The following is a 144,179-nucleotide window of genomic DNA, read 5'->3' on the forward strand; positions in this document are numbered from 1 at the left end:
AAATGTATGTAGGCCTAGGACACACCCCCTGCCACACCCCCTTAAAGTGGAGTTCCACCCAAAAAATATAATATGTCAATTTTGGAGACATTTTTTTTTTTTACTTATCTTTTTTTCCCTGTTGCTATGTGGTCCCACGAAATCCACCTCCTTCAGTGCCTGACGTCACTTCCCTCTGTGCCTCCGCTCGCTACTGCTCCTGGGACATTGACATCATTTCCCAGGAGTCAGTGGGCAGTACGAGGGCTTCATTGCCATCACAACGGGGGCGGGCACTTTCGACAACCGTTGTGATGGCAACCTGAGCAGTTGACGGCGCTCCGATAAAGAGTGATTGCGCATGCGCGAGATCGGGCATAGAACGGGCAGTGCATGCTGGTCGATCAGCAGCACCGTATCCCGGAAGAGAATGCCTGTGGGCTTCACATGCCCACAGGTAAGATGAGAACGTTCAGGATGACAAATTACAAATTGCTTTTTTATAATAAAACTGGCATCATGATTTATTTTAAACAAACATGAGTATTAAATTTTGATCACGTCATCTTTGTCATTTGTACGTTGGTACTCCGCTTTAAAGGAGAATAACAAAAAAAGGTTATTCAAAGTGGAGTTCCACCCAAAAATGGAACTTCCGATTTAAGCACTCCTCGCCCTCTTACATGCCACATTTGGCATGTAATTTTTTTTGGGGGGGAGTGGGGCTTCGTTAGGAGGGGGACTTCCTGTCCCACTTCCTCCTTCCGCCCGGGGACTGCCAAGGCGACTCCTCCTTTCGCCTTAGGCGGCCCCTCCTTCTAGGCGATCTCCTGGGACATATGACAGGTCCCAGGAGATCGCCTGCCCACTCCGGGAGCGCAGCGCGACTCGCACTTGCAACGTTTTTTGGTAAAGGTGAACTAATCCTTTAACTAATCCTTTAACCACTTGTCTACAGGGCACTTTCACCCCCTACCTGCCCAGGCCAATTTTCAGCTTTCAGCACTGTTGCACTTTGAATGACAAGTGCGCGGTCATGCTACACTGTGCCCAAATGAAATTTTTATAATTTTTTTTTTTTGGGGTTTTCAATGGGCAGGGGCACTTTAGGAGCGGTGAATTCACTGTTCCTAATGTGCTCCAAAGAAGCTGCTGGCAGGACTTTTTCTGACACCCTGCCGACGCACTGCTCAGACAGGAGTCCCTCAAAATAACTCAACACACAGCCATTAATGTCTAAACCGCTGGCAACAAAAGTGAGTATGCCCCTACGTGGAGTCATGTGACTCGTTAGTGTTACAAGGTCTCAGGTGTGAATGGGGATCAGGTGTGTTAAATTGGGTGTTATCACTCACTCTCTCATAATGGTGTCAGAAACCATGAATCAGAATGAGACAGAAGTACAGTTAAATCACACTTGTTTAATAATAATAGTAAATAGAACAAACATAGCCAAAACCTAGCCAAATTTCGGTAACCAGAAAGGATAGTCAGACAAGCCAGAAATTCAGGAAGCCAGGAATCTGCATAGTGGAACAGCAAGCAAGCAGGATCTGAATCACTGTGGAGAGATAGGAGCTGGCAATTAGCTGACAGCCGAGCGGCCAGCTCAGAGAAGGAAGGGTTGAGCCCAGCCCTGACAATGGGTAACTGGAAGTTCAACATGACACCTCATGACAAAAAACAGTCTGAGAATCTGAAAAAAAGAATGGTTGCTCTACATAAAAATGTCCTAGGCTATAAGATTGCCAAGACCCTGAAACTGAGCTGCAGCACAGTGTCCAAGACCATACACTGGTTTAACAGGACAGGTTCCACTCAGAACAGGCCTCGCCATGGTCGACCAAAGAAGTTGAGTGCACGTCCTCATCCTCATATCCAGAAGTTGTCTTTGGGAAATAGACTTATGAGTACTGCCAGCATTGCCGCACAGGTTGAAGGGGTGGGGGGTCAGCCTGTCAGTGCTCAAACCATATGCCACACACTGCATCAAATTGGCCTGCATGGCTGTCCTCCCAGAAGGAAGCTTCTTCTATAGATGATGCACAAGAAAGCCTGCAAACAGTTTGCTGAAGACAAGCAGACTAAAGACATGGATTACTAGAACCATGTTCCGTGGTCTGATGAGACCAAGATAAATGTATTTGGTTCAGATGGTGTCAAGCATGTGTGGAGGCAACCAAGTGAGTAGTGCAAAGAAAAGTGTGTCTTGCCTGCAGTCAAGCATGTTGGGAGAATCATGGTCTGGGGCTGCATGAGTGCTGCTGCCACTGGGGAGTTAGAGTTCATTGAGCGAACTATGAATGCCAACATGTACTGTGACATACTGAAGCAGAGCATGATCCCCTCCCTTTAGAGACTGCACCACAGGGCAGTATTCCAACATAATAACGACCCTAAACACACCTCCAAGATTACCACTGCCTTGCTAAAGAAGCTGAGGGTAAAGCTGATAGACTGGCCAAACATGTCTGCAGACCTAAACCCGATTGAGCATCTGTGGAGCATCATCAAATGGAAGGTGGAGGAGCCCAAGGTCTCTAACATCCACCAGCTCCATGATGTCGTAATGAGGGAGTGGAAGAGGACTCCAGTGACAACCTGTGAAGCTCTGGTGAACTCCATGTCCAAGAGGGTTAAGGTAGTGCTAGAAAATAATGATGGCCACACAAAATATTGACACTTTGGGCCCAATTTGGACATTTTCACTTAGGCGTGTACTCACTTTTGTTTCCATTGGTTTAGACATTAATGGCTGTGTGTTGAGTTATTTTGAGGGGTCAGAAATTTAACACTGTTAGGCCTCTTTCACACGGCCGATCCGTTCAGGTCCACCTGTCAGTTTTTTCAGGCGGACCTGAACGGATGCTCCAACGGTTCCAGGCGGACCTGAACGGATGCTCCCTAGAGGTCTATGGAGCGTCGGATGTCAGCGGTGACATCCGACCCGCTCCGATCTGAAAAAGTGTGACTGAGGAAAGACCTACTTTTCCATCCGTCATCGGATCGGATCAGGTGACGACAGACTGTGCGGTCCGTCATCATCCGATCTCCCATAGGGGAGAGCGGCACCCTGACAGGTCCGTCCCTGCACACTAAGACGCAGTACTAAGACGGACCTGTCATCTTCCTGCTCAGCGGGGATCAACGGAGCGATTCCCTGCTGAGCAAGCAGATATCCACAGGGCGGATCAGTGGTGATCCCTTACACAAGCTGTACACTCACTACTTTACATTGTAGCAAAGTGTAATGTCTTCAGTGTTGTCACATGAAAAGATATAATAAAATATAAAAAAATGTATATTAACCACATCAATACAGTGCACTTACACCCCCTTCCTGACCAGACCAATTTTCAGCTTTCAGCGCTCTCACAGTTTGAATGACAATTACTCAGTCATCCAACACTGTACCTATACGAAACTTGCCTCCTTTTTTTTACACACAAATAGAGCTTTCTTTTAGTGGTATTTAATCACTAGTGGGTTTTTTATTTTTTGCGCTATAAATAAAATAAAATGTAAATTTAGTGAAAAAAATGCCTTTTTCTTTTTTTCTGTCATAAATTTTTGCTAATTAGTAATTTTTCTTCATAAATTTTGGCCAAAATTTATACTGTTACCTATCTTTGGTAAAAAATAACCCACATTAGTGTATATTATTTGGTCTTTGTGAAAGTTATAGAGTCTACAAACTATGGTGCCAATCGCTGAAAATTGATCACATCTGATCAGGCCTTCAGTACATCAGGTGTATCTCATTTCTTGAGACACTAACAAGTCAGGAAAGTACAAATACCCCCAAAATGACCCCTTTTTACAAAGTAGACATTCCAAGGTATTAAGTAAGTAGCATGGTGAGTTTTTTTAAGTTGTCATTTTTTTCCCACAATTCTTTGCAAAATGAAGATTTTTTTTTAATTATTATTATTTTTTACAAAATTGTCATATTATCAGGTTATTTTTCACACATAGCCTATGCATACAACAAATTACACCCCAAAATAACTTTTGCTACTCTTCCCGAGTACGGCGATACCACATGTGTGAGACTTTTACACAGCCTGGCCACATACAGAGCACCAACATTGATGTAGTACCTTCAGACGTTCTACGAGCAAAAATGACGCATCTCATTTCTCAACCACCTATTACATTTTTGAAGGCCCTGGAGTACCAGGAAAATGGAATTGCCCATAAAATGACCCCATTTTGGAAAGCAAACACCCCAACGTATAATCTGTGAGACATAATGAGTCTTTTGAACGGTTAATTTTGTTCCAGAAGTTTTTGGAATATGTGGAAAAAAATGAAAACGCATTTTTTTTTTTTTACACAAAATTGTAAATTTATAAGATATTTCTAACACATAGCATGTATATAGCAAAAATGACACCCCAAAACACATTCTGCTACTCCTCCCGAGTATGGCGATACCACATGTGTAGGACTTTTACACAGCCTGGTCACATAGGGAGGCCGAACATTGAAGTAGTAAGTTCAGGCGTTCTAGGAGCATAAATGACACATCTCATTTCATTCCTACCCATCACACTTTTGAAGGTCCTGGACCACCAGGACAGTGAAATTACCCACAAAATTACCCCATTTTGGAAAGCAAACACCCCAACGTATATTCTATGAGACATGGGCTGCAAATAGGTACTCGGGTACTCTGATGGGCTGGAGATAGGTACTCTGATGTCCTGGTGACAGGTACTCCGTTACTCTGATGGCCTGGTGTCAGGTACTTGGGTACTCTGATGGCCTGGTGACAGGTACTCGGGTATTCTGATGGCCTGGTGACAGGTACTCGGGTACTCTGATGGCCTGGTGACAGGTACTCGGGTACTCTGATGGCCTGGTGACAGGTACTCTGATGGCTTGGTGACTGGTATTTGGGTACTCTGAAAGGCGGTGACAGGTACTCATATGGACTGTGACAGGTACTCAGATGAACTGTGAAAGGTACTCGGGTACTCAGATGAACTGTGATAGGTACTCGGGTACTCAGATGAACTGTGATAGGTACTCGGGTACTCAGGTGAACTGTGACAGGTACTTAGGTACTCAGATGGACTGGGACAGGTACTCTGGTACTCAGATGGACTGGGACAGGTACTCGGGTACTCAGATGGACTGGGACAGGTACTCGGGTACTCAGATGGGCTGTGACAGGTACTCGGGTACTCGGATGAACCGTGACAGGTACTCGGGTACTTTGATGGGCTGTGAAAGCTACTCGGGTACTTTGATGGGCTGTGACAGGTACTCGGGTACTTTGATGGGCTGTGACAGGTACTCGGGTACTTTGATGGGCTGCAACAGGTACTCGGGTACTTTGATGGGCTGTGACAGGTACTTGGGTACTCTGATGGACCGTGACAGATACTCGGGTACCATGATGGACTGTGACAGGTACTCGAGTACCCTGATGGACCGTGACAGGTACTCGGGTACTCTGATGGACCATGACAGGTACTCAGGTACCTTGATGGACCGTGACAGGTACTCAGGTACTCTGATGTGCCGTGACAGGTACTGGGGTACTCTGATGGACCGTGACAGGTACTCGGGTACTCTGATGGACCGTGACAGGTACTCGGGTACTCTGATGGGCCGTGACAGTTACTAGGGTACTCAGATGAACTGTGACAGGTACTTGGGTACTCAGATGAACTGTGACAGGTACTCGGGTACTCAGATGGACTGGGACAGGTACTCGGGTACTCTGATGGGCTGTGACAGGTACTCGGGTACTCTGATCGGCTGACAGGTACTCTGATGGGCTGTGACAGGTACTCAAATACTCTGATGGACTGTGACAGGTACTCTGATGGACTGTGATTGACAGGTACTATGAGGGGTGGTGACAGGTCCTCTTTATTGGGGGGGGGCAATCGGTGTGCTTGATGTGTACTGTAGGCGGTAACGAGATGTTACCGCAATCTCCTCCTCACACACGATCGGTGTGTGAGGAGGAGAACCCAGTAACATCTCGTTACCGCGGTTTGTTTACATTTTAGTGATCGGCTGTGAAAGGATCACAGCCGATCACGTAGGTAAACAGCCGGCCAATGGCTGTTTACCAGCATCGGTGATGAGCAGTGTTCCCGGGGAACACGCCGCCACCAACGTGCACACGCAGCGCGCTCACGATCACACGTATGCGCCGTGCACAGTCAGGGTGTGACCATCTGTGATCGGCCGTGACTTCATCACGGCCGATCATGTGGTAAACAGCCATAACCAATGGCTGTTCACCCCCTTCGTGACACGCCGACACCGAAGAAACAGGGGTGCGTGTGCACGATCGCGCGCATTCCCTGTTTAAACGGGAGGCCGCCATATGACGGCCTCCCGCCACAATAGGTGCGCCGCCTGGCCGTCATTGGACGGCCGGCGGTCAGCAACTAGTTAATAAATATAAATATTTACAAAAATTTGAGATGTGTACTCACATTTGTGAGATACTGTATGTATGTGGCTGGTGGTTTGCTTTTTTTTTTTTGTATGAAAGAAGGTGTGTTGTCATGTGTCAACATGCAATTCCTTTGTGCATGATATGCTTTTCTGATTAGTTTTCAAAGTGTTTTCACTTTAGAATTTTTAGTGGGTAGATTTAGGGCAGAACTAAGTTCCATTGTCACAAACTGCAAGCAGGCAGGCTCGTTATTGCAGAATAGACATGCAATGTCTCTACTGCATAAGATGCACCTACCTGCCTGCTGTCTTCTCTCGCATGTAAACTGAGTGCATATAGAAATCGGTTGCCTTCTGTGTGCCCTTGATATCTACATCTAGTGTAGAAAATCACTGATCATCACAATCCTTGCTACAGGTGGTAAAACAGTTGGTTAAGCAATAGTTTAGTTTGCAGCTGTGGCTGCAATGTTTACTTTTGTTTTGCGACCATGGCAATTTTAACTCAGCCTGCAGCCTGTCTATCTCGGTTATTGAGGTCAATGTAATCACATTGCAACCACAAGCCACACACTTGGGATAAAAACAAAAACAAAAAACAAAACAAGATACAGTCGGTATAGAAAAGAATCACCCACCTTTTAGGGCCGGTTCACACAGCGAGGCGCGGCGAGGCGTCTCCGACTTGCCTCGCCGCGACCTGCGGGGACCTCAGCGGCGACTTGCAGAGGACTTCTGTATAGAAGTCAATGCAAGTCGCCCCCGAAGTCGCCCCGAAGTAGTACAGGAACCTTTTTTCTGAGTCGGAGCGACTCGAGTCGCTCCTCTCAGAACGGTTCCATTGTACAGAACGGGGGCGACTTGCGGGAGCGAGGCGAGGCGAGCCGTGTCGCCTCGCATCGCCTCGCTGTGTGAACCGGCCCTTAAGGTAATCACATTTTGTTTTTATGCAGCCTGAAATGACACGGTTTTTGTTTTATCCAGCTGTATCTATTAGTGCAACTTATAACATCCAAGTGAAAGATATAACACCAACATGTCATAAAAATAAAAAATAAGGGCCAGTTCACACTGCGGCGCGAGGCGAGGCGACACGGCTCGCCTCGCCTCGCTCCCGCAAGTTGTCCCCATTGAGTACAATGGAACCGTTCTGAGAGGAGCGACTCGAGTCGCTCCGACTCAGAAAAAAGGTTCCTGTACTACTTCGGGGCGACTTCGGGGGCGACTTGCATTGACTTCTATGCAGAAGTCCTCTGCAAGTCGCCGCTGACCCCCCCTGCAAGTCGCGGCGAGGAAGTCGGAGACGCCTCGCCGCGGCTCGCAGTGTGAACCGGCCCTAAAGCAAATTCAAATACAGAATCACTGAATTAGAAAAAGGATCAGCACCCCCCCCCCCTCCTTATCCCTTATTTTAGTATTTTGTTGGACAACATTTTGCTTTAACCACCTTCAGACCGGACCATTTTGCTGGTAAATGACCAGAGGTCTTTTTACAATTTGGCACTGCGCTGCTTTAACTGGTAATTGCGCGGTCATGCAATGTTGTACCAAAACAAAATTTGCGTCCTTTTCTTCCCACAAATAGAGCTTTCTTTTGATGGTATTTTATTGCCTCTGCGATTTTTATTTTTTGCGATATAAACGTAAAAAGACCGCAAATTTTGAAAAAAAATGATATTTTCTACTTTTTGTTATTAGAAAAATCCAATAAACTCAATTTTAGTCATACATTTAGGCCAAAATGTATTCAGCCACATGTCTTTGGTAAAAAAAAAGTCAATAATTGTATATTTATTGGTTTGCGCAAAAGTTGTCACATCTACAAACTAAGGTAAGTTTTCTGGAATTTACGCAGCTTTTAGTTTACGACTGCCTATCTCATTTCTTGAGGTGCTAAAATGGCAGGGCAGTACAAAACCCCCCCAAATGACCCCATTTTGGAAAGTAGACACCCTAAGGAAATTGATAAGTGGCATGTTGAGCCCATTGAATATTTTATTTTTTTGCCTCAAGCGATTGAATAATGACAAAAAATATTTATTTATTTTTTTTTACACAAAGTTGTCACTAAATGATATATTGCTCACACATGCTATGGGCATATGTGAAATGACACCCCAAAATAAATTCTGCTGCTTCTCCTGAGTACGGGGATACCACATATGTGGGACTTTTTGGGAGCCTAGCCGCGTACGGGGCCCCGAAAACCAAGCACCGCCTTCAGGCTTTCTAAGGGCGTACATTTTTGATTTCACTTCTCACTACCTATTACAGTTTTGAAGGCCATAAAATGCCAAGATGACACAAAACCCCCACAAATGACCCCATTTTAGAAAGTAGACACCCCAAGCTATTTGCTGAGAGGCATTTTGAGTCCATGGAATATTTTATATTTTGCCACAAGTTGCGGGAAAATGACAAACTTTAATTTTTTTTTATTTTTTTTTCACAAAGTTGTCACTAAATGATATATTGCTCACACATGCTATGGGCATATGTGAAATGACACCCCAAAATAAATTCTGCTGCTTCTCCTGAGTACGGGGATACCACATATGTGGGACTTTTTGGGAGCCTAGCCACGTACGGGGCCCCGAAAACCAAGAACCGCCTTCAGGTTTTCTAAGGGCGTAAATATTTGACTTTACTCCTCACTACCTATTACAGTTTTGAAGGCCATAAAATGCCAAGATGGCACAAAACCCCCACAAATGACCCCATTTTAGAAAGTAGACACCCCAAGCTATTTGCTGAGAGGCATGTTGAGTCCATGGAATATTTTATATTTTGCCACAAGTTGCGGGAAAATTACAAACTTTTTTTTTTTTTTCACAAAGTTGTCACTAAATGATATATTGCTCACGCATGCCATGGGCATATGTGAAATGACACCCCAAAATAAATTCTGCTGCTTCTCCTGAGTACGGGGATACCACATATGTGGGACTTTTTGGGAGCCTAGCCGCGTACGGGGCCCCGAAAACCAAGCACCGCCTTCAGGCTTTCTAAGGGCGTTACAGTTTTGAAGGCCATAAAATGCCAAGATGGCACAAACCCCCCCCCCAAATGACCCCATTTTGGAAAGTAGACACCCCTAAATTTAGGGGTACACTAGTGAGACTAGGTAATAAATGGCGGGTGCCCTGAAACTATAAAAAAAATAACTAACCAACCAGCGTCACCTGTAACAGTTATATGGTGATCACTGGTGAAAGGGTTAACTAGGGGGCAATCAGGGGGCTTTATGCGGTAGTATATGGGGGTCCCTGGCGCTATAAAAAGCTGCGGCGAACCTAAATACCTACCTGCCTAACTAGCGTCACCTGTGACACTAATACAGTGATCAGAAAAACGATCGCTTATTAGGCTGGGTTCACACTGGAGCGATGTGGGAACGCCACGAATGCGCGGTGGGTTCCCGCATCACATGCCTCCCGGCGGCAGTTCACACTGCCCTATGCGAACTGCTTGGAGTGTCAGTGAAATGTTAATGACACCCCCAGATCAGTTCGCATATCGCAGTGCGATCTGCAAACTCGGATCGCATGGTGTGAACACCCATGCGATCCGATTCTGCTGCGGACCAAAAAAAGGGTCCCGTGCGAGTTTGCGGCGGGTGCGACACGAATTCAGCCATACTATCTGTATGGCTGAACTCGAATCGCACAGAGATCGGATGTGATTTGCACTGCAGTGCGGTGCGAATCACATCCGTTCTCATAAACCGCTGCAATGTGAACCCAGCCTTAGTGACACTGGCGACGGGGGTGATCACGGGGTTAAACCTTTATTGGGGGGGTTAGGGGGGTACCTTAGAACTAAAGGGGGCTAACCCTAACTGCCCTAACAGTTATTACAGTCACAAATGACACCCGCCGGGTGATCAGGGGGTTAAACCTTTATTAGGTAATAAATGGCGGGTGCCCTGAAACTATAAAAAAATAACTAACCAACCAGCGTCACCTGTAACAGTTATATGGTGATCACTGGTGAAAGGGTTAACTAGGGGGAAATCAGGGGGCTTTATGTGGTAGTATATGGGGGTCCCTGGCGCTATAAAAAGCTGCGGCGAACCTAAATACCTACCTGCCTAACTAGCGTCACCTGTGACACTAATACAGCGATCAGAAAAATGATCGCTTATTAGGCTGGGTTCACACTGGAGCGATGCGGGAACGCCATGTATCCGCGGCGGGTTCCCGCATTGCATGCCTCCCGGCGGCAGTTCACACTGCCCTATGCGAACTGCTGGGAGTGTCAGTGAAATGTTAATGACACCCCCAGATCAGTTCGCATATCGCAGTGCGATCTGCAAACTCGGATTTGTGAACACCCATGCGATCCGATTCTGCTGCGGGCCAAAAAAAGGGTCCCGTGCGAATTTGCGGCGGGTGCGGCGGTTGCGACACGAATTCAGCCATACTATCTGTATGGCTGAACTCGAATCGCACAGAGATCGGATGTGATTTGCACTGCAGTGCGGTGCGAATCACATTCGTTCTCATAAACCGCTGCAATGTGAACCCAGCCTTAGTGACACTGGCGAGGGGGGGTGATCACGGGGTTAAACCTTTATTGGGGGGGTTAGGGGGCACATTAGAACTAAAGGGGGCTAACCCTAACTGCCCTAACAGTTATTACAGTCACAAATGACACCAATGCAAAAAAAAAAAAAAAAAAAGCAATTGGTGTCACTGTGACTGGGGGGGCAGGGGTAATTGGGGGGTGATCGGAGGGTAAAGGGGGGGGGGTGAGTGTGCCTGGCATGTTCTACTGTGTAGTGTAGTGCTTGTGCAACTCACCGATGCTCTCTCCTCGGTGCCGGAACGAAAAAAACCGACACGGAGGAGAGAATACATCACTTCCTCTCCTGTGTTTACATTACAGGAGAGGAAGTGATGTCACGGGACATTTTCATTCGTCGGGAGCGATCGCGAGGGGGTGGCCATGAATGAATGGCCGTCCCCTCGTCCGGGATCGCTCCCGAACGAATACCGACCGCCGCAGGCACCAGGGGGGGCCCGATCGGGCCCCCGACCCGCGGGCAGACAAGGACGTACATGTAAGCCCTTATGCCTGCCCGTGCCATTCTGTCGACGTACATCGTCGTGCGGCGGTCGGCAAGTGGTTAATTACAGCCTTTAGTCTGTTGGGATTTGTCTTTTCTAACTTAGCACATCTAGACCACTCTTCTTTGCAGAACTGCTCAAGTTCAGTTAAATTTGATGGTGACCATCTGTGTACTGTAATCTTCAAGGCATTCCACAGATTTTCAATGGGGTTTAAGTCTGAGCTCTGACTAGGCCATGCAAGAACATTCACTTTTTCCTCCTTCAACCACTGTGTGGTCATTTTTGCTGCATGCTTCAGGTCATTGTCATGTTGGAAGGTAATCCTTATTCCCATTGACAACTTTCTGGCAGAGGGCCACAGATTTTCCTCAAGAATTTGACGGTATTTTGTCTCATCCATTTTTCTTCTATCCTGACAAGTGCTCCAGTCTCTCCTGCAGAGACACACCCCCATAACAGGATATTACCACCTCCACCTTATTTGGATGATGAGCTGTATTGGATTTCCTCCAGGCATATCGTTTGGTGTTGAGGCCAAATATTTCATCTTTTTTTTTATATATTGTGACATTGGGGTGTTTAGCTCAAGTGGTTAGAGGCATTTTTCAGTCCACATCAGGCAGGCATTTAAAGTTAAGGGCCTGGTAGCCCACGTTTATTAAAAGGAAAAACAAAATAGTCCATCCAGGAGTCCCACGCAGGGGTCCAATCTTAAATTAAGTACACACAATCCGAATGAAAATGCTAGCCCACCTGGCTACTCTTCAGCAGTAGTGCTGCTATAGGTACTTGCCCCTCAAACGAGCTGCTTGGATACACCCAGTCTTAGGCTCCTTGGACGCACACAGCTTCAAGCCCTTCAACACACAGCTTTGGACTCCTTGGACGCACACAGCTTCAACCCTTCAACGCACACAGCTTTGGGCTCTTTGGACGCACACAGCTTCAACCCTTCAATGCACACAGCTTTGGGCTCTTTGGACATGCACAGCAGCAAGCTACTCCACCATCCTCCACACTCTACTCCCAACAGCCCCTTCGTTATATGGGCTGTATGCAGCTGGGCACACACCCTGCTCGTTATCATCAAGACCCGGACACAGGGTTGGAGATCCCTTTTTCCTTCAATTTCATAGGGACAGAGCCTCGCTCTGTCACATATCCCCCCCCTTTGTTTCGATCCGGAGGGAGGAACACCAGCACCCATCATGATGGTTGGGACACCTCTGTGCTGGCTGTCAGCCACGTAGGCCCAACCCTTTTTCCGGGTGCGCTTCCAGGAACATTACCCCCTGGATCTTAACAGGTTCCTATATTGTCCTATACTCAGCCTTCCTCTTCTTTTGGGGTCCCTGGGCTGATTCACTTTTCTTGGGGGAACTCTGCCTTCCTTGAGCCCTGATTTCAACTTACAAATACCCATTTTACCCTTCACCATCGGTATTTCAGGTTCAAAACAGCTTCTCTTGTTACCCACTGCAACCAAATCATTGTTTGCAGAATGAACTCTTAACAGATCACAGCTTTCCATATCATCAGTGCTTTCCAACTCAGTGTTTGTTAGAAGAAGACCTGAGGAGGGACTACATCCGACGGGACCATAGCAAAGCTCCACCTCACCCATTGTCCAACACGCCATGGGTACCTGTTCTAACAAACTACCCTGACCCAAGCATAAACCATTTTTTCCAGGTGTACACATTACATTGTTACGGCAACCAACATTAACACTTTCTCCCATATCTAAACACCAGAACTTTCTAGGGTCTTCTACCCTGTCCAAGACATGGAGGGGCTCAGCGACTGCATGTTGAGAGGGTGAGACATTTGAAGAGACCTCATCCTCCTTGGAGGTACCCATCATCACAGCTTGTTGCTCCCCTGGAGAGCTGTCAGACACATGTCTCACACTTATCCCTTCTGCACCAGTGTTGGTGAGCCTCTGCAGGTCATTACAAGTCACACTATCACTTTGATACTCAATATCATTTAGCTGTGGGTCTGTGGACAACACATCTGCGATGCCAGTGCCCTGAACTGTTTCTTCAGAGTTGAGGGCAGCAACCTTTGCAGGGACCAAGACGCCCTCAACCACCAGCGGCTCTGCGATCCCCCTGTCTGGCATAGCAGTTGTTTCCACACCCTTGTTACTTAAGCTAGCCTTACCCAGCATGGCTAGCAATTGTTTGGCCCAGCTGTCCCAGTCCATTGTGGTTCCACCATGGGCGTTCCACAGCGTTGCATCACCTGCTGTAGAAGGCCGCACAGAAACCTGGGATTCATTAGCTTCAACTGCACATTCGTCACTTTTATATAGATCATTTTGCAACACCATACTTTTACCAATGTTGCATTGGGGTGATGCTTCGTCACCTAAAGCTTGGTGCAGCACACCATTCTGAACACCTTTTTGTGGTGGCACTACAGACACATCCAGCTTTGTACACTCAGCTTTTGCAGGCTGAATTAACCCCTTGCCCACTGGGCTACACGTAGGGTTGTGGGGCTGTGCCCACACGCTCTCACTGTGTGAATTAGTCCCCCCTTGTTCCATCAGCATAGCACCAGAGCCATCCTGGACAGCCTCTGACTCCAACACATGGAGACCCCATGAGACTTCCATGGACAATCTTGTGCCTCTGCCTGTCATGGGAGATCTCCTACTCTCATCACTGGTAGTGAACACATTACCAACCTCACTCTCAGGTATGACATTACAAGAAATACATGTTTCAATGTCATTACACTCATCACGTTTAGCAATAGTATCACTTTTGTTAGTACGATCATTAGCATTCTCATTGCATGTAGACACAACTGCCGTTTTTGTGGTTTGTTTATGAGCCACCATAACCTCTGAGCGACTCTTCACAGCACCCGCTCTTTGTAAAGGGGCACTTTTGCCTATTTGGGCAGCTCCATAGCTGACCTGGGAAACTCTCTGCTCCAATACTACAAGCTCCTTGGAAGTTTCCCAGGGCAACCCTGCAGCAGCTGTCACTAGGGAACATGGTACCAGCTGTTCTGCAGCCTCCCCTGCTGGTACAGCAGAAACCGTGTCCACCTTATTTTTGTGCATAAAAGCCTTATCTATCAGGGAGATAAGATTTTTGCTCCAACCATCCCAATCTATTGTATGTGCACTCCCTTCAGCGGTACTCCTCAGCACTGATCCATCTGCCCAAGGAGACACATAAGAACAGACTGGCTTAGCTGCAGACTCATTACACCAGTCACTGTAAATCATGTCAGACTGTGGTAGAACAGGTTGCAATACACCATATTCACCACCTTGCTCGGCTTGCATTTCATAAACCTCACACACCTTTGCCTTTTTCACAGGTTGTGTTAATCCACCATTTACCTGCACATTTTTAGTACTAGCAGCTTGCACTAACACATTACCATTACATGGTACAGTTCCATTCTGTCCCACCAGAGTGACATCGCAGTTGTCCAGGGCAACCTCTGACTCCAATACATGAAGTTCCCTGGAGATTCCTGTGGACAACTGTGCTGTCTTACCACCAGTTGCTACAGGCAACGGCCCATTTTTGATAAACCCAGGTTCTTTCAGAGCAAGAGTTTTCCCAACAGCAGCAAACTTTTCATTAACAGTATCACTTATAGCATTTTTAGCTTCTGCAGGCTGTCCTAGCCCACGGCCAACTTGAGCCTGATAGTCATTAGACACAACACTTTTAGTCACCAAAACAGGTTCTATTTGGATTTCAACCCTTGCATTCCCACTGTATAGGGAAAAGTCAGTCTCAAGTGCACATTCAGTGGCCCCACTAACTGGGGTCACTCTCACATCATCATGGACAGTCTTGTAACCAGTCCTTTTATACATGAAATCAGCAGTTCCAGCCATCATTTCATTAAAGACAGTCTTACCCACCGCAGTAGTTGGGGTCACCATCTTCATTTGAGTACGTCGTCTTATGCACCAGTCCTCTGCTGCATTTTTACTGGCCAACTCCTCCTGGTGGCCATGGGATGAAACTACAGCAGGCATCTCCCACCGTTTAGCACCCCCTGCAGGCACAACAGGAAACTTCTTGTTGCTAGGGGTGACTGCAAACATATTTTCACCCGAATCTGAGCCTACAGACAAAACTTTTTTCTCAGCAACATTATCTCCAGCCGTATTCCATAACCTAGGGCAAGAAAACATGCCATGCCCCAGCTGGCCACATTCCAGGCATGGTACTGGACGATTTTTTCCCAAAGCGATTCTCTCCTGGTGATTCCCAGCTGGCCGGAATGCACAGGCCTCTTTGTGGGGACGCTGAACCAAACCTCTACTGCAGCTCCTTTCAGGCATAAATTTCACTCCGGTTGCCATGGGAGACCGCACTCTCCCAGCAGAACTTTGCTGGCTCTCTCCAACATGATAAATTGGCTCCTCCTTAAGCCACTTTCCAAGATCCTTATTAGACATAGCCCATGGTACAGAGACAGCCCGACTGGCTTCCTCTGCGTTGCTATGGGCAACCACTCTCATCCTCAGCCTTTGATCAGCCTCTCTCCTTGCATATAGCATGGGCTTCTCTCTGCTGGATCCCGTCTCATGCTGTGACACATTCACATCTTTCACAATAGCTGTTTTAACTGCATCAGCTTTGCCAGGGGCAACAGCAGCCCTCTTCCAGTTATGGACATCCAGCGGCCTTCCCCTTGCACTGAGGGTTGGCTTCCATTCCTCTGTAGCTTGGTTCAGTGCTGCTAAATGCCGCTTGCACCAATCCACTGCAGATTCAAATGCTGGTGGACTCTCCATAACAGCAGTCACCTGTGTACTCATTGCACCAGTGTTGCTAGGGACAACCCCAGCCCTTTTTCTCCTTGATACACTCTGATCAGGTATGTATGGGGCTCGTTCGGGCGGTAACAACCCCTCCAACCACAGAGCTCTGTCTCTCATTTCAGCAAACCTTGCCTCTTTTAGGAGCTTTGACCACCCCATACTTAGAGACTCCAGAACAACTTTAAACAGTCCAGGAAAATGAAAGTGTCTCTTTTAAAGCAAGTTGCTTTTCTCTTCATGCAAGCTTTCCTCACCTGCACATTGCACACACTGATTGTGCTGTCTCATGCACACAAACACATTTCATAGCAAGAAAAAAAAAATTGACTTTTTATTCACAGGTACACCACCTGCAACACGCAATGCCTTTTGCCTGGCTGCACTTCCACACACAGCCAATAGTTCCTGACTTGAACTTACTGTAGGGCAAGGACCCGGATTCCACCGTCTTGTGCCCGCATTCTCCACCACTTGTGACATTGGGGTGTTTAGCTCAAGTGGTTAGAGGCATTTTTTAGTCCACATCAGGCAGGCATTTAAAGTTAAGGGCCTGGTAGCCCACGTTTATTAAAAGGAAAAACAAAATAGTCCATCCAGGAGTCCCAGGCAGGGGTCTTCAGCAGTAGTGCTGCTCTAGGTACTTGCCCCTCAAACGAGCTGCTTGGATACACACAGTCTTAGGCTCCTTGGACGCACACAGCTTCAAGCCCTTCAACACACAGCTTTGGGCTCTTTGGACACACACAGCTTCAACCCTTCAATGCACACAGCTTTGGGCTCTTTGGACATGCACAGCAGCAAGCTACTCCACCATCCTCCACACTCTACTCCCAACAGCCCCTTCGTTATATGGGCTGTATGCAGCTGGGCACACACCCTGCTCGTTATCATCAAGACCCGAACACAGGGTTGGAGATCCCTTTTTCCTCCAATTTCATAGGGACAGGGCCTCGCTCTGTCACAATATATATCTTTTTATTCATTTTCAATAAGAAGAATAAAAAAAGAGAACAAGCAATTAAACATACATTGGTCTCACATGGTGTCAATGTGATCCTTTTGAGAACCTCATCTTTACTTCATCATACATAAATAACAAGCATGGAGCAGGTATTATGATAATATGTACAGCAGCACACACAGTTCACTGGGTCACTAGGTAGTGTAGTTCACATTTGCATATGATATGATAACACCTTATGCACTCATTGTGCACACTTGGCACCCACTTGGGAGCTATTTTGCGTGGGGTCTACTAGGAGGCTTCGGAAGCAGTGGAGGGGTCTGCCAGCCAATTAGACCAGACTTTGTCGTATTTGTTGGAGCAGCCTCTGTTAGCATATATGTCTTTTTACAGAGGTAAGCTATTGTTGATAAGTTGATAAGAGAGGAGGGGGCTGATTTGCACCAACTAAGGGCTATGCCTTTGCATAGAACAGAGCAGTCCCACCAGCGTGCGTCCCGCCACCGTAGGAATTAGTTGTTCTATCAGGCCTAGCATGCAGATTGCCATTGATAGTTGTAGTGGCACAGAGGTGATTTGTGTGATAAAGTAATATCTCCCTCCAGTTTAACGACAATTGCAGGTCCAGAAGTTATGGGTGAAGTCACCAGGAATCCCACCACATCTCCAACACCCGGGAGGGGAGTTGGGGTTCATTTTGTGTAGTCTATGAGGGGTGAAATATGCCCGGTGGACTATCTTGAATTGGATCAGGCGGTCTCTCAGACAGACCAGGGAGCTAAAAGGGAAATCCCATATGTCATCCCAGTCATCGTTGTCAAAATTGGGGATGTCATGGGACCATTTAGATCTTAGCTTTTCCAAAGTCAGGAGAGAGGTGATGATCAAATGTGAATAGAGTTGAGAAGTGTGTTTTTTCACATAATCTGATCTAAGGAGGTCCTCTAGTGAAGATTGGATCAGTTGAGGAGGGAAGTTAGAGAATTGGCAACCAACGGCATGGGAGAGTTGAAAGAATCAAAAAAAATAGGGCTGTGATATGTTAAAATCAGAGTTCAGTTTGAAAAGCGGGACTAGGGATTGGCTGGAGACAATCTGTGTCACCGTTTTGATGTTAAATTTGGTTCAGGCATGGGGCTCAGGCAATTTGTAGATGTGCTCCAGGTTTTGGTTTTGCCAAAGGGGGGCATTAGGGGAGAATGCCTGTTTAGGGTATTTTTCGATTTTGAGACCTGCCTCCCATGCACGCAGCATGGTGCACATGGAGGGTGTCAGTGGATGGGGGCCCGGGTGCCTCGAAAGAGTAAGAATTTTGAGTGCCTCAAGGGATCCCAGCACTGCCGTCTCGACCTATGTAGCTGGATTGGAGATGTCTGGATTGAGCCTTCAGGCAGATGTTACTAGCTCTGTGGAGATCTGGACATGCCAAGCAACCTTTGGAGGTCAGGCGTACCAGTGGGGTCCAGCTGTATCTGGGGGACTGGGATCCCCAAATGAAAGAGGCGAGGAGGCGATGTAGACATATGAAAAAGGATTTAGGAAACCACTGTAGAGAGTGATGAAATAAGTATGTGAATTTGGGTAATATTTTCGTTTTAAACAAATTTATACGTCCCATCAATGAAAGTGGCAATGATTCAAATAATTCACCTTTAATCTTGTTATCTAGTCTCAAACTTATATTTCTGAAGGGTATATGCATTAGAAATGTTCTTTCTAATAGCAACCAAATCCCAACAGCTTTTTTTTTCTTTATCTATTTTTTTTTTACACATACTTGTGGTTGTTGGCTGCTGTAGGCGTACCCACTTCCTGGGTTCTTGTTTGAAAGCTAAATTTGAGGCAAACAGCTGATGACTACACTGATAAAATAGATATATGGGAGCTATTTTACCTGCCAAAGTTCTAGAATTTCTGACATACAGTCCTGAGATGTATACAGCTTTGCCACATAATTATTACTGCTTTTCACTACCAGTGAAAACCTTCTGTGCTCCTATATTTTATAAGTAATATCTTGGCTGCCAGCACCTAAATGAATATAGCACCAAACAATAGTAATATACTGTATGTGTGCAGCACCAGCACCATCTTAATAGCATCATGGGCCCCTGGGCAAAGTAATGCTATGGGGCCCCTACAAGCTGGCTCCAATTTACGCACCTACTCTCAAGAATAAAAGTACAAAATTTCTACTTTACAGCGTGTCACTTGCTACTGTCCCTTGCAACCAGATTCAGCGTGTCACTTGCCACCAGTCCCCTGTCCCCTAGACCTAGATGACCTCCTTAGATCAGATTGTGTGAAAAAACACACTTCTCAACTCTATTCACATTTGATCATCACCTCTCTCATTACTTTGGAAAAGCTAAGATCTAAATGGTCCCATGACATCCCCAATTTTGACAACCATGACTGGGATGACATATGGGATTTCCCTTTTAGCTCCCTGGTCTGTCTGAGAGACCGCCTGATCCAATTCAAGATAGTCCACCAGGCATGTTTCACTCCTCATAGACTACACAAAATGAACCCCAACTCCCCTCCCGGGTGTTAGAGATGTGGTGGGATTCCTGGTGACTTCACCCATAACTTCTGGACCTGCAATTGTCGTTAAACTGGAGGGAGATATTACTTTATCACACAAATCACCTCTGTGCCACTACAACTATCAATGGCAATATGCATGCTAGGCCTGATAGAACAACTACAGGGGACCATGGAGTGCTAATGTACGGTGCAGTGGAATGTGTAGTGTGTACTGGATTTGTGCAGTGTGCACTGTATCGGCACAGTGCAGAGAGCAGCATTTGTGCAGCGTGACAGAGTACACACTGGAAGGGTGCAGTGTAATATATAGTGCTCACTGGATGGGTTTACAGCAACGCGTGGTGCACACTGGATTTGTGCAGTGCACACTGGATGGGTGCACAGCAACACATGGTTCATACTGGATTTGTGCACTGGATGACCACAGTGTGACATGCAGTGTGCAGTGGATGGGTGCACAGCAACGCATGGTTCATACTGGATTTGTGCACTGGATGACCACAGTGTGACATACAGTGTGCAGTGGTGGGTGAGGTGCACATTGGACACGTAGTGCGTTGTGAAGTTTGTGCAATGTGCAGTACGCAATGGATGGGCACTGCTGTCCAACAAACAGCACGCACTGGATTTATGCATATGCAGTGTGACATACAGTGCATATTGTAACATTTCAGTGCACACTGGATGGGTATAGTGCAACATGTAGTGAGCACTGGTTGAGTGCCATGCAATATGCACTCGATGGGTGCCATATAATGTGCAGTGCGCACTGGATTTGTGCAGTGGACATGCCATGTGCACTGAATAGGTGCATTGCGCACTAGCGGGGCAAAGTGCAGTGTGCTCTGCATGGGTGTAGTATGACATGCAGTGTGCTCTGCATGGGTGCAGTGTGACATGCAGTATACATTGGATTTGTGCAGTGTCACATGCAGTGTACATTGGATTTGTGCAGCATGACATGCAGTGCACACTAAATGGGTACAGTGCGTAGTGGATTTGTGATGTTCAGTAAACACTGCAGTGTGATGTGCAGTGAACATTGGATGTGTCCAGTGTGACATGCAGTGAGCACTTCATGGGGGGCAATGTGACTTGCTGTTCATACTGGATAATGAGCAAAGGTAAAGGTGTTGGCTCTATAAAACAATTAACCTGTAAACAGTGATTCAACATATTGAATGATGCATGATAAACCATTTGTAAATTGTAAACTATTAGGCCCCATTCACATCTGAGCATTTTGTAGCTTGAAGCCTGAAGCTACAAAACGCTAGAGGGGAAAAATCAATTATTCTTTATGGAGATGATCAGGGGTCAAGTCCTGGAGAAAAAAGTGTGGGAACTCCCACCCAAGATCCACTCCCCCACCAAAAAAATAAAAAATTATACGCTCATATGCACGAAAGCTTCAAAAGTGGTATTTTTCATCCAATTTTCGTATTGTGTGTATGAAGCTTAACGGTTAGTACATAAAAAAAAACAATCCTCAATAAACATAAATACGGTAATTCTCGGAATAATCAGTTTTCATTCAATTGTGCTTCCATGCAAATGTGAACATCATGTCCTGACCTTTATTGGGGAATTTTATTTTGTATATAGAGTGTATATGTGGTGAGTTTACACTTTTCATTGAACAGAGTTTGGATAACACAGGGTTAAACGGAAAGGTCATAAATTAACTGCACATTGGTGTCCTTTTATGAAGCAGTGAAATCTATTCACTGCTTCATTCTCTGGCATTCACATAGGAGATCTTTCTCCTCTGTATGCCAGTTTATAAAGCGGAGTAGATTGCTTCACCCTTGGAGGAGTGAAGCGATCTACAAACGCTTCTAACACTGGAGAACGGCCCCTAATACTGGAATCTCGTGAGACTTTACGAGATTACAGTACTAGAAATTCACCGATACACAGAGATGTCAATTTATTAAGCAGTGATAAATTATCACAGCTCAATACACTGACACATGGTGTGATTAATGTTAGTAAAATAAAGCGCCCCGCAACATAATATATACATGTATACACACACAGACATTATATATACATGTATATACACACACATTATATATATATATACATATACACATTATATATATATATATATGTATATATATGTATACACATAAATATGACAGGGGGACATTGTTACAGTGTTGGGGGGTCTGAACGAGGCATAAGGAAGTTAATTATCTTCCTCTTTCCTCCTCAGATCCCCCCACATTCTCTCTTCACTCCCAGATTCTCCACCTCTGAGCTGGTGAATCGGGGAGTGTGAATTCTGACACAGATCGCCAGTGAAGCGCTGAGATCCCAGCTTCATAAACTGGCCGTTACTGTGTCATTCAATGAGGATTCTCAGTGTGCGGAGATAATCGGCGAGAGAACAAGTTCAAACACTTCTCCCCCGATTATCTCTGGTTTATAAACTGTTTATGGGCTGTGATCAGCGGCGATCCTCTGGATCTCCACTGATCACTGCTTCATAAATGGACACCATTATCTGGACAGAATGCTTGGGGAGATAGTGATGTGTTCCTGCTTAGGAAATGTATGTTAGCTTGGGGGGCTGCAAACTCTGCAGGGCTCCAACACACACTCGCTGCTATTCCAACCCTTCACATATTTCCACATAAACTTCCCTCCTGGCATTAAACTTTGCCAGGTATTGTGCTCAGCTTACCACCCCAAACTGATGTTCCTCCCTCAGCTCACCTCTCTCCCTGCATGTCCTGTGAGCAGAATAGCTGATCTACCCCTCAGCTAGACCTAGACCGGATCTATCTGTCAACTAGCTGTGATTGACAGGTCGATCGAAGCGGAAGCTCTCATGGGGCCCCCTACTGGCAATGCCTGAATGGTCAGGTGTGCGCAACTTACTATTGCGAGCTGTGTCGGCAGCTGCTGGTGTAGCACCTGCCACACAGCTCACATACTTTAAAGTCTTGCAGGACACGGCTGCTAATGGGAACTGAGTCCTTGTTGTGGAAAAAGTACAGGAACTCTGTTCCCATGCGTTCCCGCAGGACTTGAGCCCTGGAGATGATTCACATCTCTACTCCAAAAATGTCTGAAGTCAGAAGCTCCAAAACGCCTGAAGCTCAATTTCTGGAACTTTTTTTTAGGCAGATTTGGGCGTTTTTCTGCTTTTTACATTGGTGACCTTTTGACCTGCACAAAATCGCGGCAAAACGCTGTAAAAAACTTTAAAAAACTAAAATTGTGCGACTTTCTGCCTGAAAACGCTACGCTCCGGTGTGAATGGGGCCTTAAAGTCCAATTAGACAATCACAACACCATAAAAACATATCATGAATTCTTCTAGTTTGATGTATCTTCAAATAAATGCTTCATCACGAGTACTCATGAGGTAGATGGCAACTCACCAGAGGTGTTTGACCATTTTTTAAGGTATGTCAAAATGTGCTTTATTTGGATAAACCAGATAGATCCTGGATTTGTATCTCTCCACTTTAGAACTCCCTCTCTGACTGGGGATGTGGAAACAGACTCCACAGGAACACAAAGAAGAGCTTTATGGTGTAGTACATTTTTATTTAAAAAGATTAAAAATAAAAGCATAGGTTGCACGTGACTGTGCCAATCCGGGCACTGAGGCATCTCCAGCATGTGTGGATGGGTATACCAGGCTCGTAAAGGCATGCAATCCATGGCTCATTCTGGATGTACTACTTGGTTAGATATCACATATGAGACCCGGAAATGACAAATCCCCACTTCACACTGGATGGGTGCAGTGCCCGTGAAGTGTGCATTGGATGGGTGCAGTAAAATGTGCAGTGCACACCAGATTTGTGCAGTGTGATGTGTAGCAAGCTCTGGATGTGTGCAGTGCGACATGCAATACACACTGAATAGGTGCAGTGTGACATACAGTGTACACCGGATGGGTGTAGTGCAACATACTGTGCGCACTGGATTTGTGCTGTGTGATGTGCAGTGAGCACTGGCCGGGGGCAGTGGGGCATGCAGTGCATTTGATTTGTGCAGTGTACACTGTACAAGAGCAATGTAGTGTACTGCACTGGAGCGGCATAGCGCTGCTTGCAGTGTACACTGAATGGGTGCAGTGCAATATACAGTGCCAACTGGACAAGTGTAGTGCAACTTGCAGTGCTCACTGGATTTGTGCTGTGTGACATGCAGTGCACATTGGATGGGTGCAGTGGGACATGCAGTAAACTCTAGATGGGTGCAGGGCACACTGGTGGGGATCAGTGTGACATACAGTGTGCACGGGGCAGGCAACGTGCAATTTTTCAGTTCACACTAGATGTCCAATGTGTGAAATGTGTAGTGCACACTGGATTTTATGTGATTTAAGCATGGTAGGTGTGTGTGTGCAGTGTAAAGTGCAGAGCACACTGGACAGGTGCAATGCAACTTGTAGTGTACACTGAATAGGTGCAGTTTGATTTGCAATGTGCACTGAGTTGGTGTAGTGGTGTAGTGTGAAGTGCAATGAGCACTGGACAGGTGCAGCAATCACTGGATGTATGCAGTGCAACATGCAGTGCACACTGGCTGGTTGCAGTGTGATGAGCAGGGCTCATTGTGTGGGTGCAGTGCAACGTGCTGTGCTGACTGGATGGGAGCAGTGCAACTTGCAAAGCGCACTGGATGGGAACAGTACAACATGCATGCAGTGAGTATGGGATTTGTGAAATGCAATGTGCAGTGCCCACTGTATGGGTACAGTGTGCAATTACTCTTTTTGGTGCAGCATGCAGTGGATTTGTGCTGTGTGATGTGCAGTGCATACTGGATGTGAATCGAGCTACATGTAGTGCGCACTGGATGGGTGCTGTGTGACATGCAGCATGAATTGGATGGGTGTAGTCTGAAGTGCTATGTGCACTGCAATGTGCAGTGTGCCCTGGTCGGGTATAGTGCTCACTTTATTTGTGCAATGTTTCATGTAGTGTGCAATGCTCACTGCATGGGTGCAGTGCAACATCCAGTGCACACTGCATGTGAGCAGTGCAACATGTATTGAGAATTGGGGGGGTGCTTTGTGACATGCAGTGCACACTTGATCGGTGTCATGCAACAGGCAGTGCACACTAGATGCAAGCAGTGTGACATGCAGTGTACGCAGGACAGGTGCAATGCGATGCATATTGTGCGCTTAATTTGTGCATTATGATGTGCAGTGTGCACTGAATGGGTACAGTGCACTTTATATTTGTGCAGTGCAACATGAAGTGTGCACTGGATGGGTGCAGTGCATACTGGAAGGGAATAGTATATCACTCAGTGTGCACTGGATGGGTGCAGTGTGACACACAGTGTGCACTGGAGGGTTTCACTACGATGTGAAATACACACTGGATTTGTTCAATGTGCACTGGACAGACACAGTACAACTTGCAGTGCATATTAGATGGATGCAGTGCATTGTGCAATGCACACTGGGTGGGTGCAGTGTGATGTGCAGTGAGCACTAGATGGGTGTGGTGTCATGTGCAATGGGTACTGCATTTGTGCAGTACCCATTGCATATGTGCAGTGTGTACTGCCCAGGCTTAGTATGATATTCAATATTCACTGTATGGGTGCATAGCAACATGCAGTGTGCACAGGATGAGTGCAGCCCAACATGCAGATTTGTGTTGTGCAACGTTCAATGTGCACTGGATTTGTGCAGTATATGATGCACTGGCCATGAAACACAGTCACTGTGCCATCCAACGTTGCTATTGTGCCCATCAAACACTGCCACTGTGCCATCAAACGTTCCACTGTGCCCATCAAACGCTGCCACTGTGCCATCAATTGCAGCCACTGTACCATCAAATGCTGGCAGTGTGCCCATCAGTGTGACCCCACCACCTACTCGCTGTCTGCCCGCCACTCACCATTTCTTGGTGTGACAGCGATGAGCAGGGTCCTGCGTGCGTCTCCTGCTATCCTCATCTCCCGTCCTCTCCTCCTGATAGATGTCCAATAGCAGCGCCTGTAGTTTCAGCCAATCAGGTGACAGGTAACAGACCTGAGCACCTGATTAGTGGAGAGGCGGTTTAGTGTTAGTAAAGCGAATATTCATTCACTTTTCTAACACAGCTGAGTGATCTGCGAGCACCATGCTTTTTGTGACGCCTACTAGATCCTAGGGCTCTAATCAGGTGCTTCAAAAACTCCCCCAACCCCCCCCCCACCCCCCGCCGCTGTGATTCAGGCACCATGTGCCTGAAAAGGGACCAGGCACTTGAATGGGGGGTGGCAGTGGCGGCCATGGATAGATTCATGCAATACATTAATCTATCTATTGGTGATAGAGGGGTGGCTGGAGAGAGGTGGCGGCGCCCGTGCGCTATTATTGACACACCACTACTGATTATGAAGGGGGGGGAGGCAGGCACTGTCTGATATTTAAGGGACTCAGAGCTAGCAGGGTCTCTAAGAGGGGGGGGGACTGTCACCAGGGGGAGGTCTATGCTGCTAATATAAAGGGGGGGGTGAGTCTATGTTGCTTATATAAAGGGAGGGGGTGAGTCTATGTTGCTTATATAAAGGGAGGGGGTTGAGTCTATGTTGCTAATATAAAGGGACACTAATCTAATGGGGGTCACTCTGTAAGGAGGAGTACTGATCAGTGGCGTCACTACAGGGGGGCTCATTCGCACTATAGTCGCCACTGGTGCTGATATAAGATGACTCTAATAAGATGAACTAATGAGAAAGTCTGACTGCCAATTTAATGGTTGCTGACCAACCATTCGATCAGCAGTCAGCACGCCCCATTAGAGACCCCCATTATATCAGAGTCACCTTATATCAGTACCCACCGCTTACAGACCCTCATTAGATTAGAGTCTGGTGAAAAGTGTCCAGTAGTAAAGTGGTTTTTGAGCTTTAACTAATAGTGCTTTATTTGTATGATAAATGACACTATTGAATGACACCCAGCATCATTCAAACCACTGAGCCCAGGCTGTCAAAGGTAAAACCCCTGAGGCTGAGTTCACATATGTGCGGCCGCATGTTTGCTTGTGGGGTCCAGATGTGACTGTTCACTGGTTCAGGTGCAAATCGGGTCTGAATTTCTGCCTAATTTCGCACCTGATCCAGACCAAAAGACCCACAGAACCCTTTTTGTATGCAGACTGCAGCCACCTCAGACCTGTGTGAACCGGCTCCATAGAGAGCCGGTCACACTCGCCTGTCATGTGAATTGGATGAGGTGAAAACCACATCCAATTCGCACATACAGTATGTGAACCCGGCCTAAGGGTGCGTCATCATGGGCTCTTATTACACCGGCACAGAATGGCGCTTTTATGTCATTACATAAAATCTGCGTTGTGTGCAGGTGTAGAACCACCCTAGATTTAAGGGACTTTTTAAAGACTATGTGTATGGTGAGGAAGTGGTGGCTTTAAGCAGAGAGTGTGGGGAGAATAGTCTAAAGCTTGTTTATAAGGACTACCACACTGCATGAATATGAATATCATCGCTGGTGACTAAAAAGTTAAAATTTATTTCTGGCATTTTATCAAAATTTTTTGTTTGTCACCCAAACACGTGATGCTTATCAAATGTACATGGCAGACTACAGAGTTTCCTTTTTAACAGTAAAAATACGGTAGATGTTTGCAATTTGTAGAACTGCATCTGTTATATCACAATAATCAGATAGATTCCATGTCACATTTACTAGCAAATATGATTGGTTGCAAACTTCAGTGGCAAGCATAGTTTTTTTTTTTTTGGTGTGTGCCTTCCTATTCTGGTGTGTTGAGATTTCATAAACTGATGTCAAAGCGGTGTCCCCAAGACACATAATAAGGAAAGTCTCCCCAGTGGGGTCAGATGCAGCATGGAAAACCTAATAGAGGTTCTAACCTTTCCATGCCCTTATTTAAAACTAGAATAAAATTGGTTGGAATTATGCTGGTCATATATGATACAATTTTCTTTCCTTCCAGCATGGCTAAAAGAAAGAAAAGCAAATACGGTAGCTCAATTGCCCCATGAACGCAGCGTTGATTGGAAAATGCCTCCGGTACACTAATGTATTCTGCATTCTCGTCTGACAGAATATGGTGGTTGCTGCTAGTTGCTATAGCTGCCTGGCAGTAACTATATGTATAAAAATCTGACATGCTGGTTGTACCCAAGTTGATCGATAGGTCAACCTCAGCACAGTCAGCTTGACCTTACATGGATTGAAATTTGGACACAGATTTAATGACATTGCAGACATCCAGCGCTCCGTGGCAAAGATATTGCACAACATTCTGAAAAGAATTCTGAATTGTTCTACAATTGTTCTACAAGGGGACTACTTTGAACCTATGTTCACATTGGTGTGGTGCAGGGAACTGCATGTGATTCAGAGGAATCGCACTACATTTCTGTTAAAAACACATGCAATTCGTTGCAGTGCAATTTGAGCCCATTCATTTTGTATGGCTCAAATCGCACCGCACCCACACAAAAAAGGTGCATGCAACTTTTTTTTGCCACACTAGAATCAGATTGTGTGGGTGTTCACACCTATGCAATCTGATTCTGACAATTGCATTGCATTTTGTGAACAGTTTTTGGGGTGTTGTTAATATTGACACAACAGTTCACATGGAAAGACTATGATTGTGACGCGGTGCAGAAAATGCACAGGAATCACTGCAAATCCCACCCACCCTGCATCAGTGTGAACCATGGCTCCAGGTTACATTAGCTGCTTGTGTATAGGTAGGCAAACTTTTTCCCCCCACACTCACTAAACACTTTATTAGGTACATATATTCAAATGCTTAGTAACACAAATTGCTAATCAGCCAATCACATGGCAGCAACTCAATGCATTTAGGTATCTAGATGTGATGAAGACGACTTGCTGAAGTTCAAACATTTTGATGGTAGGGTCAGAATTTGGCGTAAACATGAAAGCATGGATCCATCTTGCCCTGTATCAATAGTTCAGGCTGGTGGGGGGTGTAATGATGTGAGGGATAATTTCTTGGCACACTTTGAGCCTCTTAGTACCAATTGAGCATCGTTTATACACCACGGCCTACCTGAGTATTGTTGGTGACCATGTCCATCCTGTTATAACTACAGTGTCCCCATCTTCTGATGGCTCCTTCCAGCAGGATAATGCACCATGTCACAAAGCTCCAATCATCTCACCACTGGACAATGAGGTCACTGTACTCCAATGGTCTTCACGCTCACCACATCTCAATCCAATAGAGCACCTTTGGGATGTGGTAGAACAGGAGTTGGGAGATTGGCATCATGAATATGCAGCCAACAAATCTGCAGCAACTTTATGATGTTCTCATGTCACTATGGACCAAAATCTCTGAGGAACGTTTCCAACACCTTGTTTATCTATGCCATGAAGAATGAAGGCAAAAAGGGGTCCAACCCTCTACTAGCAAGGGGGACCTAATAAAGTGGTCAGTGAGTTGTGTTGTGTATATATATATATATATATATATATATTACATACAGTATACGTATGTATGTATGTATGTATATAAAGCCCTCAGCCCCACATCTCATTTGGCTGATGATAAAGCATTTAAAATGTTTCATATATTGTATCAACAGTAGTCATAATGTCTTCAGAGGATGAACAGCAGCCTTGTACTAGTAAAAAAGCCAGGCGGCTTTGCAAGTTTCGGGATGAGTGGCTTGAAAATGCTGATTTTAAAAGCTGGCTTGTAAGGGAAAAAGGTGACGATACATTGGGAAGATGCAGAGTGTGTCGTGTTACATTCAAGGTAACATATGATGGCCTTAAAGCTGTTAAAGCGCACCAAAATTCAGACCGTCACAAGCAAGCTATGCGTGCTCAGAAAACATCAGTTACTCTGCAAAAGTTTTTTGTCAAAGTCAACACAGAGGAAGAAGACAAAGTCCTTGCTGCTGAAATCAGCCTAATCTACCATGGGGTTACACATCACCACAGCTATTTGTCTCAGGTGAGAAAATTATTTGATTTTTATAATGCTACATTTTCCTAGTAGTTTAGTTCACATAAATTGTGTTCTTCCATCAATACAGTTAATGTATTTTAAGGCTCGGTTCACACAGGGGCGACTTGTCCAGGCGACTTAGCCGCCTGACAAGTCGCACTCCGTTCTGTACTATGGAAACTTTCTAATAGGAGCGACTCAAGTCGCTCCGACTTAGAAAAAAGGTTCCTGCACTACTTTTGGGGTGACTTCAGGTGACTTGCATTGACTTCTATACAGAAGTCATTTTGCAAGTCGCCGCTGAAGTCGTTTGCAGGTCGCGTCTGTGAGTTGCGCTGCAAGTCGTGCCGCCCCTGTGTGAACCGAGCCTTACTAATTATTTATGGCATGTATTTGAATAAAATAATATTTTTTTTTTAAATGTTTGCCCCCCTTCAAAGAAGTAGTAAACTTTAAAAATGGTGCATGTTTAGGAGATTCTCATTTTACCTACAGATAAATTATACAGCTTTATTATAAGCTTACCTGTAAGTAAAAAAAACTAATTCAGGAGTTTCCTGACGCTTTCATAGTAACCTTATAAGGTATGTTTGCCTACCCCCTGTAATAGTAGCATTATAAGGTATGTTTGCCCCCCTTTAATAGTAACATTATGAAGTATTTACTTGGAATATAAAGGTATTATGATCCATAATAATTTCGATTACACTATAACATATACTTGTTTTTTGTTTTTTTATATATTTATTTTAGGACTGTGGGAATAAACTTTATTCTAAAGTTTTTCCAGACTCTCAGATTGCCAGGAAAATACACTGTGGAAGAACAAAGTGTGAAGCTATTGTCCAAAATGTTTTATCCCCTTCTTCAGTTGAAGCCGTAGTAAAGCAGATACAAGGTAGAAAACCTTTTTCAGTTTCGCTTGATGCTTCGAACAAAGGTAACTCAAAATATTTTCCACTTGTGGTGACCTATTTCACCAAGGATAAGGGAGTTCAGAAGAAAATTCTGGATTTTTATGAGGATGCTGATGAAACATCTGATGCAATATCTGGCCATATACGTCAGGTTCTAAGCTCATTTGATCTGGACCTCAAGCAAATAATTTCTTATGGTGCAGATAATGCCTCTGTCAACTATGGTATCCATCATTCCGTCTATACCAACTTAAGGTCAGAAAATTCTTTCCTTTTAGCTGCAGGCTGCAACTGCCATCTGTTGCATAACGCTGCAAAACATGGCTGTAAAAGGTTGATGTATGATGTGGAAGCATTCATAATTAAAGTCTACAATGAATTTTCCTGCAGCGCTAAGCATGTTAAAGAACTCAAGTCATGCTTTGAATTTTTGGATATGGGTTATCATAAACTTTTACGACATGTACCAACGCGATGGCTATAGTTATTTACAGCTTTGGATCGGTTGTTGAAGAATTGGCCTGCTGTGAAAATATACTTTATTCAAAAGGGAGAAGAGAACTGTCCACTTCTCATCTGGAATTTTATTAGGTCTCAGGAACATGGTCTTAATTCCGATTCAGATCTCACACTCCACGAATGTTACCTTTTTTTTGTAAACAATTTTATGAATATTTTTCAACCTGCCATCTTAAAATTGGAGAGTGACACAATGCAGTCAACTGAGATCTTTTATATTCTTGAGGACGTTCTTAACAATCTCAGGTTGCGAATAACAGAGAATTTTTTTGGCTTTAAAGTAAACCAATCACTGAAGAATCTTCCACCAAATTCACAGGAGGCATTCAAGAAAAATGCTTTAGAAGTTTATAATGCATGTGTACAATATTTGGAGAAGAGATTTAATTTCGGATCAGATTCCTATTTAAAGAAAATTGCCATTCTAAGTCTTAAACCTAAAGAGACTTTAACATTTGACAGTTTATGTGACATTAAGAAGATGTTCAACATAGATGTTGATGGTGATGAGCTCTTCAGTGAGTTCACCATTCTGAGTAAAGTTCTTCACACAATTGGATCCTGATGGAGAACATTCAGTGGACCAAAGATGGGTAGCATTCTTTGAGAAATGCTCTGCACCTAATCTTCTAAAAATAGTGGAATGTGTTTTAGCAATTCCTGTAAGCAATGCATTTGTGGAGCGGGTCTTTAGCGTTATGCAAAACCTTTGGAGTGATGAAAGAAATCGGATGTCCCCCAATCTGGTGAAAGCAGAAATCTGCATAAAATTCAACTTCAAAATGTCTTGTATGGAAATCTATGACTTTGTAGTAAATAACAAACCACTACTAAAATCTGCAAAGTCTAATACAAAGTACATATGGAAAAATAAGTAACGTGTAGTTATTTTTAGTTTGATCTTGATGTGAAATTTGCATTGTTTGATGTGCACTTTATTTTTTACTTGATCTCAAAATTTTTTTTTTTTAAAGCAATGTCTTATTTAGGTTTGGGTTCTGAAAATCAGTATTTTATTTATCAACATAGGATGGGTTGTCATTTATATTTGAAAAGCTCTTTTTGGGGGGGGTTATTTGTTATTTCTACTGGATGTAGTATTTTTGTATTGGTCATTGTTATGTACCAAGTGCACTTTGTTTCCTAAAAGTTAAAATAATATTTTATGTACCCAAGCTGGGTCATTGTTATGTTTATAATGTATAAGTTATGTTGTTGCATTACAAGGTTAAGAAATAAAATAAATATGTTACTAATTTGTTTTGTTTCTTTCTGTTACTATTTGACTAAACTACAGAAGATAACATTGTATGTAATTAGACTCTTTCCTTGCAAGGTGAAAAAGCTTACCGTACTAAATCTCTACTTTTTACAAGCAATATATTTGCTTTCTTATAGGTAATAATATCTTTTATACACGGGTTGTCTTCCAATGCATAATTCCAATGCTTAAATATAAAGTTTGTTCCATCACAAAATATATGTATAGTTTATACTACAAAAAAAAATGCCGTGCACCGCTAAAGTGTTCAGGTTTGGCTTGAAGAAAAGGTGGCAACCCTAACATACAAACACATACATATAGTACATACACCTGCATATATACATACACACACATACAAACGTACATACATGCACTCACACCTACATATTGGCTTTAAAAAATAAAATAAAAATCTGTTCTACTGAGCTGGCTGATCTAGACACCTTCTTGCTTGGCTGACTTGCACTTTTATGTTCGGCACCCCGGGTAAACTGTTTATTTACGAAGTACTGCAAAGTAGAGGGAGGCTGAGCAGGACAGCGCACAGGAAGAAGGGCTCTGCACATTTCTGTCTTTGGTTCTTATGCCCCGTACACACGAAATTACGCCAGCAAAATTCCAATGAGAGCTTTTGGTCAGAAAATGCGACTATGTGTATGCTCCATCTGACTTTTTCTGGCGGAATTCCAGCCAGCAAAAGATTGAGAGCATGTTCTCAATTTTTCGGTTGGAAAAAGTTCAGATCGGAAATTTCCGATCGTCTGTAGCAATTCCGACGTGCAAAATTCCTACGCATGCTCTGAAACAATTTGACGCATGCTCGAAAGCATTGAACTTCATTTTCTCGGCTCGTCGTAGTGTTGTAACTCACCACATTCTTGACGGTCGAAAGTTCAGCAAACTTTTGTGTGACCGTGTGTATGCAAGCCAAGCTTGAGCGGAATTCCGTCAGAAAAACCATCCAAGATTTTTCCGATGGAAATTCCACACGTTTGTACAGGGCATTACTCTGCCAACCGTTCGGAACACCATCGGTCTCAGTCCTGTATGCTATACAGGACTGAGACCAGCAGACCTGTGAATCATTGGCAGAGAGAGCCGAGGACAAGCTATGAAGAGTCTTCAAAATGACAGAAGTCAAGTTAAATGTAACTAACTACTACTACCGTATATACTCGAGTATAGGTCGATCCGAATATAAGCCGAGGCCCCCAATTTACCACAAAAAAAATGGGAAAACTTATTGACTCGTGTATAAGCCGAGGGTGAGACATGCCCGTCCATCCCTGTGTGTCCATCCATCCCTGTGTGTCTGTCCATCCCTGTGTGTCCAGCCGCCCTGTGTGTCCAGCCGTCCTGTGTGTCCAGCCTACCTGTGTCCTGAGCCTGTGTCCTTCTGCACATACGGCGGCCATGCCAGGATCGCCGCACCTCTTCTCGTCTGTGACAGACGGCGGCCATTCCACTGTTCAAAAGCCGCGCTTCCGTCTGTGATAGGCGGAACACTCAATTTCCCAGCAGTCTGTGTTCCGCCTATCACGGACATCCTCGTCCGTAGTATGAGGATGAGCGGATGTCCGTGATAGGCGGACCACTGACTGCTGGGAAATTGAGTGTTCCGCCTATCACAGACAGGGAGGCGCGGCTTTTGAATAGTGGAATGGCCGCCGTCTGTCTGCACGATGCGCTGATCGGGTAGACAGACGGCGGTGACTCGAGTATAAGCCGAGGGGGCACTTTCAGCCTAAAAAAAGGGGCTGAAAATCTCTGCTTATACTCGAGTATATACGGTAGATACTAAATGTTTACAGTAGTGTCAAAGAATTTGAACATTGACTTCTCCAGGAGTCAATTTACTAATATAGCCATCATTCCCCCTTACAAGTCAGAACCCTCTCCTCTTCTGGAAGTTTCTAATTACTCTGTGCTGGCCAACATCTTGGCCCCTCTGGGAAAAGAACAAAGGGGAATACCTTCACTTGAGTCTTCTTGGGCTGCTGACACCACATCCAAGATGGTGGTACCCAGCAGTAGCCTCAGGCTTTTGGATGTCAACCAGATATATGAACCTGCATAAAAAAAGCATTAAATGCACATATCATTTTATGGGAAGATTGTTGTTGAAATTAATGGTCTGGCAACAGAGACTCTTTCAAATGAATGGTAAAAATCACACAATCGCCTTATAGCAGTTCCAGGCTCCAGTAGTGTTCTCCTTGATCCTGAAGCTAGCTGGTCATAGACATTCGAGCATGATCGTATGTACACGAGTGAGTATATTTGTGTGTATTCCAATGCCGTACAGGCAAGAACATAACAATTACAAATGAAATTGGGAGATAAAATCAAATGAGGTCAAATAACGTGACATAGAAGACTTTGGAAAACAGCTGTCTAATGTCTATGGCCCACATAGCTAGTAGTAGAAGGATGTGAAATTGGAACTTGCTTTTGTTAGCATTGCATGTCATTTCAGATAATATCTTAAACAGAGACTTATGTTTATGCACATTTCACATAAAATTTTCTCACCCTTTGAAAGGAAGTGGAAACGCATGCAGAAGGTAATTCAGTTACTGAAACTACAATATATCAGTGCTGGATTGCTTTTTTGTACATGAAGAATGGACAGCGCTGCTCCGCTTCTGATCCTTATGTTGGCAGGCTTATCTCTTGCTTGTGAGTATATGGTAACTCTATTGTAACTATGTGAAGCTTGCTCTTACATGTGAATATTAAGCAAGACTGCTTTCAGAGCCACAAGGTATACTACCAGTGGTGGAGGAGCCATAACACATAGACAGTGTGACCAGACTAGAAAAATCAACTGCATGCATTTTTGACAAACGGCTAGTGTTTTCGCGGTTTAATTTTATTAAAATCAGATTTAACCCTAGTATTATTATTATTATTATTATTTTTTTTCAGATAAGCTAGAAACTATAATCGAACATAACAAAGGCCACAAATGCTAAATGTGCAAAACTTCTGGCCATCTGTGATTCCTAGGACAGTCCAAGGGGAGTCTTTCCATCTATTGAATGCTCCTCTTCCACATCATGCCAATCATTTAATCCCATATGCTGAATTGCATTTTGCAAGCTATGGTCATCTTGGTATACAGGTTATATACAGTATATGAAATCAATGTTTCTGTTCGTTTAAAAAAAGGAAATATTCACATCACAGAGTGCTATGTAATAATAAATCCACACACTATAGTTCCCCTTATCCAACCTATAGGCTTTAACTGTGATAGAGATGCATCCCGAATGTCTGAATAAAAAAAATAACGAATACAAAATAAATTATAGCGGATATAACAAATGAATTCAACATGATTCGGTAATTCTTTAAAGATCTAATGAAACAAAAGGTCAGCTCAAAGTAAATCTTATGCCCCGTACACACGAGAGGGATTAAGTCTGACAGACCTCCAAAGGAGTTCCGCCGGAGTTCCGCCGGAGTTCCGACGGAGTTCTGGCGGACTTTTCGACCGAACGGACTTGACCACACACCATCACACCAAACTCCGACGGAGTCGAACGTGATGACGTACGACTGGATTCGACGTAGGAAGTTCCTAGACAGTAGCCAATAGCTGCCCTAGCGTCGGTTTTAGTCCGTCGGAGTAGCACACACACGAGCGGATTTTTCAAAGGGGACCGGGTCCGGCGGAGTTCCGTCGGGAAAATTTAAAGCATGCTTCATTTCTAAAGTCCGTCAGACTTTAGCTTCGCTAAAGTCCGTTGCAGCCCACACACGATCGGATAGTCCGCCGGACTCAGTCCGTCGGAGTTTGGATGTCGAAAAGTCCGCTCGTGTGTACGGGGCATTATAGTCCAATCAGCTGATAAATTTTGTGCCGGAGAATGGATTACTGGCAAAGTGCATTCCTGAGAACCGAGTTAGAAGGGTGTTGTATTGTTTATGAGCCGAGGAGAAGAGACATTGTCATTGTGTGTGTTAAAAGATTCAATAAACAAACGACTTTCCAAACTACGAATCATTATCACGAATGTCTATACATACATAAATATCGAATTTTAATGAATACGAACGAAATTATAGCGCATATAATAAATGAATTCTACATGATTCGAGATTCAGTATAATGAATATCGACACTCTACGAATAATAACGAATTATCCGAAAACGTATTAACGTAACATAACGAATATAACAGAACGAAAATTATGTATTTTACGAATGACAACGAACCGAAACTAAACAAAATTTTCCGTTGTGCACAAGTCTACTCAAGGAAAACTTAATATAGAGACATAACACAATTCATTTCATGTTGGCTATAACGGCCACAGCATTTATTAAGGGATTACCCAAAATGAACAATAATCATCCATAACAGCAAAATATTTCATCTTAAAATTACATAACCATAAATTATTTAATTTATTAATATATTATCACGTAGTCCATCCAGAACTGAACTAGATGACAAACCCCAATTAAAAAAATTCATATATATATATATATATATATATATATGGAGGGAGGGAGCAGCGCAGGGCTCCGTCTTCAGCGGGGTCTCCTCAGGCAGTGAACAGAGCGGGAAAGCCGCCGGCTTTTATAACCACTGCCTCGGCTTAATCCTCCCCGATTGAACTAATTGGGACCCATTGCTATGCTGCTCTACATTCTGCCATCACCTGGAGCAACCTAAAAGAGAAGGGGGGGGAGAGAACCAGGGAAAGGAGACAACCCTCTTTATTGTCCCATGGAGCCCCCCCTCATAAGCGTTAGGGGCTCAGTCATTCTATAAAAAATTAATATGCACAACTTGATTGTTAGACATAGAGATATATAATGTCACATCCTGTGTCCTTCTATAAAAAAGAATATATAGACCACAAAGTGATGGCTAGATATAGAACTACATATATAATGTGTCCCTCTATGAAACAAAAATTTGCACACCACGCACTATTAGCCATGGAAATAAATAATATCACCGCCCGCGTTCTTATATTAAAAAAAATAATGTGTGCAACAAAAATTAATATTAGCAATATATTATTTTATAAAGTTCACATAGTGTAGTGACTGACAATATAGGATAGCAAATGCATTACACATACTGAACATAGCAAGGTTAATGTTGTATTGAATTAGTTGATACACATGTGATATACTGTTTCTGTTTAATTAGGCTGTGAATTCAAACAAACAGATTTTTTTAATGGATATAAAGTAAATATTCTTTATTTGGATGACCTACTCTAAGTGTACCTTGCACCATTTATTTGCTTCCCCACCTTCTGTGCAGAACAATTCCAAACGTGCTTCAGGAGCATATAGAAGGCACGTGGGTGTCAAGACCCAGAAGTAGCAATGGGTGGCTAGAAGAACCCTAAAGCTAGCCATATACAATTATATTTCATTTCTTAAGCTAACAGGCTAAACCAAAAAAAAAATCCAACAGGTCCCTGCATCCACAATAGATTCCCAGCAACAGCAGCTATCACAATACTCAAACAGCAGTTGCAACTGATTAGATGCAGATGCTGTTCAGCTGACAATTTTCCACTCGGCTCCTTCAATTTTTCAGTTGGAGGATGTTGGGTGGAAGGGTAGCAACAAGGCTACCCATGGAGTAAATTTTGGCCAGTTCCTCCAGATCAGAGGACACAGGAGAGGACAAAGGCAAAGCAAGCAAGTTACTTACACATATGAGTTTTAAATGGGGGTGCATTTTAATCACCAGTTTGGGGCCAGTGCATTCTTAAATGATCTTACTAAGCATTGCTATATTTAAAGCGGTTGTATATCTGCACATAAAAAAAAAAAACCCTGCAAGGCAAAGACATAATGAGCTAGTTTGCAGCGCATACTAGCTCATTATGAAATACTTGCCTCAGAACAAAGCCCCCGTATCGGAGCCCGGTCAACAAAGAGGGAGCTGACATCTTGCCTTCAGCGTGTCTTCCGGGTTCGCAGCTCCGGGACTGTGAGTGACCTGAACCACAATAACGTCACTCCCGTGCATGCACGCAGGAGCTTTCTTCCCAACAAGGTACGGCAGCATCTGCCGGACCTTGCCTTCAGCCTGGCATTCAGAGAGAATGTGCCGCTGACGTCAGTGGCTGCATGCAAAGGGAATATCTCCTAAACCGTACAGGTTTAGGAGATATTAATTTTACCTACAGGTAAGCCTTATTTTAGGCTTACCTGTAGGTAAAAATGTCAAATTTGGGTATACAACCATTTTAAATATCTCATTCTGTGCTAGATTTAAAGAGGAATCCCCCCCCCCCCCCCCCCCCAAAAAAAGTATTATGTGCCCTTTACCTCTGGTCTCCTTTCTGTGCTGCATAAATATACTTAAAAAACCCAGAGAATCCAGCATTGTCCTCTTTTCCAGCTCTGCTCTCCTACTACAGGTTCCCTCCCATGTCGCCATCTTCATCTTGCACATCATCTGGTGGCTGGCTGTCTGTTCAAGGTTCTTGCAGATGCTCTCTGTATGATTTGCCTTGGTGCATGCACATCTGTTGTAGATTGCTTGTAAGCCTCCAGGGATGCGTGATGTGGGTATCCTAGGAGGCTGCAGGCTGCTAGGGCTATGTCATGGGACTGTAGGCCGCAAACCCCCCTACATACAAACACCAACCTTGCTAATAATAAACGAAAACACTTCGCACAGGAAAGGTCGTGATATAATTAATGGGTTTACCAAAATAACACAAATTTATTTCAAGCAGATTTAAATTCAAATACAGATTCCACTTCATTGCCCAGTTATCAGAACTCAAGCATGAATATATATATATATATATATATATATATATATATATATATAGATATAGATATATAAACAAAGCCACCCCCCCTCCCTGGATCCAGGGTGGCAGAAACGACATAAAGTACCGCGACGGGTGTGCAGGAGGGACCTCCTTTTGCTTGAAGGTCCTAAGAGGACCAGAACCAGATCCAGCTGCCTTAAATACCTTTGGGCCAGCATCCCATAATAATCCCAGGTGTTCCCATAGCTGGGATACCACTGAAAATCTTAAAGGACCATGCACTTACTGCAAATTAATAGAGGGGGATAGCAGCCACATTCCCATGGAGGGGTGCCCAAAGAGTTGTTTCTCGCCTAGGTATTTGTAAAAAGATAAATACAAATTTGCATGTGTGTGAAAGGAGGTAAGGAGCAATAGCAGGTAAAGTAGAAGAATGAATGATCCTATAAGGCAAAAACAAGTTACTGAAATAGAATTTAGTGCACAGAATAGCATAAAATATTGTATGCACAAATATTGCTATCTAGAAAAAAAAAAAGTAGTGGTGTGCTGTCTTCTGTTTAATATACTGTGCTGGCACTTTAATTTTTGGCCTTGTAAAACTGACACTGGAATAGAGGAACACCAAGCAAATTCTCTAAATTGTGGGAGCCATGGGTAGCAGTTCCTGGACAGGCCACCTCCTCCCCGATTTCCTTCAGGTTGTTGCAATGTTGAATCTAGACCCGTTGAGCATAGCGATTACCTCTTTCACATGGCCATATTGTGAATTCACCCTTGCATCTAGATAGGAGCAACTTATATATTATCTATTTTGCTATTTTGTTTAAAGTGCTTTTCGACCATTGTTCCTTCTAACCCCCCCCCCCCCGGCTTTTTATTTTATTTTGCCCAGTATGGAGTAACTCCTCTGGAACATTCAATCTTGTAAAAATCCTCCGTGATTATTTGAATGTTTATGAAAATTATGATTGCCATCATAGTATAATGTTTTGCTGACCTCTATATGATTATGTGCACGAGGTACTCTTGATCTAGTGTACTACTCGGGTGTACAGTACAGTACCAAAGTGATACTATTATGGGAGGTCTTCCCATGATCTAAATGTTTATGCCTTATTTGTATAATTTTTGTTTCCTTTTTTTTTTTTGGAACAAAGACTGCCCACTTAAATAGCACTTCCTGTGACAAATTAATAAAGTGGGTTCAAAGGTAGCGGATGCTGCAGCAACAGCCTACTGGAGACTGGAGAAATTACAAGTTGATGTACATGTTTGTAAGCACACCATGGATCAACAATTACCATCTGCGGTGTGCTGGCAAATACGTACATTAAATAAATAAAAGTGGCACACACCAATTCATTACATAAGCAATAAGCAATTCATTACTCTAGTATGAAAATTTCAATACATTAATGTACATACATACATGTAGTTAAGACATCCAAAAATCCACAGCACCACTCTATACCACTATATATATGGATGCCAGGTCTTGACTTTGCACACAAATAGAAGATATACATAAATGAAAGCCGCAGTCCAATATCTGCTCTTCCGGGCATTTTTATTTGGCTAAATTAAAAAAAAAGGTTGCGCTATAAATATAACCAAATAGTGGTCAGTGAAACATGTGATAAAGAAAATTGAATGAATCTCATCTGTTAAATAAACCAATCAAATGTCCAGTGATTAGACAAGTTCCTGTAATAACGAAAAAGAATAATCCTGTGGAAAAGAACAAGGATAATGTCCCTTTGATATAAATTTTGCACAGTTGCAGTGACTTTACTGAATATATCCCACCACCGAGTGAAGTGAGCGCTTACCAGCTTGTAGTACTTTATCGCTTATGGCTATTGCCCAGCCAGGGCCTTTTCCTTAGAAGATTTTACCGAACGATCTCATCCTCACCTCACTGTGATGCCCCCCCCCGGTCTGGATTGCATCAATGCATTCCTCCACTGGCAGCAAATGAAGTGTAAAACGGGGTCGATGGCTCAAATTTGCACAAAAGGAACAGAAATGGAACGACCATAGATAAAACCCATAGGGTATTTATTGTATAAAATGCTGAAAAGCGTATAAAATAACGCAACACAAATTTAAAATCTAAATGCAAATAAAAAATTGCAGCCGTCCGACTCCACCCGACGCGTTTCGTCACAGATTTGACGTAGTCATGGGGCATGTGCGAATTTGAGCCATCAACCCCGTTTTACACTTCATTTGCTGCCAGTGGAGGAACGCATTGATGCAATCCAGACTGGGGGGCCATCCCAGTGAGGTGAGGATGAGATCGTTCGGTAAAATCTTCTGAGGAAAAGGTCCTGGCTGGGAAATAGCCATAAGCGATAAAGTACTACAAGCTGGTAAGCACTCACTTCACTCGGTGGTGGGATATATTCAGTAAAGTCACTGCAACCGTGCAAAATACTTCAAGCTGTCACTCAACAATTTACAGTCTTGGACAATGTTTTGAATCACTGATTTTTATATCAAAGGGACATTATCCTTGTTCTTTTCCACAGGATTATTCTTTTTCCTTTTTACAGGCACTTGTATAATCACTGGACATTTGATTGGTTTATTTAACAGATGAGATTCATTCAATTTTCTTTATCATATGTTTTACTGATCACTTTTTCATTATATTTATAGCGCAACCTTTTTTTTAATTTATTGTATTTTGTGTGTATCTCACGTGGTGTTGCTGCTAATAGGTTTTAGTTTAATATATTGTCCAGTGCGTTTTTTCTTGCTATACAAATTTTTATTCAGCTGTCAATAGAGCGACTGCATCCATAATTTCTCCATCTGGAAACCACCATTACTTTGTGTCCAGTCCATGGTTATCTGCAAAATGCTTGGCTACATATAACAGACCTAGTTTGACAGTTAACTACAGTGCCTTGAAAAAGTATTCATAACCCTTGAAATTTTCCACATTTTGTCATGTTACAACCAAAAACGGAAATGTATTTTTTGGGGGTTTTATGTGATAGACTAACACAAAGTGGCACATAATTGTGAAGTGGAAGGAAAATAATAAATGTTTTTTACAAATAAATATCTGAAAAGTGTGGCGTGCATTTGTATTCATTTTTCTCTGATACCCCTAACTAAAATCTAATGGAATCAATTGCCTCCAGAAGTCACCTAATAAGTAGAGTCCACCTATGCATAGTTTAATCTCAGTATAAATACAGCTGCTCTGTGAAGCCCTCAGAGATTTGTTAGAGAAACTTAGTGAACAAACAGCATCATGAAGGCTAAGGAACACACCAGACAGGTCATGGATAAGGTTGTGGAGAAGTTTAAATCAGGGTTAGTGTATAAAAAAAATATCCCAAGCTTTGAACATCTCACGGAGCACTGTTCAATCCATCAACCGAAAATGGAAAGAGTATGGCACAACTACAATCCTACCAAGACATGGCCATCCACTTAAAGCAGAACTCCAGGCAAATTTTTTTCCATGTCCTTGTTGCTGATCTCCTATCTTCACCAAGATTGCCATCCATATTCTTCTGAGCTCTGTAGTTCCTCTGTAATAAGCTGCAGAACTTGCTGAAAAAATGCTATTGCCTGCTGACTTCCTGTTTGTAAGACTGTTGGCTTCTATCCCTCTCCTAAGCTCAGCCAGCCATCTAACATGCCCCCTTGTAGTCCTCTGAAAGAGCAGGGAGGAAGCAGACATGTTGTTGTGGGCAGAAGGGGTCTCACAGCCCCCCGGTTTGTGCTGCCCATGGAGGAGGTGTCCTCCTTCTCCTCTCTCTTCCCTTCTCCTCCTCCCTGCCAGCAATCCACCCTTCCACTCTCCCCACGCAGTGGCTGCGTTTGATGGCACAGTGGCTGCTAGGGGTGCAACTGATCGCCACAGATCCGTGATCCGAATGGGTCACCCCGCTTGGATCGGCACATGCCGCGATCTGCGGAGCGCTCCGCGGTCTCGGCCTTAGGAAAGGCCGCGGCTTCGGCCTAGCTCCGAAGCGGCGGCCATCTTTCTACACCCAGGCTGTTTACACTGTGATCTTGTAAACTAGTAAACAGCCGTTTCCTCTCTCCCCTCTCTGTACTAATCTGTAGAGATCCAGAGATGGAAGCAGCCATCCCTCCATACCCTGCAGTACCCAGCAATACCCTGCCAATACTCTGCAATACCCTGCCAATACTCTGCAATACCCTGCCAATACTCTAGCAATACTCTGCAATACCCTGCCAATACTCTAGCAATACTCTGCCAATACTCTAGCAATACTCTGCAATACCCTGCCAATACTCTAACAATACTCAGCGATACCCTGCCTGCCAATACTCTGCGATACCCTGCCTGCCAATACTCTGCAATACCCTGCCAATACTCTGCGATACCCTGACAATACTCTGCGATACCCTGCCAATACTCAGCGATACCCTGCCTGCCAATAGTCTAGCAATACTCAGCGATACCCTGCCTGCCAATACTCTAGCAATACCCAGCCATACTCAGCCAATATTACAGTGGGGGAGATTGTGGATATTACAGTGAGGACTATATGGTGGTGGAATTTTCACAGGTTTTTGCAAATTAAATTATTATTTGCTGATCCGAAAAATTATCCGATCCGTGACTCTGATCCGAGGAACGATCCGATCCGTGAGGTTTTTGATCCATTGCACCCCTAGTGGCTGCGCTTGATGCCACAGTGGCTGCAATTGATGGGCACAGTGAGGCTGCAGTTGATGTTTTTTTTTCAGTTTGTTTGCGCCCCCCAAAAATTTTGAGCACCAGCCCCCACTGTCCCTGACATTAGGCACTGGTGGTGGTCCCTGACATTTGGCTCTGGTGGTCCCTGACATTCGGCTCTGGTGGTCCCTGACTTTCAGTACTAGTGTTGGTCCCTGGCATTTGGCATTGGTGGTGGTCCCTGACATTCGGCTCTGGTGGTGGTCCCTGACATTTGGCTCTGGTGGTGTTCCTTGACATTTGGCTCTGGTGGTCCCTGACATTTGGCAGTGGTGGTGGTCCCTGACATTTGGCAGTGGTGGTGGTCCCTGACATTCGGCTCTGGTGGTCCCTGAAATTCTGCACTTGTGGTAGTTCCTGGCATTCAGTTCTGGTGGTCCCTGACATTTGGCACTGGTGGTGGTCCCTGACATTCTGATCTGGTGGTCCCTGACATTTGGCTCTTGTGGTGGTCCCTGACATTCGGATCTGGTGGTCCCTGAAATTCGGCACTGGTGGTGGTCCCTGACATTTGCCTCTGGTGGTCCCTGGCATTCGGCTCTGGTGGTCCCTGACTTTCGACACTAGTGTTGGTCCTTGGCATTTGGCATTGGTGGTGGTCCCTGACATTTGGCTCTGGTGGTCCCTGGCATTCAGCCCTGGTGGTCCCTGGCATTTGGCTCTGGTGGTGTTCCCTGACATTTGGCTCTGGTGGTCCCTGACATTTGGCAGTGGTGGTGGTCCCTGACATTCGGCTCTGGTGGTCCCTGACATTCGGCTCTGGTGGTCCCTGACAATCGGCACTGGTGGTGGTCCCTGACATTTGGCTCTTGTGGTCCTTGAAATTTGGCTCTGGTGGTGGTCCCTGACTTTCGGCTCTGGTGGTCTCTGACATTTGGCTCTGGTGGTCTCTGACATTTGGCTCTGGTGGTCCCTGAAATTCGGCTCTGGTGGTACCTGACATTTGGCTCTGGTGGTCCTTGACATTCGGCTCTGGTGGACACTGACACGTTGCATTGGTTTGCATTTATATTAAAATGTTTTGTATTTATAAGGCTGTAACCTATCATACCATGTGTTATGTATGGCTTACTGGCTGCAGAATGAGGGGTGTGATTTATGTTGAAGTGGGCGAGTTCACATTTACATGTATAAGCCTAGTGTACCTTCCACATTTACTCCCATCCCAAGGATTCATGGAAAATGTAGGCTGATTACAGTTATGCCGCGTACACGCGGTCGGAATTTTTTCCGACAACAATTGTTCGATGTGAGCTTGTTGTCGGAAATTTTGGACCGTGTAGGCTCCATCGGACATTTGCTGTTGGAATTTCTGACAACAAATGTTTGAGAGCTGGATCTCAAATTTTCCGACAACAAAATTTGTTGTCGGAAATTCCAAGTGTGTGTACCCAATTCCGCCGCACAAAATTCCACGCATGCTTGGAATCAAGCAGAAGAGCCACACTGGCTATTGAACTTCATTTTTCTTGGCTCGTCGTACATCACTGCATTTTTGACATTTGGAATTTCCAAACAACTTTTGTACGACCGTGCGTATGCAAGACAAGTTTGAGCCAACATCCGTCAGAAAAAAATCCACTGTTTTGTTATTGGAATGTCCGATCGTGTGGTCAGGGACCACCAGTATCGACGGCCTCAGCCACCTAGTTTAAAAAAATCTCAGGGTCAGAAGAAACCTTGGATCCAAAAATCAGCCAAGTCCAATTCCAAGTCCACCTTGTGAAGGGGCGCCCCCGCTCTTATGAGTGGGGGGCAGACTTTGGCTGTTTTCAGATGCTTCGAAAAAACTGGTTCAGGACAGGTGGGTAATTTCTACGGTAACACAAGGTTACAAAATAGAGTTCTGGGAATTTCCCCCATCTCATTTTCTGAAAAAAAAATTCTGAATTCCGTCAGATCCAGAGAAAAAGAAATGCCTGTTGATAGCCTTGGAGCATCTAGAAAAACAAGGGGGTAATTGTCAAGGTTCCGCACGGCTAAAGATTCAAGAGGTTTTACTAAAATCTTTTCACGGTGCCAAAGCCAAACGGGGAGGTAAGGCCCATTCTGGACCTCAAGTCCCTCAATTGCTTTCTAAATGTCCAGTCCTTCTGTATGGAGTCGGCCTGTTCTGTAATCACATCCCTAAGAAAAGGGGATTACTTAGCGTCCATAGACATCAAGGACGTGTACCTTCATGTACCGATCTTCGGTCCACATCAGAGATTTCTGCATTTCACAGTAGAAGGGCGTCATTTCCAATTTGTGGCATTGCCATTTGGTCGAGCCATGGCCCCTTGTGTGTTCACAAAGATTCTTGCCCCGGAATTGGCCTCCCTAAGGTCCCAAAAAATCTCAGTAGTAGGATATCTGGACGATCTTCTGTTAAAGGACCGATCTTCCTCCATCCTAGTCGAAAACGTAACAACAATGGTTCATTTTCTGCGGTTCCTAGGCTGGATTTTGAATGTGAACAATCTGCCCTCTGTCCGGCTCAGGTCTTAGTATATCTGGGTCTGATCTTGGACACCACTCAGGGAAAGGTGTTTCTACCTCCCTTAAAGGTCAACACCATAGTCAAGCTGGTCCGGAAAGTAAAAGAAGAAGAGAGACCTTTGGTTTGGCTGTGCATGAGATTGATGGGCACGATGGTGTCATCTTTCAATGCAATTCCTTATGCGCAGTTTCACTCCAGGTTGTTCCAGAACAATTTCCTGGAGGCCTGGGACAAGACGGTTCAAGCCCTAGATCGTCCCATGTCGCTATCCCCACAGGTACAACGGGAGCTCTCTTGGTGGTCGAAGACCAGCAACTTGAAGAGCAGGAAGGCCTTTCCACCTGTAACCTGAAAAGTGGTAACCAGAGACACCATTCGTCTTGCCTGGGGAGCGGTCTTGGAAGAGGCATCCGTCAAGGGAGTATGGTCTCAAGAGCAAAAGACATTGCCCATCAATCTGTTGAAGACTCGGGCAGCCCACTTGGCTTTTCTATTCTGGACATCCAGATTGTGGGGTCTTCCTGTCCGAGTCCAGTCCGACAACTCCACGGTGGTGGCATATATCAATCACCAAGGAGGCACCAGGAGTCAGACGGCCCAAAAGGAGGTAAATCATATACTAACTTGGGCAGAAAGGCATGTGCCGTTTCTTTCGGTGGTCTTTATACCGGGTGTGGACAATTGGCAGGCCGACTTACTAAGTCGCCAGCAATTATTGCCGGGGGAGTGGTCCCTTCACCCCTGAAGTCTTTCTTTGGATCTGTCAGCACTGGGGGACCCCAGATGTGGATCTACAAAAGAAGAAAATCCTTATTGGTGGACTTTGTAGGCACGTACAACCGTATGATAGGGTACAAAACTATATTTTTATTTATACAAAATCTGTATATACATAATCATGAAAAGAATAAACACGGAGTAATACAAAACAATTAAAAATAAGAAAACAATGTCTATAATGCAGAACTGAGCACTCATACACAATAAGGTGAGCCCCAACACTCAATACCCTACGCGTTTCGGAGGGATTGTACACTTCTTCATCAGGGCTAGGTGTAGAGTATATGAAACATAGTTCTAGTAAAAAACACAAATGACAGGATATTAGGGAAAGAGACGGACATATAAGTAATGCAGATTTAATCAAAAAAATATAATGTTGTTCCCAGTATTTACATAGCAAAATATGCAAATATGGACATGTGATATCTTATAAATTAAAAGCAATTAATTCGAACAGTCAGGTGATATGGCTTTCCAGTGTGTTGGGCTTCACATATATAACTTGGTAACTTATGAATTGCAATAGTTAAAAAAGGTGTTAACAAAGTGAGGGGGCCCTGTAGGAGCCACTCCTCCTCTACTCCGATAAAAGGAGAGTGGCACTGGAAGGAGGCAGGAGATACACTGAGGCAAAAGAGGCAGGGGACCCTGAAAAGGGAAAATAAAATAGGAGAAAAGTGGAAGTGTAAAATTGATAATAATAAATGTAGGTACCTTAATGACGTATCACGTATATAAAAATATATGTATATTATGAGCAGAGAGGATATACCTGCAGGAGGGACCCTCAATGGGAAGGGCAGGCAGAAGGGGAGAACCAAATTGGCAAGATCAAATAGTAACTGTAGAAGTATGAATACAAAAAAAAATGTATGACTTTTTTTAATAAGGTGAATATTGTATTATGGTTAGTAATATTTTAAGAGAAATAAATAAATAAATAAATACAAATAAAATGTAATGGATCAAAGAAGAATTAAGCAAATAGATACCTGCAGAGTAGGGCCCTTAATGCAATAAGCTGGCAGCTATAGGAAACCCGGTCTCCAAGATGGGAAATTTTGTAAATCTGGAAAGGTAGCTGCAGCAATATCAATAGGTGTGGAACCCAGCAGAAGGGCAGCGCAGCAGCAGTAATAGAGGATGAAATACTGAAGGAGATTACCTTTAGAGAAAAGGCATGGAGAAGCCACCAGAACATCCATTCAGCGTCCCACAGCAATTAGCCGTGGAATGCCGGTGGACATTTCGTCTGGGGCTTAAAAGTAATCGTCTCTCCAATGAGCTGGCGCACAGCTGATTGCGACAGCTGATGGAGAGGGAGGAGAGAACGGGTCCCAGGCCGGCATGCCCCCTGAGCGGTGTGAGTGCAGCCCCGTCCACACCGCGCATGTGGACTCACACGCGCCGGAGCGGGGCCCCGCCCACTCCACCCACCGACACACCAAGCTTCCCCAGCGGACAGCGCATGTCCGCTGGAGTCGCAAGATGGAGGGCAGCCGGGATGAGATACGCCAGCTGCTGTCCCCATAAACGCCGCCAAGGGAGAAAAAACTTCTGTCATGGTTATGCAATAGAGTTCGTCTGCTTACCTGTCTCCATGTGTTCATTTCTGGAGACCAGCCGACCCTCACCTGACTGCTTTTATAATCCATCCTCTGACATGGCTCCACCCTAGCTCCTATCAGAGAACTCTATATTAACCTGTGCACTTCAGGCCAACCCTGCTGATCAACCTTTGTGTGTTAGCTTCCTGTTACCTACCACCATCCCTATCCTCCTGTTGCCTACTGTGGGTGTGAGCTGGGGGACCCTGGGGGTTGCAACCTGGAGCCAGTTGCAGCCAAGTCCATCCTCACCACTAGAGGCTCTGGTGAACACCTGCTGGATCTTAGACTCTGCGCCCCAGGGAATCTTACGCTCTAACCCGGGTGGGATCCATCTTGGTGTTCTGGCGGTCCTGCCTTCCTATCACCTTGACCCCAGTCCGCAGCAGTCAGCCGTAGGGTCCACAACCTTGCGGTGCACTCCTGATCCCTACGGTGTGCATATGTCACCTGGCCTCAAGGTGACCTGACAGTTTGATCAGCCATGGACCCGGCTGACGTGCCGCTTCCTGCAGTCGATCCTTTGCAGGGCATAGTTCAGAGACTTGAAACCCAGGAATCTAATCAGACTCAGGTGATGCAATTCCTTCAAGATCTGGCTTCCCGCTTCGAGCAGCTACAGGCTTCCTTGGGGACCCCGAACCTGCAGCCTCAAGTACAGTCTGCAACTGCACCTATTGCACCAGTCGCATCCATGCATTCATTATTACTGCCAGCTCCGTCCCGTTTCTCTGGGGACTCCAAGGCCTGCAGGGGCTTCCTCAGCCAATGCACCATTCATTTTGAGCTCCAGCCTCAAAACTTTCTGTCTGATCGGGCAAAGGTAGCCTATATAATTTCCCTCCTCTCCGGTGAAGCTTTAGCCTGGGCTGCTCCCCTGTGGGAGAAAAATGATCCAGTGGTTTCCAGCCTGTCCAACTTCTTGAAGCTCTTTCGTAATATCTTCGAGGAGCCAGCTCGGGTTTCTTCTGTGGCTAGTGCCCTTTTATGCCTTTGCCAAGAATCTTGTTCAGTGGGACAATATGCACTTCAGTTCCGTATCCTCACAGCGGAATTGAGCTGGAACAATAAGGCCCTGGTCTCAACCCTTTTACATGGCCTCTCTGACCGAGTGAAGGACGAATTAACAGGAAGAGCTATCCCCGCCGGTCTGGACGATGTAATTTCCTTATGCAATCAGATTGACATTCGTTTCCAGGAGAGGTCCTTAGAAAAAAGACACCAGCACCCCCTAGGTCCTAGTCAGCCTGAACTTTTTTCCTGTCGCCCTGTGGAGCATCCTCTGTCTGCTGAGGAACCCATGCAGCTGGGCCGGACCAGACTAACCCCTGAAGAACGTACTAGACGCAGAACTCTGGGCTTGTGTCTTTATTGTGGGGGCAAGGGTCATTTTCGTGACTCCTGCTCTCTTTGTCCGGGAAACATTCGGGTCTAATACATTTGGAAGGTGGAGTATTGGACCCAGAAACATCACCTTCTCGTCTTCTTCTTCCGGTGTTCCTCCATGTAGGCTCTTCTCCCCAATCGGTCCTAGCATATCTGGACTCCGGGGCTGCCGGCAATTTTATGGACTGGAGAACTGCTATTTCTATGAAGCTTACCCTTTTTCCCCTCGCTATTCCACTGATAGTCTCGGCAATTGATGGCACTGTGCTCCCAGGGGGCCCTATCCGTTTCCAGACACTACCTATTAGGATGTCGATAGGGATACTCCACCAGGAGTGGATCTCCTTCCTCATCCTACCCAAGGCCTCTACCCCCATTGTATTGGGCCTTCCTTGGCTACAGCTCCACTCGCCACATGTGGACTGAGTCTCTGGGCAGATCCTGGCTTGGGGTCCTTCGTGTTTCTCATCCTGTCTTCTCAAGGTGACCCCCAAGGGGAAACTTCCCATTGCTACCACATCTGTATCGTCTGATCTTCCCGCGGCATACAGCGATTTCCGGGATGTGTTCTGTAAGAAGTCTGCTGAGGTGCTTCCTCCCCACAGATCTTTTGATTGTGCTATTGACCTTGTCCCTGGAGCAACCCTGCCCAGGGGTCGTACCTACACTTTGTCCATTCCAGAGACTCAGGCCATGTCTGAGTATGTCGCTGAGAATCTGGAGAGAGGTTTCATCTGGAAATTCTTATCGTTTGCAGGAGCAGGGTTCTTTTTCATTGCCAAAAAGGATGGTGCCCTCAGACCCTGCATCGACTATTGAGGTTTAAACGCTGTGACTATCAAAAACCGATACCCCTTACCTCTAATATCTGAGCTATTTTACAGGTTGAAGGGGGCTTCCATTTTCACTAAGTTGGATCTCAGAGGTGCATACAATCTCATTCGAATACGGGAAGGTGACGAATGGAAGACCGCATTTAACACTAGGGACGGGCATTATGAATACCTGATTATGCCTTTTGGTTTGTGTAATGCTCCAGCTGTGTTCCAGAAATTTGTCAATGAAATATTCAGGGATCTACTGTACCAGTTTGTTGTCATCTATCTGAATGATATTCTCATCTTTTCCGAAAATCTGCCTGCTCACAGAAACCATGTACGCACCGTACTTCAGCGCCTTAGAGAGAACAATGTCTATGCCAAGATGGAGAAATGTTCCTTTGAATGTTCCGAGGTCCTGTTTCTGGGATGTTTTGTTTCTAGTGCGGGTCTTCGCATGGATCCCGGAAAGGTCTAAGCCATTACCAACTGGCCCCTTCCCGCTAGCCTCAAGGCCACACAGCGCTTTCTTGGCTTCACAAATTATTATAGGCAGTTCATAAGGAATTACTCTTCCATTGCCGCGCCTATTATCGCTTTGACCAAGAAGGGTGCGAATGCCAAAGACTGGCCTCCCGAGACCCATTTTTTATTGAAGTAGACGCTTTTTCGATGGGGGTGGGAGCTGTGCTTCTTCAGGACTTTGAGAAGAAACGTCAACCATGTGCGTTCTTCTCCAAAAACTTTTCTCAGGCAGAGAGAAATTATGCCATTGGTGATCGGGAACTTCTCGCAATTAAATTGGCGTTGGAGGAGTAGCTTTTATCTCTTGGAAGGTTCCCCTCACTCCATAACGATCTTTACTGATCATAAGAATCTACAGTACCTACAGAATGCTAAACGTCTGAACCCCAGACAGGCCAGGTGGAGTCTCTTCTTTTCCCGTTTTAAATTCACGATTACGTACAAACCTGGTTCCTGCAACGGTTGAGCTGATGCGCTCTCTAGGTCATTTGACACTTTGGACGAGGAGTCCAACCCTGTTGCTGAGCCGATCATTCCTACCTCATGCATTGTTGCCCATTCTACCACCCTGGAATCAAAAATTCCTCCTGGTAAGACCTTTGTTCCCACGAAGCTAAGAACTAAGATCCTTCGTTGTGGACATGATTCCAAGGTGGCAGGTCATGCTGGGTTCCTCCGATCCTTCCTGTTCATCAGTCGTCACTACTGGTGGCCTAATCTACACTCGGATGTTAAAGACTATGTTAAGGTTTGTCACGTCTGTGCTCAGTCTAAATCTTCCACTCAAGCCCCTGCTGGTCTTCTCATGCCCTTGCCCATTCCTAAGGAGCCCTGGTCTCACATCGCCATGGATTTTATCACTGATCTTCCACTGTCTGAGAATAATACAGCCATTTGGGTAGTAATCGATCGGTTCTCCAAGATGGCTCATTTTGTTCCTCTTCTTGGTCTCCCTTCTGCCCCTGCCTTGGTTCCCATTTTTGTACGAGAGATTTTCCGCCTTCAAGGTTTTCCTTCTCATGTCGTTTCGGACACGGGTGTGCAGTTTACTTCTCGTTTTTGGAGAGCCTTTTGCAAATCCCTCGACATTACCTTGGATTTTTACCTCTTCTTATCCTCCCCAATCCAATGGCCAGACTGAGAGAGTTAATCAGGAGTTTGAGGTCTTTCTCCGTACCTTGGTCTCTGCCCATCATGATGATTGGGCACAATAATCATGTCAACGTCAGTTCTCAGAAAAAACCCTTTGTCACTGTTTATGGAAGACATCCTCAGCTTCCTCTTCCTATGACTTGTTCTTCTGACATTCCAGCTTTGGCTACTGTTCAGGAATCATTCAATTCCATGTGGGCTGACGTTCATGATTCCCTCCAGAAAGCTGCCAACAAATTCAAGAGTTTTGCTGACCGTCGCAGGCGTAAGCCACCTTCTCTTCAGCCAGGAGACAAAGTCTGGCTCTCCACCAGGAACATCAAACTCCGGGTTCCTTCTCTCAAATTTGCCCCAAGATTCATTGGTCCGTACACCATAATTTCTAAACTGAATTCAGTTTGTTTCAAGCTCCAGATTCCCAAAAGCCTCAAAATCTCTAACTCCTTCCATGTTGCCCTTCTGAAGCCTTTAGTCCTCAATAAGTTCTCTCGTCCTCTCTCTACCGTAGCACCGGTCTCTGAGGATAATCAGGAGTACGATGTTAGCCAAATTTTGGATTCCCGACTCAGTAGAGGCATTCTCCAGTACCTCGTGCACTGGAAAGGTTTTGGTCCTGAGCAGAGGTCGTGGATTTCGGCTTCCGAGGTCTTTGCACCTCGTCTGTTGAGGAAGTTTAATTTGAAGTTCCCCTCTACACCTGGTCCCAGGCGGGGAAGGGGGAGGCCTCATAAGAGGGGGGGGGGTACTGCCATGGTTATGCAATAGAGTTCGTCTGCTTACCTGTCTCCATGTGTTCATTTCTAGAGACCAGCCGACCCTCACCTGACTGCTTTTATAATCCATCCTTTGGCATGGCTCCACCCTAGCTCCTATCAGAGAACTCTATATTAACCTGTGCACTGCAGGCAAACCCTGCTGATCAACCTTTGTGTGTTAGCTTCATGTTACCTACCGTGTGCTCTGCTGTTGTTACGTTACTGACTTTGGCATGTCCTTGACTATCCCTGTATGCCTGTGATCCTGACCTTTTGGCGTGTCCCTGACTATTCCTGTCTGCTTGTGGCCTCGACCTTGGCTTGTCCCTCACCATCCCTATCCTCCTGTTGCCTACTGTGGGTGTGAGCTGGGGGACCCTGGGGGTCGTGACCAGGCCAAAGGAAGGGGGACATACAAGGTACAGAATGAGAGAAAAAATAATGGAAATAAAAAGAATGAAAAATGGTAAATAAAAATGAACAAAATAAAAAATAAAAATATTAAATCATGTATAAAAAATTGCAAAAATAATGAGAATGACAATAAAGAATAATAAGAGTTAAATTAATTAAATTTAATTAAATGAAATCAAACTAAACTAAATCAAATTAACACAAAAAAAACACACAAATACATGAGAATGGCAATATATATGAAAATGTTTAAAAAAGGAGTCCAAGAGACTGGAAAACCATCAAAGAACAAAAAATAATGAAATACAGAACACGAGTAATGTTATACACAATTAAGTTGCATAATACAAAATTACCACGTGACACTTAAAGAGTGTACATCAAAAAAAGAAAAACGCAGCTCAAAGAGAATAGGAAAAAACATACCAAAATGAAAGTATTATATAAATATGTAAATATTATGTAAAATTATATCTTTAAAGGGAAAGGCATTGAATATCATATACTCTCGTTAAGGCCAGGTGGTTGAGTAGCTTTTAATTTAAATATCCAGTGGGACTCTAATTGGAAGAGGGACTTATTCCAGTCACCCCCCTAGGATTTGGATGGAATCGATCTAAAATTAAAAATGTAACTTTGGCAAACTTGCTGTTATGTACTAGGGCTGTATGTCACAAAGTAACAGGTAGATTACACCAAAAGTGTGGCACTTGCCACCGCTAAAGGGTCCTCTATATGTGCAGTGCTTATTCTTATCTTCTCCCCGGAATTCACTATGTACTAGTTTATCGCCAATTGAAGTGGCTCGCTTTAAGGTAAAGTGAGGTGTCGGAGTAACAAATCTCCCTAGTGTCGGGTCACAAACTAGAAGTTGCCAATATTTATCAATGATTTTTCTTATGTTGGTTATTGTATTTTGTAATTATTCTGGTAATATTAGTATCGTTAGTGGGTTTAACAGAGCGGATAAGAGATTCCCTAGTACGGGAGCAAGCTTGCTTAAACGACTGCTTCAGGGAGGTGTGCGAATACCCCCGCAGCAGAAGTCTGTCGCGGAGCTTATTTGCCTCCTCCCTGAAGACCAGCTCTTCAGAGCAGTTGCATCGTATTCTCAAGTATTGGCTGTAGGGAAGGGAATTAAGGAGGGGTTGCGGATGGAAACTGGAGGCGTAAAGAATCAAATTGCCTGCAGTTGATTTTCTGTACAGTTTGCTCATTACAGAGCCCCTATCTCTTCTATAAACTTCAACATCCAAGAATGTCACATGTTGTGGATCATAAGACATGGTAAACCTCAAGTTGAAGTCATTTTTATTAATTCTTGACAACCATTGTTCCAGTAAATCAGGGGGTCCGTCCCAGACAATGAAGATGTCATCGATGTACCGGTACCAACATTAAATGTGGTCCGAGTACATCGATAAGTCCTCATCGTCCAGGACCATATGTTCCCACTCCCCCAGGTACAGGTTGGCGTACAACGGGGAACAACATGTCCCCCATTGCCACCCCCTGCACCGGGAGGTAGTGGGAACCCATGAAGGTGAAAACATTATGTTGAAGGATAAAGTCAAGCACGGACAAAATAAATTCCCCATACCTAGGGTCAATCTGCTGTTTTCTCTGTATGCAATGCTGGATAACTGCTAGGCCTTTGTCATGGGGGGGTGCAACTATACAGGGATTCTACATCCACCGTGACAAATAAGGCATTATCAGGGATCTGTAAATGCTCAAGAATTTAAAGAAAGTGTAGTGTGTGTTTAACAAATGAAGGTAAAGACATGACCAGAGACTTCAGGAACTCATCAACAAGTTTGCTCGCATTATCGCGTATAGCTACAACACCCGAGATGATGGGTCTGCCCGGAGGATTTTTAATGTCCTTGTGGACTTTAGGTAATGCGTAAAAAACTGACAGCGTCCGAGGGAATTTGTTACGGATATATTCCCAGGTTTGTTTCATAATAATCTGATTAGAATATGCGCTGTCAACCAAAGAGTAGAATTTGTTGTTATATTTTTTAACTATATTGGGCGGGACCCATCGGAACCAATCTGTGTTTTTGAGTGTATTGGTACACACATATTGATATAGGAGGCATTGTCAAAAATGACAATATTGCCTCTCTTATCAGCAGATTTGATGGTTATCCGGGTATTGTTGGATAATTGTTGGATAATTGTTTTAGAGCAATAAGTTCTCTTTTGTTTGATTGATCGATTGAAGGGCGTTTTGGAGTGAATTATCAAGGCTTCCAAGTATTTATGAATGAGTTTGAAGAAGGCCGCAGCATTGGGACAAGGGCTTGGTGCTGGGCAAAAATCAGATTTTTTCTTAAGAATAGAGTTATTAGTTAGGGTACCTGAAGCATCTGGGTTGTCTATTTTTGGGTTGTCTATTTCGTTATAAATTTCAAAGGTATTGATGTCTTGGTTGGGGCAAAAATTAAGGCCTTTTTTTAAAACAGAAATTTCATCCTCAGATAGAATGTAGGATGACAAATTCACAATATTTAGGTCAATAAGGGGCTCATGAGTTGCTGTTAAAGTGCTACCTGTGTGTAAGTGTTGGGGTTGTCCACTGAAGGGAGGGTTCCCGCTAAGACCCGTTTTAAAAAATAAGGGTCATTGCAAATAGTGTCAAAAGAATCGATAGTGACCGTGTTTTGTGTTGTAGGAAAATCCTCAGCTAATGCTGAAGGAGATTGTGCATGCAAGGAAGCAGTACTTGGAGGAAGTGAAGGTGCAAGGCCAAGAGTGGATTTTTTCATTGAATCCAATGTTGATTTTTTTGCCTGTTGCTCTTCAACAGAATCACCAGAGTATTGGCGCTTAGTGCCAGACCCTGTTTTCAATTTGTGGTTTGTTTGAGGATGAGATTGGTGCAGGCGAGATGTGTGAGAGGTATTGTTTTTCTGATGTATGGTGGTCGTATTCTGAATCAAATTGAAGGGGCCTCTATGTAGATTGTGTTTAGTAGAGGACGAGCTCCATTTATAGGCCTTGCCATCTTTGAAGGCAATCTTGTCACGGGCAAATTTTTTACCTTTTTTCCTGAGGATATTCCTATTAAAGGATTCAAGGTGGGCTTTTCATTTATTTTCTTTCAATGCTATTGGCCTTTGTAATTTCAGTTGTTGCAATTTGCCACAAAGATTAGTGATGTCAGTATCTAGGGCACTGGAACATTTATTATATTCTTCAATTAAAATTTCCATCAATCCTCGTGAACATGTTTTCAACATCTGCTCCCATTTACTTTTAAACTCTAGGTCCAGATCCTCGAAAGTAGGACCTGTAGTCCAAGTGGGTTTATATCTTCCTTGATATAGTCATTGAAAAACCTCACATGCCAAAAAAGCATGGATTTCTTCTCTAATGTTTTAGAAAGTCTATAAAACAAGGAGGAGATTTCAAAATCAATAGATTCCTTATCACCAAAATCTTTCAAAAATCCCTTCATGAGGGTGTCCCAGTCATTCCCTGTATAGCCTGTCATGGTAATCTACTTTGGGAGTGTGGTATAATAAAGCCATAATGGGAGTGAATTAAGTAAAAAAATAAATAAAAATTTAAAGATTTATTTCCAAATGATCTGGATGTTTATATAAGAGTAAAAATCACAGAATTCCAATCTATAGAGCGGGAAGCGGTATCTACTACCAAATATTTAGAAAGACAAGGGTATAGAATGGCATGAAATGGAATGGCAGATTTGTTGTGCCACATCCTATAAAATCTACAAAAGAAGAAAATTCCCTATTGGTGGACTTTGGAGGCACGTACAACCGTATGATAGGGTACAAAACTGTATATACATAATCACAAAAAGAATAAACACGGAATAATACAAAACAATTAAAAATAAGAAAACAATGTCTATAATGCAGAATTGAGCATCCGTACACAGTAAGGTGAGCCCCAACACTCGTTACCCTAAGCGTTTCGGAGGGATTGTACACTCCTTCATCAGGGCTAGGTGTAGAGTATGATAGGGTACAAAACTATATTTTTATTTATACAAAATCTGTATATACATAATCATGAAAAGAATAAACACGGAGTAATACAAAACAATTAAAAATAAGAAAACAATGTCTATAATGCAGAACTGAGCACTCATACACAATAAGGTGAGCCCCAACACTCAATACCCTACGCGTTTCGGAGGGATTGTACACTTCTTCATCAGGGCTAGGTGTAGAGTATATGAAACATAGTTCTAGTAAAAAACACAAATGACAGGATATTAGGGAAAGAGACGGACATATAAGTAATGCAGATTTAATAAAAAAAATATAATGTTGTTCCCAGTACTTACATTGCAAAATATGCAAATATGGACATGCGATATCTTATGAATTAAAAGCAATTAAGTTGAACAGTCAGGAGAGATGGCTTTCCAGTGGGTTTCCTTCACATATATAACTCGGTAACTGATGAATTGCAATAGTTATAAAAGGTGTTAACAAAGTGAGGGGGCCCTGTAGGAGCCACCCCTCCCCTACTCCGATAACAGGAGAGTGGCACTGGAAGAAGACAGGAGATACACTGAGGCAAAAGAGGCAAGGGACCCTGAAAAGGGAAAAAAAGAGAGGAGAAAAGTGGAAGTGTGAAATTGAGAATAATAAAAAATGTAGGTATCTTAATGACATATCTTGTATAAAAAAATATATGTATAGTATGAGCAGAGAGGATATACCTGCAGGAGGGACCCTCGATGGTAAGGGCAGGCAGAAGGGGAGAGCCAGATTGCCAAGATCAAACAGTAACTGTAGAAGTATCAATAAAAAAATATTTTTATGTAAAACATTTTTTAATAAGGTGCGTATTGTATTATGGTTAATAATATTTTAAGAGAAAAAAATAAATAAAAATTTAAATGTAATGGATCAAAAAAGAATTAAGCAAATAGATACCTGCAGAGTTGGGCCCTTAATGCAACAAGCAGACAGCTATAGGAAACCCGGTCTCCAAGATGGGGTAATTTAGTAAATCTGGAAAGGTAGATGCAGCAATATCAATAGGTGTGGAACCTGCAGAAGGGCAGCGCAGCAGCAGTAATAGAGTATGAAAAACTGAAGGAGATTACCTTTAGAGAAAAGGCATGGAGAAGCCACCAGAACGTCCGTTCAGCGTCCCACAGCAATTAGCCATGGAATGCCGGCGGACATTATTGCTTCGGGAGTGATAGCTGAATGCGGGGTATTCTGGGTTTTTTATGAACCCATACAAATCTGGTAAACATGGCCTGCATCTGTGCAAAATAAGGGGGAGGTATCCTAATCGGTAAGGCCTGAAATAGGTATAGAAATTTCGTGAGAATGCTCATTTTTATTAGGTTGCACCTCCCAAACCAGGAGTGCAAACCTTTGTGCCATTTCTCTAGTAGGTTCCTAGCTTCAGCTAGTAGCGGAGGGAAATTATGTTGGTATACCCGTGCAACGTAGGCTGGTATGTGCGTACCCAGATAATTCAGAGTGGAAGATGTCCATTTAAAGCCGAAGCTAGTTTGTAGCCCTCGGACAGTACTCTGTTTCAACCCGACACCCATGGCTTCCGATTTTGCAAAATTGATTTGCAAATTGGAGATCCCACCATAAGCATTGAATTCTTTAAGGAGGTTAGGGAGCGATACAGTCGGGTTTGTCAATGTAAACATCATGTCGTTGGCATATGCAGATATTTTGTGTTGAGTGTCTCCTACTATCACGCCCCGGATGTCTGGATTTCTTCTAATAGTGGATAGGAATGGTTCTAGTGAAAGAGCAAACAGGAGAGGGCATAGGGGGCAACCCTGTCTTGTCCCATTTTTTATACAAAAAGGTTAGGACAGTACCCCATTCGCTTTGACTTGAGCAGATGGAGTAGAATATATCCCAGCTATCCGACTGAGCATCACTTCTCCAAGACCAACATATCTCAACACCGAGAACATATACAGCCAACTCACCCTATCAAATGCTTTCTCTGCATCAGTGTTTAGAAAAACACTTGGGGTGTTCGTGGACAGTGCAATGTGTAATAGATTTAGTACTTTTGTTGTGTTGTCCCTCGCCTCTCTAGAGGGGACAAAACCAACCTGGTCTAAATGAATCAGCTGTTGGAGGTGGTGTGCCAATCGGGTCGCTATAATTTTGGTTAGCATTTTAAGATCCACATTCAAAAGAGAGATTGGCCTGTAACTGCCGCAGGACATAGGCTCTTTACCATCTTTATGTATTAGAAGCAATATGAGCTCGTAATGTGTCTTTTGTAAGTGTCCCCCCCCTGTACCAACCTTGTTATAGAGATTGACCAAATGGGGTCCTATTTAGGGATGAGCTGAACACCCCCCGGTTCGGTTCGCACCAGAACCTGCGAACGGACCGAAAGTTTGCACGAACGTTAGAACACTATTAATTACAATGGACGCGAACGTTCGAAATCTAAAGTGCTAATTATAACGGCCAATATGCATGTTATTGTCCTAAAAAGGGTTTGGGGACCCGGGTCCTGCCCCAGGGGACATGTATCAATGCAAAAAGAAGTTTTAAAAACTGACGTTTTTTCTGGAGCAGTCATTTTAATGATGCATAAAGTGAAAAAAAAGGTGAAATATTCCTTTAAATATCGTACCTGGGGGGTGTCTAAAGTATGCCTGTGAAGTGGCATGTGTTTCCCATGTTTAGAACAGTCCCTGCACAAAATGACATTTGTAAAGGAAAAAAAATAATTTAAAACTGCTTGCGGCTTTAATGTAATGTCTTGTCCTTGCAATATGGATGAAAATCTTTGAGAAAAATGGCATGGCTACCCCATCAGCCCCCCTACCCCAGCCCATTAGCAGCCTCTTTGGGTCTTGTATGGATATTAAGGGGAACCCCGCACCCAGAATATGTTATGTTAATGTTAGGCAGATGCCTGTGTTGCACAAATGAACTACACAACACCAGTAACGAGGGGGCAGATTCAGGTGAATGCTGTGCAGGAGGCACACTACACTGACTGAATATTAGGCAGATGCCTGTGTTGCACAAATGAACTACACAACACCAGCAATGAGGGGGGGTAGATTCAGGTGTATGCTGTGCAGGAGGCACACTACACCCACTGTAACAGCGCTAGGTTAGGAAGTAAAGCAAAGCTGACACTGTCCCTGCCTATCCTGCTCTCTCCCTGAACACTACACTCACTGTAACAGAGCTATCTAAAGAAATAAAGCACAGCTGACACTGTCCCTGCCTATCCTTCTCTCTATGAATGCCGCAACACACTACACAAGGCTGCCGCGCTGGCAGCCTTATATAGTGTGGGGCGTGTACTAAACCCCCTGAGCTATAATTGGCCAATTATGGCTCTCCTCACTGCTGGCACTGTGATTGGTCAAGCATGCGGGGTCACGGTGCATGCTTGGCCAATCATCAGCCAGCAATGCACTGCGACTGGCGCAGTGCATTGTGGGCCGTTCGTATCACACAAATTTGATGCGAACGGCCCACAAAGTTCTGGTTTTGACGAACGGACGCCAGTAGTTTTCCGCACTTATCTACTGACTCATAGCCCGTCTTATGACAGATTTGCACGGCAGCTTTCGCCTTGTGTTGTAACAAATCTGTTATCTGGGTGCGTATGAGCCTTAGCTCGGATTCAGAAGGGAGGGATATAGCATGTTTGTGTCCCCTCTAATCACGGCTTTGTGGGCTTCCCATAATATACCTGGGTCACATTCTGGTACATTACTCATTTGGAAGTAAAAATTTTGCTCCCTTGTAAAGTCTGTCAATACCTCCGGGTTCTGTAGCAAGCTTTCGTTCAAGCGCCAGAAACAGTGTTTTGGTGATGTCGTCTGGGATAGTTCGTAGGTTAAGAGAATCAGTGCGCGATCTGACCATGTTATATTCCCGATTACAGTGGCTCTTACCAGTTGTGCGTGAGGAATAAAAAAAAAGTCAATTCTGGTATATGTTTTATGTGGGTTTGAGTAGAATGTATAGTCCCGTTCTCCGTAATGTTGGAGTCGCCACACATCTATCAATTGTGCTCTGTGTATGGCTTTCTGCATGGCAGACTCTAAAATTCAATCAGTCCCACCTCGCTCCCAAATATACACCATATAACTTCATAAAAAAAAAAAAAAAAAAAAGGAAAAACACAAACCACGCACATTGCTTTCTCTTATACCATATAAACATAACTGGTATCACCCCCACCCCGCAACTAGATCCTTACCAAGGGGAGGTTCCTCCCTGTAATCTCATCAACTGTTAGGCATTAAGTTGCCAGCTCTTACCATTGTCCCAGCCATCCATGAGCCTTGTGAAAAGGGGGAGTATTCCCCCTTCAGAGTCAGTGTCACTCCCCATTGCAAATAGGGCTGTGAGCAGAATGTCCTCTTCAGATAACAGTCCTCAGAAGCAAAGAGGTTTCTGCTATGTCTTTCTGGCCAGCATAACAAATGATCTGCCCATAACCAAAAACAGGAGGGCAGCCTGTTCGCTAACCTTCTACATTATATTTTTTTGATTAAATCTGCATTACTTATATGTCCATCTCTTTCCCTAATATCCTGGCATTTGTGTTTTTTAGGAGAACATATACTCTACAACTAGCCCCGATGAAGGAGTGTACAATCCCTCCAAAACGCGTAGGGTAACGAGTGTTGGCGCTCACCTTATTGTGTATGGGTGCTCAATTCTGCATTATAGACATTGTTTTCTTATTGTTAATTGTTTTGTATTACTCTGTGTTTAGTCTTTTCATGTTTATGTTTATACAGATTTTGTATAAATAAAAATATAGTTTTGTATCCTATCATACCGTTGTACATGCCTCCAAAGTCCACCAATAGGGATTTTCTTCTTTTGTAGATTTTATAGGATGTGGCACAACAAATCTGCACAGACATGCCATTCTATACCCTTGTCTTTCCAGATGTGGATCTACTGGCGTCCAGATTCAATGCCAAGCTGGACAGGTTTGTATCCAGAACCAAGGATCCACTTGCTGTCAGGACAGACGCATTGGTGGTTCCCTGGAATCAGTATTCCTTAATCTATACTTCTCCTCCAATCCAGATTTTGCCTTGTCTGCTACGCAGGATACAGGAGGAACAAAAGTTGGTGATCCTGGTGGCCCCAGATTGGCCTAGGAGGTCTTGGTACACAGAGATTATGAAGGGGGCAGTGGGGGAGCCATTGTGCCTCCCATGCCATTCAGACCCGTTGTCCCAAGGACCCATATTCCATCCTGCTTTACGGATGCTGAATTTGATGGCATGGCTATTGAAACCAGGGAACTGAAAGACCGTGGTATTAAAGGTTCAGTCTTGTCTACTCTGATAAATGTTAGGAAACCAGCCTCTAGAAGAATTTACTATAGGGTCTGGAAGTCATACATTTCCTGGTGCGAAGGAAGAAGATGGCATTCTCGCAAGTATACCATTGGGAGGGTTCTTGCCTTCCTTAAAGCAGGAGTCAATTTAAACCTGGCTTTAAGGACTGTTAAAGGACAAATTTCGGCCTTGTCGTTTTTTTTCCAGAGACCAATTGTGTCCCATTCTTTAGTGCAAACCTTTGTCAAAGGGGTAATGCACTTGAGACCGCTGGTTAAACCACCCTTATGCCCCTGGGACATGAACTTGGTGCTATCAGCTCTACAGAGTCAACCTTTTGAACCTATTAAGCATATTCCTTTTATCCTATTGACTTGGTCTTTTTCCTAGCCATAACCTCGGCTAGGAAGGTGTCAGAGTTGGCCGCCCTTTCTTGTGAAGAACCTTTTTTGATTTTGCATCAGGACAAGGTGGTCATGCTCCCCGTCCGGATTTTTTGCCTAAGGTGGTTTCCAATTTTCATTTGAATCGGGATATCATTTTGCCTTCCTTTTTTCCAAACCCTAAGTCTAGGGAGAAAAGGTCATTTAACTCACTGGATGTGGTGAGAGCTATCAAGGTTTACTTAAGGATGTCAGCTCCGTTTCGGAAAACTGACTCCCTGTTTGTGCTGCCAGAGGGTCCCAAGAAGAGACAGGCAACAACAAGTTCAACTATCTCTACGTGGATTTGCCAGGTTATTTTCCAGGCATATGGGTTAAAACACAAGGTTCCACCTTGGCACCTAAAAGCACTAGGGGAGTTAGGGCGCCATGGGCAGTGCGCCAACAGGTGTCTCTGGCTCAGATTTGCAAAGTGGCAGCTTGGTCTTCAGTTCATAGGTTCACCAGGTTTTACCAGCTGGATGTTAGATCTCAAAGGGAGACTGTTTTGGGCCATTATTATGGTGCTTTGTGTCCTGTGATGTACTCCAAGAAAGGGATTTTACAGGTAAGCTGTTTTAAAAATCCATTTATTGACTCAGGGGGACTGAATACAAATGTACTCCACACGTTTCAGATATTTATTTGTAAAATATTTTGAAAATCATTTATCATTTTCCTTTCACTTCACAATTATGTGCCACTTTATGTTGGTCTATCACATAAAATCCCAATAAAATACATTTACGTTTTTATTTGTAACATGACAAAATGTGGAAAATTTCAAGGGGTATGAATACTTTTTCAAGGCACTGTAATTGTTTAATTTGAAAGGTATTACCTGTTGAGAATGATGTAACCACATGTGGATCCGCTAGAAAAAGGGCAACTAGAAAAACGTTAGGCACAGCATTTATAGTATATAGACCTATTATGCTCAACCAAGATTTTATAAAAATTCTGGATTGCAATAAACTAGGGGACAACAAAAAAACAAAGGCCCACAAATATTAACACATAATTGTTTTTTATTTGATGGGATACTACCACTAGAGACTTGGTGCCTCTATGGGAGCTAAACATGCTCTCACATATGTCAATTTAGAAATGGGGTGGTGAGAAAAGGCCCACGTGTTTGGGGATACTAACTCCCACAGTGACTAGTTCAGACTTTACTACTGGTACATTGATGATCTGGTCTTTATTTGTGCATTGGGATTTGTCCATCGAGGTTTCAAAGATACCTAGACATGAACACTAAAAATCTGTCCCCTCCCTCCGTGCTCCTCTGGTCCCCAAAGATCCTCTGGTCCTCCCATGCTCTTCTGTTTCCCCCCGTTCCTCTAGTTCCCCCTGCCTTCTGTCATCCCGTGCTCCTCTGGTCCCCCCCGTGTTCCTCTGGTCCATCCCATGCTCCTCTGGTTCCCCTCCTGCTCCTCTGCCCCCCCAAACTCCTCTGTTCCCCCCTGTGCACTCTTGCCCCCCTGCTCCTCTGGTCCCCCCATGCTCCTCTGGTCCCTCCATGCTCCTCTGGTCCCCCATGATTGGCTGTTGGGGCCATGAGTTTCTATGTTGTCATAGCCTTATTTGGTCATATCCTGTGTTGAGTTCACATGGTGTTAGTAGCTTCCTGTTTGTGTGTGAATAAAAAGCCAAGAGTCTCTGCCCTGCTGGGCAGTTGAAGGAACAATGGAGCTGAGATGGTGGTGATGTATGTTTACTGGGGAATGGGTAACCAGAGGAGACTGCTGAAAGGCCAGGAGAGCGAGTGCCAAGGAAGGTTATGTTATAACTTTGTGTGGCTGTCTTCTGGATCACATGATGAGCTTCTCTGTGCTGGGGATCATGTCTGTATTCAACCCGCACGGCAAAACTAGCCAGGGAGAGGAGATAAATGCTGCGGGGGTACCAAAAAAGGGGGGGAGCAGAGGAGTGGAGGAGGGAGTCAGCTGAAGAAGGGGCAGGAATAGGAATGGCAGCGGTATCAGCTTTTACAGGTACCCAGTATTTTCCTCTTGCAGCAGCTGAATGCTAGCGGGAAGTAGAGGAGGAGAAGCAGCCTTTCAGCTGCTGCAGGAGGATCAGAACCAGCTGCTGCGCCCCACTCAATGCCACTCCCGGGGTTTAGTAACACTTTAACTCCTCCTATTATATAAGGCCCCTTCTGCAGTGCAACCCTTCTGCCATTTTAGTAGTAGGAGGGACAAGTGAAGCATCCAGCCCCACTACAGAAAGACTGTTAAAGTCTAAAGCCGCGTACAAACGTAGCCGTCTGTCCGACGTACTTAGTCTGGCGGACTTCCCGCCAGACTGTCCGTCGGACTTTCCAAACAGGCTACTTGCCCACACACGGCACTTTTTCAGCGGACTAATACGGCGTACTAAGTCCGCCGTACTATCCGCCCTACTTTTGAAATGAACGGACCCGCCCACACACGCGGAGGAAAGTCCGCTCATTTCGAGCGCGTCTCCAGGTAGGTGGGGCCCACGAAGGATACGTCGCTGGCCCCGCTGCCTGGTATGGACTTAAAGGGGAACCCCAACGCCGAAAAAAATCGGCGTGGGGGTCCCCCCAAAGTCCACAACAGACCCTTGTCCGAGCACGCTACCCGGCCGGCCAGGAAAGGAGGGGCGAGCGAGCGCCCCCCCTCCTGAGCCGTACCAGGCCGCGTGCCCTCAACATGGGGGGTGCCCTGGGGAAGGGGGGGCCGCACGGCCCCCCCACCCCAAGGCACCTTGTCCCCATGTTGATGAGGACAAGGGCCTCTTCCCGACAACCCTGGCCGTTGGTTGTCGGGGTCTGCGGGCGGGGGGCTTATCGGAATCCGGGAGCCCCCTTTAATAAGGGGGCCCCCGGATACCGGCCCCCCACCCTATGTGAATGAGTATGGGGTACAATGTACCCCTACCCATTCACCTGTAAAATAAAGTACAAAAAAAAACACAACACACAAGATAAAATAATTTATTGCACAGCTCCGGGGGTCTTCCGTCTTCGGGGGTCTTCTCGCCGGACTCCTCCGCTATCTTCTTGTAGCTCTTTTACTAGCGGAGGAGCCCGGCATTCTTCTTCGTCGCCGCGGCCTCTTCTTCCGACTTCGGGGGTCTTGTCCCCCTCTTCAGTTCTTCTGCCGGGCCACCGCGTCTTCTTATAGCTCTTTTACAGGCGGTGGCCCGGTCTTCTGTCGCCGCCGCCGCCGCCTTCCATTCTTCTTCTTCTTCTTCTTCTCCTGGAGATCTTGACTCGACGTTCTCTCCGGCCGCAATGCCAGGGACGCGCTGCGCTGCGACTTATATAGGGACAAGAGGCGGTGTCACATGGGTTGATGTCACATGGGTTGGTGTCACATGGTGACCCCCCCTTACGATGTCACAGTCCCGGAGGATGCTGGGACTGTCGCCATGTGACATCAACCCATGTGACCAACCCATGTGACATCAACCCATGTGACACCGCCCCTTGTCCCTATATAAGTCGCAGCGCAGCGCGTCCCTGGCATTGCGGCCGGAGAGAACGTCGAGTCAACATCTCCAGGAGAAGAACGGAAGGCGGCGGCGGCGGCGACAGAAGACCGGTCCACCGCCTGTAAAAGAGCTATAAGAAGGCGCGGTGGCCCGGCAGAAGAACCGAAGAGGGGGACAAGACCCCCGAAGTCGGAAGAAGAGGCCGCGACGACGAAGAAGAATGCCGGGCTCCTCCGCTAGTAAAAGAGCTACAAGAAGATAGCGGAGGAGTCTGGCGAGAAGACCCCTGAAGACGGAAGACCCCCGGAGCTGTGCAATAAATTATTTTATCTTGTGTGTTGTGTTTTTTTTTGTACTTTATTTTACAGGTGAATGGGTAGGGGTAAATTGTACCCCATAATCATTCACATAGGGTGGGGGGCCGGTATCCGGGGGCCCCCCTTATTAAAGGGGGCTCCCGGATTCCGATAAGCCCCCCGCCCGCAGACCCCACCCGCAGACCTCGACAACCAACGGCCATGGGGATAAGGTGCTTTGGGGTGGGGGGGCCGCGCGGCCCCCCTTCCCCAAGGCATCCCCCATGTTGAGGGCACGCGGCCTGGTACGGCTCAGGAGGGGGGGCGCTCGCCCCTCCTTTCCTGGCCGGCTGGGTAGCGTGCTCGGACAAGGGTCTGTTGTGGACTTTGGGGGGACCCCCACGCCGATTTTTCCGGCGTTGGGGTTCCCCTTTAAGTCCATACCAGGCGGCGGGGCCAGCGACGTCTCCTTCGCGGGCCCCGCCTACCTGGAGACCCGCTCGAAATGAGCGGACTTTTCTCCGGGCGGGAAAAGTCTGTTAATTTCAAAAGTATGGCGGACTGGCATACACGCGGCGGGATTGTCCGCCGAAATGCGAGTCCGGCGGGAAGATTGGAGTGTAAAACTACATTCTAAGTCCGCCATACTTTCGGGTCAAAAAAGTATGCCGGAGGCTACACACGGGGGGATTGTTTGGGGGCTTGAGTTTGTCGGACTTTTCCACCCGCTTGTTTGATCGTGTGTACGCGGCATAAGACAGTCTATGGTTGGACAAGGCTGAACGCTTTAGTAAGTGGTACCTGCGTTAAGGGCCCTGTGTGTTTACGTATGAAGTTTGAGATTGTTAGATTATGGATATTAACCACTGGTTTTTTTTTTTACTTCCTCCAGCAAATTCCACCTGTCGCTCTCCACATACCCCCGATGACAAGAATATACAATATACTACCATTGAAGGGTACATAGCCAGTGATATATTTCTCCCCTGCTTTTTCAATATAACACTGATATCCCAGGCAGAATGCAATGATACATCTGTAATCTGGAGTTATCTGAACACAAATAAATACCTACTGGAATTTAAACTCGAATCATCTAATGTGGAAACCTGGGGAAATTGGAAACAGCGTATAAAGTACAATAAAAGCCACAGCGAGAACTTTTCTATAATAATTTCAAATGTGGATTTAGAGGTCACTGGAAATATATCATGCACCTTATATGATGGAATTAACTATATAATGGCAAAGAGAATACTGCAAGTGCTCATCAAAGGTAAATTTGTAAACACTATAACACAATAGTGCTAATTAATTTAATGGTAATGAAAGTGGTTATTTTTTATAGTTTTGAAAACACAATTTAAATAAAGTTTGCATAGCAATTTGCCCTTTGAAATTGCATGTACATCCATTATGTGATGAATGTTCAAAGGATATTTCAAGTGCTGGGTGGATGTTTTGCCTTGATTTAACCGCTTGCCTACTGGGCACTTTTACCCCATTCCTGGGTAATGTTTTTCTTAGTTTCTGTTATAAACTCTTACAAACAAGTAATTTTTCTTCTTCACTGATGTGCTCTGATGGGGCTGCACTGATGGGCACTGAGGTGGCTGGTGACCAGGGCACTGATGATCAGTGCTCTGATTATCAGTATAAACGATGTGCTGACAGGCTTGCCTGTTAATGGCTCTACTTTACTCCCACAGACACAATGTGGGAGGAAAGGACTGCCGATAACCGGCAAGTCTGTTTACATGTGATCAGCTGTGAATGAACACAGCTGATCACATGGTAAAGGGCCACTGTGATTGGCCCTTTACCCCGATCTGTGATTAGCTGTGTCCAAAGGGAACAGCAGTCACAGTGTGTGCCCAATCCATGTCGCAGGAGGTGTGCAGGGGGGAGAGGTTCTGGAAGCACACCTATTGACGCCTTTTCCATTTTAAATCATTAAAAAAAGATTCATTCAACACAGGAAATAGCCTAATTACATAAATTTTTTGCCCCATTTGCGGAATAAATGTACACAAACTTTCACTGTGTGAATTGCTATGCAGCGCTTTTAAAAAAAAAATACACCCTGTGATGGGAGTCAATTTGGGCAGGGGGCCTGTGGAATCCAGCTTACCATAGAGAGGTCAGGAAACTCCTTTTTCAGCTCTCCAGGCCCCTCTTATGTGTAAGGCCCCCTGTGTCTATTAGGGGCATAGAGTGACCGAGAAGCCAAGTCTGGTCTGCACTAACCAGACTAATCGTACAACCACACCGGACTCTGCATTTAGTTTTACCCGTTATCCTGGGTCTTATATGTGTGGTTTGTGTTGAAAGTTGGAGAGGCTCCTTCACTTGGGACAGTAAAATTTATCAACAATATTGTGACAGTACCAGGTACATTTAGCATCTGTCCCAACTCCCTATTCTTCACTGGGATACCGACCCCCTGAACCAGCCAGGTTGTTTATTTTTAGAACACTGACATTGGTCATAACATTGAGGTCACGGGCCATACAGCAATAAAGAGGACGTAAACCCTGATGGGTTTTACTTCCTCTTTGTTTCCCTGCAAAAGTAAAGCATAATGGGCTACTATGCTTCGCATAGTAGCCCATTATGTGTCTCTTACCTGATACAGGAGCCTGCAATGTCACCGATGTCCCCTCTTCCATGAAGCGTCCATCTTCCTTCCGGGTATAACGGCTCCGGCGCTATGATTGGCCGGAGCCACGATGATGCCACTCCCACGCATGTGCATGGGAGCCGCCACTAACGGCACGATCACCGTTAGAAACGGCACGCTCAGTGCACCTGCGCGCTGTTGTCTACAGCGCATGTGCCGTAGACATCGGTGCCTGTATTTTGCAAATATCTCCTAAACCGTATAGGTTTAGGAGATATTTCTTGCACCTACAGGTAAGCCTTATTCTAGGCTTACCTGTAGGTAAAAGTGGTCTGTAAGGGTTTACAACCACTTTAAGTTGCTCAGATATAAAATGTGACCACTGTACCATGTTCCTAAGGTACCAGGCAGACACACTTCTTCCAGCAGGGCCAAGGGGTTAATTCCAGTCAATAAATATTAAATGGGCTCCCGCGCTTTATATGGAACTGGGGGGCAATACTCTGATTAGCTGGATGCCGCAAACACTTTCATGAGACACCTGCTCATGTATTCAGACAGTAGAGAAAAGAAGGGGAGTAGTGTTGCGCTTCCAAGGAAAATGGAGCACTCAGTAGAAACTCAAGGAGACTTATTTCGTCAAAAGGGAGTGTAACTAACTTAGACAGCTTGGAACCACCCCAAAAAAATATAAACTAATACAAAAATGGAAATACCCAAACACAACGTGGGAAATTATATAGCCTCTAATTAAAGTGCTCATATGCATCAAGCTGTGTATAAACAATAAACATAAGATTGGATATCAAAGTGCTAAGTGCATCTTGTACCTATAGAACACATTTTGTATCAAAAGTGCTAAGTGCGTATATAAAAAAAAATAGCAACACAGGCAATAATCTAACTGTGAAACGAATTTACATAAAAGTGCTAAGTGTATATAATGAACACAAAGTAATTGGGACACACAAAATGAGCTAACTGAGTGAACACAGTCCAGTGAAAATATCAAATATAAGTATAAAGTGACTCCGTGCTTATAAAGTGCATAACAAATCTTCTTCCACACAGGTGAATCCACGTGTTAGTGTACACACTGGGTAATTACCTCCCCGCTATAAAAAATAGCGTATATGTAGCGTCCTCAAAGATACACCAGGATTCAGAGAGGGGGGGGGGAAGGGGGAACTTCAGGGAACCACTCTCAGATCTCCGTCCATGTGAATTCCATCAATAGACTTCAGTATGGCTCAAAGAACAAATATAAGCGCAACCATAGTGTAGCAAGTTTAAAAACCGTCACTATTTTATTTAAAGGTTAAAATACTCACAAACAAATGGGGTGAGTCAGGCAATACTAGCAGCAAAAACAATTCAAGCGAATCGCTCAGGTGCAAGCGTCACTTCCGGTCTCCGTATCCTACGCGTTACATCACTTCCTGTGACTTCAACTGGGATTTGGGTATGGGTTTGGGTATTTCCATTTTTGTATTAGTCTATATTTTTTTGGGGTGGCTCCAAGCTGTCTAAGTTAGTTACACTCCCTTTTGACAAAATAAGTCTCCTTGAGTTTCTACTGAGTGCTCCATTTTCCGTGGAAGCGCAACACTAATTCCAGTCAATAACGCTACCCCACCCTCTTTACTGCTTGTATTACGCATGTTCCAACCATGAAGACCAGAGATAGAGTAAGAAAAGGGAAAGTTTCCACAATTGTCCTTCACACTGACAAAGTTGGCTGTATGCCCAGTTTTTGTTTATAAGATTTGTGGAAATGTTTGAATGTACCGGTGCCTCATAATATTGGATGTACAGTTTACCCACCCTGTGTCTCTATGCAAACGAGGAGGGGGGATTGTCCCCAGGGGTATATATACAGAACTTGTGTCTGCTCTTCTTAGGTTTACCAGCTTACACTGAGTTGCGACTAGTGACTGGGTGGGCTTGGAGCATATAATCACTGGGTTACAGGGCCTCAGAAGCAAGGCAGCAGTAATGGCTGATCTACACAGCCTGAGTCAAACACCCCTCTGAGCCACTGACCAGGAACAACCGGACAGTAAGTCAAAACTCAGAATTTGCATAGTTGTTCCCTGTCAGTGAAGCAAAATGCATTAAAACCTTTGCATCAGTATGCAAGCCAAGCAACTAACATTGTTAGAGTAATGCTGCGTACACGCAATCAGACTATCTGGCAGAATTAGAATTCAAGGCACTATTGTGAGCAAACTGTGCCCACTGTAAGAGGTCTGACTGGTTATTATAATGGTCAGAAATATAGCAATGTAGGAATTACACCAAGGACTGATTGGCTCGTTCTACGGCCCCATTAGACTGCGGGTGATACACAGAGGAGAAAGCAAACTGAATTCCCAACTGTGCACAAAAGGCTCACCAGAACCACGACACAAACTGACTACCCATGTCCGAGACAATCACATTGGGTAGCCTATGAAAGAGAAAGATCTCCCTAGCAAAAATGGAAGTTAGTTCCTTAGAAGTGGGCAACTTAAGTGGAATACAATGAGACATTTTTGAGTACTGATTAACCACCATAAGGATAACTGTGTTGCCCTGGGAGTTGGGTAACTCCACAAGGAAATCCATAGACAGGTGGGTCCAGGGCCTCTCTCCATTGGGTATGGGTTGTAGGAGGCCCAGTGGAAGGTGTCGTGGAGTCTTACTCTGAGCACACATGGAACAGGCATTCTTTCAGGGCTAAAATGATCACTAACAGCTCTCGGTCACCAATCTCATGATTGCACTCCGCAGGTCACAAGGATGCATAGCACTCTCAGAGGTAGGACGTTGAGAAAGAAGGGCACCAACTCCAGTCTCAGAAGCATCAACCTCAAGGATAAGGTAACATAGGATCAGGATGTGCCAACAAAGGAGCAGAAACAAAGGCAGCTTTGAGACCCTCAAAGCCCTTAATGGACTCCGGAGACTATCTCTGTGGGTTACCGTCCTTTCTGGTCATATCAGTCAAGGGCTTGACCAGAGACAAAAAGTTATGAATAAACTTCCGATGATAAATACTAGTGCCAATATAGGCAGAAGCCAACTAACCTACCAGATCCCAAGCTTTGAACATCTCACAGAGCACTGTTCAATCCATCATCCAAAATTGGAAAGAGTATGGCACAACTACAAACCTACCAAGACATGGCCGTCCACCTAAACTGACAGACCGGGCAAGGAGCGCATTAATCATAATCAAAGAAGCAGGCCCACAGCTCACGTGGGAGAATCTGCCCACAGGACAACTATTAGTCATGTACTCCACAAATCTGGCCTTTATGGAAGAGTGACAAGAAGAAAGCCATTGTTGAACTAAAGCCATAAGAAGTCCAATTTGAGGACACAGCAAACATGTGGAAGAAGGTGCTTTGGTCATATGAGACCAAAATTTTACTTTTTGGCCTAAAAGCAAAACACTATGTGTGGTGGAAAACTAACACTGCACATCACGCTGAACACACCATCACTCCATGAAACATGGGGGGTTATTGGCAGCATCATATTGTGGAGATGCTCAGTGTTGATGAGAAGGTGGATGAAGACAAATACAGGGCAATCTTAGAAGAAAACCTGTTGTAGTATACAAAAGACTTGAGACTGGGGCAGAGGTTTACCTTCCAGCAGGATAACGACCCTAAACATACAGCCAGAGCTACAATGGAATGGTTTAGATCAAAGTATATTCATGTGTTAAAATGAAAGTAAACAACCTACTGAAGTATTTCTATGCGTCCCAGTTGGCCCAGGTCTGCAAGTTTCACTTCCAACAACCGCAAGCAATATGGATGACTATGGAAACTTATTCCTGTAATCCACTAGCACCTTTATTAAGAAAAAAGGAATTCACCCCGGGCCTCACTCCGCTCACATTTGAATAGTGGACTAACAAGGGTCTCATACGGATAGCTGATATTTGCGATAATAGAGGTATGCTATCCGAAAGATCTCTGGTAGAAAATACCATATGCCACCCACTGAACGCTATAGATTTACCCAAATACACCATTATGTACAAACCCTAGCCCTTAAGGGCGATTTAGCGACAACGACTCCCATGGAACATTTGTGTAGACAATATGACAAAATCAGGGGTCACATATCTGCTATACAATCTTGATGTATGTAACAACAAAACTGAACCATATGCTTCAATGGGAACAAGATTTACAAGAAACCCTTGATCTTGAGGATTGGCACTCAATATCAGGGACGGCATCTCAATCGCTCACCAATACCTCCATTATAGAGGCAAACTACAAGGTTTTTTTGAGAAGGTATATAGTACCGGCCAGACTGGCCACGTTTTTACCCGGTGCCACCTCAGGGTGCTTTAGGGGATGCAGCCGGGTGGGAACCACATGTCATATATTGTGGACATGCCCCAAGGTCAGGAGATTCTGGATCAGGGTCTACAACTTTATATATACCCTCATCCAGCTAAACCTGACGAAGTCCACAAAACAACCCCCCCCCCCTTTAATTTTTCTTCAATTCTTGTTCTGTTTCACTCTCGGCGAGACATTGCTCTCTTGTGGTCTGGAGGGTGCCCCCGAGACCGGGAGAGCTAGACTCTCCCGATAAACAGATGGGGAGCTGGCATCTCCCAGCGGGCGGGACGTATTCTATGCCTTACGATATGGAGCAAGCCTTAGGCCACGGACAAAGAAGTACCGTATACAGTGTAGGAAACTTGGTCCAGAGTGGCATGTACACCGAGTGAACTGTCAACATTAGGAATTGATAAGGGACCACGCATGCTATAAGAGGAGGATTACTCGAGCATATTAAATGTATGACTCCCTAAAGACGCTGTACGATGCTCAATGAAAAGCCGAGATCTTTGTTCTTTGTACTGTAAAACCTTAATAAAAATCATTGAAAAAAAAAAATGAAAGTAAACTGCACTTGTGTAAACGTATTAAACTTGTGTATAACAGCACCACTGACATGAAATATGATCACATAAATAATGAATATATAGCAAAAGTGTTGCGTGGTACAAAAATATAAATATACATATAAATATAAATGTAAAACAATGAGGCCATGTGTCTTCCAACTGATATTAGTGGAATGCCTTCACTTTGATAAAAATTGCACAAACAATTGTTCATTCAATTTCTCCACCTTGTGTAAACCACCACCAAAATAAAGGTTGTATGTACTCTTACCAGAGAGTATTGACCACCTATTATGGGGGGTCAAATAAGGCTTGTGTATCTTATGTGTTCCATCTATGCTTGCTGTTCCACATCAAAGAACAAGAGGAATCGTCCAGCAGTCACCTCTGAGCGGTACTCCTCCAGTCCCAAAGCAAGATGTCCATTGGGATGTGTCAATACAAATATAAACACCAATAGTGTAAAATCCTTCAAAATCTGTTTTATTTAAGTAACGCATAGCATGCCATTACATGGGTACAATCTTCCTCGGTCCAAAGACAAGTACGTTGGTTCAATCCAAATGACATGACAGGAGAAAAACCTTTTACCCAACCGTTTTGTTACAATACAACTTTTTTTCCGGGGAATCTGCATCATGCCCTGGAAGATTAAGGATTTTAAGGATTGTTTGACCCTTCCATGATAGGTGGTCAATATGCTCTGGTAAGAGTACATCCTTTATTTTGGTGGTAGTTATCACAAGGTGGAGGAATTTTATGAACAATCATTTGTGCACTTTTTATCAAAGTAAAGGCATTACACTGATGTCAGTTGGAAGACACATGGACTCATTGTTTTACATTTTATATTTATATGTTTGTTTAGCGCAACACTTTTGCTATACATATTCATGTGTTAAAATGATCCAATCAAAACCCAGACCTAAATCCAATTGAGAATCTGTGGCTAGACTTGAAAATTGCTGTTTACAGACACTTTCCATCCAATCTGACAGAGCTTGAGCTATTTTGTAAAGCAGAATGGGCAAAAATGTCACTCTCTAGATGTGCAAAGCACATACCCAAAAAGACTTGCAGCTGTAATTGCAGTGAAAGGAGGTTCTACAAAGTATTGACTCAGGGCAGCTGAATACAAATGCACGCCACACTTTTCACATATTTATTTGTAATAAATTTTGAAAACCATTTATCATTTTCCTTCCACTTCACAATTATGTGCCATAAAATCCCAATAACGCTTTTATATATATATATATATATATATATATATATATATATATTGTGGCAGCACGCAGGTAAAGTCACCTGGTTGTATCCAGGATGGGAAATATGTGTGCCCTAGATTCAGGCTTTACGCAGACTTGTACAACTAGAGGGGAAGAGTTAATGAGCCCAGCTGAAGTAAGTGGGCTCATTAAGACCTCTACAAAAAACCCCAGCATGCTTAGGGAGATGCTCCATCCTGGAACCAGTTTTGTGTTTGTATAGACTGGGGAGTGTGATACCTGTTCTGTGCGGTGAGTTAACGCCTGTGTGGCAAACCTCTACAACAGAGACAGGGACTGGTGCAGCACAAGGCTGCACTCAGTTGTTAGACAGGGAGTCTAAGTGTGTAATTAGAGGTCAAGCTGACCAGGATTTATTTTCATGTTTTATTTTGGTTTGGCTGTTATATATTTCACTGCATGTAGCATAAATAAACTGCATCTTTTGTTTTTTTGCACCTACAACGCTGTCTGCTGTGCCTAATTTTGTGTTGTGAACCCATCCAGGGGGTCACACACACCCGCTGCCGAGCTAACCCCCTCACAGTTGGTGGAGAATTTTGGCAGTTTTTTTTTTAAGGCCAGCATGGAAGAGATACTGAGACAGCTGGCTCTAGCAAATGCAAATCAGCAGCAAACAAATGCAGGTTTACAAAAGAGCCTAGCAGCCCAGCAGCAGACAAATGCAACTTTGCAGCAGAGTTTAGAAGCTCAGCAACAAGCCCAGCAGCGACCTGAAGCCCGCTTCATAGACCTGTTACAGAAGCAAGAGCAGAGTTTTCAACAGCAAATAGAGACATTAATACAGCAACGTCCGCAGACCAATGAGGCAAGTGGTTACACTAATACCGCATCCTTTGGTGTGAGCCGTTTACTGACAAAAATGACTGGAGAGGATGATCCGGAGGTGTTTTTGACCACATTTGAAAGGACTGCTGAAAGGGAAAAGTGGCCTAAGGAGCAGTGGGCTGGACTGGTGGCCCCTCTGTTAACTGGGGAATCGCAGAAAGCTTATTATGACCTAGAGCCTGACCAAGCAAAAGACTATGTGGTGCTAAAAACAGAAATATTGGCACGGGTGGGTGTCACCCTGGCCGTCCGGGCTCAGCGTGTGCATAATTGGACTTTTCAGGTTGGAAAACCCCCCAGGTCTCAAATGTATGATCTCATTCACCTGAGCAGGAAGTGGCTGCAGCCAGAGATTTTGACCGCACCAAACATTGTGGAACGTGTTGTTATGGATCGTTTCCTGAGAGCTCTTCCTACTGCCATCCAAAAATGGGTAAGCCATGGAGATCCAGAAAATGCAAATAAACTTGTGGATCTGGTTGAGAGGTACTTGGCTACAGAGAACCTGACCACCTCTTCCAGGGACTCACGGACTTTCCACCCTAAGACCAGATCATCCCCAGTGGCGGGTAAGATGACTCCAAGGGGTGAGGGTGGAGACAGTGAGAGGGTGGGAGTTCTACCTAAGGTCTGGCGGGAGCAGCCCAGGAAGCCCATGCTGCAAGAGGCAGCGAAAAAGATTATTTGCTACCGCTGCCGCCAAGAGGGACATATTGCAGCCAATTGCCCAGTTGTGGATGAGCCTATGCAATGTGACTTTATAAGGGAGAGGCGTCAGTCGCTGTTTGCGACAGTTGCATGCACTGCCATTCGGGGACCTGAGAAACATTTATGTAAAATGTGTATTAATGGTAGAAATGTTGATGTGTTGCTGGATTCAGGTAGCCTGGTAACATTGATAAAAGCTGAATTAGTTACTACAGAGGTCTCTGGGAAGAACAAGGTGGCTGTTATTTGTGTGCATGGGGACACCCGAGAGTATCCTGTAACTTCAGTGTTTTTTGAGACCCCCAAAGGTAACCTCTCTCATCAGGTGGGGTTAGTGTCTCACTTACCACATGATGCTATTGTGGGAAGGGATTTTCCAAAATTCTGGGAACTCTGGGATTGTCCTGAGCCCCCCACTGGTGCCCCTATAAACCAGGAAGATGACCAGAATTCCTCTGGGAGTGGTGAGGACTCTCCTGAATTTCCCTTGTCGGTATTAGCGGGGGAAACTCGAGAAACTGGGGAGGAGCCAACATCCTCAGATGAAAACATGCCGTCTGTGGAGTTTTCGGATCTTGAGGTTCACAGAGAAAATTTTGCCACAGAACAGTTAAAAGACCCCACCCTAATAAAGGCACGGGAAAATGTGGTGAAAATAGATGGCGAGTTAGTGAACCCAGATAAGACTTGCACTTATCCTTACTTCACTATGGAAAGGGACCTGCTATATCGAGTGGCTCAAAGGGCAGAAGAAACCATTGAGCAACTTGTAGTGCCCAAACCTTACAGGAAGTTGGTGTTAGAATTGGCCCATGGGCACATTCTGGGAGGTCATCTGGGGACCGAGAAAACCAGAGAGAGGGTACTGCAGAGATTCTATTGGCCTGGGGTCATGAAGGAAACAGAAAATTATTGTTCCTCCTGCCCTGTGTGTCAGAAGTCGGCACCTATGCCACATTTCCGTAATCCGCTGGTACCTCTTCCTATCATTGAGGTCCCCTTTGAGAGGATCGCAATAGATTTGGTAGGTCCGATAATGAAGTCTGCTAGGGGGCATCAGTACATTTTGGTTATATTGGACTATGCCACCCGTTATCCGGAAGCAATTCCTCTTCGAAATACCTCGGCCAAAACCATAGCCAAAGAGCTATCTCTTGTTTTCAGCCGCGTGGGTATTTGTAAGGAACTGCTTACTGACCAAGGTACACCCTTTATGTCCAGGGTTATGAAAGAACTATGCAAGTTGTACAAAGTGACACAATTGCGTACATCTGTGTATCACCCCCAAACAGATGGGTTGGTTGAAAGATTCAACAAAACCTTAAACAAATGTTAAAGAAGGTGGTGGATAGAGATGGAAAGAATTGGGACTGTCTAATACCCTATCTGATGTTTGCCATTAGGGAGGTACCCCAATCCTCTACGGGTTTCTCACCCTTCGAGTTGCTCTATGGGAGACACCCAAGAGGGCTGCTGGATATCGCCAAGGAAACTTGGGAAAATGAGAGTTCTCCTCACAGGAGCGTGATTGAGCATGTCGCCCTGATGCAAGATAGAATTGCACAGGTAATGCCAATCATAAAGGAACATTTGACCCAAGCGCAGTTAGCACAGCAGAGAGTGTACAACCGTGGGGCCAAGACCCATACTTTTTCCCCGGGGGATAGGGTCTTGGTGCTAGTCCCTACGGTTGAAAGCAAATTTCTGGCCAAATGGCAAGGTCCATACGAAGTAATTGAAAAAATTAGTGAGGTGAACTACAGGGTTAGACAGCCAGGAAGGCGAAAGCCGGAGCAGATATATCACGTCAATCTGCTGAAAGCCTGGAGGGATAGGGAATCCCTAGTCGCAGAGACTTTGTCACAAGCACAGCCTGATTGCTTAGTTCCTGAGGTTGGAATAGCAGACACCTTATCGAAAGCCCAACAACAGGAGGTTAAAGAGTTTGTACTTCGTAACAAAGAGATTTTCTCTGAGTTGCCGGGACAAACATCTGGCGTAGAGCATGACATTATCACCCCGCCAGGAGAAAGGGTAAAACTAAAACCTTATAGAATACCAGAGGCCCGACGGGAGGCAATACGTGGGGAGGTTCAAAGGATGCTGGAATTGGGTGTGATAGAGGAGTCCCAGAGTGACTGGTCCAGTCCTATCGTACTAGTGCCCAAACCTGATGGGAGCTGGCGGTTTTGTAACGATTTTCGACAATTGAATAAAGTTACAAAATTTGACACCTACCCCATGCCGCGTATAGATGAGTTGATTGACCGGCTGGGAACAGCCCGATATATGACAACTCTTGATCTCACCAAAGGGTATTGGCAAATTCCCCTGGCCGAGTCGGCCAAGGAGAAAACTGCGTTTGTAACCCCAGATGGGGCATTCCAATATAAGAGAATGCCGTTTGGGTTACAGAATGCATCGGCAACATTCCAGCGGAAAATGGATAAGATTCTGAGGCCCCATCAGAAATATGCTGCAGCTTACCTGGATGATGTGATTATCCATAGCACAGACTGGGTCTCACATTTGCCAAAAGTACAAGCAGTCCTAGACTCTATCCGGGAAGCTGGGTTTACGGCCAATCCAAAGAAGTGTACCATTGGACAGGAGGAGGCCAAATATCTTGGGTACACTATTGGGAGGGAGGTGATAAAACCCCAAGTCAATAAAGTCGAGGCCATACAGAGTTGGCCACGTCCCAACAGCAAGAAACAGGTACGAGCCTTTCTGGGAATCGCTGGCTATTATCGACGATTCATTCCCCATTTTGCTTCTCAGGCTGTGCCCCTCACCAACCTAACAAAAGAGAAAGAGTCGGTTATGGTTAAATGGTCCCCAGAGGCTGAAGAAGCATTTCAGTCCTTAAAAACAGCCTTATGTAGCCAGCCAGTGTTGTACTCACAAGACTTCTCTAAGGACTTCGTTGTACAAACTGATGCATCAGACGTTGGGTTAGGAGCAGTGTTATCCCAGGTCTGGAACGGGGAAGAGCACCCAGTCATTTACCTCAGCAGGAAGTTGAAGTCCCATGAGGTAAATTACGCCACGATTGAGAAGGAATGTTTAGCAGTGAAGTGGGCTCTAGATTCCCTTCGGTACTATCTGCTAGGTAGGCACTTTGGTGACTGATCACGCTCCTTTAAAGTGGATGGCTCAAAACAAGGAGACCAATAGAAGGGTAAATAGGTGGTTCCTGGCCCTACAGGAATTTAACTTTACAGTTAAGCATCGCCCTGGTGTTAAAATGGGGAATGTGGATGCTTTGTCTCGGATACATGCGTATCTGACTGCTTGTGTTACAACCCCAAGGTTGAAACAAGAGGGGGGGGGGGGGTATGTGGCAGCACGCAGGTAAAGTCACCTGGTTGTATCCAGGATGGGAAATATGTGTGCCCTAGATTCAGGCTTTACGCAGACTTGTACAACTAGAGAGGAAGAGTTAATGAGCCCAGCTGAAGTAAGTGGGCTCATTAAGACCTCTACAAAAAAACCCAGCATGCTTAGGGAGATGCTCCATCCTGGAACCAGTTTTGTGTTTGTATAGACTGGGGAGTGTGATACCTGTTCTGTGCGGTGAGTTAACGCCTGTGTGGCAAACCTCAACAACAGAGACAGGGACTGGTGCAGCACAAGGCTGCACTCAGTTGTTAGACAGGGAGTCTAAGTGTGTAATTAGAGGTCAAGCTGACCAGGATTTATTTTCATGTTTTATTTTGGTTTGGCTGTTATATGTTTCACTGCATGTAGCATAAATAAACTGCATCTTTTGTTTTTTTGCACCTACAACGCTGTCTGCTGTGCCTAATTTTGTGTTGTGAACCCATCCAGAGGGTCACACACACCCGCTGCCGAGCTAACCCCCTCACAATATATATATATATATTTATATATACATATATAAGACATCAATTCAACAAATAGCTGTCTTGCTCTGAAGAAGGGAGTTATCTATATAGCCCGAAACTGTCATGCATTTGACACTGAACAGAACATGAATTGATGAATTGATGTCTTTTCTACAATACATTTTTTAAGTCTAGCAATCCCATTTGTTCATTTTTCTACAGTATGTGGAAGGGCCTGAATGCTCAGCACTGCAATGCTGGATTGAGTGCACTTCACCCTCAACATTTGTTTTTATATATATATATATATATATATATATATATATATTTATGGTCCAGAGCCTTATGTCCGGTACGGATAAGGATGACAAACAGGGTTAACATAAACTCACCACTTGAAATAGACCTGAAAGTGTGCCTTGGTCTAACGTACGGTATACCAAAATAAGGGGGCATACCCTAGATAAGAAATGAGGATTAAATGAAATGAACATGAAATGAAGTGAAATGAGTAGTCTTGTGAGGAGTATGATGCCTTGAGAAATGCCCTAAAAAGGGGATGGGAGGGTGGGTATCGCACACAGGAACCGACAAGGAACACAGCAGAATGGGCTGATTAAATACCCCTCCGGGCTCCTCCCATAAATTCCGGCCACCATACTGGCCGACAAGGAACACAGCTGAACGGGCTGATTAATTATCCCTCCGGGCTCTTCCCATAAATTCCGGCCACCATACTGGCCGTCAAGGAACACAGCTAAACGGGCTGATTAATTACCCCTCCGGGCTCCTCCATAAATTCAGGCCACCATACTGGCCTTCTAACATATAGTATATACAGTATATCTATGTTGTAGTATTGGTTGTACTGTAAGCATGGGTTCAGACTTCATGATATGAGAATCTAGTTACACCCAAAAGCTTGTATATTAACTATTATGTCATTTATCTCAGAAAAGGATCTTGCAGAAGGCTTGCTGTTACCTCTCTCCATCGGCGGTGGCCTCTTGATTATACTGGTTATTGTGGTTGTGGTTTGTGTTTTGAAGATCAGCGGTAAGAATTTCCTGGCATTCCTCACACACTTGAAAGCAACCTTGTTTTACTGCCACTAATAATTTGCCGGCCAATTCAATTTTTTACTCTACACATGAATGTTTTCCAAAAGCTGCTTAAGAAAAGTTAAATAATTTTGACAAACTTGTAACATTCTTTTTTGCTTACAAATTTAAAATGTGTAAATTTACAAATTTGGAATGAGCAGTGGCTGTGGTCATGTGCACTGTGTTATGCACACCACAAATCCCATAGTCCCTAGTCTCTAGTCCATCTATGAAGCGAGCAAGGGAAGGTGGCCACCCTCTAAGAGGATCCAAATCACATTAGCAAAAACAAAGGAAATAAGAGGTTTGGAGGAGGCTGAGAGCAAAAGAAGGGACTTTACTGAGTTACATACATGCTTTTTTAAAACCAGAGTTTAGTGTAATTTTAAAGAGGAACTATAGACAAATCAGCATTTAATTCTTAAACTAGGTCACAGAAAAAAACCGGACAAAGGTTCTCATTGTAAAAGTGATTTTATTGTTGTATGTGTTCTTATTAAAAAGAGTCAACATCTTGTCCCAGCAACACAAAAGGTACTGAGGAAAAAATTTCCCTAATGGCTTCCATTTTTCCATCTTTCCACATTCCAAACCTGGATTTCCACTTTAACACACTACCTTCCTTCTCTGTTTATGAACCCAACCTAGCAGCACAGTGGTTACACATTTACTGTTTTAACATTTTCGGTTTGCTTCATCATCTGATTTGTTTGGCAGATAATTGTAGCTGAAATCAGTTTTGGGTAATATTTGTAATCCTGAAAGTATTATATCACTCAAGCCCAGTAGGGTTACCGTGAAGCTACATAAAGCAGCAAATAGCTACATGAGACTCTTTTACCACAATCTATGACAACCACACTCAGTGATGTATTTTCAAAAGAGAATAAAGGAAAGTGGGTTGTTGTATCAAGCAAAACTTTCATTCACGCTGGCCTTTACAACATGGATAGTAATATAGTGGCCATAGTAGATCAACAGATATGCAATTTTTAGCATACAGGCTAGTTTTAATGATATTTGTGATGTGCTAAAGTGCACGTTGATTTTTCTTAGGTCCGTGTGTCTTTTTATGAATTTATGACAATGTCGATTTTAGAAAATACATTTCCTGTCGCATCATCATGGCAGCAATCATTTGGGTTGTGACGCCACCCCCACAACCTAATAGGACTGGAAAGCTATAAACTGTAAGGGAGGACCACAGCATTCTGCTTTTTTGTTCCTAACCTGTCCAGGGACTGGATGGAACACTCGGCACCCCTTACCGGTCTCACCCCAGCCAGGTTCAATCCTCTCCTGGGTGGAAGTCCTTGGCTGTACAACCTCTAAACAAGCTAGATGGAAGGAACCACACTCTATACCTGCTAAATACTGCTACATGTATATTCCAGGTGGAAGCTTCTTTCTCACTCCTCATGGAAACCGCTGTCCAAGCAGACCATTCACAGCCTAATAGGTATAGCAAGGTCACAAGCCTCCTTTGGTCTAATGAGAACCTCCAGGGCCAGGGATAGCTGACATCCTTCTGTATGTAGTGGGTTGTGAGGCATGGTGGGCACCAGACACTTCTTGGATGCAACAGAGGTTTTATTTATCCTTTTTTTGTATTTGTTTTTTGGGGGGGGGGGGGGTGGTTAGGGCCAGGACAACCTTAGGTAGTTGCAATGTCAATTGGCAGACTCAGAGACTTAAATTTGAGGACAGCCATGCAGAGAAAAATATCCAGCAAGGCACCAATTCTGCATGTGTAGGAATGCTGTCTCCTATGGCAACAGTCTTTAACAGTTCCTAACACAAACGTATCAGTTCCTTTCTCTTTCACTGCAATTACTCCTTGTAGTTCTTCAGCCCACTAAGCTCCCGGTCTCTCACTAGACCGACTGATTCACTGCCACTGAATGCCTTAGGGGCTGTGGGAAAAGCCATCTCCAGCTGGACTTCTAACATCGAGAAGTTGATTTTGGAAGGGGCAGAACAGGAGAAATTGATCACAGCCCTTCAGGAACTTAATCTCTTAGGTGATTTTGCTGCAGAGACCTAAGTGGACACAATTAGATCCTCCTCAAGGGCAATGCTGGCTTCCTTGGTCACCAGAAGAGCCCTATGGCTTAAACCATGGACAGCAAATGCCCCCTCAAAGAGTAATTGGTGTAGGATTCAGTACGACGGAGCAAACCTCTTTGGAGAAAAGCTAGATACAGCCATATCAAAAGTTACTGGGGGAAAACCGAGACTTCTTCCCTCAGACAGGAGATAAAAACAACAGAAACCACCACAATTCAAACGTAATCTCCCAGAAAGGTACAGAGAGGCCAAGTCATATAGACTCGGGAAAGAATATAGGAGAAACTGGAGGAACCCCCAAACCTCCTTCCTTAAATATAAAAACCAAAACCCTCTGCCACAGGAGACCAGCAAAAGTCCTTTTGAGGGTGCATCCACCCAGACAACTGTAGTAGGAGCCAGACTCAAGAAGTTCACAAAGGTCTAGGCGAAGAACATAAGAGATCCTTGGACAGTGGTTACCGTTCAGTTTGGTTACAGGTGGAAATTCAAAAACCGAAATCCCAAGGACCAGTTTTGCGCAAACCAGGCTACCAGCATCACGAGAGAAGAGAATGCTGTTAGTCAAGTACCGTATATACTCGAGTATAAGCCGAGATTTTCAGCCTCTTTTTTGAGGCTGAAAGTGCCCCCTCGGCTTATACTCGAGTCACCGCTGTCTGACTGCTCGATCAGCGTATCGAGCAGACAGACGGCGGACATTAAAATTTAAAAGCCGCGCCTCCTTCTCCGCCTCCGCCTGTGATAGGCGGAACACTGAATTTCCCAGCAGTCAGTGTTCCACCTATCACGGACATCCGCTCATTCTCATACTACGGACGAGTATGAGAGGATGTCCGTGATAGGCGGAACACAGGCTGCTGGGAAATTGAGTGTTCCGCCTATCACAGGCGGAGGCGGAATTTTGAATTGTAGAATGGCCGCCGAGAAGAGCGGCGATCCATCGGCACGGCACGGGACGGAGGAGGCACGGGACGGAGGAGGCACGGCACGGGACGGAGGAGGCACGGGAAGGAGGAGGCACGGCACGGGACGGAGGAGGCACGGGACGGGACGGAGGAGGCACGGGACGGAGGAGGCACGGCACGGGTCGGAGGAGGCTCGGGACGACGGCGGCTCGGGACGGAGGCTTGGGACACAGGTAGGCTGGACACACACACAAGGCTGCACGGACACACACACACACACACACACACACACACACACACACACACACACACACACACACACACACACACACACACACACACACACAAGGCTGCACGGACACACACACACACACACACAGGGATGGATGGATGGATGGATACACACACACAGGGATGGATGGATGGATGGATACACACACACACAGGGATGGATGGATGGATGAATACACACACACACACACACACAGGGATGGATGGATGGATGGATGGATACACACACAGGGATGGATGGACGGACACACACACAGGGATGGATGGACACACAGGGATGGACGGACACACACACAGGGATGGACAGCCATGTCTCACCCTCGGCTTATACACGAGTCAATAAGTTTTCCAGTTTTTTGGGGGTAAATTGGGGGCCTCGGCTTATATTCGGGTCGGCCTATACTCGAGTATATACGGTACATTCAGGACTTGCTTAAACACAGGCTATAGTAGAAGTACCATTTCTCCAGAGGGAGAACGGCTTCTACTCGCCACTATTTCTGGTAAAGTTAAAGACAGGAGACCTATGCCCAGTATTAGACCTAAAGAATCTCAATAAGAGAATCATGGTGGAATCATTCAAGATCGAAAGTCTTTAGTCAATACTTTTCACGATAAATCTGGGAGACTGGATGCTTTCCATCGATTTTATCAGATGCATATCTTCACATCCCCATACAAGTTACATTCCAAAGATTCCTTCGATTTACGATAAACTATCAAAATTTTCAGTTCCAGAGTCTTCCCTTCGTAATTTCCACAGCCCCCCGGGACTTTCACAAAGGTCCTGTTACCAGTGACAGCAGGGTCAATAGCTGAACAACATCCTCCTCCTACCAGATAGCCTTGTTATCCTTCTTTGGGAGATACTAATTTCCACACTGTCAGTGTACAAAAAGTGTTGCGCTGAAAGTAAATACAATGTGAAAGTGTGTTAATGATAACTAAATATCACACTCATTTATATTTAGAAGTAATAAACATCTAGAACAATGCTTAATGAAAATAAAGTATAGACAAAAAAAAAAAAAAAAAGAAGAAAACAAGAAAGTCCTTTGCTAGAAAATCATGGTTGTGCTCGCCCTTGGTGCAGACAAAAAGATGTGGAAATATTCATTCCATCCGTGGTATGTTTGATCCAAAGAAACACCCTGGTGCTGACACCACCACACACAGAAGAAAGATGTGAGCTTACCGACTCCCAATGACCCCTACGAGCATACGCTCCAGGGGTCAAAAACGCTTTTCAATTATATCGATAGGAAATCCTCAGGTCAGGAAAGATGAGCTTTGAATATTGATGGTAACTCCTCTCTTTCACTGGAGACGAAACGCGTAGGGAGGACTCTACTGCTGCCTTTTTATTTGCAAAGCGCTTATTTCACTGCTTTAATGTAAGTGTGATTTTACTTTAATAAATTTGTTTATTGTACGGAATTACGCTATTTGGCCCAATTTTTCTTGTCCCATATGGTTCCGTGAATGAGAGTGTGATCTTTCTGGGAGTATTGTCTCCGTGTCCAACTCAGTTTGAATAAGAGAGGAGTTACCATCAATATTCAAAGCTCATCTTTCCTGACCTGAGGATTTCCTATCAATATAATTGAAAAGCATTTTTGACCCCTGGAGCGTACGCTCGTAGGGGTCATTGGGAGTCGGTAAGCTCACATATTTCTTCTGTGTGTGGTGGTGTCAGCACCAGGGTGTTTCTTTGGATCAAACATACCACGGATGGAATGAATATTTCCACATCTTTTTGTCTGCACCAAGGGCGAACACAACCATGATTTTCTAGCAAAGGACTTTCTTGTTTTCTTCTTTTTTTTTTTTTGTCTATAGTTTATTTTCATTAAGCATTGTTCTAGATGTTTATTACTTCTAATTATAAATGAGTGTTATATTTAGTTATCATTAACACACTTTCACATTGTATTTACTTTCAGCGCAACACTTTTTGTACACTGAGTAGCTGAACTGAATTTATCCAATTTAGTGTGTTTGCTGCTTCTTTGTGTTTGTATAGCGCAGTGTTTTTGCTTATTTTGAAATATTACTAATTTCCACACTGCAACATTTCGGTTGGCTGATAAATTGGGAAAATTGCAATCTCCAACCCACACAGCAAATGGTCTTCCTAGGGGCAGAATTGGACACCCGGTGAAACAGAGTGCAACTTCCCCAAGAGAAGATAACCCTTCTAACTCAGAAAATGAAAAAAGTTGCTAGCAGCAGTATCGCTACCGGCCAGACCTTACCTCAGTGCCCTAGGCTCGATGTCAGCAACCATCCCAGTGGTTCAGTGGGCTCAATGGCACACGTTTCAGAATTCATTTCTGAGGCAATGGGACAGGGTGTCGATTGCTTCAACCAATCCTTATTTCCAGACAAGTAAAACAGTCCATATGGGGTTATACACGTGTACACAACCTCAAGTGGTTCAGGAACATAGTCACTCCCCCACAAGAAGTGGTCACTTCTGATGCCAGTGTAGCAAGGTCCAACGCCTCCATCGGTCTAATGAGAACCTCCAGGGCCAGAGATAGCCGACATCCTTCTGTATGTGGTGGGCTGTGAGGCATGGTGGGTGCAGAGTAGTTAAAGTTATTGGGCGCCAGACACTTCTTGAATGCAAAAGAAAGTTTATTTCTCCGAACAACCTTTTTTTGGGGGAGAGAGGGTTAAGGCCTGGACACCCGTAGGTAGTTGCAAGATTAATTGGCAGACTCAGAAACTTCAATAGGAGGACAGCCATGCAGGGAAAGGCATCCAGCAAGATGCCACATATGCATGTGCAGGAATGCTGTCTCCTATGGCAACAGTCTTTAACAGTTCCTAAAACAAACATAACAGTTCTTTCACTAAAATCACTCCTTGTAGTTCTTCAGCCCACTAAGCTCCTGGTCTTTTCCTAGACCCACCAATTCACTACCACTGAGCTCATTTTACATCCAGTGGATGCAGATCACCTTGAACTGTAAGAAGTGCTGGAAGGCTTATTTCTTAGATAAAATGAAATGAAGGCTTTAGGACTACTCTGTCTGGATAGAAGACTAAATAAGGTTCTTCCATTAGGTGCGTTTGCATTTCTGAAACTCTCTTCTCTGAAGTTATGGTAATGAGGAAATGAGGAATGTGACAGTAGGCGTTGAATCCCACAGGGAATTGGCTTCAGTGGGGAAAAAAAGGTTTGTTAGATAGTGTTTTCAATACTATTGATAGGTCCCATGCCGGGAAGGTTGGTTTTCTGGGAGGTCTTATCTTTAGGTAGGTTATTGAAACTGTATAAAGAGGGGATCTTGGGTCCACTTTACTCCTGTCATGGCCGACAGAGCTGAGACTTAAGGTATTTGATCCTAGGCCTTTCTCCAGACCAGACTACAGGAACTCGAGGATTTGTGTTACCTCTGGTGATAATGTGTCCCAAGATTGTTGTTGTCAAAATGAGATAAAGGTTTTTCAAAAAGTGTTCTTGGTAGTGGCCTTTCTGGCTTGGAGTACAGTCTCTACCACTCTTTGAGAACATCCCTAGACTTTTCTGTCTCCATGCCGTCAGATGTAGATTCTCTGGAGACAGGTGAAGAAATTGACCCTGTGATAGTAAGTCTGGTGTTATCGGAAGAGACAATGGGTTCTCTGTGTTCAACTGTATAAGCGTTGTGAACCATGGCCTCCTCGGCCAGAAGGGAATCACTGCTATCCCCATTGATGTTGATCGTTTGAAACCGGAACAGGAATCTCGCTATCAGAGGTGTTGGAGGAAATATGTAGCCTAGCTGGAAGTTCCAAAAATGTTGCAGGTAGTCTAACCCTTCTGCCAATGGGTAAGCGCCTCTTGAAAGATATCTCTGGCATTTCGCATTTGCTGGAGTTGCTGCCAGATCTATGACCGGAATGCCCCAGGTCTGGGTTATGAGAGAGAAGGCCTGTTGGCTCAGAGACCACTTATTGCTGGATAGAAAGTTTCTGCTTAAACCATCAGCTAGTAGATTCTGGGATCCGGGGACATACACCACCCTCAGGTCTGCCAGATTCTTCCATGAGAGCACTACTCCTGGTGCCTTCCTGCCTGTTGATGTAAGTTACTGCCACTTTTTTGTCCATGCGTAGCAACACGCCCTTGCCTCTCAGGAAGGGTCCGAATGCTAAAAGTTCTTGAAAGGCAGCCCTCATTTCTAGTATGTTCCAGACAATGTCCTGAGATTGGAACGACCAGAGACCCTGAACTGCCTAATACCTGAAGTGGGCACCGCATATTTCAATGCTGATGTAGCACCCTGGAGTTTAGGCAGCGTTGCTCCTCACAAATTTACTTGGCAGGAGTACAGTATCTGAGGGTCTAAAAGCTCACTTCACCAGAGTTGTGGCAACTTCATGGGCAGCATACTGCAGAGTATCTGCAGAAACAATATGCAAAGCCACATCTTGGTCATCCAAAAATACCTTTATTACCCACTACGAAGTAGATTCCGCACAGTTGTCGACTGTGGATTTCAGGAGGTCAATCATTCAAGCCAGTACTTCAATTGCTTTTTAAATAAACATATTTTTTTCTTGAACCCACCCATTTGGCCAGTTATTTCCCAAAGGTATGCTGCCATGATGTGACAGGAAAACTGAAAATTGTATACTCAGCTTTCCTTCATTTCCCTTTTCCGTCGCTTCTTCATGGCAGCATACAAATGCCCACCCTTCTGAGGTGATAGATACAGAGGATGCTGTGGTGGGTCTTCCCTTACAATTTATAGCTAACCAGTCCTATCAGGTTGTGGGGACAGAGTCACAACCCAAATGTATGCTGCCACGAATATGCGACAAAGAAAAATTACAGAAAGGTGAGTATACAATTTTCCCTTATCTGGTAGGGAAATGGAAATGGAAATGTTGGCATTGTAGATGGGAGAGGCATGGTCTGTAAAAAGGAAAAAATAATGAATAAATAATTGGGAAGAAGTAATAAATGGTGTAGGGGAATATAAAAGGAAAAGGAGAGAGAGAGAAAGGAGACACCAGAGCTTTGCCAAAACCTCTTCATTTTAAGATAGAAGCCCTACAAGGGCTTTTTTTTTTCTGTGGACTTATTTTTTTATTACTTTTTGTCTTATTTTAACTACATTAACTATGTAAACATATATACTATATTGTCAAAAGTATTGAGACACCTGCCTTTACATGAACTTTATTAGCATCCCAGTCTTAGTCTGTATGGTTCAATATTGAGTTGGCCCACCCTTTGCAGCTCTAACAGCTTCAACTCTTCTGGGAAGGCTGTCCACAAGGTTTAGGAGTGTGTCTATGAGAATGTTTGACTGTTCTTTCAGAAGTGCATTTGTGAGGTCAGGCACTGATGTGGACAAGAAGGCCTGGCCCGCAGTCAGGGCCGCTGATAAGCCAGTACAACTGACTCTGTGGTACTGGGCCCAGCCAGAAAGGGGGTGCCAAGCAATCTGAATAGATTGCAGAAGAAAAAAAAAAGTCTTTCTTCAACTCCCCCTCCTCCGCTCCTCCCTCAGCAGCTGTTCAGCCGCTCTCAATGAGCACTCCAAACATCTCAAGTCTCCCGCAAGTCGAAACAAAAGTAGTGCAGTAAACTTTTTCTAAGTCGAATGGTTCTATTGCACTGCATGGGGTCCGACTTCCAATGCAACAAGTGCTCCAAAGTCGGACCGATTGTTGCAGCAGTTTGAAACGGGCCTAAAACTTCAACAGTGGCTGGTTATGGTTCAGAACGTATATATATAATCTTCTTAACCACTTCCCAACCGGCGCACACATATATACATCGGCAGAATGGCATGGACAGGCAAATGGGCGTACAGGTACATCCCTTTACGTACAGGTACGTCCCGTGCGCGCCAGTCGGGACCTCTGTGAATCCAATCGTGGGTCCTGTGGACTCGATCGCCGCGAGGATACCCGCAATCGTCTTACAGGGAGGAAGAATGGGGTGATGCTAAAGTAAACAAGCATCTCCCCGTTCTGCCAAGCAACAGTGACACTGATCTCTGCTCCCTGTGATTGGAGCAGAGATCAGTGATGTGTACAACACAGCCAGACCCCCAACAGTTAGCAACACGCCCCTATGACACACTTAACTCCTACAATGCCACCTAGTGGTTAACCCCTTCACTGCTAGTGTCATTTACACAGGAATCAGTGCATTTTTATAGCACTTATTGCTGTATAAATGACAGAGATAGCAGAGATCAGTGATGGGTACAACACAGCCACGCCCCCCACAGTTAGCAATACGCCCCTAGGACACACTTAACCCCTACACTGCCACATAGTGGTTAACCCCTTCACTGCCAGTGTAATTTACACAGGAATTAATGCATTTTTATAGCACTGATTGCTGTATAAATGACAATGCCCCTAGGACACACTTAACCCCTACACTGCCACCCCCTGGTTAACCCATTCACTGCCAGTGTCATTTACACAGGAATCAGTGCATTTGTATAGCACCGATTGCTGTATAAATGACAATGGTCCCAAAAATGTGTCAAAAGCTGGATGCGCAGACTAGAAAATTTTTGTTGGATGTGAACCATCGTCCAATTTTCGTTTCACTAGTACGGTTTTCGTATGAAAAAACCCCCCGTAAGAGCAAGACTTTGCATGCTCAGAAACTAAAGAATACATACAAAACTATTCAACACATTACTTCTAACGTTGTAACCTTACCTGTCTTACAAAAATTTTCATATTGTGAGTAACCTCTTCACTTTCAACATGAGACTAGCATGCCACAATAATGGACGTTAAAAGTATGGATCAGGTGCTTAACATATCCACTTGCCGCCCGCCCTATTACAAATTGACGGTGGCAAAGTGGTTTCATAATCCTGACCGGACGTCATATGACGTCCTCAGGATTATGAGCCGCTGCGCGCCCCCGGGGGCGCGCATCGCGGCGATCGTTGTTGCGGGGTGTCAGTCTGACACCCGGCAACTACGATCTCAGTATAGAGTCTCCGACGGAGACTCTTTACCACGTGATCAGCCGTGTCCAATCACGGCTGATCACAGTGTAAATGGGAAGAGCCGGTGATCGGCTTTTCCTCACTCACGTCTGTCAGACGCGAGTAGAGGAGAGCCGATCGGCTGCTCCTCTGACAGGGGGGGTCTGTGCTGATCGATTATCAGCACAGCCTCCCCGAGGATGCCCACACTGGACCACCAGGGACGCCACCAGACCACCAGGGAAAAGGTAATCCTCCCTAGACCACCAGGGATGCCAGTCAGCACAATGGATGCCAATCAGTGCCCATAATGGGTGCCAATCAGTGCCCACAATGGGCATCACTGATTGGCATGCATTATTGTTTGGCACTGATTGGCATCCATTAGTACAGTATAACACCAATGCCACCTATGAGTGCCGACCTGTGCCGCCTATGAGTGCCCACCTGTGCCGCCTATGAGTGCCCACCTGTGCCCGCCTATGAGTGCCTACCTGTGCCACCTATCAGTGCCCACTCATGCCCATCTGTGCCACCTATTCATGCCCATCTGTGCCGCCTATCCATGCCCATCTGTGCCGCCTATCCATGCCCATCTCTGCCGCCCATCCATGCCAATCCGTGCCAGCTATCAGTGTCCATCCGTGTCGGCCATCCGTGTCGCCCATCAGTGTCGCCTATCAGTGCCGCCTATCAGTGTCCATCAATGCCACCTCATCAGTGCCACTTAATTGGTGCCCATCAGTGCCGCCTTATCAGTGCCCATCAGTGTAGCCCCATCAGTGCCCATAAGTGAAGGAGAAAACGTACTTATTTACAAAGTTTTGAAATTGAAACAAAAAAAAACATTTTTTTTTTCAAAATTTTCTGTATTTTTTTATTTGTAGCGCAAAAAATAAAAACCGTAGAGGTGATCAAATACCACCAAAAGAAAGCTTTATTTGTGGGAAAAAAATGATAAAAATTTCATTTGGGTACAGTGTAGCATGACTGCGCAATTGTCATTCAAAGTGCGACAGCGCTGAAAGCTCAAAATTGGTCTGGGCAGGAAGGTGTTTAAGTGCCCTGTATTGAAGTGGATATACATGAATGTATCAGCTTCTAGCTTCAGCTTGTTCAATTAAGCTTTGACAATTGTAAGCTAATTGGTTTCTGTGCAGAGCTGCACCAGATTTTGCACTCCCTGGTTTTAGTAAATTTAGTAAATCATCCTCATAGAGGAATTTCCAGCTGGTAAGTGATCTCAGCTTTGGGTGCTTTGGTGTATACCTCCCAACTTTTTGAGATGAGAACGAGGAACAACTATTAGCAAAAGTATTAAGGCATAGGGCACACCCCCTGTCACGCCCTCTTCAAGGAGAATTATACAAAAAAAATCAGTTAAACCCACAAGTGTTTTTTTTTTTTTTTTTTACTATTCATTTATACAGACTTTTGAAATTTACAAATGCAGAAATTTTAAAAATAGCACTGGGAAATACTTTTTGAAAGATAAAAAATGTATTTTATATACAACTATATATGGTAGATCAGACCAAAATGAGGGACAAATGAGAAGCAAAGAGGGACAGAGGGACTTTGTTCCAAATCAGGGACAGTCCCTCAAAATCAGGGACAGTTGGGAGCTATGTTTGGTGGCAGTATTGAACAATTGAAAAGTGGAAATGCACGTCTTGTTATACAATTATAAATCACTTTGAACTTACAATTATTGTAATGTAGATGATTATATTTTTCCCATCAGGTCGCAGAACTCAAAACTGTGAAACACGCACAGATACGGCTACATATTCTACAATAACCTGTAAGTTTATTCATTTAAAAATAATATATATCAGAATACTAAATCAGCCCCTGAAGAAATTAAAGTTTGCTGTATATCAGCAGTATGGAGAAACCATGAAGGCAGCCCTGATGGGAACTGTAACCAGAACTCCAGCATTGCAATGCCCCAGCTTTACCCTGAATCACCATCCTCACCAGTGGTTGCAGCATTTCCTTTGCACAAGCTGATGCTTAGCAGAGTAGGTTTATTGTACTTTTGTAATTAGTCAGCCACCCACTATTACCTCTCTGAGTTGGCATTACTAGTACTAGTGAGAGCACTCACACTTAGGTGTGTGTTATTCACTAAGGTCCGTTTTGTTAAAAGAGAAGTTGGGCCTTTTTTTTTCCAAAAATCATACTTACGTAGGTGAAATAGCAGCATTGGTCCAATGCAGCATCTGTCCTATACCGGCCCTAAGGCTAAGAAACGAGCGATCAAAGACCGCCAATTGCACGGTTCTCACAGTTCCATAAGCAGAGAGCCGATGACTGTCAGTTAAAATAAAACCACTTAACATATGGTGTCCTCATCAGAGCCCCCTTTTACATCAGATGTCCCGATCATAGCCCCCTTTACAGCAGGTGTCCCCATCAGCATCCCTCTATATATCAGGTGTCCTCATCAGAGTCCCTCTATATACCAGGTGTCCTAATCAGTGTCCCCCTTTACAGGAGGTGCCCCCTTTACATCAGGTGTCCCAATCAGAGTCCCCCTTTACATCAGATGTCCCCATCAGAGTCCCCCTTTACATCAGATGTCCCCATCAGAGTCCCCCTTTACATCAGATGTCCCCATCAGTGTCCCCCTTTACATCAGATGTCCCCATGAGAATCTTGCTTTACATTAGATGTCACCATCAGAGCGACCCTTTACATTAGATGTCACCATCAGATCAGAGTCCTCCTTTACATTAGATGTCACCATCAGAGCCCCCCTTTACATTAGAGGTCACCATCAGAGCCCCCTTTACATTAAATGTCACCATCAGATCAGAGTCCTCCTTTACATTAGATGTCACCATCAGAGCCCCCCTTTACATTAGATGTCCCCATTAGAGACCTCCTTTACATCAGATGTCCCCATCAGAGTCCCCTTTTACATTAGATGTCATCATCAGATCTCTCCTTTACAATAGATGTAACTATCAGATCAGTTCCCCTTACATTAGATGTCACATCAGATTAGGGCCCCATTAGAGTCCTCCTTTACATCAGATGTCCCCATCAGAGTCCTCCTTTACATTAGATGTCACCATCAGATCTCTCCTTTACATTAGATGTAACCATCAGATCAGATCCCCCTTTACATTAGATGTAACCATCAGATCCCCCTTTACATTAGATGTCACGTCAGATCAGAGCCCCCTTTTACATTAGATGTCACCATCAGATCAGAGCCTCCCTTTACATTAGATGTCTCCCCTCTCTCCCCGTCGTACTCACAGCTCTTACACAAGTCACCTGTCATCCACCCTCGGACATGCGGGTATGAGTTAGAGGAACCGGAAGTTAAGGCACAGATCGCACACAACAGCAGGGAACAATGATAGAGTGTTCAGGGTGCAGAGCTCAGTGCCCCAGGAGCTGATGCTTTCTCCTCTGTATCCTCCTCTGCATATTACCCGCAGTCTAATGGGGCCGCAGAACGAGCCAATCAGTCCTTGGAGCAATTCGTAAGTTGCTAAATTTCTGAACATCATAACAACTGGTCGGACCTCTTACCATGGGTGGAGTTTGCTCACAACAGTGCCTTGAATTCTGCTTCCCGATTGTCCTCATTTATGGCGAATTATGGTTTCCAACCTTCCATGTTGCCTGACTCATTTGTTCCACATAATATTCCTGTGTTAGAGGAGCATCTCCGTGGTCTTCGTTCCACTTGGGCACAAGTCCAGGAGGCTTTGTGACATGCTAATGATAGGTACAGACTCCATACTGACCACAGACACCTGCCTGCGCCTTCCTACCAGGTTGGGCACAGGGTCTAGCTGTCATCTCGCAAACCTCCGACTTCATGTTCCCTCTCTGAAGTTCGCACTTTCCGTATTAAGGATTAACCCAGTGGCTTACGCATTAGACCTTCCTTCTAATATGCGTATCTCAAATGTATTTCATGTCTCCTTATTAAAATCTTTGGTCTGCAACCGCTTTACCACCTCGGTACTTTGTCTTCACCCTGTACATGTTGAGAACCATGAGGAGAGTGAAGTACAGTCCATTGTTGACTCCCGTAGGTTCTGTAGGCGCATACAGTACCTGGTGCATTGGAAAGGGTATGGTCCGGAGGAACGCTCTTGTGTCTCATCCTCAGAGATACGTGCCCCTATCCTCCTCTGTGATTTCCATAGACGTTTTCCCCTCAAACCTGGTGGTCCTCCGAGGGGTCATTGAGGAGGGGGTACTGTCAGGGCTGGGCTCAGCCCTTTCTTCTCTGAGCTGGCCACTCAGCTGTCAGCTAAATGCCTGCTCCTATCTCTACATAGTGACTTACCTGTTTATGATATCCTGATCGTCAGTCCTGCCTACTTAAGCCCAGATGATCTCTGCCTTTGCCTTGGTCAATGTCACAGAGACTATCTCCTGTGTTCCTGTTAAAGACTTGCTTGTCTGACATTCCTTCTGGCTCCAGATCCTGCTTGCTGTTCCACTACACTGTTCTCTGGCTTCCTGGCTTGTCTGACTATCTTTTCCCGTTACCAAACTTTAGCTATGTTTTGACTACGTTTGTTGTATTTACTTTTATTATTAAACAAGTGTGATTTAACTGTACTTCTGTCTTGGTCTGATTCATGGTTTCTGACCTGTAGCTTCCGGAGGTGAATACAGTACCTGGTTCATTGGAAGGGGTCTCATCTTTCGATGTACATGCTCCTGTCCACCTAAGTGCCTTCCATAGATGTTTTCCCCTCAAACCTGGTGGTCCTCTGAGGGGGAGGAGTCATTGGGGAGGGGGTACTGTCAGGGCTGGGCTCCAATTGACATGAATGGGACTGCCTGCATAGGGATATATGGAACACCTGTGTGTCCCTCTGTAGCTAAACACAGGCCTGTAGTAGTATGCCCAACATGCGAGGCCTTAGGCTTTGTTTAGACTTATGGTTGAGTGGGTGGGGAGCAGCAAAAATGCAAGATTGAGCTGTGTTTCTGCAACCCGCCAACCAAACCCATCCATCTGCAATAGGCACCAGACAGGGGGTTTACATGCTGGGGCTGCTATGCTTTGTGCCCAGAGCAAAGTTGACCTGACTTGGCCTGCTGAATGCTACACATTGAAATTAATGGGGAAGCTCTGTAAATGCATTGCAGGAGGAGGATTTAAACACATTGTTTTTTTGTTTTTTTTTGCACTGACCTGGTCAGCTGGAAGCAGTGCTGCATCATGGACCTGGCAACGAAAGGGTTAAAGGAACTAAACTGTAATAAAATGCACTTATACTTTCAGCTGAACACTATTTTACCAAGTACAAATATACTTCCTCAATTAATAAATATAATGTTATTTTATTACAGATGATCAAAGAGTAATAAAAGAAAATGAAATCTACGACAAGATTTGGCATGACTGAATACTGCAGTGAATTATGAAAACTTGGTAAACAGAAAATGACATTTTATACTGCCTATTTGTCCCTTTGTAACACATGAAGGACTATACTGTACGTACAACATTAAAACAACATTGATACTTCAGAATGTGTTGTCTTCTTGCTACAGAGGAGTCATCTCTTACTCGTGGTTCTTGGTTTGTTCTTGGGTACTTCATGGTGGGCAGCTCTGTCTGTGGGGTGGTTTCAACTGTTGAGTCTCAAATTACGTCTACTGTATAGAAAAAAAACACCCTCATCTCCTCACATCATTGGAACCCCCAGCTTTAAAACTGTTTCTGAAATTATTACTCTAGTGCAAAATTGCCTTGAAGAAACGCTATTCGAATCCCCAATCCCCCTGATGAGTCTAGAACGGAAACTGAATTGAAAGGCACAATTGGGAAATTGTGATGGCTTAACCATTGAATTGGGCATTTGGGTATGGCTGTCTGTTGTTTTTGTATAGATGAGGTGTTTCTGTATGGTGGCCCACATGGTGAATGCAACATTTGGGCTGTGGCTGCTGAATACCCTACATGGTAGGAGCACTAACCCAACAACATATTGAATGTTTTTCTGCTTCAAGAGTAAGGACTTTTGAAAATACCAAATACCATATCTGTCCATGACATGATAGATTTAAAAAAAAGGGAAGAAACTGCGCTAAGGTAAATTACAAAAAAAGAATTGGTCTCAAAGAACTATATTCAGCTGCGGCTTAACTGTATCACATAACTACAGAAATAAAACAGAAAAAAAAGAAATATGCTGTGCTAAATGTACCGTATAACAAGGCAAAAAGCCTACTGTGCAAATATAACAAAAAGTTACATACAAAAGTCTCTGTAAAAATAAAAATTTACGAACCGAGAAGCAGTCCTGCTGTAACAGATTAGATATAAATGAAATCCTCCATAGATGAACAGTGTTCAGTCCACCACCATATATCTGAATTCACTTCTTACAAGAAATTCATGACCCCCCACTACAGAGGGTCACAATGAGCATATAGGTATGTAATCGTCCCCCACTACAAAGGAATCCTTATTGATCGCCTTGCACCACCGTTTTCATGTATAAATAGCTGGATACATTTTCACAGAACACTTCTCATGTGTTTGGAAAGCTCAAGGTATGCACCAATCATTAAAGAGAGATAAATCTCCAATAGTGTAAAACCTTTTATTATTAAAACCCAAAAATATAAAATTGCACTTACAATGTAAATGGAAATTCTGAGCCTTAAGTCCATTGCGCCGGCCGGACACACACGGACAAACCAGTCCTTCCTGAACACTGAACACGAGGTGATGTTAGCGTGTCGCTCAGCCCTGAGGGGTTAGCGTGTCGCTCAGCTCTGGTAGGTAAGTATGATTATGTTAAAAAAAATTTCCCATACTTCTCATACAACTGAGCATCAATTTGACAGATTATGGTTATACACCTCTAAAATATATGTGAGTATGGTTGTCTCAGGGGGCATGGCCCTTTGCCAGTGTGGATTGTTGTAATATGTCTTTCTCTTTGTACTAATGCAGTTACAACATATGACTTTCTGCCTTTATACTATATGCAATCCATATTGTGGACGTTACGTATTGTTCAAAATCAGTGCCAGAATCTCTGTTCAGTTTGCACCAGAACTTTCGAACATTGAGAAAGTTGTGGACCGAATAACAATACCCATTGAAGTCTATAGGACCCGAATGTAAAAAATCAAAAATGCCCATTTTGAATGCTTATATGCAAGTAATTGGACATACAATGGTTATGGGGGTGCGAGTACTGCCCTGGGGGAAATATATCAATGAAAACAAAGTTTGTAAAAAACTTAATTTTTAAATGAGCAAACATTTATTGATGCTTAAAGTGAAAGAATAAAAATAAAAAATTGTCTGGGGGTCCCCTTAGTCTACCTTTAAAGTGGCACTGTGTATAGGAGCTGCTGCAGCAATAATTGCATTTATAAAGCCCAAAAAAACAAACATTTTCCCTGAAAGCTTTCTTTATTTTGTAAGCAACAGCTTGCAGACCCAGTCTGTATGATGAGGCCACAATGTAGTGCACTGGCAACAAGATTAGAGATTTTCTGGATAAATTCTGGTGTCTCTTCCACAGACTTTGGATAGAAGTAACAGGTGTGGAAAAATTGGTATTTGGGTTTGGTGGTGCCTTCACACCATAACCTTACAGAGGTACTCCTGATGAAAACAAGAATTGGCCTTGTTGTCAAAAATTGCAATAATATGCATTTGTCAAACAGGTACGGAAAAATGGGTCTTTAGGTGTCATTGGCGCCTTTACACCGTAGCCCTATAGAGGTGCTCTTGATGAAAGCAAGAATTGGCCTTGCTTTCAAAAATTTCAATGATATGCACCTGTCAAACAGGTGCGGACAATTTGGTCTTTCTTTCGGTATTATTTGTGCCCATGAAACCTACACGAAAAAAAAATCTTCCAGATGAAATCAACACCCACAATGCTAGGGGAAGCCTAGAAGTCCTGCAGAGATTCCACAACCCAAAAACACTTAATCAGCAACATCGGCATTTTAGACTGACCAGCCCAGTGTAAATCCCCCCAGTGTAATCCTCCCAGTGTAAATCCTCCCAGTGTAACAGTGTAATTCCCCCTCCCCCATATAATCTCCCATAGTGTAAATCCCCCCAGTATAAATACCTCCACCATTGTACTCCCCGGTGTCAGTCATCAATTTCTATAATTGGTAATCCAAGTGAACAAGTCTGAATTCTTTCTGCCCATTGCTGCTTACAAATATGAAAAGTGACCTTTTTTTACTCATAGAGAACTCAGTACACAAATTATAAAGGGCTAAAAACTATGTGGGTTACTTTACAATTCTAATTAGTAATGTCATGTCAGCACAAATTGCCTGTGATTTGTTGTTGGTTTGTGCATTCAGTTGCGCCTATCTGCTATCAGTCAGTTACTACTTATGGTGCTGTTATTGGTCTGAGATCATTTAAATCAGTGATCTCCAAACTGCTTCCCTTTGCTTGCTTTTATCTGGCCCTTGGGGCACTATTTCATCCACTAATACCAACTATGTTAAATATAACTGAGACCAGTGAGAGGGCACGATTCTTCATGACGACACCAAAGATGGTGCAATTCCACCCAATGACACAAACAATTTTGTACAATGCCACTGACACCAAAGCTGGGGCATTGTTTTCCCCTGTGATGTGGGGACCTTTTCTACTACCAAAGGTCACAGTCCGACCCCTCTAAAGTCTGAAGGACAGTAAGCCGGCCCCCGTTTAGAAAGTTTGGAGACCCCTGATTTAAGTGATTGGATAATCTTGTATTATATTCTTTATTTATGAAATGTAGCAAGGAAGTGGGAGCAGGTGGGTTTTGGAGAAGGATAAGAGTTTCTTTCATTGTTGATTGAAGGGCTGCTTTAAGAGCTTGGTATATTTGGATTCTTCAGCATCTGTGACTTGCAAGAACAAGATCATTAAACCCATACCAGTTCACTTTTATTATAAAAACATGCACTTTAATTGCGTTGTTCCTGAAATTCCTACACATTCCTGTAAACAAATTTCTTATATTTTCCTTGCAACCAAAATTGCAATTACTAGGTCATGGGACTTACTGTACATTATTTTTGGTTGGATTGTTTCAACATTGAACTGTAAAATGATTAATGGTAATCTCTCTCGCTGTTTTAAATGATAAAATTTATGTTTTCTGGAAGGTCTGGGATCCTTAGCTTATGGTTTGTAAACAGGATCAGAAAATCGTATGAAAAAATACCGCTTTTGAAGTGACTTAGGATAATCTGATTGTTAGTACACAGCTTTTGACAGCTGATCACGACAATTCATGCAAAATTATCTGATGGGACAAGCTGGAAAATTATTCCTCATACGATTTTTGTTTAGTCAGTACAGTTGTCATTCGAAAATACAATACAAATACACGTGACATGACTTCTGAATTTTTATTCTGTCATATGAGAATTTTCATAACTTTAGTAAACTCTTCATTTTCGATATCAGACAGCATGCAAAAACAAAATTTAAAAAAATGGGCGATCATTCGTCCGATAATCTCATTATGTGTACCAGGCATTAGTTATACATCTGGGTCACCGCTCTAGCTTTATAAATACCCCAGCAGCTGCTGTCACAACCGAGATATCTCTCTTTACAGGAGGCGGTCCTGTGTGCGATAACGGCGGTCTCTGCGGCGGGTTCGCCGCAAGATCACCGTTATCTGCGGCAGGAGAGGTGCCACCCCCTTCCCGCTGCTTTCCCGCGCCCTCCGTCTCTTAACGGAGCAGTCGGTAGCGGCGGAGGCGATCGGGTCCTTTCTTCTGCTGGGTATAGAGACGAGTGAGGCTAAGATGGCCCCCATTCGTCTCTATACCATAGGAGGGTGGAAGCAACGTCAAAACATCCCTTTCGTCCATACCTCTTAAAGGTATATTTTTTCAATGTAATTTTTTCAAATGACATTTTTTTTTTTTATTGCATTTAAGTCCAAATATGAGATCTGAGTACTTTTTGACCCCAGATCTCATATTTAAGAGGGCCTGTCATGCTTTTTTCTAGGGATGTTTACATTCCTTGTAATAGGAATAAAAGTGATCCATTTATTTATTTATTTATTTTTTTAAGTGTAAAAATAAATTTAAAACCCCCCCGTCCCGGCGAGCTCGCGCACAGAAGCGAACGCATACGTGAGTAGCGCCCCCATATGAAAACAGCGGTCAAACCACACATTCAAGGTATCGCAGCGATCCTCCTCTGTAACGCAAAACATGCAACCTGTAGACTTTTTTAAATGGCGCTTATGGAGATTTTTGAGGATAAAAGTTTGACGCCATTCCACGAGCGGGTGCAATTTTGAAGCATGACATGTTAGGTATCAATTTACTCGGCGTAACATTATCTTTCATAATATAAAAAAAATTGGGCTAATTTTACTGTTGTCTTATTTTTTTATTCAAAAAAGTGAAATATTTCCAAAAAAAGTGCGCTTGTAAGACTGCTGCGCAAATACTGTGTGAAAAAAAGTATTGCAATGACCGCCATTTTATTCTCTAGGGTGTTAGAAAAAAAACAAAATATAATGTTTGGGGGTTCTAAGTAATTTTCTAGCAAATAAAACAGTTTTAAACATGTAAACGCCAAATCTGAAAAAGAGGCTTGCTCCTTAAGTGGTTAATATTTTTGATAAAATTATAGAATTTTGACACATTTATATAACACATGCTTATTTTTCTCTGTGTCTTTATTTGAAATTTAATAAAGATAATTGAATCAAAAACAAATATGGATGCTTTAAGTGGGGCCTAACTGACAGAACAGGTGTCTCAACTAAGGCCCCTTTTACACAGGTGCCTACGTGAAACGGAATCCTCTTGTTCAGCAGGGGGATCTCTCCGTGTTAGGTCCACTATGTGGACCTGACATGGACACAGCCCACTCTCATCTATGGGGCAATTGAAGGAAAATGGACTGCCTGTCCGTTTCCATCTGTTCCGCTCTGCCAGATGGATGGGGAATAGGTTCTCCACTTGTCTGTTTTTGGTGGACAGGATCCAATGGCAGCGGGTGTCCGCTGACACCGGCCACTCCACAGAGGAGACTGGAGGGTCAGATTGGGTCCTCCTGAAAAACTGACAGGGGGATCTGATTGGATCTCCCATGTGAAGGGCCTATTTACATCAAAACGCAGTGTGGGAAAGGTGTGTTACCTGCACCACATGGGAATGCGCTGCCTTTGCTAGACGTGTCCGGGCACCATTAATTGCTAATGGCACCCCAAATGCATCTAGCAAACTCAGAGGTACCATGCGGCTTGGTGTGGCGCGATTTGTAAAAGTAGCACCTGCCGTACTTTTCAAGCGTTCCTGTGCATTTTGCAGCCCAATGTAATAGATTAGCTGTCAACACTGGAACGGCAAGAAAGGTGTATGATCTAGCGTGAACTGGCCCTTAAAGAGGAAGTAAACCCTGATAGGTTTTACTTCCCCCTTGTTTCCCTGCAAAGGTAAAGCATAATGCGCTACTATCCATCACATAGTAGCCCATTATGTGTCACTTACCTGAAACCGAAGCCTGCGATGTCACTGCTGTCCCCTCTTCCACGAAGCGTCCATCTTCTTTCCGGGTATGGCGGCTCCGGCACTGTAATTGGCGGGAGCCACCAGTCACGGCACGAGCTACTTTAGAAATGGCACACTCGCCGTTTCTAAAGGAGTCTAAAGTACGCCTGTGGCGTTGTCTAAGGCGCATACGCCGCAGACATCGGCGATCGCCTTTTTTTGTAAATATCTCCTAAACTGTGGAGGTTTGGGAGATATTTCAAGCACCTACAGGTAAGCCTTAATCTAAGCTTTCCTGTAGGTAAAAGTGGTTGTAACGGGTTTACAACCACTTTACAAAATGATGAATAAAATTAGGGCACCCAGAAAGTACTGTCAGCTACAAAGCTCAGCTTCCAAGTGAACTAACACACTATGCAGGGAGCTTTTCCATTTCTTCTCATTTGCTGCCCTCTAGTGGACAAATAAATGAATACACAGACAGTGTATGTAAGCAAATGAGCACGTCTCTGGACGTTCTGTGAAGATTCTTACAGACAGAAAACGGATCACAGTACATAAACAGTTGCCTCTGATGACAATACATGTACATCCCGACATAAGATGTCATTTGTGGACAGATACAAAGGAAGTGCCATCACTGGTAGTGAATAGTAGCAGAGCTAAGGCGAAGTAGCTGATCACATGACCGGTGCAGGTCACATGACCGCTGTGCAGAGGGAGGAGCCGAGGAGGAGGTCGCAGTGTGCTCATGGGATCAGGTCAGAAAACTTTCACTATCCATTGATCATAGATCTGTAGAAGTGTGAAGTCTGCACATATAGAGGTGGCTTTACAAAAGGCAAACAGACTGTGCATTCTGCACTAATTTCCCTCAGAGCTTGGTAGATGTGGGAAAGCTCTGCGGATCTCCATCAGCCTATCATGTACAAGCAAAAAATGCAGTTTTGTTTTGTTTGTTTATTTTCCTTGCACCTGATTGGGTATTCTTTACAAAGTGAAGCTTCCCCACATTCACTAAGCTCTGTGGGAGATGAGTGCAGCAACCTGACTTGCAGAGCGCACAGCCTATTTGCCCATAGACAGGAACATACCAAACCTGAAGCAGGTGTGCTTGGGAACCAATCAGCTGCTAGCTTTCATTTTCAAAGCTGAAGACTAATGGCCCATACACACGATCTGAATATCGTACAACCTTTTTTCGCTTAATAGTCGCAAATAGAAATTGAATAGGTAAATAAAGTCATGAAAATTCTCGTATGACATGTCATGTGTTGTAATGTATTTGTATTGTATTTTCAGACAACAACTGTACTGACTAAACGAAAATCGTACGAGGAAGATTTTCGTGCTTGTCTGGGGGCGAATAATATTGGATGAGCTGTCGTGATCGGCTCTCGAAAGTACTGTACACACGATCCGAAAATCGTACGATTCTTCCTCGGACGTAGGTTTTCATATGATATTCGGATCGTGTGTACGGGCCATTAGGATGGGCTCAGGGGTGTTCGCAACTCCACGTGCCCGCCAGGAAGCTGACACTCTGCAGCGCTAATCGCAGGCAGTGGGACATTTCCCCATCTGTGCACCCACGGGAAATATCTCACCACTGCCTGTGATTAGCGCTGCGGATTGTCATCTTCCTGGCCGCCATGGGCACGTGGACTTCCGAACATGCCTGAGTTCATCCTTACTGAAGACAGAAGCTGATTGGTTATTCTGCACACAGCTACTCCAGTTTTAGAGCTCTGACAAGGAGGAGGTGGTGACATCACACATGGGAAGAGGTGGTGACATCACACATGGATGGAGGAGGTGGTGACATCACACATGGATGGAGGAGGGGAGATGACAGCACACATGGATGGTGGAGGGGGGATGACAGCACACATGGATGGAGGAGGGCGGTGACAGCACACATGAATGGAGGAGGGCGGTGACAGCACACATGAATGGAGGAGGTGGTGACCTCACACATGGATGGAGGAGGGGGTGACCTCACACATGGATGGAGGAGGGGGTGACATCACACATGAATGGAGGAGGGGGTGACATCACATATGGATGGAGGAGGGGGTGACATCACACATGGATGGAGGAGGGGGGTGGTGACAGCACACATGGATGGAGGAGGGGGGATGACAGCACACATGAATGGAGGAGGGGGGTGACAGCACACATGGATGGAGGAGGTGGTGGCAGCACACATGAATGGAGGAGGGGCCGGTGACAGCACACATGAATGGAGGAGGGGGGGTGACATCACACATGGATGGAGGAGGGGGGGGTGACATCACACATGGATGGAGGAGGGGGTGGTGACATCACACATGGATGGAGGAGGGGGGATGACAGCACACATGAATGGAGGAGGGGGGTGACAGCACACATGAATGGAGGAGGGGGGGTGACATCACACATGGATGATGGAGGGGGTGACATCACACATGGATGGATGGAGGAGGTGGTGACATCAAACATGGATGGAGGAGGTGGTGGCTAGAGGTCGACCGATATGGGTTTTTCTCTGGCCGATGCCGATATTTAGAAATCGTGGCGGACGATTACCGATATATAATGCCAATTTTTTTTGGGCCGATACGTTAGGCCCATTTTTAATTTTTTTCCCTTTTTTTTCCCCCCTTCATCTCATAAAATCTAACAGACACCTTTCACACTGGGGCATTTTTCAGGCGCTTTTGGGCTAAAAATAGCGCCTGTAAATTGCCTGCAAAACGGCTCCCCTGCAGTCTATGTGAAAATCCGAGTGCTTTCACACTGAGGCGATGCGCTGGCAGGATGTTAAAAAAAGTCCTGCAAGCAGCACGTTTGGAGTGGTGTATACCGCTCCTCCACCACTCCTGCCCATTGAAATGAATGGGTACCACTGCCGAATCGAATGCAATGCAATTTGGCAGCGGCGCTTCATGGGCGCATTTAACTTCTTCCTCGGCCGCTAGCTGGGTTATAAGTGCCCCGCTAGCAGCCGAATAGCGCCGCTAAAATGATGGTAGCAGCATTTTACCATCAACGCCTGCCCGCTCCAGTGTTAAAGCAGCCTTAAGTAATAAGTGATACAGAAAATTTCTTAGATTTAAACATTTATTAAACAAAACAAACCTCCATCAGTTCACTTGTATGTATTAGGCCCCTTTCACACATGCGGACGATATGTCCGTATTTCATCCATCCGTTTGCGGATGAAATACGGACATACATTCATCCCTATGGGATAGCGGGTGTCTGCGGATGAGCATCCGCAGACACCCGATTTCGTCCGCCTCCGCAACAGTCCGATTCTGCAGACGGAGGAAAATCCTATTTTTCTATCCGTCTGCAGAGCGGATCGGACGAACACGGACACACGGTCCGTGCTCGTCCGATCCCCATAGAGGAGAGCGGAGAGCTGACAGGGCGGTCCCTGCACAGTGTGCGGAGACCGCCCTGTCCGCAGCCGGCTCAGCGGGGACAACGGAGCGATCCCCGCTGAGCGAGCGGATCTTCACGGGGCGGATCATTACTGATCCGCCCCGTGTGAAAGAGGCCTAATTTAGATAAAAAATCCCCAAAAAACGATATATTAAATACACAAAAACAGGTAATCAAAACTTTTGGACAAAAAAAAAAAAAATAGGCTAACTTTTTTTTTGCTGTTTTTTATTTATTTATTTTTAAATTATTATTTAAAAATAAATTAATATTATTATTATTTTCCAAAAAAATTGCGCTTGAAAGACTTCTGCGCAAATGCCGTGTGACATAAAATATTGCAACAACTGCTATTTTATTCCCTAGGGTCTCTGCTAAAAAAATATATACATTTTTTGGGGGTTCTAAGTGATTTTCTAGCAGAAAATACAGGATTTTTACTTGTAAGCAACAAGTGTCAGAAAAAAAAAATTAACAAAAGAGCTGCGCCAAATAATATAAATGTGATGTCACCACGTGTTACGAGAGGAGGACGGGCTCTCGTTTTTTTTCGGCCGGCTTGATTTTACATGCGGAAAACGTTCGTTTTTATGTAAGTGTATTTCTACTAATTAAAAAAGCATTGAAGTTTTTTACACTATGGGAGGCTTCTTTTCTTTTTATATTACGAACGTGAAACTGGGTTACTTATGAGAATGTGGAGCGGCTACAGTGTATGGATCGTTCGTTCCTGAAGGATTAAGGATAAAGTGTTCGGTGGAAGCGAGGAGCTGCCGGTGGCTTGGTACTCTAAACGCTCCTTGTGCTTTTACCATCTGGTAAGCGCACTGTTTTGTCGGTGGTGGGACACTATAGCGACAAGGAAGTGTGGAATCACTGTGGTGCGATCGTTTTTCCTTTTTTGGATAACATAAAGTTTTCATGGACTTTTCTTTATAAATTTTTTTGATATATATTTTTTTGATTTATATTATTTGGCGCAGCTCTTTTGTTAATTTTTTATCTATGGTTATGTGTGTGTATCCCACTGTGGAGCAGTAGCCTTATACTTTGTGAAACATTCATTTGTAATTTTTGGACTATTTGCATTTATTTCTAAGATTAATTTTTTTGGGATATTCATTTGAGAAAAACACTTATCTTTTCTTGCTTGATATTTTTTTCTCTTGCATGATAAAGTAAGAAAGAGGAATTGTTTCCTTTTTTTTGAGGGTTTCAGCGCGGTTTTATTTTCTTTTTGTTTTTCTAAGTGTCAGAAAAGATTTCGTCTTTAAATGGTTAAACTGAGAACTCCTTCACACAGAGCTCTGTTGATTCATAAGTGTAAACATTGTATCTCTTTGCTCTTTTCTTGGCAGACTGCCCAGAGAGGAAACAAGTGCTTCACTGAAGACTCAGGCAACTTGCACTCACTTCTATTACAAAAGTCATTTGCAAGTCGCGCTGAAGATATATCGGCCTTTTTATCAGCACAATCGGCTGATGCCGATTAATTAAAAAACGCCAAATATCGGTCAACCTCTAGTGGTGGCATCACACATGGATGGAGGAGGTGGTGACATCAAACATGAATGGAGGAGGGGGTGACATCACACATGGATGGAGGAGGGTAACATGACACATGGATGGAGGGGGTAACATGACACATGGATGGAGGAGGGGGTGAGATCACACATGGATGGAGGAGGTGGTGACATCACACATGGATGGAGGAGGTGGTGACACCACACATGGATGGAGGAGGTGGTGACACCACACATGGATGGAGGAGGTGGTGACACCACACATGGATGGAGGAGGTGGTGACATCACACATGGATGGAGGAGGGGGGTGACATCACACATGGATGGAGGAGGGGGTGAAATCACACATGGATGGAGGAGGGGGTGGTGACATCACACATGAATGGAGGAGGTGGTGACATCACACATGGATGGAGGAGGTGGTGACATCACACATGGATGGAGGAGGTGGTGACCTCACACATGGATGGAGGAGGTGGTGACATCACACATGGATGGAGGAGGTGGTGACCTCACACATGGATGGAGGAGGTGGTGACCTCACACATGGATGGAGGAGGTGGTGACCTCACACATGGATGGAGGAGGTGGTGACCTCACACATGGATGGAGGAGGTGGTGACCTCACACATGGATGGAGGAGGTGGTGGCATCACACATGGATGGAGGAGGTGGTGGCATCACACATGGATGGAGGAGGTGGTGGCATCACACATGGATGGAGGAGGTGGTGGCATCACACATGGATGGAGGAGTTGGTGACATCACACATGGATGGAGGAGTTGGTGACATCACACATGGATGGAGGAGTTGGTGACATCACACATGGATGGAGGAGTTGGTGACATCACACATGGATGGAGGAGTTGGTGACATCACACATGGATGGAGGAGTTGGTGACATCACACATGGATGGAGGAGGTGGTGACATCACACATGGATGGAGGAGGTGGTGACATCAAACATGAATGGAGGAGAGGGTAACATCACACATGGATGGAGGAGGTGGTGACACCACACATGGATGGAGGGGGGGGGGGTGACATTTCACATGGATGGAGGAGGTGGTGACATTACACATGGATGGAGGAGGTGGTGACATTACACATGGATGGAGGAGGTGGTGACATCACACATGAATGGAGAAGGTGGTGACATCACACATGAATGGAGGAAGGGGGGACTTCACACATGGATGAATGAGGGGGGTGACATCACACATGGATGAATGAGGGGGGTGACATCACACATGGATGGAGGAGGTGGTGACATCACACAGGGATGGAGGAGGGGAAGAACATCACCATTTTGTTTTTCTATTTTGTCTGGAAGCAAGTAAAGTACTAAATGGATTTGTAAAGCACTTAGCTGTGGCCGCAGTAAGACCACACTGCTTTATAATGGGGCCCTAAAAGTGATGGAATAAATCACTCTGAATGGTTTAAGCTGCCCAGTGGCATTCCAGGAAGTAAATGTTACACTAATCATCTGCCCTTACTCAAGATGGCCGTGGCTAGAAATGCTAGGGGGGTGTTTTTTCAGTGTGCGTTCTTAAAGCGGAGTTCCACCCTGAATTTTTTTTTCTCTTATGTTCACCGACTGACACAGCTCCTTTCTTAGACCATTGGGTTGTTACGCCACCTTCAGGAGAGGAAGAACATGTTAACATGTTACAACCAAACCAGAACTTTCTAGTTCCACCCAAGGGGCGGTCCCTTAGGTAACAACCCTCCAGCCTGCCTCCTGCAGCCTCAGTTTTTTTCTGCCTAGTGAAGGAGAAGGACCTAGGAACCCTGCGGGCCCATCGGTCCATGGATTTTTTCTGCAAAAGTTTGCCTTTTGCGCTAGATTTAGATCAACAGCCAGCTGGGTGACAGGCTGCATACCCTTATCCTTGTAGTCTCCCCAGCCTGGCCAGTGAGTGTGTGCAAACCAGAATTCTGCTCTGGGTCGGCCACGACATGCCCCCCTGCTCCAGGGGTGGCCGGTGAGCATAATGCTCTGGGGTGCACATATAATCGGGCTACTGATGTCAGAAGCCACCCCGTACTGATCGGAAAGTGGGTCTGTGATGGAATGTTCTTCAGCTCGTCAGGACTGATAAGTACAGCTCTGTGTCTACTGATCGCTGTTTTGCCGCCATTTGCTCTGCCTGTTTTCACTGTCCCTCATTGCATACAGTGCTTGGTGGCCATTTTTGGTGTGACCAGGGAGCAGCATGGTCTGACTCCATTTTACTGTAGTTCGGTGGCCATTTTCCCTTTGATTATGTCCTTTATACAGGACACTCGGCGGCCATTTTGTTGAAGCCTGAACACTTTTTTCATGTTCAGCACTGTACTCTGGGGCTCAGCACAGCGCGGTTTTCTCTCACAGGCATCTGGGAGCTGATACGGGACACAGACACACCTAGCTGGACAGCGCTGAACTCGGTCAGGGTGGTAAGTCCTGCGGTGGGGGCCCATCAGCCTGCAGCAGCTAGGAGGCTGGGACCATCACTGTCCTAAGTCCCCAACAGGTGGCAGACAGGGTAGGGTCAGCATGGCTTCAGAAACTGGTGTTTCTTCCCCCGAAATCCAGGCAATCGCAACAGGTTCGCCTGCAGACAGTGCAGTGCCTCTGGGTGCTTTGTTGGCGGTCCTTAACAGGTTCGTTGCCAAGATGGAGGCGGTGTGTGGGTGCAAAGGTGGTAAAAATGGCCTCTGCCCCCCCGTCCTCTGGGGAGAGCTGTGACGCAGACTCGGGCCCCACTGAGGCTGGTGACCCCTGCTCTGTCCTTTCAGATGACGCTGACCAGGACTGACTGGACAGTGAGGATGAGTCCCTGTCTGGGTCCGTGCGCAATAAAGCTCTTGTTGGAGCACTTATCACAGCTGTGCATGATACCCTGAAAATGCAGTAGACAGCAGATCCCTCTGCTGATGTAGTGGTCCCTTTTGGTTCCCGTAAGCCAGCCCGTGCACCTAAGGTGTTTCCGTATCTGACTTATTTCGATAAGCTCATATACAAGGAGTGGGGTCGACCGCAACGGACCTTTTCGGTCCCCAAATACATGGCGGTGCATTACCCCTTTGAGGAGAGCCTTGTCAAAAAATGGTTGGCTCCTCCGGTCGTGGACCCCCCAGTATTCAGGTTAAACAAAGTAACCACGATCCCGGTCGAGGGGACTCCTGCCTTTAAAGACCCCACGGACAGGAAGGCCGAGGCAGTGGCTCGTTCCTTGTTTACGGTTGTGGGGTCAGCAATGCGACCAGTACTGGCACCTGCACTTGTGTCACAGACACTTACTGAGTGGGCAAAACATTTGCACCTCGAATTAGAGGAACAACAGGCTTCCCCTGTCTGCGTGGAACTAGCTGACCAGTTAGTGCAAGGCTTTAAGTACGTTTGTGATGGGTCCCTGGATACCCTCCCTCTGTTATCCAGGGCTTCAGTGTCAGTAGTGGTGCTGAGGTGCCTGATTTGGCTAAAATGCTGGTCGGCTGACCAGGCATCTAAAAATGCCCTGACGGATTTACCCTTCCTTGGCGAGCGGCTATTTGGAGCCTCATTGGATGACATTATTAAAAATGCCACAGGCCAGGAAGGCTAAGGAGCCATGCTGTAGGGCCCTCATTTTCCGCTCACAAATGGAATTTCTGTCCGCCTGGGGCTTCGGCCAAACGTCCCCAGCCCGACAAGACGACCTCTGAAGGACAAAAATGTCCCAGAAACAGCAAGCCTAACAAGCCTGCGAGCAAAAGTGCTACCGCATGAATGTTTGCCCTTGCCTGCAACATGGATGGGGGGTCGCCTTCGGGAGTTTGCAGCCCGGTGCACCTCTCGGCTGTCCAACCAATGGGTCTGCAATCTGATTTCCTCAGGCTACAAGATAGAGTTTCTCTCTTGGCCACCAAACAGATTCTTCCCCTCCAGCATATCCGTACTCCCTGCTCACTGGGAGGCCCTAATGGGGGCGATAAGGGACCTGCTGAGTCGCGGGGTGATAGTACCAGTTCCGGAGCTGGAAAGGTTCAAGGGGTTCTACTCCAATCTGTTTGTAGTCCCCAAAAAGGAAGGCGTACATCCAATCTTGGACCTAAAAGCCCTAAATTACTTTGTAAAAGTACAGAGGTTCAGAATGGAATCAGTTCGCTCAGTAGTCGCTGCACTCCATCAAGAGGACTCCCTGGCATCTATGGACATCCAGGATGCGTACCTGCACATACCCATATGCCTTCAGAATCAGAAGTTTCTGCGATTTGCAGTTGGGAAAGCCCACTACCAGTTTGTGGCTCTCCTTTTTGGCTTGGCATCAGCCCCCCAAGTCTTTACCAAGGTATTGGCTCCTGTTTTGGCGTTGCTGCGGCAACGCAGGATCGCGATCGTAGGTTACCTGGACTATCTCCTCCTGAGAGCATCTTCTGCCTCAGAATTAGAGGAGGATATGGGCGATCACCATGCAGACCCTGTAGGAATTTGGGTGGCTGTTGAACCTAAAAAAGTCAGTGATTGCACCAACTCAGCGCTTGGAGTACCTAGGCTTAATGCTGGACTCCATGGAAGCGAGAGTTTTTCTCCCTTCAGACAAGCTGCAGACTCTCAGAGCCGCGGTAAAACTGCTGATGAACCGCAGGTGGTCGTCATTACTCTTCTGCATGCGAGTCCTGGGACTCATGGTGGCCTCCTTCGAGGCAGTACTGTATGCCCAGTTTCACACCAGAGTCTTGCAGAAGGAGATCTTGACAAAATGGGACAAATTTCCATTATCCCTGGGTTGGCAGATTCAGGTGAGCCAGTCAGTCAGGGAATCCCTGCTTTGGTGGCTGGGATCCCCTGCACTTCGGTCCGGGAAGTCGTTCCTATCACAGAAATGGACAGCGATCACCACGGCGGTGGCATATGTCAATCATCAAGGAAGAACAAGAAGCTCGGCCACCGCACAGGAGGTCGCTCACATGCTTCAGTGAGCAGAGCGACAAGTACCGGCCCTATCGGCCATTTACATCCCAGGAGTGGAGAACTGGCAGGTCGACTACCTAAGTCACCAGATGCTGCACCCAGGAGAATGGGAATTGCATCCAGAGGTGTTGAGGCTACTGTGCCTGCGATGGGGCACACCAGACGTGGATCTCCTGGCTTCCCGTCTCAATTGGAAGGTGCCGAGATTCGTGTCCAGGACAAGAGATCATTGGGCAGATGCGTCAGATGCGCAGGTGGCTCCGTGGGGTCAGTACCAGCTGATCTTTGCCTTTCCTTCGCTAAAGCTGCTACCATGTCTGCTCCGCAGAGTGGAGGCCGAGGGGATTCCAGTAATACTGATTGCCCCAGATTGGCCCCAGCATCCCTAATACGCAGACCTAGTGCGCCTGGTGGTGGATGCCCCCTGGCGACTGCCGTTACAAGACACATCCTAAAGAGGTGGCCCTCCATTCCCTGGACATGGTCCGGGCTCTGAGGGTGTATTGGTCTGCTACGGCTCCCTTTCGGAAGTCAGACTCCTTGTTTGTTTTGGTGGCTGATCCGAAAAAAGGCATGACGGTCTCATCGGCCACCATTTCCAGGTGGATCAGACATATTGTAGTACAGGCCTACGCCTTGAAGGGGCAGGTGCCCCCCTTTCCGGTCACGGCCCACTCCACCAGGGCAATTGGAACATCCTGGGCCTTCCGACATCAAGCATCTGTCGCTCAAGTGTGTAAAGCGGCGACCTGGTCGTCTGTTCACACCGTTACAAAATTTTACAAGGTAGATGTCAGATGCCTGTTTTGGCCGCAAAGTTTTGCAGTCGGCCGTGTAATTTGCAATTGCACTTACATTTTTTCTGTTTTTTGTTTTTTTGTTTTTTTTGGGCAAAAACACAGTTACTTTTTTTATAAATGCACTGTTGCATTTGTTACTGCAAGTTTTTGAGGCAGTTTGTAGGTAGTGACTCCCAGATTGAGGAGCACTCTGTTTTTTTTGTGGGTAAAAGTTCTATGCTGTTCCCACCCCTCGTTTTGGCACTGCTTGGGGACGTCCCGATGGTCCAAGAAAGGAGCTGTCAGTCGGTGAACGTAAGAGAAAATAGGATTTTTTGTACTCACCGAAAAATCCTTTTCTCTGTAGTTCACCAACTGACACAGCACCCTCCCCTCCTATTTTTTACGTTATACTGCTTGTTGACGTACTGAGGCTGCAGGAGGCAGGCTGGGGGATTGTTACCTAAGGGACCACCCCTTGGGAGGAACTAGAAAGTGCTGGTTTTGTTGTAACATGTTCAGCCTAGTCCTCTCCTGAAGGTGGCGTAACAACCTGATTGTGTAAGAAAGGAGCTGTGTCAGTCGGTGAATTACAGAGAAAAGGATTTTATGGTGAGTGCAAAAATCCTATTTTTTGCATATTCACAGACCTACAATAGTATTAATAAGCATTTTGGGGGATTTTTTTTTATACTTACCAGAAATGCCCTATTGCTACCCTGTTCCCCCGAAAATAAGACCTAGAGTGATTGTCGGTGATGGCTGCAATATAAGCCCTACCCCGCAAATAAGCACTAGTTAAAGCCCTTGTAGGTCTTATTTTCAGGGTGGGGCTTATTTTCGGGGAAACAGGGTAGGGCTTATTTGGGGGGTAGGGCTTATATTGCAGCCATCACCGACAATCACGATAGGTCTTATTTTTGGGGAAACAGGGTATGTAGTTGTTCCTAATCTGGCACTTCCTGGTCCATGGCGCTCCTCATCATTTCCTCCCTTGCCTGTGCTCCTGGGAAATGCAAGTCATCATTTCCTGTGAGTCAGTGGGCAGTACTGTGAGCAAAAATCACGTTATTTCTCGACAGGAAATTACGAAATTTAAGGCGATTGCCATGACAACAGGGCGCGATCTTCCTCCGTTGCCGCCCATTGTTATGGCAACTTTCTAAACAATCATTGCTATGGCCGCCGGAGCATTTACACGTTATCGAGAGGTGCATGCTGGTTACCCAGCATGCACCTCTTTATCGGTAACTCCAGAAGAGGTTGCAATTGGGCTTCACATGACCACAATCATCATGGCAATGGCCAGAAGAGGATTTACTAAATAGTAAGTATAAAATAAAGATAGAATTCACATCCACTAGCAAACATATATAAATGTTTGTGTTATTAATACATTAGGATTGGATGCCTAACAAAAAAAAAAAAACTGTGGTCGGAACTCTGCTTTAACAAAATAAAGCATGGGGACATAGATGGATGGGTGAGTTTGCTTTGAATATTGAAAATTAATCAAATAGTTTGTTTTTTCGGGAATAGTGATTTTAACCACTTTCAGACTGGACCATTTTGCTGGCTTAAGACCAGACCACTTTTTGCAATTCGGCACAGTGTCGCTTTAACTGACAATTGCGCAGTCATGCGACGTGGCTCCCAAACAAAATTGACGCCCTTTTTTTCCCACAAATAGAGCTTTCTTTTGGTGGTATTTGATCACCCCTGCGGTTTTAATTTTTTGCGCTATAAACAAAAATAGAGCAACAATTTTGAAAAAAAAGCATTATTTCTTACTTTGATATAATAAATATCCCCCAAAAATATATAAAAAAATCATTTTTTTCCCTCAGCGGCCGCGGCCCCCCCTTCCCCAAGGCACCCCCCCATGTTGAGGGCACACGGCCTGGTACGGCTCAGGAGGGGGGGGGACGCTCGCTCATCCCCACCACCTTTCCTGGCCGGCTGGGTAGCGTGCTCGGACAAGGGTCTAATGTGGACCTAGGGGGGGACCCCCACGCCGATTTTTCGGTGTAGGGGTTCCTCTTTAAGTCCATACCAGGTGACGGGGATTAGTCTACATCACTACTTATGCCGCGTACTCACGTAGCCGACTATCCGGCGGACTTAGTCTGGCGGACTTCCCGCTGGACTGTCTGCCGGAATTTCCGAACGAGCTACTTGCCCACACACGGCACTTTTTCAGCGGACTAATATGGCGTACTAAGTCCGCCGGACTATCCGTCGTACTTTTGAAATGAACGGACTCGCCCACACACGCGGAAGAAAGTCCGCTCATTTTGAGCGTGTCTCCAGGTAGCCGGGGCCAGCGACGCCTCCTTCGCTTAAATTAACTTAACTTAAATTGCTGTTGTGTATCTTACACTTAGCTATTTATTGCTAATTATCCATCTAGCCTGGATCATCCTCCATCCAATGAAAAACTGAAGAAAAAAAAAAGATTAAAAAAACCTAACTACAAGGCTCCAATCTCTTCACAATAGCTGCACCAGATGAACAGGCTAACACATGACAGATGTGCTTTGAACGCGGTTTAGCTAAATATGCCATCTTCGTGTCATTGAAATGTGTATTTTGCATTATAAAAGTAGCATTTTCATAAATAATAAATGGAAACTCTGGACAAAGAAAAAAAATCAGCAGTAATTTTTTTTGCAGACGCTGCGCTGACTGTCAGTCACAGAAGGATAAACAGCTGCTGCCTATAACCTCACTCCAGCATCACGTCTAACTTTTTTATCATATCAAAACAGGTACATACAAGTGGAAAGATCTCTAACACATTTCATGGTGCTTTGCAGTTAGGCTTCATGTACACTGAACATTTTTACAACCTCTCCTGAACAATTTAACTTGACAGATAGCACGTTTAAAACTTCAGTCTTGCTGCGTTTACATGCCCCGTTTTGCCACGTTTGCATTTAGAAGTGTTTGAGAAAAATACACATTTTTTTTTTTTTTCAAAATAGCCAAAAAGGAAAGACACCTGTAAATGAAATCCGGCTAAACGTGAGTTACCACGTTTATCTGCGTTTATCCGCGTTTGGCGCTTGAAATGCCTCTAAATCAGGGGTCTCAAGCTGGCGGCCCTCCAGCTGTTGCAAAACTACAAGTTCCATGAGGCACTGCTAGGCTGACAGTTACAAGCATGACTCCCACAGGCAGAGGCATGGTGGGACTTGTAGTTTTGCAACAGCTGGGGGGCCGCCAGTTTGAGACCCCTGATCTAAACTCAACTTCTGAACTATTTTTTTTGCTTTCCAAAAAAGACCTCTAAACTTAACTGCCTAGAAATGACAATAAACAACCCTGTGTAAGATAACAGAGGAGAGTTCAGGAGCAGTTGAAAAAAATTCCCAACTGCTTCTAAACGTCCATTTACCAGCAGGAGTGTACATGAGGCCTTAGAGTCTCCATTTTAAAAGCAACTTGAGGACCCTGCTGTAAAGGGGAGACTCTGATGGGGACTGTCATGTAAGGGGGGACTTTCATGGGGACTCTGATGTATGATATGGCCCCAGTACTGAAAGTTTTGGTGACCCATGTCTAGGGGATAATAAAATGAATTTTACTTACCTGATCCTCTGCTTCCGTGGCAGACAGCACTCTCCAGTACTTGGAAATGGGATGTCCCTCACCATAGTCACGTTCAGCACTATAGACCAGGCATCAGTCTTAATGATGTCAGGCCCTTAGACCACTGAAGCATATGGGAGAATATGCTACAGGGACCTCTATAGCAGTGCAGAGGACTGTCAGAATTCAGTGTCTCTGACTAATGTCAGAATCAAGCTGCATTTGCAATTCAACACAAGCCCAATGGTTTCTTTGCTGCTGTTGGCATTCTAAGCAGTCTTCTACCACTTGATGGTGTCAGTATAGAGGTGCACTCTTCTGATCTCTATGCCCTTGTACACACGGTCGGAAATTCCGACCACAAAATCCATCGGATTTTGTCCAAAACTGGTGTTGCATACACATAGTCGGACAAAGTTGTCCGAAAATCCGATAGTTTGGAACTTGATGACGTTCATTAATTCTGACGGGACTAAGTTCAGGCTAGTAGCCAATAGCTTTGATCTCGCACTTTAATCTGAGCATGCGTGGCACTTTGTCCGATCGGAATTCTCTACAAACAATCGGAAAAAGTCAGATCGGATTTTGTTGTTGGAAAATTTGAGATCCTGCTCTCAAATTTTTGGTGTCTGAATTTCCGACGGAAAATGTCCTATAGAACCCACACAGGATCGGATTTTCCGACAATATAATCCGATCGGACCGTTTCCATCTGAATTTCCGACTGTGTGTACAAGGGCTATGACTGGGGCTGTCCACCTGATACCAGCTAGTAGGCACTTGACGTCTGGAGCTCCGTTACCACCCCCCTGGGGGAATAAAGGGGTTTCCTGTGGTCTACAATGAAATAAATACTACAACAATTAGGAGCATTTATCCTGGTAGTGGATTAAGATGTAGGAGAACTGTGATCAGGCACTAAAAAAATGGTTATTCATAATAAAACAGACACTTATATTTTATTAACATGTATTTTAAAACAGTAATTTCATTCTTTTGATTTTTATGTTTTTTTGTTTTTCATAATTTTTTTTAAATTCATTTAGTTTTTTGTTTTTTCATTTTTTTTTTAAATTATTATTATTTTTAGGAATGTAGACCAATGATCTGTTGAGCCCATTGTCTAGAGAATGGAGGTATTCTTGCCATTAGTTGCTCAGGAACTGCTGCGTGAGATAAAACGATCTTACCAAGAGACTTCACAAAGTAGGTAAAAGTTGTTTTCTGAGTGATGGAAAATAATGCAATGCTGGGGTGTATGTGTGATATAGGGTTTGACACGTTCCATTTGTTGATGTGATTTAAAACAAAGGTGTTTGTACTTTCATAGCACTCCCACCTGCAACAGACCTTATTTTAATTTTTTTAATAAGTGGTTGTGGTTACAGATTTGCTGAGCTGCGGACCCACTTCTGTTTGCTTAGAGGGTCAAAATTTGATTGCTGTCTAATGCACTACTAAAGAAATCTTCTCACTTTTGTTAAACTTGACAGATATAAAAATATTGTATTAATATAGGTTATAAAAACCTGGATATCACCACCCAGACTGGAAGAGGGAGAGGCCTGCACAGTGCTGTCAGATTGAATATGCTTTCTTGTTCAAAGATTTTATGGAAAGTTATTAGTGGTACAAACAATGGTTCAAAAAAGGATTAAAGATATGTGAATAATACAATGGTAGCTATGCATAATAGTATCCGGATAGACAAAAGTAAAGGATGGATCTTCAGTAGGAGAACCAAAATGACCATCAGATATTATACAAGTTTAAGGTGTGTTGGCTATATTTAAACATTTTAGATCAGGGTTTGGTAGGATAAAACGGAGGAAGGAATTTGCATAGTGTGGAAGTAGTGAAGTCTTGAACATGCTTTTAATCGAAGAGATAGAATAGTGAGGAGCTCATTCATCAGTGTGCCGCTGCTCCTTCATTGTCTTGTCACTGGTTTGGGGGAAAGTATATATATATATATATATATATATATATATATATATATATATATATATATATATATATATATATATATATATATATATATATATATATATTAGGGGTGCACCGAATGGAAATTTTGGTACCAAAACTGCAAATGCAGGATGCACTTTGCCGAATACCGAAACCGAAAATGACAGTTTTTAAAAAATATTTATATTTTTATATACAATTGTATTATATTCCACTTTTAATTAATATCATCACTTTAAATTAATATGCATTTCTTGATGGCCATTATTGGCACCTTTAGTGCAAGCAAAGCTCAAGAAAAATGCAGTTTGCCGTCTCTGACCATCTCTTGTATCATGTCTGCAATCTCTTACGTAACACTTAAACACACTGCCAATAGTATTAGCAAAATTACCATTTGGTGCATCTCTAGCAGACATGCTACAGAAGATGGTCAGAGACTGCAGCCATACTACAGGAGATGGTCAGAGACTGCAGACATACTACAGGAGATGGTCAGAGACTGCAGATATACTACAGGAGATGGTCAGAGACTGCAGACATACTACAGGAGACGGTCAGAGACTGCAGACATACTACAGGAGACGGTCAGAGACTGCAGACATACTACAGGAGACGGTCAGAGACTGCAGATATACTACAGGAGACGGTCAGAGACTGCAGACATACTTCAGGAGATGGTCAGAGACTGCAGACATACTTCAGGAGACGGTCAGAGACTGCAGACATACTTCAGGAGATGGTCAGAGACTGCAGACATACTACAGGAGATGGTCAGAGACTGCAGACATACTTCAGGAGATGGTCAGAGACTGCAGACATACTACAGGAGATGGTCAGAGAATGCAGACATGATACAAGAGATCAATGCAGCCTCATCAGTGTGCATCAAATGCAGCCTCATCAGTGCCTATGAGATGCAGGCTGCCAGTGCCCATGACATGCAGCCCACCAGTGCCCATGACATGCAGCCCACCAGTGCCCATGAAATGCAGCTCACCAGTGCCTATGAAATGCAGCCCGCCAGTGCCCATGAGATGCAGCCTGCCAGTGCCCATGAGATGCAGCCTGCCAGTGCCCATGAGATGCAGCCTGCCAGTGCCCATGAGATGCAGCCTGCCAGTGCCCATGAGATGCAGCCCGCCAGTGCCCATCAGGTGTAGCCTGCCAATGCCCATCAGGTACAACCTAACAGTGCCTGGTAGTGACATCTCACGTTGTGTCACAGAGCTTGATCTGAATCTCCATGCAGACACTGTAACGACGTTCTGCTTCCTATGACACATGGCACAATGATTCCTGGCATTGGATCAGTGTACCATCTATCGCAAGTAGCGGTCTAGGAGGCGGGACATCATTACAGTAGCTGCACAGCGATTCAGATCCAGCTCTGTGACACAGCGTGAGATCATGCTACCAGGCACTGGCAAGGCTGCATCTCATGACATTCCTGAGGAGGGAGGGGGGACTCTTACAGGGGAAAACCCAGGATGACAATGTGCAGCACCCGGCGGGGTGGCATTGCCTCTTTTCAGCTCCATATAAGCAGTTTTTTTTTTCTTCCGGCCGCTTGCTGAAAACACAATTTTTGGCCGATATGATTTGGCCAACCACTAATATATATATAAAAACAAATGCCACCAAACAATCGGTACATAGTATTAGTTCACCTAAGTCCAAATAACAATGCGCAAAAGTTGCAATCAGCGTCATAAACATTCTGTGTGTCCTCGTAGTTGGACGTATATATCTGTGAAAACAGGGAAACGGAGGGGGAGAAGAGAGGGGGGGGGGGGAAATAGGATATGGGGGAAGGTAAAGGTATGCATACAGTGTGTCTGTTAATATTTGTTCTTAGTGTAACTGAAACAAAATCATTGGAAAGCCGTTCACTGGAGCGTGGTTATCAACTCACTGGGACCACATTCCCTAGTGATACACCTAGGGTTTCCCTCAGTTCATCCTCTGCTTAGCCTGTGTAACAGTCTATCCAAAGGCAGAATAGTGAACCCAAACATACCACAGTTTAAGGTGTTTGTCCCAGTTGTCTCCCTCTTTAGCCTGCATCTCCTCCATAAGCATGACATGATTGAGGATATCAATCGACCTATGAAGGGGGGGGTTACCTCTGATTTCCAGAAATTCCCAATCAGCTGACGGGCTTCTGACAGAAAAAGTAGGCTATTTTTCTGGGATTTGAATAAACCCAGAAGAGCAGACAGTAGGGCCACCTTAGGGGAGAGGGCAAGAGAGTCATCATACATTTTGTTATATACCTCAAATATTCCTTTCCAGAAGGGGCAGATTCGAGCACACTCCCACCAGATATAAAGCTAGGTTCCTCTTCCTCTGTGACAGCGCCAGCAGGTATTTGGGGGTGTTGGGGAACATTCTGTGGACCGAAACTGCTCATCCCAGGCTTCAAAAGGACAGGGTAAGAAGCTTAATCCCCCCCCCCTTTTCCGGAGGAACCCGTCCTGGCCTACAGGGACTGCGTGGGGACCCCGCGTGCCCCACCATTAACATGGGGTCGCAGATGGAGCAACAGGAGCAGCCCTCACTGCCTCAAATGGGTCTTGCAGAGGTCCTGGCAGCTAGAGCTAACTGCCATGCATCTATTATGTGCCCGACCACAAAGGTGGACGCTGTGTAGCTTGATATGGGACTTATCAGGCTGGACATGGATAAAATACTGCCCCAGCTATCCTCTGCTGAGCAGCGCCTGGGCCATGTGGAGGACACAGTGAAGAGCCATAATACAGACCTCCGCACTCTGCACACTAAAATCAGGGCACTAAAATACAAGGCAGAGGATGCTGAGAACCGCAATAGGTGGAATAATCCCCGCTTTGTGGGCCCAGCAAAGGGGGTAGAGGGCCCACACCCAACTAAATTTGTGGAGGAGTTGCTGCGCACCCTCCTGCCAACAGCCCAGTTCTTACCCTTCTATGTGGTGGAAAGGGCTCACCCTATCCCACCTAAGCCCGGCCCGCAGGGGACACCTCCCCGTAACTTTATGCTCAAATTTTAGAATTTTAGGGACAGAGATGAGGTGCTCAGAGCAGCCAGGATGCAGGGAGAACTGGTATACCAGAACAGCAAGATCCTCATTTTCCCAGATTACTCCGTAAAAACGCAGAAATTGAGACACTCATTTGATCAAGTTAACCACTTCCCGGCCGGCGCACGACCATGTACGTCGGCAGAATGGCATGGACAGGCACATGAGCGTACAGGTACGTCCCTTTAAATGTGCCATCGCATGCGTGCCGCCGGCCGCATGCTGGTCGGGACCTCTGTGAGTCTGATCGCGGGTCCTGCAGATACCCACGATCGTCTCACGGGGAGGAAGAATGGTGAGATGCGAAAGTAAACAAGCATCTCCCCATTCTGCCTAGCAACAGTGATACTGATCTCTGCTCCCTGTGATTGGAGCAGAGATCAGTGATGTGTAAAACACAGGTATACCCCCCACAGTTAGAAACACGCCCCTAGGACACCCCTTCACTGCCAGTGTCATTTACACAGGAATCGGTGCATTTGTATAGCACTGATTGCTGTATAAATGATAGTGGTCCCAAAAATGTGTCAAAAATATCTGATGTTTCCGCCATAATGTCGCAGTCACAATAAAAATTGCTGATTGGCGCTATTACTAGTGAAAAAAAAATTATGAATAAAAATGCCATAAAACTGTAAACGCTATAACTTTTGCGCAAACCAATCAATAATCTCTTATTGCGATTTTTTTTTTTTTTTTACCAAAAATATGTAGAAGAATACGTATCAGCCTGAACTGAGGAAAAAATATGTTTTTTTTTATACATTTTTGGGGGATATTTATTATAGCAAAAAGTAAAAAATAATGAGTTTTTTGTTTTTGTTTATAGCGCAAAAAAAACAAAAAAAAAACAGGGGTGATCAAATGCCACCAAAAAAAATCTCTATTTGTGGTAAAAAAAGGACGTCAATTTTGTTTGGGAGCAACATCGCACGACCGTGCAATTGTCAGTTAAATCGACGCAGTGCCGAATCGCAAAAAGTGGTCTGGTCTTAAGCCAGCAAAATGGCCCGGTCTAAAAAGTGATTAAAGCAAGCCATGCGGGTCAAGGATATCAGATACAGTGTTCTCTTCCATGCACGTCTGTGGGTCCAAGATGGCTAAACCACAAGGCTCTTTACCTCCCCCAGAGATGCATCTGCATGGCTGAAATCTTTGCCCTCCCCACCACGGAAGGATGATGTCCTGCCTGTCCTGGGCTCTCTCCCTTCTGTGAGTTCCACTGCTCCCCCCACCCCCACCCCCCAGACTGGCTGACACCTTGGGTATCTGACATAGTGTTGTCGGGAGTCACTATGGGGGGTTCCATCTCCCCAGCAGGAGAATTTTTTTTCTCAAGTTTTTCTCCTCGTTGCACCTGTTGTGCCTGTTATAAACTGCTTGTTTGCAACGTTCATAAGCTATGTGCAACTGGTATGCCCAGGTGAACTCATGACGCTAGGATTAATATGACTGTACTTCTGGCAACCCTGCTGTTGGTGCCAGTTGGACTTCACAAGCCTTGCTGGGAGGTTACCTATTATATTATAATCTACCATATACAGGATTGCTCTGTTCTCCAAAATAGTGTGGAATTACTTTGGAAATGACTCCCTTGGCTCTATTACTAAGCCACTGGCGGACTCTAGTGGCATACCTCAGGAAGTGCAGGGCTTGGTACTCAGACTCAGAACTGAGGCCTGCTGCTGAAGAGCATTCCTCCCACGCTCCTTCCTTACTGTATGAGTATGGGATGTTTATTTGGGATGTATGGGATGTTTCATTATGCTACGCTATACACCTATTAATCACTTCCCCTTGCAAGGGTGCCTGCATCCTCCTTCAGTTCATCCCAGCTGGACTACTTTTTTTGCACTATAGATTAAGCCCTTCAAGATAATGTTTTTTTATCTCTATTCTGTGAAGCCTGTACTGTACTGTACTATACAGACAGTCCAACTCCATTGCGAGACTACACCCACTGGTTCACGCCCCCTAACATTGGGTGTATGATATTTGGGTATTTAAGCATTTCTTGGTTGGAGTGGGAGATGGGGTGGGATAGGGTTTATGTTGGGGTTGTTAAGTTTTTTTGTTGTTACAGATGCTCTAATGATGCGGGTCCCTCGCTCCTTGCCACCTTGCAAATTTTTGACAACTTTTAACTGGACCAAGTCGGTACTTTTCCCCTTAGATGACGGGGGGATGCGGTGGGTTGAGGAATTCCGCTACCTTGGGGTCCTGGTAACCAAACGCCCCTCAGGTTATATAGGGAAAAATCTATTGCCTGCCCTGTCTACCCTACACTCAAAATGTACAGCATGGGCGAACCTCCCTCTGGGTCATATAAATCTCCTGTTTAGGAATTGTCAGGTGTGGGTCCCTGTTGCACTCTTTAAGGATATTGATAAATGTGTGGGCTCCTTTATCTGGAATGGAGCGGTTCCCAGGTTGGCTCGCTCCACACTGCGACTGCCTGCTCCTCTGGGCAGATTAGCCCTCTCCAACTTTCAAGTCTACCATTGGGCCGCAGTACTAGTAACAGTTCAGTGGTGGTTCCAGGGATCCAAATCCATTGTGACGGTCTGTCTGGAGGCAAGCTGCTTGGGCTCACTGGCTGGGCTCCACAGCTTTGCCTACAGAGAACCCAGGGCATACAGGGTGACTCCTGGGTCTACGAGGGGGGCATTGAGAGTGTGGACTGCTGCTCGGCGGCATTTTACGCAGCCGGATCAGTGGTCGCCAGCGCACCTTCTGTGGTGAAATCCTAACCTACCACCCTTCCGCACCATTCCAGATCCCCAAGTGTGGACCAGATATGGCATTACAACTTTGGGCCAAGTTGTGCCCTAGGGTGTTCTGCTACAGTTCAGACCTGCAGGCCAAATACAACATGCCCCAGTGGATGCGGTACAGATACTTGCAACTACAACATGTGGCCAGGGCCCAGTTTCCACACCTGCCTCTCCTCCAGGCTGAACCCATTGAGGAACTTCTGGCCCCGGGAGACCTCGCTAACCTCTCTCCACCCTATACAGTGCACTCCTGGGCACCTGCTCCCCCAAATTAGAGAGGCTGTGGGAAACATGGCATAAGGATATACCCTCATTAGATGGGGGGGTTGGGAGGATTGTTTCGAATACGGCCCCAAACTGGTTATTTCCTTTAAAAACAAGCTCATCCAGGTGAAATTTTTACACAGAATCTACTACACATCCTAAAAATATCATTGAATCTTTACAGACAGAAACCCTGTATGCCCTAGATGTAAAGCACATATAGGCACATTCTTCCACATGTTTTGGGACTGTACCATCATCTTGGCCTATTGGACGAAGGCATTCAGGGTAATTATTTCTAGATTGCAATTGTCCCTTCCAGTGCTGGCCCCATTGGGGGTTCACATGGATGCACAATGTTCTCATCACTCCAAATTACCGATTTCCTACCTCTTATTTTATGCAACAACCGATTTATGTACATTAATCGGTTATTATTAATGTTGTTTGTCGAAGTATGAAAAGGTGTGGGCCCCCTGGACCTCCACCTAGTGTTTTAATGGTGATTACCCGATTGAGAGCAATGTAGTATGGGAGTCTGAACTACGATTGTTGGTACCCAGATCCTCTGTGTTCTGTATCCACGGATGTTGTCTAGTTATTATATGCACATATGTATTTACCATGCAATGCTCTGTACTGTATCAATGGATCTGCTGTTTATTACCCTGTTTATTACCCTACATAACAACAATGAAGCACCGTTGTTTGTTAAAGCTTTTTTTGGTGGTATTTTTTTTTTATCTGCCCCCCTCCCAAAAAAAATCTAAAATTTGTTTGTTTACAGTGTTGAATGTGTTGAGTAATTGTCAAACTATCACGACTGAAAATTTAAAAATGTCCTGGTAGTAAAGGGGTATCTATAAACTAGTACTCAACAGGTTAAACCCTACAGGAACTGTATCATGTTCCTTCACCTAATGGAAGAATTATCACCTGTAACATCTTGACATCCAGTTTCATGCACTTCATCACTGACCTGAATTCAATTTACTCCTGTAAATGGAAGAAGAGTCACCAAACTGGCTAAATCACATCAGACATACTTTACATTTGTACTTTCCATCATTGGAAATATTGACCTATGTCATCTCCCGGGAATGGGTTGATGCTTTGCCACATACATGGAAATCACCTCAAGTGAACAGCAAAGGCGTGTAATATTTCTGAAGAAAATGTGCTTCTTATAGTTCATCTTTGTGATCTCACCGGTCCTTCTTTACTCATCATCACCATAACTGAAGAAGTATGACATCTTGGCACTGGCAATGACGTTATTATAGATTGAGAACCTCTAAACATTTTTGGCTTAGGCCCCTTTCACACTGGGGCGGGAGCGGTGTCTGCGGTAAAACTGCACTATTTTTAGCGTAGTTTTAGCAGTGCTATTTGCCCGCTAGCGGGGCAGTTTTAACCCCCGCTAGTGCCTGAAAAAGGGTTAAAACCGCCCGCAAAGCACCGCTGCAGAAGCGCCTTGCCGGCGGTATAGCCCCGCTGCCCCCATTTATTTCAATGGGCAGGAGCGGTGTATACACCGCTCCTTCACCGCTCCTTCACCGCTCCAAAGATGCTGCTTGCACTAGCTTTTTGAACGTCCTGCAAGCGCACCACTCCAGTGTGAAAGCCCTCGTGCCCTTTTGCGCAAACCAATCAATAAACGCTTATTGCAATTATTTTTTACCACAAATACGTAGAAGAATACGTTTCGGCCTAAACTGAGGAAAAAAAATGTTTTTATATATTTTTGTGGGATATTTATTATAGCAAAATGTAAAAAATTATGCGTTTTTTTTCTAAATTGTCGCTCTTTTTTGTTTATAGCGCAAAAAATAAAAACCGCAGGGGTGATAAAATACCACCAAAAGAAAGCTCTATTTGGGGGGAAAAAAAGGAAGTCAATTTTATTTGGGAGGCATGTCGCATGATCGTGCAATTCTCAGTTAAATCTATGCAGTGCCAAATCCAAATAGTGCTCTGGTCTTTGGCCCTGCAAAATGGTTTGGAGCTTAAGTGGTTAATCACAGCTGGGGTTTTTATTTTTTGCTAAACAAAGATGGAACATTTTGAAAAAGAAAAATCATGTTTCATAGTTTGTTATAAAATTTAGCACACAGGTAATTTTTCTCCTTCATTGATATGCGCTGGTGAGCCAGCCCTTGTGGGCACTGATAGGCTGGACTGGTGGGCACTGGTAGGCACAGATAAGGCGGTACTGATGGGCACAGATAAGGCAGCACTGATGGCCACTGATAAGATGGCATGGGTGGCACTGATGGGCACTGATAGGTACCACTGATATATGGCACTGATGGACACTGATAAGTGGCACTGGTAGGTGACACTGATGGGCAGCACTGTTGATGAGGCACTGATTGGTGACATTGATAGGTGGCACTGATGGGTGGCACTGTGGGCACAGGTAGATGGCGCTGGTGGGCATTGGTAGGTGGCACTATTGTGCCCTGGGAGGTGGCACAGGTGGGCACAGATGAGCACTAATGTCCCTCTGACAGCCACCGGTGAGCTTTTTTTTTTTTTCTCCTCGGCTAGAGAAGACAAAATAGCCGATTACTGGTTCTGTTTACATCACATGATCAGCTGTCATTGGCTGACAGCTGATCATGTGGTAAGGGGTCAGGATCGAACCCTTACTCCGATCTGTGATCCAGCGAGTCTCATAGACTCGCTGATCACAGAGCGTGCCGCACATGCCCTGCAGAGGGCGCGCAGGCCGCTCGAACACGGGAAGACATCTATTGACGCCCTCCCGGCAAAGCAGGTCCACGTTGTAGACGTCATTCAGCTATAGCGCAAATCTGAGTGGTTAAACTGGAAGTCCAGTCAAAAAGGAAACATTTTCTATTTATTATATGTAAAATATCTTTATCTTTGACATTATTAATTTTCTGTATAGCTGATTGTGTCGCGTAGAAAGTCTAATCAAAGCCAGACGATCAGCTTCTTCCTGTTCTTCAGGGACAACCTTTGTTCCTTATTTCTTAATTCTGCATGGGGGCATCTCACTTCCTGAAACTGTTGTCCTTCTCTACTACATGCCCCACCCCCATCCCGCCTCTCCTTTTTAGACAGACATGCCCAGGCCTGCCAGCTCCACCCCATCCCTCCTCTCCTTCTCACCTTCCCATCTATGCGACTTTGAAAAGGTGCCTGCATACTTTGATGCAACTATTGATGCGACTTTGATCCAGAGTGTTAAGTTGGATCAAAGCTGCACTCAAAGTCGCACTCTAAATTGCACAACTTTGTAGTCACACTAGTGGAAACATAGCCTAAGGCTTTGATGCAACTTTGAGATGCTGATTTTCAAAGTTGCATAGATAGGAACAGGTGCCATTGAAATCAATGGGCTGTGACTTGTCATGCGACTTTGGACACATAGTTGCATGACAAGTCATGTTTCTACTATTGCGACCCTCAAAGTTGCACGATTTAGAGTGCAGCTTTGATCCAACTTCACGTGCTCTGGATCAAAGTCGTACCAAAACATTGCAGGTACTTTTTCAAAGCTGCTGATTTTCAAAGTCGCATGGATGGAAACGGGTGCCATTGAAATTTAATGGGCTGTGACTTGTCATGAGACTTTGTGTACAAAGTCCCATGACAAGTTGCACTAGCGGAAACTGAGCCTTAGTGTGGTTGCCTGTACTATGATCATTGTAGACTGTGAGCTGAGACCACAGAGCACTTCCAGCTACTCTGACAGCCCCCCCCCCCCTGCATCCAGCTCCCGTCTCCTGTGCACAGCTATACTGTATATGTGCACTGCACTCCCCCCGGGTCCAGTGTGGATGGATCTTTTTATTTCTTAATTTTCTCATGATTTAGGATGTACAGTGAGTGCATCCTTACTGATGAGAAAACACTGGGCGGGATTCTATGATCAGCTCCTCCCCTCCTGTATACGCCCACTGGCTACACACACACACACACGCGCACACACACACACACACACACACACACACACACACACACACACACACACACACACACACACACACACACACACACACACACACACACACACACACACCAATGTCCCTCCCAGGAAGTGATGTCACTAGCTTTCAGGAACCACACCCACTGGCTGATTTTTACACCGAGAAGGAAGTAGAATTTAAGTCATGTGACAGCACTGGATATTGCAAAATAAAGCTAGAAAAACAGTGATATTTTTCATTTTAAGGCATAAGGCTGAACTTAGCTCGCATTAATGATTGCAGGGGAGAATTTAAGTGTTAGGGTGGACTTCCACTTTAATGTCTAAACTGCTGGCAACAAAGGTGAATACACCCCTAAGTGAAAATGTCCAAATTGGGCCTAATTAGCCATTTTTCCTCCCTGGTGTCTTGTGACTTGTTAGTGTTACAAGGCCTCACTTTTGAATGGGGAACAGGTATGTTAAATTTGGTGTTATCGCTCTCACTCTCTTATACTGGTCACCGGAAGTTCAACATGGCACCTCATAGCAAAGAACTCTCAGAGGACCTGAAAAAAAGAATTGTTACTCCACATAAAGATGGCCTAGGCCAGGGATGGGGAACCTTGGCACCCCAGATGTTTTAGAACTACATTTCCCATGATGCTCATGCACTCTGCACTGTAGTTAAGCCTCATGGGAAATGTAGTTCCAAAACATCTGGGGTGCCAAGGTTCGCCATCACTGGCTTGGGCTATAAGAAGATCGCCAAGACCCTGAAACTGAGCTGCAGCATGGTGGCCAAGACCATGCAGCGGTTTAACAGGACAGGTTCCACTCAGAATAGGCCTCGTCATGGTCGATCAGAGAAGTTGAGTGTACATGCTCAGCATCATATCCAGAGGTTGTCTTTGGGAAATGGACATATGAGTGCTGTTAGCATTGCTGCGGAGGTTGAAGGGGTGGGGGTCAGCCTTTTAGTGCTCAGACCATACGTTACACACTGCATCAAATTGGTCTGCATGGCTGTCATCCCAGAAGGAAGCCTCTTCTAAAGATGATGCACAAGAAAGCCTGCAAACAGTTTGCTGAAGGACATGGATTACTGGAACCATGTCCTGTGAAATGATGAGACCAAGATAGACTTATTTGGTTCAGATGGTGTCAAGTGTGTGTGGCGGCAACCAGGTGAGGAGTACAAAGACAAGTGTGTCTTGCCTACAGTCGAGCATGGTGGTGGGAGTGTCATGGTCTGAGGCTGCATAAGTACTGCCGGTGTGTCGAATACTGTCCCCCATCGGATAGTGTCCGCCCTGTACTGCGATTGCACAGTACGGAGAACAAGAAGATGCCGACGGTCTCCGAAGATGAACAGCGCCTGCGCACTGAGTCCAGGTTCAAGCCCCACCATCCAAGTGGACATAGAGTTAGAATAAAAAATTGCCAAGCAAGGCCGTGCCCGAAGAGTGGCGAGCAAAGCGAGCCCGCGAGGGGCCCTCTCACTACGTGCTACCGTATGTCCACTTGGATGGTGGGGCTTGAACCTGGACTCAGTGCACAGGCGACGTTCATCTTTGGAGACTTTCGGAGTCTCTTTGTCCTCCGTACTGTGCAGTACGGGGCGGACGCTATCCGATGGGGGGACAGATTTTGGCAGAACACCGACACTGGGGAGCTACAATTCATTGAGGAAACCATGAAAGCCAACATGTACTGTGACGAAGCAGAGCATGATCCCCCCCCCCCCCCCCTTCGGAGACTGGGCTGCCGGGCAGTATTCCAACATGATAACCACAAACACCCCTCCAAGATGACCGCTGCCTTGCTAAAGAAGAGGGTAAAGGTGATGGACTGGCCAAGCATGTCTCTAGACTTAAAACCTATTGAGCATCTGTGGGGCATCCTCAAATGGAAGGAGTGGAGGAGCACAAGGTCTCTAACATCCACCAGCTCCATGATGTTGTCATGGAGGAGTGGAAGGCGACTCCAGTGGCAACCTGTGAAGTGCTGGAAAATAATGGTGGCCACAAAAAATATTGACACTTTGGGCCCATATTAGACATTTTCACATAGGGGTGTACTCACTTTTGTTGGCAGCGGTTTAGACATTAATGGCTGTGTTGAGTTTGAGGGGACAACAAATTTACATTGTTATACAAGCTGTACACTCACTACTTTACATTGTAGCAAAGTGTCATTTCTTCAGTGTTGTCACATGAAAAGATATAATAAAATATTTACAAAAATGTGAAGGGTGTACTCACTTTTGTGTGATACTGTACATAATTTAGAAGATCTCAGACCTAAGAGATGCTCATTATCACACACGATTATGACATTTTATAGGGTAGAGGATAATGCCTTCACACTTTCATGCCAAAACCGGGGATAAATGTTGTGTCCTGGACATACAGTAATATGAGGAAGGTCAGACAGATCTCCTACTGTTATTCTCAGTGAGACGCCTGCTTGTGTATGGCTGGCCTGACTCTGGATAAACATCTGACAATATCAGATCACATGGCTGCCCTGTCTCCATCATGTCTCCTGCTCTAATCACCTACTTTTCTTGTCTCATACAGTATATCACATTACACTCTCATTATTAATTAGTAAACGTCAACAGTCACAGCTGGATAACCAGCCACATTGCTGCAGAATCCTCAATGGTTTTGACAAATTGTCAGCAAATAATAGTTCAAATAATCGAAGAGAAATGATTTACAAGCAAATCCCATCACTGCATAAAATTAAACCTGAACTCCAGGATAAGTAAATTTTGTCTACATACAAGAGTCTGTATATTCTTATTTTAGTGTGCTTCGTGTATTTCTTTCAGACCTGTATTGTAATTCAGAGTAAAATGTTACCTTGGTGCAGGAGCATCCTGGCATAATGACCGGTCACTGCTGCTCTCTCTCCTTGTGCAAGGTGACTAGTCTTGTCTCCGCCCCTCCTGTTTTTTTAAAGTTGGCAGCCTTTAGTGTGTGGAGCTGTTAAAGTGGATGTAAACCCAATGTCATCCTTTCTAAACCACTGCCATAGGGGTTATCTATAAGGATATACATGCCTCCTGCATATATCCCTACCTGTCAAATGCCTCCCCTCTGTCTGCTATGAGACCTGAAAAACTGAAAATTCTTTAGGTAGGTCTGTTGTCTGGAGCTCCGTGGGTGTAGTCGTGATGTCAGTAGACTCCCCGCCCACCTCTACAAGCCCCTTGTCAATATGCATATTCTCCTGTGTATTTCTTACACTGAACTTCTGCTATGATCTCTAACATCCAGTGAAAAGACAGGAAAGTAACCACATGACTTCAGCATGCCCAATTATGTTGAGGTGTGGAACATCCAATCCTGGCAGAGCAGCAGAAGAAAGGAGTGGGAGGGAATTAAAAAATAATGCATGTCTCTTAGGCTAGTGCACGGGATATGTAAATCACCTGTCACTCACAGCAAGGGGGAGGATTTGACAAAGTTTTTCTCTGTTTGTCAAGATTTATCTCACTGAACAATAAAAGAGGATTGGTCATAGCTGGATTAAAGTGGTTTTGTACAGAAAATTGCAAGTTCGTCTTATTCAAATGGCTTTGGAACATAGATGCAGTTATGACCATTGAAATAAAATAATATGCAGTATTTACCTTTTATTTTTAATGTTTATGCCGACTTCTGGGCTCTCCTCCCGTGGGAGTAGGCGTGTTTATCGGCTTCGCAATGGTCCCTGGGAACTTCTTTAGCTATTTCCCAGGAATCCATGGGGGACACAGTCAAGCCGAAATTGCCATTTTGAAAGTGGGCAGGCAGCTCTATCAGCCATCACCACTATAGCACAGGAGACAAAAGGAAGGAAAACAAAGAAGACACTCAATGAGCATGTGCGAGATGGAGCAGTGGATGCTGGGAGCTCAGTGTCATCGCATCCAGGAAGTAAATGCCTGTGGGCTTCAAACGCCCACAGTGAAAATGGAAACCGCCGGACTGCTTTTTTTAAAGTTTTCCTTAGCAATGAAATCGTCACGCCGGGGGTTAAAAAGACGCTGATCGTGGCTGTAAAGACCCGGTAGGAATCGCCCAACAGTGACACAGGTAAAAAAAAAAAAAAAAAACGGCAGTGGAATCCCGCTTTAACTCTTTGTGGCAAGACTGGGCTCAAATGATAGGAAATCTTATACTCTACAAATCTATACCCATGCTTACAACTGCTCGTCCCTTACTGCCCAGGTACCAAAAAAAACAAATGCAGCCACCACATTCAAAGACTGGTAAGCTGCAATATAGTGCATTTTTATTTTTTTGTTTAATACTGCTTTAAATTAGTTTTTGTGCCTGATTGACCCGTTTATGCACTTTTTTTAGTGATATGCACTTAATGGAAACTGAAGTACTTAAAACGGAGCTCCACCCCTCCCCCCCCCACCACTGCCACATTTGGCACTTTTGGGGGGGGGGGGGAGTGGGTACCTGGTATGGACAGGCACCTGCCCCCACTTCCTGGTAAGATTGTCGCACGGCGATCTACGTAATTTCTGGTCCCTCCTCCTTCCCCCTGCTGCCTTCTGGGACACACAGAAATCCCAGAGGACAGCGGGACCATTCAGAAAGCACAGGGAGACTCGTGCATGAGCAGTAGGAAACAGGCCGTGAAGCCGCAAAGCTTCACTTCCTGTTTCCCTTACTACAGATGAGGGCGACTGCACTGGAAGCTGGTTGACGAATCGGCTAGGGATGCCAACATCACGGGATCCTTGGACAGGTAAGTGTCCTTATGTTAAAAGTCAGCAGCTACAGTTTTTGTAGCTGCTGACTTTTTTAATTGTAGCACTGGCCTCCAAAGGAGGTGCTGGTTTTATTCGGCTTACCGTTACCTTCTTGACCTCGTCTCTGTCTAGGATTTCCAGTGGTAGATGGCCCAAAGAAAAGTAGAAACTGACACTGGATCTTCTTTTGGGTTATTTATTTGAAACTAGAAACAGAATCTCTCAATTTAGGGTAGAGGATTAGGAGGAAGTTCAGGTACTTTGGACTGTCAAAAATGGAAAGTCTTTATAGAAGAAATCCAGAGAATAACCATTTCACAGCTGGATTTTCACAACCCCCGGATAGACATCCTCTCACTAGGCCTAGCAGCCGGTAGGGTGTTAAGTAAAGTAAAGTCTCTGCCACAGACTTGAGTGTAGAATACTTGAGAAAAAGTCTCTGCCACAGACTTGAGTGTAACTGAGGAACAAATTTATAGAGCTATCATACGGTACCAGTATCTCTCAGCCGGTCCGGCGATACCGTATGAGTGTGGATTCATGAAGTGTCCTTCAACTGAGCCTCCAGGCTCCTTCAGAAAAGCCAGCCTTGTGCATAGCCTTCTCTTGAAGAGTCCTCCCCTGGATGCTTCTCCAGTTGCTGGGCCTCTCCTTAGAAGAGACGGACCACTCTTGAACCACCAGGCCTCAATATCCATTCAGACCTGTCCCTGCAGTTGCTTTGCCTCGGACTATCCAGCCTCGAGACTTGGAAATGCATGTAACCGCACCACAGGCCAGGAAGGCCATGGGGGCTGGTCAGGAGGACCAGAACCAAACAGACAGAAAAATCCTCTGGCATGGAACCCCGTAGCATGTGATGTCAGTACCTTAAATACCACCGCTGTCAGTGACAGCAACACCTGCAGCCAAGGAGAACCCAGTGCAACCCAGCTGGACTGGTACTGAAATCATAATTTAGTAAAATTATCCCTAAAACCCAACTGTGGTTTCGGGAATATTAACTTTCAAAAACATATAGCGCATGCTTGTCAGGAGCCAGCGCTACATAATATATATATATTTTTTTTTCCCGACTGCAACTCCTCTTTAACTTGGTGTTCTTGTTCCTAGCGAGAGGTTATGTAGTCATTTTTGTTTCTGATGAAGCTGTTGTCATTGCTTTATATACTTCTGTGGCAATGTGGCATATACTTCTGTGACAATGACAGCAGCAACAAGTTTCTATTTACAGCAAGTCATAAATAAGTTGTTTTATCTGAAGCTGTAAATCTGTCACTTGGAAACACATATGTACAGTACATCAGTGGTCCTGTTCCTGGATTGCAGCTGTCTTTGAACAAAACATTATGGTGGGCATAACCAACATTCTGTGTCTGCCCAGGTCCTTTAATCCTACTTTGAGCTTGCACATTTAATGTGAATATTTTGTTTGTCCTTTCAAAATCCCTAGCTGTATGCTATAGTAAAAAGTTAAGGCATATTTTGTGAGCTTTAGGTTTCATGCTCATGACTGGTATGTTCCGAGGGCCCCCTGACACTCAGTGCAAAAGATTTGTATTGAGCCATATGACTCTGGTTTGGGGAAGTATTGAGTTTAACCACTTCAATACCAGGCTATAGACATATGACGTCCGCAAATGGGATCTCCCATCCTGGGCAGGCGTCATATGATGTCCTCTGTATCTCGCCACTCCTGTCATTTAGTGGGTAATATCACTGTTCTGGGGCTCCAGGGCCTTCACAAATGTAATAGGTGGTTAGGAAATTAGAGGTGTAATTTTATGCTCCTAGAACCCCTGACAGTGCTCCCTGCATGTTGGACCTCTCTGTGTGGCAAGGCTGTGTAAAAGTCACACACATGTGGTATCGCCATACTCAGGAGGAGTAGCAGAATGTATTTTGTGGTGTAATTGGAAGTATGCGTATGCTATGTGTGAGAAATAACTTGTTATTTTGACAATTTTGTGAAAAAAAAAAATTCTTAATATTCCCAAGAATTGTGGGAAAAAAATTACAACTTCAAAAAACTCACCATGCCTCTTGCTAAATACCTTGGACTGTCTACTTTTCAAAAAGGGGTCATTTGGGGGGTATTTGTACTTTCCTCAAGAAATGAGATAGGCCGTCAGTGCATCAGGTGTGATCAGATGTGATCAATTTTCAATGATTTGCACCATAGCTTGTAGACTCCATAACTTTCAAAGAGACTAAATAATATCCACTAATTTGGGTTATTTTTACCAAAGAGATGTAGCAGTATAAATTTTGGCCCAAATTTATGAACAAAAATTACTTATTTGCAAAATGTTATCCTAGAAACTAAAATTTTCGCTCTTTTTTTCACTTATGTCGCAAAAAATAAAAAACCCAGTGGTGATTAAATACCACCAAAAGAATGCTCTATTTGTATAAAAAAAATTATAACAATTTTGTTTGGGTACAGTGTTGCATGACTGAGTAATTGGCATTCAAAGTGTGAGAGCACTGAAAGCTAAAAATTGGTCTGGGAAGGAAGGATGTATAAATGCCCTGTATTGAAGTGGTTAAGAAACAAAGACAAAAAAAAAAGAGAGACTTTAGTATCACTTTAACCACTTCAGACCCGCAAGGTCCCCCCCCATGACCAGGCCATGACCAGGCCATTTTTTGTGATACGGCACTGCGTTACTTTACATGACAATTGCATGGTCGTGCGATGCTCTACCCTAATAAAATGTCCCTTTTTTCCCACAAATAGAATTTTCTTTTGGTGGTATTTGATCACCACCTTGGTTTTTATTTTTTGCGCTATAAACAAAAAAATGCTGACAATTTTGAAAAAACAAAAACAAATCTGTATTTTTTTACTTTTTGCTATAAAACATTTCTAATGAAAAAAGTAGAAACAAATTTCTTCATCAATATAAGTCAATGTGTATTCTGCTGCATATTTTTGGTAAATCAAAAACCCAATAAGAGTAAATTAATTGGTTTGCGCAAAAGTTATAGCATCTACAAACTATGGAATATTTTTATGGAATTTTTATTTATTTTTACTAGTAATAGCGGGGATCAGTGATTTTTAGCAGGACTGTGACATTGCAGCGGACAAATCGCACAACTAATTGACACTTTTAACACTTTTTTGGGGACCAATGACACCAGTACAGTGATCAGTGCTAAAAAAAATGCACTGTCACAATACTGGTGACACTGGTAGTGTAGGGGTTAACGTTAGGGACTATCAAAGGGTTAAGTGTGTCCCTAGGGGGTGCTTTCTAACTGTGGGGGGGAGTGCTTTGACTGGGGGGGAAACAGGGATCTGTGTCTCTGCTTTTCCCCTCGGAAAGACCGCAGTTCTGCCTCTTTTTAGAACAAACAATCAGCAGGGCCGCCCTGCTGCAGTATATCTATGTGGGGCGGTCTTGAAGTGTTTAAATTATATGGAAAGAACTAGGGATGCACCATTTCGGCCGCCGAAACATATAGGCCGAAAATGCCCTTTTCTGCAATTTGCCGAAAGGAAAAAAATGGCCGATAATTGAGCCGAAAATGGGGCGGGGCACCGCCCCCACCCCTGGTGCCGCCCATCATGGGGGGGTGTATAGCACAGGAGAGCCGCCTCCACCGCCTGGTTGAATAGAGCGTCGGGAACATCACAGCTTTAATTTCAATAGCTGTGTGTTCCCCGTCGCGCGCCGTCACATACAGTCCCTCCCTGTGACTGTCCCTGGGACTGTATGTGACGGTGCGCGACGGGGAACACACAGCTATTGAAATTTAAGCTGTGATGTTCCCGGCGCTCTATTCAACTAGGCGGCTGAGGCGGCTCTCCTCTCTCTTCCTTGCACAGGGGGGCATCACTGGCTGCACTGGGGGCATCACTGGCTGCACTGGGGGCATCACTAGCTGCGCTGGGGACAACGCTGGCTGCGCTGGGGACAACGCTGGCTGCGCTGGGGACAACGCTGGCTGCGCTGGGGACAACGCTGGCTGCACTGGGGACAACCCTGGCTGCACTTATCTCTTTTATCATGTCTGCAGTCTTTGACCATCTCTTGTACCATGTCGCCAGTCTCTGACCACCTCCTGTACCATGTCGCCAGTCTCTGACCACCTCCTGTACCATGTCACCAGTCTCTGACCACCTCCTGTACCATGTCGCCAGTCTCTGACCACCTCCTGTACCATGTCCCCAGTCTCTGACAACCTCCTGTAGCATGTCGCCAGTCTCTGACCACCTCCTGTACCATGTCGCCAGTCTCTGACCATCTCCTGTACCATGTCGCCAGTCTCTGACCATCTCCTGTACCATATCCCCAGTCTCTGACCATCTCCTGTACCATGTCCCCAGTCTCTGACCATCTCCTGTACCATGTCGCCAGTCTCTGACCATCTCCTGTACCATGTCGCCAGTCTCTGACCATCTCCTGTACCATGTCCCCAGTCTCTGACCATCTCCTGTACCATGTCCCCAGTCTCTGACCATCTCCTGTACCATGTCCCCAGTCTCTGGACATCTCCTGTACCATGTGCCCAGTCTCTGGACATCTCCTGTACCATGTGCCCAGTCTCTGGACATCTCCTGTACCATGTGCCCAGTCTCTGACCATCTCCTGTACCATGTGCCCAGTCTCTGACCATCTCCTGTACCATGTGCCCAGTCCCTGACAATCTCCCGTCTCATGTCCCCAGTCTCTGACCATTTCCTGTACCATGTCCCCAGTCTCTGACATCTCCTGTACCATGTCCCCAGTCCCTGACCATCTCCTGTACCATGTCCCCAGTCCCTGACCATCTCCAGTACCATGTCCCCAGTCTCTGACCATCTCCTGTACCATGTCCCCAGTCTCTGACCATCTCCTGTACAATGTCCCCAGTCTCTGACCATCTCCTGTACCATGTCCCCAGTCTCTGACCATCTCCTGTACCATGTCTCCAGTCTCTGACCATCTCCTGTACAAAAATATTTTTTAAAAACAGTCATTTTCGGTATCGGTCAGTTTCGGTATCGGTTTCGATTTTCGGCCTAGTGTATTTTTCATTTTCTGTATCGGTTTTCGGCACCAAAAAACCCATTCGGTGCACCCCTAGAAAGAACCATTATGGAGAAACGGCTCCATTTATTCTTGCCACCAGGCAAAATTTATTGTATATAGAGAATAAGTACCCCCGGTACAAAGGTAGAAAAATGTATTATTTCATAAAAACAGTGTAACGGTCAAGAATAATAGCCATACACAAGGTGATACATAATATCCATATATAGTATATAAGAAAAGAGCACTTCTCCTATGGTCCAACGCGTTTCGGGAGATTCAAGATAAATACCTTCAGAGGCATGAAGGAGATAATTGGAGATGCTCTGAAATAGAGAAGACAAAGGGGGTTATTTACTAAAGGAAAATCCACTTTGCACTGCAAGTGTACTTGAAAGTGCACTTGGAAGTAAAGTCGCTGTAGATCCGAGGGGGACATACAAGGAAAATAAAAAACAGCATTTTAGCTTGCACATGATTGGATGATAAAATCAGCAGAGCTTCCACTCATTTAAGATCTACCCCTTAGATTTAGAGCGACTGCACTCCCAAGTGCACTTGTAGTGCAAAGTGGATTTGCCTTTCATAAAAAGTCTAGATTTCCAGAAATAACAAAGAAAACATGGTGTCAAACATGGAAACATCATAACTAACAATGTGCTCATACCAATACTACATTCGTGGAATCAAATATTTGTTAAAAAGATTATTGGGATGATGCTTAGCAAAAGTGGGGACAAATATCAAGATTGAAAAAAAGTAACCAATTAAAGGATAAATCCTCAAGGCTCGAGAGATCCCTCACAAGGATCCCAAAAAAAGGTAGGTCCCAGCAGCAGGTTCATGAAGAACAAGATATAACTGGAAATATGGGGATATTAATCCTATAAAAAGAGTGATAAGAGAATAAATGAATTTTCCTTAGCAAAAGATTTTATAAAAAGGCAAGACAAAAGTATACAAAGGGGGTTATTTATAAAAGGCAAATTCACTTTGTACTACAAGTGCAATCGCTGTAAATCTGAGGGGTAGATCTGTTAAGAGGGGAAGCTCTGCTGATTTTATCATCCAATCATGTGCAAGCTAAAATGCTGTTTTTTTTATTTTCCTTGCATGCCCCCCTCGGATCTACAGAGACTGCACTTCCAGGTGAACTTTCAGTGCAATTTCAAGTGCACTTTGCACTTGTAGTGCAAAGTGGATTTGCCTTTATTAAATAAGCCCCAATATGTGTAGACATTGCCTCTGTTACAATAATGATTTAATGTACATTACTTTCCATGAGGAAAGTAAATGCGCTACCATTACTAGGAAATTCCTGTCAGTAACAAACTTGCATAAGAAAAGCATTTTATATAATTGCTATGCATACAAGTGCTAGCTTCTACATAACACTGGAATACATGGGCACTGCTATTGAAACCTTTAAACAGAAGCATTTTTCATTCCAGAAGTGTTTATTCAGCTTCCACGCGACATAACTGAGAAAAACTCAGTCATTGTATAAAAACTGCATTCTTTACATAGCTGTACCAACCTTTGGAATAGCTTTTCCCAAGATAAGTCATTATTTCCTGTTTATCAATACAGATACTTGGCCTCCTAAAGTTTAAATGCGAGAAACATTCATTCAATTTATATTCTCTAACTAAGAATACAGTGTGCATAGATCAGTCATGTTTAGTATTTTTTGTAGCTTTTATTTACTGTATATGGAGCCAATAAACGTTTTAATTTTATATAAAGAAGAGAATGGTTGGAACCCCATTAGATGTTTTTTTTTTTTTTGTTGTTGTTGTTGTTGTATGTGGTCCTGTTTGTAAAATGTTTCCCTCATTCCTGTCCTGAAAACTGAAGGGTTCTAAACCTTTCCTATTAGAGATTATAAACTTTCCCTACTTTATCCAAAAAGTTAGTTGAGGTTCTAGATCTAGACCTTCCCTACTCTACCCAAAACTTCAAAAACATTTTTGCTGGACATTACTTTACAGCAATTGTTATTGCTGGTTTGTGAGCTTTATGGCTATTCTTTACCGGGAGTGACATGCAACTCTTCTGAGGACTTACTTTACGCTAATTGTCTCACTTTAGGTGACTCTGTCCTTAGAAAAGTATAGGGTTGCCAATACTTGCCCTTACAGAAATGCTAGGTGCATGGTTGTGTCTGACTTCAATACAAACCTGGAACAAGCATGCTGTAAAAAGTGTCATAAAAGTCTCAGGAATTTTATTTTCTCTATATTTCAGGTCAAGTGCTCAGAAAGCATTAAAGTCAAAGCATAAGCCTGACAGCCACAGAAATACTGGTCCCCGCAGGCCAATCGCCTGGGCAATGGCTGGTGTTAGCGCTTTAATCATCACGGCACCATGGTTGATATGGTGTCAGGATGATTGAAGCGTATTATGTCTATTATGGTCATTGTAATATAAAATGAAATAGTTTGACTCACCATAATGCCGAATCGGTGGGATCCCTGAGTGTGTCATTTGCCATGCCACCTGCCACCAGATGCAGCCTGTCACTTGCCATGCCACCTGCCCACCAGATGCAGCCTGTCGCTTAGCCACATCACCTGCCACCAGATGCAGCTTGTCACTTGCCACGTCGCCTGCTACCAGATGCAGCTTGTCACTTGCCACATCGCCTGCCAACAGATGTAGCTTGCCACCTGCCACCAGATGCAGCTTGTCACTTGCCACATCACCTGCCAGCAGATGCAGCATGCCACTTGCCACGTCGCCTGCCACCAGATGCAACTTTTCACTTGCCACATCACCTGGCAGCAGATGCAGCTTGTCACTTCACCTGCCACCAGATGCAGCCTGTCGCTTGCCACGTTGCCTGTCACCAGATGCAGCCTGTCACTTGCCACGTTGCTTGTCACTTGCCACGTCACCTGCCACCAGATGCAGCTTGTCACTTCACCTGCCACCAGATGCAGCCTGTCACTTGCCACATTGCCTGCCACCAGATGCAGCCTGTCATTTGCCACGTCGCTTGTCACTTGCCACTTCACCTGCCACCAGATGCAGCTTGTCACTTGCCATTTCACCTGCCACCAGATGTGTATGTGTATTTACCTACTGCAAGCTGTCTATTTTATTTCTTATTTTTTTGCGCTGATCTCCTTGTTATGTTTCATAAATAAATAAAGCACCCTAGCCAGTGTTAAATGGTTTTATCTCCTCTCTGTAACTGGTATATTCTGCCGAAGAGCTTGTTCTTTTGAAAAACAGTAGACTTACTGGCTGGTTCACCAGATGAAAATAGACGAAAGAAAGCCTAAAAAAAAGAAAATGAATGCAGCTATCACATCTAAGAAATGGTAAGCTGCAATATAATAAATCTTTTCTTTTGGCAGTGGCGTCCCATCCATACAGGGTGCAGGGGCACCACCCCCTAATCTAAATGCAGGATGCCCGATGCATGGATTTTTTTTGAAGCGCATGATTAGAGCCTGAGGCTCTAATTGGCTTCAAACAAGGGTGAGCTTGGGGCGCAGAGGACTGCACCCGGAACCCACTCAGTTATGTGACAATAGCAATATTTGCTATTGTCTTCCTGGCTCTCCTCCCGGCCAATCAAGAAGCAGGTCCTGAGTCTTAGGACTCCCGGCCAATTGGGTCTCAGGACCCACTTCCTGTTTGGTCAGAAGGAGAAGCCCCAGCTGTTTCTAAGGTAAGGCCTCTGATCGTCGCCTCCTTCCCGTCAATCTCCC

At 44.7% G+C, this 144,179-nt stretch overlaps 2 protein-coding genes across 3 annotated transcripts in view; both read left to right on the forward strand.

The window, feature by feature from the left end:
• Positions 1 to 35,004: 35,004 nt before the first annotated feature.
• LOC143981995 (uncharacterized) lies at positions 35,005 to 98,434 on the forward strand. The gene is made up of 5 exons (XM_077480305.1): positions 35,005 to 35,133; positions 68,262 to 68,645; positions 82,538 to 82,639; positions 94,659 to 94,718; positions 98,252 to 98,434. Exons 1-5 carry the CDS (start codon positions 35,079 to 35,081, stop codon positions 98,305 to 98,307), a joined length of 657 nt encoding a protein of 218 aa, XP_077336431.1. The 5' UTR covers positions 35,005 to 35,078; the 3' UTR covers positions 98,308 to 98,434.
• A 6,609-nt stretch (positions 98,435 to 105,043) lies between these two features.
• The window catches only part of ZSWIM7 (zinc finger SWIM-type containing 7), a 310,444-nt gene continuing 271,308 nt past the window's right edge, over positions 105,044 to 144,179 (forward strand). Inside the window, exons 1-3 of one of the 2 annotated variants that reach the window (XM_077480306.1) lie at positions 105,044 to 105,171; positions 117,759 to 117,853; positions 119,767 to 119,882. In XM_077480306.1, the coding sequence (XP_077336432.1) occupies positions 119,807 to 119,882 (76 nt within the window). In that variant the 5' untranslated portion in view covers positions 105,044 to 105,171; positions 117,759 to 117,853; positions 119,767 to 119,806. The remainder of the gene's footprint in view (positions 105,172 to 117,758; positions 117,854 to 119,766; positions 119,883 to 144,179) is intronic. The other variant, XM_077480307.1, reaches the window with a different exon arrangement.

This window comes from Lithobates pipiens, unplaced genomic scaffold (genome assembly GCF_037356315.1).
Source record: "Lithobates pipiens isolate NorthernLeopardFrog02 unplaced genomic scaffold, aLitPip1_a1.2 Scaffold_16, whole genome shotgun sequence".
NCBI classification, from domain to species: domain Eukaryota; kingdom Metazoa; phylum Chordata; class Amphibia; order Anura; family Ranidae; genus Lithobates; species Lithobates pipiens.

What these genes read in the sequence shown, in the direction of transcription:
- LOC143981995 (XM_077480305.1), top strand. Translation starts at nt 35,079, where the DNA reads ATGGACAGCGCTGCTCCGCTTCTGATCCTTATGTTGGCAGGCTTATCT. An exon ending in ACTGCAAGTGCTCATCAAAG is followed by an intron (nt 68,646 to 82,537) that starts GTAAATTTGTAA and finishes CATTTATCTCAG; the next exon opens with AAAAGGATCTTGCAGAAGGC. An exon ending in TACATATTCTACAATAACCT is followed by an intron (nt 94,719 to 98,251) that starts GTAAGTTTATTC and finishes ATTTTATTACAG; the next exon opens with ATGATCAAAGAGTAATAAAA.